We start from the raw sequence: 138932 nt of genomic DNA on the forward strand, positions 1-138932 counted from the left end.
GCAGCCCCCCAGTGAAGCCGTCATCTCGTGTCCCGTTATTCCGCTCCAGATTTCTTCTCACTTTCACAAAAAAACACGAGAAAGGCGACGGCCGATAGCAACAACGCCGCGTGCCCGAGAGGCGAGGCGGAGAAAGACGAGAGACGTGCCCTGGGGGGCTCACCCACGCCAGTCAAAAGAGGCGACCTGTGTGAAATATCAGGGGCCCCACGATGGCACACAAGACTCGTGCTGCCCAGATATGCCAGGGCACTTTGTTATAAACGGCACCGACATTTGGCACCATGCTCCTTTGTAGTTCAAGGGCCCTGGCATCAGCTCATCTAGGTGTGAATCCTGCCTGGCATTCAATGCTGCTGGCGTCACAGGAGTTGAATTGGGATCAGCGCTGGGCTCCTGCCAGGTGATGAGACGTCACGTTCTTCTGTCCAGGCGGTCCCGACGACCACAGACACTCGGACACTTCTTGTGTCCGCCCGGGCCACCAGTGCAGGTGACCTCCGCTCTGTCACTCACACGTCCCCTCCCCCAATTCTACTGGTGGTCCTCTGCACGCCTCATCAGACTGAAGGCAGGTGGTATGCCAGTCATACTCTGGGCCAACATCACCCCCTTCTGCACTGGGCAGGTGCCCGACCAGGACGTCACCAAGCCAGGGAGGATGGGCACCACACTGGGCAGCCTGCCTGAGGATAGCCCAAGTGGGTGGGCACACTTCTGACAGTCAGCCTGTTTGGGTGTCAAAGCCATTATGAGCTCACTTGGTTTATATAGCGCCTCACACGAGAGGGTTCAAAGTGTGCCCTCCATATAGCGCCTTTCCTAGTGAGGCAGGTGGGACAGAGAAGGCCTGACGTCTCACAGGTTTTTTTAGCTGGATTCTTCACTCAGGGGGGCATTGGCACCATGGGCTGTCCCAAAAGAGGGGCACAGTGAAGGGCAGTCAGCTTCTGGAAGGCTCCCTGCCAGTCAATCAGCCACTCGTCAGCACAGACTGGGTGCCCAGTTGCGACAGCCTCCTTAGACACGTGACCCTCACACCTGTGACACATTACAACCCACTCCAGAGCTGGCACACGTTTGGATGAAGCAGAAATCTCAAGAGCTGTGACAAGAATTGTGCACAGGTGGCAGAGCGATGCCCAGGTGGGCACAGGTGGCCATTCTCTTTTGAATCTTCTCTGAATCCACTGAGTGGTTGTTGGTTGCCTCGGTGTGCCAACTCCAGAGACGTGTGAAGGGCCTGGCGCATGTAATGGAGGGCAGCACTGGTGAGGTAAACCGCCTGGGGTTCTTAGGCTTGGGGCAGAAGAAGGAATCAGCGGATTAAAAACCAAAAAAAGGGGGTGGCAGTGCCCAAAATAGGGCTGTGGGCGCACCTGTGAGCGATACTCTCCAGTTTCATACGAGGTGGGCCGAATGCCATGGGAGAAATCTGAAGCAGCACTGCCCTCTACAGGCTGCCAGCCAGCATGACAGACAAATGAAGTAGCGGAGCTGACAGGGAGGCCCTCGCCCACCACGGGGGTCCGGGCACAGGCAGGTCCAACATCAGGGGGCGCTTGATCTTCTATATAGTGCCTTACACAATCACATGACGCTCAGAATCGGGCAGTTCAGCTCCTAAGCCACACTTGCACCACTGGAGCGTGTTGGCATAATGGACGGGCAGAGGACAGCAGGGGGTTCACCAGGGCACTGTGGATGAGCTGCCTGCTCAAATGACACTGGAGTGGCACTTGCAGCCTCTGCCCATGTGGCACACACCAAGACGGTAAAAGGTTCAGCATGGCAGCCAGGGTCTCTCTGTGCCCACATGCTGGCACTCCTGCTGAGTGACTGACTGCTGGTGCCCTGTGTGGCCCTCCGCCAGACTTTCATGTGCTGCACTTGACTCGAGTGGCACACTGACAGTACGAGCTGTGAAAGGCGCTATATGAAACAGCCCGAGGTCTCCCTGTTCTTCATCACGCATCACGAATGACAAGGCTGCCCGCTGCCTTCGGCTCGTAGAGACTCGCCCATTTCTCACTTTATCAGATTCATTCCTCGCCCTCCTGCGGGCGGCTGGCTACTCTGCCCACATCACAAGGCGCTCCATGCACTCGAGGCGAGACTGTCTGTGGCAGTGAAAGGCGCTATATGAGAGTATCCACTGCGCTTGTAACTGGGAGATGGAAGGCAAAAAAAAAAAAACGACGGTTGCCATGGAAACAGAGGCTGCCAGTCAAGGAGGTGCCCAGCTGCCTCTCCTCTCCGCCAGCCTTCTCTTATTCGTCTATTTGAGGTTGAAGCAGGCCTGCTGGGGAAACAGGAGGAACAAGCGCTGAGCCCACTCAGCGGGCACTCACACACCTGAGAAGCGGTGCCCACGAGCAAGTGAGCCAGCCGCAAGGAAACACGAGACCACAGGGCAGCACCCGGGTTCTGTGTGCTTCCATCTTCCTCCCCATTGTGGGCACCTCAGTTAGCAATCAAACAACAAAACAAAGAGGGCTGGCTAACTGGCACCCAACTGCAGGTGAGCCATGGTAATCATAGTAGGCATCCACATGGGTGCCCTGTGCCACCGGAGGGTTAGCAGAGAGTCGGTGCATGTACCCAGAAAGGGACGGGCGTGGAGTCCTGAAGACTCCATGATGGGCAGAAAATGGATGGCCGTGCCACGGGAGAGCACCCTGTAGATCAAACATCCAGAAGGGCAGCACAACCATAAAATGGGGCACCTCATGCCAAGGTCAGCCTACACTCCTCCACGGACACTGGTGCTTCACGAAACAAACTCGGCATACAGCAAGTCAACGAGCAACAGCGCCAGGTCAAGAGCAGCACACAGCCCAAAAAGGTGGCATGAAATCCGTCAGCCTTCCTCACGGGGCGAGGGCCATCAAAGGTGACGATTGACGTCGAGTGACCGACGGGCGAGACCTCAACACGTTCACATTCGTCAGTTCAGCACGTGACCCTGCCACCTAGGACGCGATGAAGGAGCCGTCTGCCAGGCTGGCTTAATGCGCCTTGTCCTTTACAGCGCTCCGTAATTACTGCCAAGAGCCTACAGGCTGCACAGCTCTGGCACGATGCCCACGGGAGTCCTTTCAAAGGAGAACCCACCAGAGGGATCAGGCTGCTGCCTTCCCCTCAGCTCTCGAGAGGCCTCGTCAGCCCCATGGGACCCTACAGCTCTGTGACGTCTGCACAGGGTGCCCGATGGGACTGTGCCCTTTACTGGCAGCACATGGGCACATCATGGCACAGACCCAGAAGGAGCGATTTGCCATTCCACTCGAGCATCGCGACTGAACGATAATCGCAGGACATTGCAGTTGGCTGAATTGAGGTGGTCACGTTGGCACAGCGGGTAGACCACTCGTACCTCCAAAAACAAAGTGGACATGTGCATGTGTGCCCAGTGATGGGCTGGCACCCTGTCCAACACCCAATGCTGCCAGAAGAGACTCCGGCCTTCCATGACCTTGAGGTGGATTAAACCGGTCTGAGAATGCAAGGGGGCAACTGTGGCATAAGAGAGAGAGACGGAGTGCCACGGCAGTCAGTGCCAATAGGGTGCAGTGCTGACCGTCCGGTTTGGTTTAAGATCTGACAGAAGTGGCCATGAAATCCGCGCCACACAGCAGACGGGTTCATCTAAAGTCAACATCAGAAATGTAACAATGAGTCCCGCCCACACACGCGAGTGCCAACCCTCCACTTGGGTACCCCACGCTGCCCCACACACGTATGATGGGTCCTAGAAAACAGAAGCAGGTGGGATACGTCTGGCACCCCGCAGTAAACGCATGCCATGGGCGCCAGTGCCATCTGAACCATCACAGCGTCCTAGCGGGTGCTCCCACTGTAAAGGCAGGGTGAATACATGGAGCGAGTCAGAGCTCACTGTGTGAGGATGCCACGCGGCTGCCATCGCACGTCACCAGAGAAGTGGCCTCTGAAGCCAGGAGCGTCGCCCGCCTGCCCGTTTGAGGACTCGGCCTTTCGTGAGATCAGATGGCGGTGGCACAGGCCTTTCATCAGTTTTAAAACGGAGGTCGTGTGCGAGGAGATTAGGCGACGCACCCTGGGGAGGCGGGCAGGCGGCTGTGTGGCCCGCTGCTCCTCCTTCCTAGCGGGTGACAGTCGTGACGTTCGCTCGGCACAATTTCATTTACAAGTCCACTTGATAAGTGCAAACACATTTGCCTGTCATCAGAGCCCCAGATTGCCAAGCTGGCGCTCGGACTATTAAAACAGATAAAAGAGAGCCCGCTAATGGCGCCTTGTATTATTACAGACTGGCATAATAACCATAAAGCAGAATCTTCAGCTCTCTAACTGCCATTTCTTATCTTTTAATGATATTGCTTTAGTGTGATGGATGAGGCGGCGGTGGCGGTGGCGGTGGCAGTGCCTGCGTCTGGTGGGCCGCCACTTAAGCACAGCTGCTCCTTTGATTAAAACACAATATCGATTCGTTGTCAGCTGGTAAAGACCACCTTTGGCTTCTCCGTCGTTAGTTTTATGATTTAAGGAGGGGTTTCGCTTGACCCTTTAGGCAACGTTTAAAGGGCTGCATTGGACGTGGAAGGAAGGTCGGGGGTCAGCGGACTCGCCCACCTGCATACCTGGTGCCATCATTCAAGGAGGGTGCCAACGGAGAAATCCGTCAAAAAGGAAGGCAATAGGAGCAGATTACAATGAACAGGAATGTCTGTGCCCCAGCGTTAAGGAATCCAACCACTGATGCAAGTACAAGTAGAGTGGCACCCTGGGCACAGATGGCATCAGCAAGACAAAAAGCATTGACTGGACAGCCTTTGTGTCACCTACTGTGTCTGTCACCTGCTGCTCAAGGAGATGGCCATGGCCAGGTGAGGTGCAGCTCTCTTCACCATCAAATGTCAAACACTGGCACAGGGTGGCACACTGGCCACCTCTTTCTGGCTCCGCCCTGCAGTCAACAATGGCACAAATGAATTGGGGAGGGACGGGCGACACCCACTGAAAACAAAGTGCAAATCACAGGCCAGCACGACAAATCCAGTAAAGTGAACCACTTGGAAACGGTGCCCGCGTCTGCGCACCCAGGCAGGGCATCTTGATTGGTTTGGTCCGATTGCTGTCGACAAATAAAGGGGACGACGGGACGCCTTAGTGACTCAGCTGGACTGAGTAAAGGAAATGAATTATGAAATCAGCAAGGAGGAAGTACATGGGCAGCCTTACCAGTCCTGGCTGGCACTTTCTGGGGCAACTCAGCCAAAACTCCCCTCTAATCTGTGTGGTCTTCCTCTTGCCACACTAGAGGGATTAGTGCCAGAGGGCCGAGTGACATGACGTCACTCACTGCAGGGTGTCTGTGGTGGGCTGCGGGTCTCAGCCGGACCCCCTTATACCCCCCCCATGAGTGTCTGCTATTCACATATTAAGTCAGAGCAGCGACTTTGGTGTGAATGACGGAGCCTTCAACACAACCTGCCAGTCACATGTGGGCAAAGTGAATGCCATCTTGTGCTCTCTAAGGCTGCGCGGAGACTTTCTCACCGTCAGGAATCCCGAGGCCGACGCCAGGCCACGTGTGCCCACCCCTCCCTAGTAACGTCTCTCCAGTCTTCATGCCGGACCCCTTTATTTATTTGTTTTCGGCCTTCAAAGCTCGCCCTGAAGCCCACCCGTTAAACCCGAGGAGATGACAATTAGGTTTACACGTACATTCAACATTCGGCTGGGCATGGTGCCCACGTTTAAACCACACACGTCATTTCAGACGCCACCAGAATGGTCCTTTGGCAGGTACCACGTGCTTGATGCCCGCTTTTGACGGTTCTTCACGCAGACTTGGCGTCTAACCAGCAGCCTCCAGGGACAGTTCTGGGTCACATGACGTCAGCAGCAAATAAACGCGCTTGGAAAGTTCGGGTCCGATGCGGCGTGAAGTCGCCGTCACTCCTTCTCCTCGCCGGACCTGCACGTCTGCAAGAAGTCTCTGCCTCTCCGCCTCGGAGCTGCACTTCCGGTAGGCCTGGTGAGAAACGGAAAAGGACGTCACCAGTGTGGACGCTTCACCCGGGCGGCGGCGGCAGCGACATGCGGGTTTGCCTGCTCATCGGCACCTCCAGCGGGCATCGGCACCTAGAGGACTGAGTGAGGCCTGCGCTCTGTGGGTGACACGACATTTCAGAGGTGCCAGCGCCTGACGCCTGACGCCTTCCGCAGGTCACTCTCGTCCGTCCGTCTGTCCTTTCCTCCATTTTATTTATTCGACATTTGCTTTTTTAAGCCCCTCACGTTCAGGGAGTTTCCCCCCAGCAGTCCTTTTGTGTCACTTAAAATAAACGAAGAAGAGGAGTAAAGGAGCTGAACAGGATGAAGGGCAAGGAGGGCACGGTGAGCAAATGCCAACTGGTCGTCTCCTTTACTAAACAAAACGCTTAGGCGGCTCACAGTGGAAAGACAATCAGGTGCCACGCGGTCACCATGAACCAGCGGGTGGCTGTCCTACCTTAACGAGTGACTGGGGTGATGGGAAGGCCGCCAAGATGGCACTAGCAATTTCAGGGCTGACGCGATTGAACTGCTGGATCTGCCTCTTCCACACCTGGAGAAGCCCCCTGCCATTCCGGTCCACTTTGCATCCTCCTGCCCACTCGCCATCCAAGTAGAAATTGAAGCTTGCCTGGTCACGTTGGCGCCTGTAAAAAAAGCACAATGTTTGACCCTCCATCGGCCGTGGCAGAGCCGCGCGAACGACTCGGCTTTATTAGGGGCAGACTGCCGTTGGCAAACAAAGTCAAAGTGGCAGAGCAGACTTTGGTGCCCACAGCGGTGAATCATTGGCATAACACACAACCGGCTGGTCATTCAGCGACACGTCGTTATAAAGCACTAATGTGACAAGTCAATGACACGACATGACACGAGACCAACAACCCGCTCGGGTGTCACATTTACCATCTGAAGAGCCGTGCTGTGCCACCCGTGGAGACCACCCATTTGTTAGCAGAAGACTCACATGTGTGACGAGAGTCGCCACTCGCGGTTAAAGGCGCAGAGGACCACCGTCACCGTCACCATCTTACAGCAGCGCCATGCATTGTCACCACTTCATTAGTCCCTAGTTTGTAGGAGACGAGACACCAACGCGCTGCAGTGCCAGGTATGCCATGCCATGCCACGCCGTCTGCCCATACAGAAGGATTTCCAACTTACTTAAAAGGAGTTTCAGCGACGGCCTTGGACACCATCGCCACGTAATCGGAGAAGGCCTTCCAGGACTCGGACAAGTGAACCTGAACATCTGTGAGCAACTGCAGATCCACCAGCGCCTGTGGAGAGCAAACCTCACGTCAGACTGGTGGGCACAGCCAGCTGGCACGTTTCTCAAACAACAATGCATTTTACATTCAAAAAGACAGAAAGAAAAGAACAAACTGCAGACGAGAAACACAAAAGTGACATTCTAGAAAACACCGGCGGGTACGGACAGACAGACGAGGCTCACGGAGGACACGGCCTTACGTAAACCGACCTTAAACGATCGTGAAAACGACATTCATGATTCCAGTGACAGACGCCTGTGCCACCAAATCAAACTCTTTGACATTCCCGTCCTTCCTGCCCCATAAGATGACGGACACACAGACAAGCGGAGGCTCGCGGACGCTGCCGCTTATCCGAGATCACGATTTCTTTAACGTACCTCTTCCACTTCCACCCTGGAGACCTTGGGGAGAACATCTTCACCTGCTTTTCTCTTCCTCCTTTTACTGCCAGCGTCACCGTCACCGAGTACCTCCTCGCGAAACCTCCGCTGGCTCTGACACTTCTGTGACCTGCACATTTAAAAGCAGACCAGAGGCGTTTATTCAGGCGGCGGCGGCGTCAGCACGCGATCGTGTCAACGGCGTCAATACGGCGGGCTCAGGTCACATGGCGTGGCGGACTCTCTGCAGTAAGTCTCACGATGTCCACTGTCACTTCAAGGACTTGGACGTTCACACGAGACGAGAGGGCTCGCTGCTCTTGGGGCGGACGACGGGATGGCACTTGGCGAGCAGCAGCCTCCAGATGTGGACTGGCGGAGAGGCGAATGCAGATTGTGGGGGGAGCGATCTAGGCGCCGGTCTGCGAAGACCACCCTCCATCTGCATTGTGTACCGGAGGTCTGTGACAGAAGGCCAACAACACAACGCCGTTCGTCAACGCCGATCATCGCTTTAGAACAAGCCGGACGAAAAGTCAAACCCTAAAAGGAATCTCGGCACCAACGGCCTCTCTTAGCGGGAGTCTCGACATTCGCCAGTTCACCCGGGTACTCCACTTCATTCACTTTGCGCCTCGTTTCCCAGAAGCCTCTCGTCATTTCATCGCACTGCTGTTTGTGACTGCAATCCAACGAGACGCACCTGAGCGCCAAGCACCGTAGCTCACCTGGGTACCGCGCCCGCCTGCTCGCCCACGTCACCGCTCTCCACCGCTCCTCTGGCACAACGCTGTGTGGACTGAAGCAGATCACCGCTCGGATTTCTATTGAGGGAGATCTGATCACGAATGAGCGCAAGTGTGAAGAGAAGCCAACTAGCCATCGATACCCGTGGTGTTGTCACTCTGTCACTCCGTCCGTCTGTCTGTCTCTCGCTGCATCGCTGGGGGTCGATCGGGTCAGGCGGCCATACTGTACACGGATGGTTCAAATGAAATGTGTGCCAGGAACAAATGGATACGACAACATGAAGGAGGCTCAGAACAGGACCAGTAGGTGGAGAGCAAACGTTAGGCGGTGACTGGTGGGACGGCTCAGCCGCTTTAAGATGGCGAAGCTCTCAGTCATGAAGTCCTAGTGATCACACGATCGGTGTACAAGCAGGCCGTCATGGCCGACCGACCGACCGACAGACAGACAGACAGACAGACACACACACTCCCTCCATATGCCCTCGTGCCCGTGTCACACGCAGACAGAGCGTTCAAACTTGAGTGTATTTTTGTGCGATGAAAGCCGCTGACATTCCCTTCAAACTAAATCCACTTATTGAAGGCAAATATTAAATAAATAAACAAACAAACACCCCTAAAATATGCCCCAACACAAGCAAGGCGCCCCACCGTACCATGCTGTAGCAGCGGCGTGTTTGGATGCCTTACACCCCTGTAACGGTGCTCGAGTGCCAGCCGGGCACGGTGCCCTGCGTCGTATGGATATCAGGTCCGAGCGGCTGCCCAAAGCCTACCTGAAGTACGTCTCCAGGTTCACCACGGCCACCGTCAGGGTCTTCTTTCCAAAGTGCTCTAATATTTTCCGTGCCCAGCTTTTCAAAGATTGCCTGCCGCTGGTAGAGATGCCCTGGCGTTCCTAGAAGTGAGAGAATGCGTGACAACGTGAAGCGCTGCAGTCGCTCGTTTTCATTTTCAAACCCACATATGAATGTCCATTTTTTCCTTCATAAACCTCTCTTGCTATTTTAGTGATGTTCCAGATCCAATCCTAACCCTAACATCAACGTATCCATCAGAAACTCCTCCGTCCATCAGTGGCATCAGTGAACTACTAAAGAGAGCCAACAGCCCGTCTCTGGTGCTTGGCACATAAACACCGCGTGCCCTTTGATCTCTGATGCCCTCCTAAGCAACGTGGCCTCAAATTAGAAGCCTTCATCATCATCATCATCTCAGTGAGCTCGTGTAGGCCAGGAGGAGGAGGAGGAGGAGAAGAAGGCCGCCACGCGTACGGTCGCAGCTCCTCGCAGCCTCACGTGACACCCAGCAGATCAGCAGCTTGTGGAGCTCATCTGTGTATTTGGGATTAGAAGTGAAAACAACAAAAGCACACAAATTACAGGAGAACGAGCTCAGCGGAAATGCCAGGCCTGCTGTAACAGGCGAGAGACCGAGAGGGCAGGAGGAGCCCATCCATGCCACCCAGTCGCTAATTGAGGTGCCGAGATGTCAGGAACGGTCTTAATGAAATGACATCAAACGCCACAGAAACGTACAAACGATGGAAGAAACGGTCAGGAGGTCCACACGACCACAGGCGCCAACTCGGATGTGGACACAGGCTGGGAGTCTCCGCGGCCGTACGACAGTTCAAGTGCCTCACGGCTCGTCACGCGAGCCACCACATAACGCGTATGAACGGCCAACGTCCGAGTCCTGAACGATTTGGTAATCAGGATCGGCGAGGGTCCAAATTCAGTTTCACGCTCACTGATCCTCGTGCGAGGGTTAAGTCAGAGTGTCACGGCCATTTGTAGCCGACGAGTCGAGGTCCCCACGTATCAGGCCTTCTGCGTTCAGCTGTGTGCGGGGCCACGATACACAATCGGCCTCCTTTTTTAAAACTAACAGGCAAAGGGCTACTTGTGCCAGCTGCAGCGCCAGCTTAAAATCTGAGCTCCACTCTTGGCAACTCACCCTACGCAATATTGAAGTCGTCACTTCAGCTGCTGGCCAGCCTGGCATGAACACTGAGCAGGAATCGCATTGTAGTTTGTGTCTTCAATCCAATGTATGTTTTTAGAGGCCGAGCTTTCTGCTTCTGCTCAAACCTGAAAACCAAGAGACGTACGTCACCAATGTGGCACAAAGCACCAAACTCCTCTCTTTCTGAACCAGTTTACTGATCCATTCGAGTCCAGTAAGCTTAGCCAGTTCAGGGTCACGGAGAGCCGAGCCTCACTCAGCCGCGCAGGGTTCGAGGTGGGGACGTCTGTTCACTTTCACCTCAACGCTCGGCCCTGACGGACAGACAGACAGACAGACAGACAGACAGACAGACCTCTGGACCTCCGAATCTTCATCCCCTCAGATGTGAGTAAACGTCCACACACGTCCACACACACACACGCGCACACACACGCGTCCAGAGCCCGTCCCGTCTGATCGAGGTCCCGGTCGCGTCGGGTGCTTTGTATTCGCCGCCATCCTGCTCACATCGTTAAAGTCACAACAGCAGCGCAGAACAACAAACAGAGAGGGGGACACAAATCTCTGTGGGGTCACCTGGTGGTCAACAATAAGCAGGAGCTGCAGACCGAAGTGCTGCCGGCGGGTCCCTGCCACGTGTCCCTCAGACGTCAGCTGCCGACACTCTGAAGTGCTTTGGGTGGTCTTCAGGTCGGAGGTCGTGCAGCGATAAACATTTAGCGGAGGTTTGGGATGAGGAAGGAGGGCACAAAGATCATCGTTAAGAAATGACCAAAATGACTTTGGCGTTTGAGAGACGTAGCTCGAGGGTGCGTCACTTGTAATGAGTTAAATACGAGTCCTCCGTCACAGGACGCCATTTGCAGAATAATCAATGAAGACGCTGCGCGTGTCAGTGAAGTCAGCTCTTCGGTGGCCTTACCAAACACGTTTCATTTTATTCAGAGCCTTTCCACACACAGGGTGCCATCCTAATGCATTGTGGGAGTGCAGACACAGGACAGACAGACAGACAGACAGACAGACCGACCGGTGGTAGAGCACACGGACAGCTTTTGATCCCAAGTCCAATGCTTTAGTCAGCAGGTCACATGACCCAAACATCCGTGTACGACGGCGCCGTTCACGACGTTCCTCAGCGAGATTTCTCACACGTGATCAATGTTTCAATCAAAGGCACTGCGGAGATCACATGTAAAGCAGGCAAGTGACCAAGAGAGCCCGAAGGCACGCAGTGCGTCATCCATGGATCTTCTCGGCGAGGTCCTCAGGGCCGTACGCTGGCCTGACGTTGCTCTTTGGTCTCCTCATCTACAGGAACATATGTGACCAACCCTAGGAGACGCACGACATTGAGATGAGCCAAGGCCGCCGCGCCGCCGCGCGCTCAAAGGGTCACTCTGGTCAACACGTCCGAGGACAGCAGTGACAGAAGACGCCACAGTGAAGCAGCAGGTCTTCACACTTCCATGGTAACAACGGGGACATCAGACCTTCTCGCTTCAAGTGCTGACCTAAATCATGGTTTCCCGTACATCCCGTCTCTCAAAGAAGCCTTACAAGGACGGACGTTCAGAGCACACAATCAAATTCACGTTTTGGTAAAACGACGGACGAGTAAACAACCGCTAATGTTGTTTTATGAAAAGAGGTGCAAAGAACAACACGTCTGTTAGCCGAACTACAAAAGCGACGCGGATTTCTGACACAAGAACCCAAACCTCGTGAAGAGGCCGAGGCAGCCAAGAGGTCTCTTTAGCTGCCCTTCTACCCTCCCAGCAGCCGGCCGGCCGGCCCGGCACTGCCATGTTGAAGTCGAGCGTGTTTTAGGAGTGGAAGAGGCCATCGGAGGGCTCGGCAGATTCACACACACACACACACAATTCAAAAGCGCACGGCAGAGAACCCATCCAGACATGACACGACCTGAAACACACTTGGATCACGCCACACAAACGTCAGCGCTGGGCACAAGCTGCCCTCCGACACGTACTTACAGTGGGCACAGTATGGAGGGCATGTGCGACACTGGCAAGAACAACAGACAAAGTTTATCAAACATGTGACTAGCAACAAGTTCATGGTCTCTTCTGGTTCGGCTTTACCTGCCGCAGGACTGGCACAAGTCTACCCGCTCACGCTTTATGGGCTGGCAGTGCCAAACAACTACGGAGATTATCTGCTGTGCGTACTGCTGAAGAGAACTGGACTGCACTTGACGGGCAGTTTAATGAACTGAACTGGATGATCAGGATCTGGCAAACATTCTGCAAAGCACAAACCAGAACAGCGTTACTGACGGCGTACCTCCGAGGAGCACAGGATCATGGAAATGAAATCCTCCGTCGGCACAAGAACCACCACATTGGCCTCACTGGCATACTGCGTCTCTCCAGCCTGAAGAGGAGATAAAAGACAAGACAACTGTAACACTGCACAGAACACACCATGTTTAACACAAGGACCCAGAACGCGCACGTATCCCTGTCCAGTTATCCAAAAGACGGCGCCTCACAAACATCAGGGCGGCTTTCCCAAATCCCATATCCAGTGGCATGTAACAGAGAGCAGCTCATCACCTTAGCCAGCGCCCGTGTGTCTACGCGTGCCCGTCCAGTTGCCATGTCTGTCTGAGCAGGGCATTTTATTATTACCACAAATGTTTAACATGCGCCATCCGTTAGCGTTTTACTAGCCTGTGCATTCCAACAGATGGTGCACCTCAAACGTTAACCCCGAGGGGGCGCCGATTACATTTCGGGTTTTCTTAGAAGGGCACTGCTGCGATTCTTAGAATTCTCAATATCTAGACTTCCTCTCTCTCTAGCTCAGTGGTCTTCATCAAGAGGGAGATTAAAACAAAATGAATTCACGTAAAAGGTTTGAACAGACATCACATGCTATTCTGACGTGTGGACGCTCCAGAGGGCATCAGATCACCGCCCGGCTGCCCTGTGGCTTAGCTCACGAGTCGCCAGCCCAACATCCTTCCAAGACATCGAGTTCTACCAGTCAGACCCGAGGGGTCCTTAATGACGGCTGGTCACTTTGGTCCTGATGCAGCCAAGCCTCTCAAATGCCAACCTCAACCAGCTTGTCCGCCCTCCCGACAGAGTGCTTGGTTCATCTTCTTTGGTTCATAAAGAGAAGCCATTGCTCACCGCTCCCTCTCTAGATCACAGCATTAACATAATGAAGTTCCGCAGCCCATCTTTGAAGCGCCGCGCGAACGTGTAAAGTTCACGCCAGGATAATGCGGCTGGGGATGTTCTCTCGAGACCCTTTAGGACGTCGTCACAGCAGTTTCACTCAGCTGGGGCTCTCGGTTGCACCGAAGTAACGCTCAGCAGTTGGCGGTCCGCGCCTGCCCCCATCCAGTCCCCCCTCTGGCGCTCTTTTAAAGGCACTAGTGACTCACTTTGCATACAATCGCTTATTGTCTGCACAGAAGGCTTTAGTCTGGGGATGTCCCCAAACACAAATCAAAGTGACATCGGGAATATTCTACAGGCACGAGTGACAGTGACGAAAGACCAAATGACACAAAGAAAAGCAAAGCAGCACATGGACTCGCACCAAGTACACCGCTGGTTGGCAGTGACGACGTGACAGGACGCCTCCCGAGAACTTGGCTCGCCTACTTCTGGGCCCAACTCCTAACCAAAGTATTCAAGCAGACCTTCATTTGGCTTTTTCATCGGCTCGATTACCTCGCATGCTAAGCAAAAGATACCAGCAAGTGTGGTCAGCGTGGGCTCAGCTGGGTGAACCGCCTGCTGCACGTCTCCCGGGGAAGATGCCAAGGCCTCGGTGAAGGAGACGTACGAGCAACTAGTGTGGCAAGATCTCCTGAAGAACTACTCTGTCTGCACATTTGTGCTCTGCTTCTTACTCTTTACTTAATCACCTCGGAAACCAAAGTGTCAGCATTTCCTGCTTCAGCAGGTGTTAGTCGCTTCTGGGAGACGCAGAAAACCGACATTAATCTCTCTGAACGTCAAAAAGATACAAAGACTAACAAAAGACGGCCTAACACTTGCCGTGCTGTTGGGGTCCTGGCGCAGCGAGCCATGAAGCAGCTCATCACTTCAGACGTCTGTCTTTGGTCCGCACGGTCTGCGTCAGGGTGGTACTAGCGATCAATAAATCAGAAACCCTTAGGAGCAGACTGGCAGAAAGAGCACCGATCTACACGTGCGTAATGGGGCAGACATAACCAACCGCCATGTGGGCTTCTTCAGCTTGCACTCAGCTACCCTGTGCCTGCGCTTTACCAAAAAACTGCCATCTATTAGCAGACAGTGCCACCCAGTGGAGATACCAAGGAGCTCATGTGCAGTGATTGAGAGGAGACGTCGACGACGAGACTTTCCACAAAGAAACTTCACAGAAACAGTCGGTAGAAAAGCAGCAGCTGATTACGATATACAGAGTTAAAGTTAAAGTGAGATGCACATCGACATGTCAAGAACTCCGTATTCGAAAGTTCATTTGCAACCCACCAGACTCATTTGTTTAGTGAACCCCCGTGCTGCCCAACGTCTCATCAAGAGGGTATTTAAAAGCCATCGAGTGTCGCTGGCCTAAACTGACGTACCTCGGTCAAGTGCGTTCTCCTCTTCCAAGTGACGCTGCACGGCACAGCCTGGCTCTCCACCACATAGTTGTAATTCAAGGACTGTAACAGAGTAAGCAATTGGCCTCCGCCTTCTACCTGCAGCAAAGCTGAAAATAAAATGGGAGGAAAAAGAACAAGAAATCCTGTCACGTAATGCCAGTTACTTGACTGAATTCTTCAAAACATCGTCCCGTTTACTTCAAGCAGTGTCTGACATCAAGTTATTACTCGACCTACAACAAAAGTAAAAACAGCAGCAGCAGCAGCATCAAGCCGTTTGTCCTTTGAATGAAGCCGTCCATCCCATCAGGTGTCTGGTCCGCAAAGTCAACCTGCAAGTGCATTTGAGAAGGCCAGGACTGGCCCTTACTGTACAGCGTTAGGCTCTGGTGCTCGGTTCAGCAGTTTAGTGACAACATGGCTGAAAGGACAGTCGATGACCGTCATACCAACTGTGTGTCATGATCTGGGTCGCTATTCAGTGATGGAGCCGATTCTAGAGAGTCCTTTACATTCTGTGCTCTTCACAACGCGGGACACCTCACAGACAAGTGCAAGAGCGATTTACAGTGGAGCTTTAAAACGGTCTGTGACAAAAGCTGAATGGCATGAAGACAAGCTGAAGATGTCAACTGCCAAGGCAGCTTAGTTCACGTCTAGAGTGTTCAGGGTCCTTATTCTAGTGGATGGATGTCTGCCACGGAGTCTGAAGGCCAGCTTCAAGCAGACGTCTGCATTTCGCTGTTGCACTTTGGGTCTCCGACAAGTCGATCAAGATTTCCATTTGTGGCTCTCGTTAGGGGAAGCTGATCTACTACAGGGATGGATGACCGGCCAGGTCTTTAAAGCGCTCTGCCCATTGTCTGACACCGTTAGTGCCCAGGCAAGCATCTCCATATGCACCGCAAAGTCCGCCATCTCACCTGAAACAGAAGCAGCATGTCAGGGTCGGACATATGAAAGTGCGACTCGGACCGAGTCGGATATGAGGGGATACGCGGCGCTGCAAGTTACAGTCATGAAGGCTGGGAATGCCAACACCAGATTTCCTTCTAAACAAATCAGCTGGTTATCTTTTTCACTGAACGACTAGTCATCTTAGAAGTCATTTTGCATTACATAACCTCCCTCAAACGGTTACATAAACCCAACAGATTTCACTTTAAAATGCCACCCCCTTTGCAAATCTAGCGGCTATCCGGCCCCCCCCCCACTTGCCGACTGCGACCTGCACACGTGACCTGCACACTTGCCGACTGCGACCTGCACACGTGACCTGCACACTTGCCTGGATCAATCGCGACTAAAAGATCGACTAACAGATTCTTTATACATTCTTCTGGTTTCATTGCCCTGACCGCTTCAGCCAGAGCTTTCTTTTTTGCTCGCTCTCGTTCAATCTCGTGTTTCTTCGTTTCTCTCTCTGCCCGCTGCTTTTCCCGCTCCTTTTTCTTCTGCAGCGTAAGAAGCCTCTTTTCTTCAACCTCTTCTTGGTTACATTTAACGAGACGCTTTTTTACTGGGGACGAGAGACCGGATTTCAGGCCAGTGAATGGAGGCTTGCCAGCTGAAGTGCTACTCGGACCTGGGCCTTCCATTAACCTTAGAGTTCCAGCCTCGTCTTCGGAGTCGGATATATCCCAAACGGACGCCTTGCCAACCATATGCGTTTGCCTCACTGCGCCAGTTACTTGCTCATTATTCTTATTAAGTGACTGCGCAAAATTCTCGGATTGATTTTGTAATTCAGCGTTGTCGCTCTGCAGAGGAGTGTCTAGGGGGCCGCACACGTCAGCATCTTTTGCTCCGAATCTCTCTTTCAGCCTCTCTGAAAGAGGCACATAGACATCCTCGTCATCACTTTCACTGCTGATCATCGTGACGTCTTCTGTAGGCTTCAAGGGGTCCTGAAGTGTTCCAACAGGGAAACAGCAAGAGCTGTCAGAGTCCGAGCTCTCCAGTACAAGCAGTTCTGGAGCAGCATTTTCATGTGCTAGTGCCAGCTGCTTCTGCAGAAAGGTGAAAACGGGCAAGTCCTCGCCATCACCATCTGGACCGGGGGCACTGCATTGTGGCTGATCCTGCTCACTGTTCATGCCAGGGCAGATGATTGGCAAAGCACCTAGAAGGAAGACATTAAAGGAGGGATTACTGCTAAGAACTCACAACACACACACACACAAACACGTCTCGTATTTCATTCTGGATTCGTGAGAAATGTACAGTCGGACGAAACACATTTGCCAGCAGGACCCTGGCATTGGAAATGAACACAATAGCAGCCAAAGCAATGCGAGCGACTAGTGCCTCAGCAATTACAAGATGCAAAAGAAAGATAAATTAGGTTTTGTTATTTGCTAAAGGTGCACATGTCCAAAAAAATCAATCAGACTTTCTTTACACTTACTGCATGTAAAAAATGTTCACGGAATGAAATCCTTTCAGGTTGCACCTACAGGTATATGAAACACAGCAAAAAAAGACGACAAAAGTAGACATTCTTGGGAGACCACCAAGGGTCACAAGGCATCAGAGCAGTAAACGATATTCAGAAAACGTGGCTAAAGTCCCAGCTAAAGTGCCCGCACTGCACATCTGACACAGCACAATTGACCAACGCGGTGTGACCAAGGCCACTAAACGAGGTAACCTCAGACCTACCAAGAGCGGGTGTCTCTCTCTCTCTATAAAGGTGGCTTTGCACACCTGATGATGCCAGGGCAGGCAGGCAGGCAGGACCAGCCACCTACAACTCAATGGTAAAGTGGACAGATGGGTAGTGCCAGGTTTCACAGCTCTGGGGTCCCAAGTTAGGAATTTGCATGTTCGCCCCGACTCCGTGTGCTTCTGCTCACATCACTGACACAATTTTCTTTGTCTGGTGCCTCCGTATTGGCCTGGTGTGCCCGAGTGTAGGAATAAACACAGACAAACATATTCAGACCTAATTTTGCCACCCAACAATTTTCAATTCCGGAATTGGAAACGGCAAGGACTCGGCAGGAGCCAACACTGGAAGGGAGGCCAACCTCGGCAAGGTAGTCACATATACACAGACACTTAAACTGGGACAGTCTGGAGGCGCACACAATAATAATAGAATACGCATCACATCCAAATGCAGAAGTGCGACGTCTTCACCATACAATAGGAAACTAAAAAAAAAAACTCCACGGTGGATTAAAAAAGATTTAAAAAAGGAAAAAACTGCTGAATAAGGCATATAAGACTAATGACTGCAAAGAGAACCGTAGCGCGTATGAGAACATGAGGACAACCATCAAGAAGGACATCAGGGAGGCTAAAGGACAGTTGGAGAGGAACAGCAGATAAGGAGAGAGACGACCACAAGAGATTCTTAATAGTAAGAGAAGAGTCAAGGAGGAGGTGAAGGGCATCAGGAAGAGTAAAGGGGGATTAAAAGATACGGACAGTGAGATAGCGGACCCCCTAAAGTCACATTTTAATGAGGTCTTCACAAGTGGATAACCTCAGAGCAGTAACAGGGACTACTAAGGAGGGACTGAGGGATTTGGAAATTAGAGGGAGACGTGCTGCTCAGATTAAATACAATGAAATGAGACAAATCACCAGGACCAGATCATATTGACCACAGAGCTCTTAAGGAGGCCAGCGAGTTCAGATAGAAACCCTTCACACATATTTCTAGGAAGTCACTGAGCACTCGAGAGATTCTGACGGACTGGAAAATGACAAATATCATCCCATAATATAAAAAGGGAGCATGGCAGATCAAAGCAACTGCAGGCCAGGAAGCTCAAAGTGAAACATCACAGGAAAATTCATGGAAGGAATTATTAAGGATAAGATTGAGCAACACCTGGAAGGACAGGAGATATTAGGAACAGTCAGCATGGGGTCAGAAGAGGGAGGTCGTGTTTTACTAACGGGCTGGAATTCCATGAGGAGCAACAAAAGGAGACGACCAGAGTGGAGCAGATGAGATGATTGAGGTGGACTTTCAGAAAGCATTTGATGAGGTGCCACATGAGAAGGTGGGCATCAAGTTAAAAGAAGTGGCAGTTCAGGGTGATGTGTTTAGATGGGTGCAGAATTGGCTCAGACTCAGGAAGCAGAGGGTGAAGGTGCGAGGAACTTCATCAGAACTGGCCGATGTTAAGAGTGGTGACCAGCAGGGGGCAGTGAGGGGGCCGCTGCTATTTTTAAATATCTATAAATGATTTAGATAGGAATATAAGGAACAAGCTGGTGAAGTTGGCAGATGATACCAAGATAGGTGGATTGGCAGATAATCTGGAATCCGTTAAATCATCACAGAAGGACTTGGACAGCAGACAGGCTTCAGCAGATTTGTGGACGATGAAATTTAATGTCAGTAAATGTAAAGAATGACACACAGGAAGTCAAAATGCGAGGTTTGAACACATGACAGGTGGTCAGAAAATCGAGAGTCCACCTTATGAGACGGATTTAGGAGTCATAGTGGACTTCCAGTCAGTGTTCAGAGGCCATTAAGAAGGCTAACAGAGTGTCAGGTTATATAGCGCCTTGACGTGTGGAGTACAAGTCACAGAAGGTTCTGCTCAGGCTTTATAACAAACTGGTGAGGCCTCATCTGGAGTCCTGGGTGCAGTTTGGGTCTCCATAAAGACATAGCAGCACAAGAGGTGGTCCAGAGAAGAGCGACCAGGCTGATTCAGGGCTACAGAGGATGAGTTATGAAGGAAAGATGAAAAGAGCTGAGCCTTTACAGTTTAAACAAAAGAAGGTGAAGAGGAGACCTGACTGGAGTGTTTAAAATAATGAAGGGAATGAGTGCAGTGGATCGAGACGGTGACTTTAAAATGAGGTCATCAAGAACACGGGGACACAGCCTGAAACGTGTGAAGGGTGAATTTCTCACAAACATCAGGAGGTTTCTCTTTACACAAAGAACGACAGACACTTGGAATAAGCGAGCAGGTAGGGTGGTGGACAGGAGGACGTTAGGGACGTTCAGAACTCGACTTGATGTTAATAAGAGGACAGGCCTGGCGAGCTTTGGTGGGTTCTAATAAAGTCGACATTATTTTTGCGAAGTGATTGAAATACGTTTGAATAAAGTTTTCTTAGTAGATGTAATACCTTTTCCAAATAATAAAATGCAGCATTTTAGAGTTTTAACAGACATTAATATTTCACGTGCCCTTAAACCATACGGTCCACGAATAACGCCACTTGTAAGCGGACTTCGAATATCAACCGAAAACGAGATAAATAAAACAAAAGGAGTTCTATCTTGAAAGCCAAAGAACAAAACAAGCAAATAAATAAATACATAAACCCAAGACGGGCGCCAAGTGAATTTATTTTCCAAGAAACTTCAGTTCGTGTTTCCGATAGCCGCTCACAGCCACTGGACTTGGGGCCCAAACACCGCTGGTCAGCCCGACGGTAGGGAGCCTGTAAACGGAGCGCCCGGCTCAGCCTAGTCAGGCGCGGAACGAAAGGGCAACTAAAACAAAAAAAAGTGCTTCACCACCAAGGAAGCCCGACTGTGACCGGAACAACAACTCGTAACGCCGTAAGACCCCCAGGCACTCACCTTTTATCAGCCGCCTCCACTTTAAAAGTCGCGGGCAGCCCGGCGAATTAAAAAAAACAAAAATAGCGGAAGTTGAGCGCTCTGCGTGCACGCGGCAAAGGGTGAAAGGTCGAGGGGCGGTGCGGAGGTGTGACGTCAAAATGGCCGCTCTGTTGTCCTTGCTGTTTCGTGCTCGAGGAGGTGAGTCTTTGATTTGCGGGCGCCAGTTAAAGGCTTTTACAAATGCTGTGGTTTAAATCTGTCCGGGTTTGTTAAATACATCCTTTTTCAACCGTACAGTGGGTTTTTATATTAAGTGTTCTGGATGGAGACCAAGCTAAGGTAAGGTAAGGCTTGTCGTGAATGGTTCTGCTTAGAATAATGAACTGAGGCGGTGTGCGATGTTGCTAATTCTGTGACTTTTCTTTCTTTCTTCTCGATATTTAATATTGCATCGTAACATACATGCCGGGTTAATGTACTCCTTTCATTCTCAGACCGAGTGTGAGCGTCCACGGCAGTTTGACATCCCGGGTTCATCCTTCGTTTAGTTTGCAGTTCTCCGTGTGTGTGTGTGTGTGTGTGTGTGTGTGTGTGTGTGTGTGTGTGTGTGTGTGTGTGTGTGTGTGTGGTCGGTCATCATCATCATCATCATCATCATCATCATCATCATCATCAGCAGCAGCAGCAGCCGCCTTAAAATGGGCGCCGTGCACAGGGCCGTCTGAACTCCTGGATGGGCACGCTGGCCAGTTGCCCCATGCTAATCTCTGTATGTTGTGACTTGCTGAGTGGTGGGCTGGGCTGGGTGGGTGGGCTAGGGGGGTCCCAGGGCACTGCTTTGCCCATAATGCTGTTAAGACGGCCCTGTCCGCTTGGTCTGCTTCTTCCCCGCAGTCCTAAGCGAGCGGAGTGGGCAGCACAGCTCGCCTTTGGACTGCTGTGACTCCAGCTGGCAGGAGTACTGGCATGTGCTACCAGGCCACTGCAGAAGACCCAAATGCGGCCACACGTCACTCGTCCTCCGTTCAGATCACTGCAGCAGCAGCAGCACACGTTTCGTTCAAATCCTTGAGGATTGTGAGGTCCACTGCTCCTTCCCGACCATTCGGGGTGCTGATGAATGGCATCTGATGGCACCACCTCTACATGGCATCCAATCTCAATCCAGACACCCAAGTCCTGTCATTGTGTAAGACGTGCCAGAGGACTGTTTTGTGAATTTCTGTCGACTTGTCGGTGGTTTTGATGCCCTGAGCTCTTCACTTGTGATGATCAGTTCCATAGCCTTGGCCTGTAACGCTTCTTTTCAAACAGTCCTCCCAAACTGCCGTTGATTTGATTGTGTTGTTTTGTAAGTCACTTTGGATGGAGGCATCTGTTAAAGCAGATCTACTCTAAGAGTTGTGTGTAACGGGTCATTTTATTAAATGTGGCTTGTTTGTAACAATTAAAAAAGAAGGCAGTGCCCCCTAAATCTGGTGTACTGTTGGCAGAGGTGTAACGAGCCGTTTTGAAGAGGGCAGCCCTGTAATGAGAACCTCGATCGGCGGGAATTTGCAGCCGTCCTCCTTTCGAAAGAGAACTACGTGCTTTACTTGGCCACAATGGCGAGGGCGATTCCCCTTGAAGACGGGGGTGCCTCCATGCCACACAAATTCTTCACCCACTCCATTTTTGCAACTGATTGTACCTGAAACTATCCCTGCAGTCACATGATTTACAGTTGCAAAAATGATCTAAAGACACGGCTCTCTGGATCAGCGTGAGACGTTCCAACCTACCGACGGCCAGAGTGTCTTCTCGCTTACTAAGTCGGTATCCCTGCCTGATGGACTTACCACAGCGTTTCATTCTGACCGGGGTGCCCAAACGTATGGCACATGGAGTGTAGACTTGGGATTTGAGCTGGTGGCGAGCACCTGGCTGACCTTGGGACAACTGCAGAGGATTGGGGGCAGCCAGTTTAGTTGGGGCAGCCAGTTTAGTTGGGGCAGCCAGTTTAGTTGGGGCAGCCAGTTTAGTTGGGCAGCCTGTTTAGTTGGGCCCCGGGTGGCTGCAGGGTTCCGTGTTCTCCTTTTGTTGGTTTGCTACTTGGTCTTCTCTCTCAGTTCGCCTTTCATTTATGTTCGTAATTAAAGGCCTCGTTGTTGTTCATAAGCAGTGGGAGTCGTCGGTCTTTAAAGGGTGTCTGCCTGGGTCTTTGTTTGTTTTAATGGTAAATGTTAAGTTGGTCCCATATGAGTCGCCACTCTGAAGAGCTGGTGGCACATGCCAGGATGTGTGCCCTGACCCTAAACTGGACAAGCGAGTTTAGAACAATTTCAAGGTAGTCGTGTGCAGTGGAACGACAATCTGTAAAGATGATTCTGTGATGTCTGTCTGTCTGTCTGTCTGTCTTATAACCTTGCCATCCTTTGTGTGTTTGCAGGCCTGTTGACGTCACTTCAGCCTCTTGCCATCCCAGCAAGGTGTGCATCAAAAAAGTCTGGTGGCAGCTCTAAGAACCATGGGGGGAAAAGTCCTGGCAAACGATATGGATTCAAAAAATGTGACGGTATAAGAAGTCTCCATTGTTTTTGTTCGTTGATGCGTCTCCGTGTTGAGAGTCCTTGACGTACAGCTGGTTCAGGTGCTGTGGCAGTAAATATTTGTGACTAGCATAGCTGAAATACCCAGCGCTGCCCGGGAAGGAAAATAAATCGTATAAGAAAAAAATAATAAAAAACACCAAACCATGAAGACTCGCTAATGTGCCTGTCTTGTGGTCCTGCATGTATGCCATCGCCCAGTTGGCGCTCTTCAATTTCCAAAGCAGCACTCAAACATAAAAGAATGCTGGCAGTCACCTCCGGTTCGCCCTCTGGTGGTCGTTCTGAGTGTCAGCCGGATGATGCCAACATGCATACAGGAGAAGGGGGTGGGTTAGGGTTGGTGCCACCCTACAGCCAATGAGAAACACGTGTACCAAGTGTCCTGAAAATCGCTGCTGGAATACACGCACGCCTCGGCTTTTCTAGATCGAAACGACTAGTTGTTGAAATGCTGTGCAAGTGACGCATCTCGGGGGGGCACTTAATGTCCGGTGAAAACGTCGGCGGGCTGCCTTACTACTGCAGCTCCAGGGGTCCTGTTCAGATTGGCAGGCCTCCGGGTCCTCGACTATGGCTAGGTGGCAGATCTAAGTGACTGGCCTTGCCAATGCCCGATAAACTGTTGAGGGTTCATTCGTGCTTTGTGCCCGGGCCTTTCCTCTTTGTGGTGTTCCGTTTGGATCCGAGGATTTTTAAAACTGTAAAAATCTACACAGTGGGACCTCGGTGTGCGTCCTTAGTCCATTCCAGACCCTTTGATTTATACCAGATGAATTTTTCCCATAAGAAATAAAAGGAAAATGATGACTCCATTCCCATGAAAAACAAATCCTATTGTTCTTGGCATATTCTACATTGACGGCGTTGTATAAAATAATGTCCACCTGCTTGATACAGAAATACAGAAATACAAAAGCAGTTGGATGAAATAATAATTTTAATAAGGTCTTTGTTTTTCACAGTCGTAGATCCCGTCGTTCTCGGCATACGGTGGGCAGCTGCCAAGTCCCGGATACGCACGCCACCGTCATACTTTGACAGTCAACTCAAATTTACGTGAAACTTCACAGAGAGTTCTAGCGCGGGTTGTTCGCTGAACGCTAGCGAGTGGCGTACTGACGCTCGTGGGCAGTCGTGGCTCGAGAGAGGGTGGCACGCGAGTCGTATTCCAAAGCGGTCGTTATTTGAAATGTGACGCGCGCTACGGTCAGTAAAAGCCATCGTCCTGCCAGCTGTTGCGTCATTGTTTTGTGTGTTGCTAGGTTTCACGACACATTTCTGATTTTACCGTATCGAAGGCCGCATCACGATATCGGGAAGTAAGATGCTCTGTAAGCGAGTGTCGTGTGCCATGTTCGCCTACGAGGATGAAGTCTCGTTCGTTCGTCCACTCACTACAGGTTAGCTTAAGAAAATGAAAGGCTGTGCCGCGTGTTGTCCTAGAGAGGTGAACCTGACGCCGTCCGTGGCTTTTCCCTGACGTGTAATCGTTGTCTTCTCTGAATTGCAGGTAACTTTGTTCACGCTGGCAACATCTTAGCGACACAGCGTCTGCTGCGCTGGCACCCAGGAGCTAACGTAAGTTCATTTCCTTATGACCTATAAATCAGTAAGCCGTGCCCATACTGTATGGTGTGCGCCAGACGCTTTGGGAAGCCAACGTGACGGATGTGCTGTGACCCAGCGGGCACCACTGAGCGCTGCTGACCGGTCCGCCTTTCGTACGTTTGGGTGCTTGCCTGGTCAGGGTCATTCTTTTGAATTCCCGACTGGGTGAGAGCTCATCTCCGAGGATCCCTCGTATTCCGTGAAGCTTCCTGTCCTGCAGAGGCCCATGTCGGGTGTCGGAGAGTTCGGTCGCAGCACTACGAGCTCCCATACCCGTCGCCCGCCTGCCCGCCGTGTTTTCTGCCCATTGCGGTGTGTGTGACGTCGACAGGAGGGGTTGTAGGCCTCGTCCCTGGTCTGTCGTAAGTGTGTGTATCCTGATCACTCCCAACTCCCAAGTACTTCCCGAGTCGCCATGCGTGACCTGGACAGGAAGGAGCTTTGCCTAAGATGGCGGCGAGCCGGCTGGGTGTAAAATAAATGTACAGCTTGATTGATTACGTCTGATACAAAGTGGGCTTTCTTGGCAGTGCTGCGCTCTCTCTTTGGTTACTTGAATCGAACCGTCGACCGAGATATTCAGCTGTCTGTCTGTCTGTCTGTCTGCTTTAGGTTGGAATGGGCCGGAACAACACTTTGTATGCCTTGGAAGATGGAATCGTTCGATACACCAAAGAAGTCTACGTCCCCCCGCCTCGCAGCTCGGAGGTCTTCAAGGTGATTTGCAGGTTACCCCGAGGGGCTTTGCTCTACAAGACGTTCGTCAGTGTCGTCCCAAACCCCCAACATGGCCGCTTCACACTGGTGGAGATGCAGTAGGAATGGGCTCGGCGGCTGAAGAACCTGCACAGACCACTTTCCGCGTGGATTGGGAGCAGCGCGCGGACTTTTTGACGGCGGAGGTAACCGTGTATTTGGGCGTGCCTGGAGAACGGCGACTTCTCTGTCAATGCTGGCAGCGCCACGTGCACCCCGTATGTTTGAATCCCTACGTGAACCGAGTCGATCAATAAAAGCCGTGACGTCCCAAAGAGCAGAGCAGAGCTGCACTGCCGCCGCCGCCGCCGCCGCCTGCTTTGTTATTTTGTGCCCTGCTGTGGGTGGTCTGTGCCTTCGTGCCCCTGAACTGCCGGCCGTGGCGCTCTAAACGGGGAGTCTGCGTGCTTCACCCCACATTCCTACAACTCCTTTTCAAAACGACCTTCAAACGCCTTAAACTGACTTGGGGTTCACTTTGTGGTTGCCATGGCGATCCATTGACATTATTAAAAAACGCAAAGTTTAGGGTCAGCTTCAGTGATGCGAAGGAGGCTCGGAGTTTAAGAAAGCAACTTGACCCCCCGGTGAGCCACTGGGCATCTCCACGTACAGACGGGCACCGTGAGTCTAGCGAAATCCCGCCTGCTGGGCATGCCTAGGGCACCTGGCACACCAGAGCTCCACTACCAGCTGCGTTGTCTTGATGTTCGGCCCCATAACAAATGTTTGGTTTTTCCCTTTATCTATTAACATTTTTAAAAGGGTCCGAGAGCCCACTTTAAGGGTCCAGATGGTTTGCTGTGAGTGTTAATGTCTGTCTGTCGTCACTCGCCCGGGGTCTGCTCGCCACTTGATGTGTCATTTTGTAGTTTGCTGATAGTTCTTCTGTATTTGAGTTCGGCTTTGCGTGTCCGTAATGCCCGTCGACTCAACTGCCATTACATCCATGAGCACATGGCAGGCACGGAGCAGTGCCAGGCTTCATGTGGACGGATGAGGTGTGCCAGCGAGTTACAAACCCCCCAGTCCGGCGGTGGGAGATGTCTTGCAGCTGAACACGCTCCACGTCGGACCCCGTTGGTGAAACGTGGCAGGAGGGCCGTGTGCGAGCAGTGCCAGGGTTCAATGTCACAGAGCCTGGCAGATTAAACCAGACGGGTGTTGCCTTGAGTGGCATTCCCTTCCAGCGTTTGTGTGTCATGTGAACGGGAGAAGCCTGCCAAGCTAATATTCTGTCTACCATATAATAAAACGCTAGGGTCAGTGTGCCCAGGCCCCCCGAGCCGTGCGGGAGTGATGGGCGAGTGGTACACGGGGTGGCACACACTTGTTCATTAATCTGTTGGCTACTGCAGCCACTTGACAAACTGAACATCTCAATTATTTGATACAAAAGTCAACATTTTATTGAGTTTGGACATGAAAGTCAAACGGAATCCCATTTGGGTGGCGCGACGGCTCAGACTGCAGTCTAAAATGGGATGAGAGCCCACGTCGAGGAGTCCTGTGCTGGAGGAGCTGATGGGGCCGCTTGCTGCTGGTGGCACATCTGAGCGGCGCCGTGACCCCCAACCCCGACGGACCACTCTGTGCCGTTGGAGTCTCACGGTGCTCGTCCCTGACGTCCCCTTCGGATGGAGCAGAGCTGTGCTGACGGGACTCCAGCGCCGCACTCAGAAGTTGAGTCTCGTGTCCCTCACCGCGGCCTTCGAGTGTGGGAGAGACCGACGTGCCAGCCTTCAAGACATTCAGCGGGGCTAATCGCTCGCGTCTCGTCTCGGGTGGCTATGGCGAGAGAGGTGCCCCGTCTCTGCCACTGTGGTAACGCATCAGGCCCGCTCCTTTTCTGTTGTGCCATGTTTGCTGCACATTTTCTAGCTCCTGACCTTGGATTCATTCTGCACTCCACTGGTTGTCAGCTGGGCAGTGCCAGGCCAAGCCTGTAGCCAGTACAAGGCAGGTGACTATTTGCCGCCATAACGCTGCTTGGCAGCTGTGCCCACCTCCTAACCCAGGACACAGCAGCCGGGCATGGAGCGTGGCGTTCATTGGTGTGCCAGTTCCGGCATGTTCCGCATTCTCGTCAGCTGTTGACCCGTCGGTCAGTCGGGCTCAGCCTCGGCCAATCGCAGCTGGACTCGAGCGCATCGTGTGTAGCGGGCAGAGACATCGTGATGCGCTTGGCGTTGGCGCGCCACTCCTCCGCTCCGTACCAAAGGATCACCACTGCAGTTTACAGTCCGCAGGGTCCGGCTGTCCAGTTCTGGGCTCCTTCCACCTTGGACGTGTCCCGATCAGTGCCTGGCGCGATCAGTTAGGGTGGCAAAGTCTTCATTTTGATTATAAAAAGTAAAAAAAAAAGTGTCTGGTAGAAGGCTTGGCCTCCCTGGCACACGAGTGGCTTCAGCGTCACCAGGCCCAGGGCACGTCTCATCTCGCCGGCTCAGAAGCAGAGGGACTCCCGGAGGTGCCATGTGTGGTGTCACCGGCGGGGTGCTCGTCCTCGGCTGTGACCGAACTCCAGATTGACTCTTCGTAGGAGGGCGGCTGCTGAAAGACACAAATGTTAATAGGGTCCTTGTTGCCACGTAGGCCGAGGGCAGTGAACTTCTTACTGGCACGGGCAGATCAACCTGCTTGTGGAAACGACAGGTGCCCGTCCACTCAACGAGTGATCCGTGGGCACTTCCAGGCCACAGACCAACCTCGGAGGGCAGGCCAGCAGGTCATTGAAGATGGCGTTCCAGACAGATCTTCACTTCCATAAGACACAGACCACCTCATAAAGTCCACCGAATGGGACAAAGGGAAGAATGAGGGCATTGGCCAGCCAAGGGCCCGTGGCACCCTCGGGGTCGTCACTCTGCCTGAGTGGCAGTCATCCGTCTGGGGGCACACTGGCTGATGCCAGTACGGTCACCGCTGGGGACATGGGGGCAATCGGGAATAGCGGGCTGCCACCACAGACCTGTGAGCTTTAAGGCGGGCGCAGCACTCGCCTCTGGGTCACCGTGCTCTCTAAAGAGCCATCGGCAGGCCCTGTGCCAGCGGGCAGACCTGAGTGTGCCCTAGTGCACCAACGTCCAGCAACCCTCTTTGAAAGACACGGCCATCAGGTGAAGGCAGGCGTGGCACACACCTCTGGCACTGCACAAGAGTGGCACCAGCCGTCCAAATAAACAGACCCGACTTGGGTCATAATTGCCGTGTTTCTTTCTTTTTGGTGCCATACGTAGACGTCGTGGCCCTGCAGTTTTCTGAATCGACGCTCCAGCCCACCGGGCGACCCCACGTCAGGGACCCCACCCAAACACTCCTGAGCCCAACGTAAGGCATGGACGAATGAGAGGGGCAGTCGCCATGAGGGTGGCAGGGCCGGGTGACAGACACTCTAAATAAGAAGATCGTGGACAGCATGAAAGTCGGGGGAGAAGGGAAAAGCCCTCCCACACACGTGCCCACCATCGAGGGCACAGCCACTGCTGCAATCTCAACTTCAGAAAAAGGGGCACTCACATCAGCTGAGGAGGGGGGCACAAGGCCAAAGCGGTCCGCGATCATCTTGTGAATGTGCCGCTGACGGTCCTTCTTGCGAACGCTCTCGTAGGATGGCAGGCGTGGCAGAGGGGGCTCCAGCGGGGGCAGGTGGTAGCTTTCAGGGGGTCCGATTAAGAAGAGCTGGCCTCCCTGTGAGAGACGAGAGGGAGCAGAGACAGGCGGTTAGCAGCTGAACACACTTGAGGATTTGTGAAAGGCGCTATATAGTAGGGAGAGTGGCGGTGTTGGTAAAGGATTTGAAAGGCGCTATATGACAAGTGGGGGTCCTCACATTCCTGAAACCCAGACGGGGCAGGTGCTGCCTAATAATAATAATGGGTGTGTAAGCGCTATATACTGTAGTAGACTGGTGCTGCCTAATAATAATAATGGGTGTGAAAGGCTATATAGTAGGGAGAGGCGGTGTTAGTAAAGGATTTGAAAGGCGCTATATGACAAGTGGGGGTCCTCACATTCCTGAAACCCAGACGGGGCAGGTGCTGCCTAATAAGAAGTAAGGTGAGTAAGGCGCTATATACTGTAGTAGACTGGTGCTGCCTAATAATAATAATGGGTGTGAAAGGCGCTATATCGCCAGTCCAGGCTCGGTCATATTAATGAACACTAGGCGGGGCAGACCCCCTCTAAAGACCCCCTACGACGGCCTGCCTTCTCACCTGCACCTCAGGGTTGTCAAACGCCATCGGGGGGCTCTGGAGGTCCACACGTGAGCTCATCAGGTTCTGGCTGCTGCTGAAGTAACTTGGTGGAGCCTCCTGAGAAGAGAAGACGAGAAAGAGAAGACATTATGGGATGGCGTTCTGACGTCTGCCCAAGTGTGGCCTCCTTGTCTTTATAGTGCCTTTCGATCTCGGGGACGGCGTCTTGGATGCAAAGAAGATGAAAATCAAACGGCCTGCCCACCATAACCACAAAGTGGCCTGCTGGGAGCGGGCAGAGGGGTAAGTCGCCAGTGGTCGGGTGCCTTGGTGTCACCTTTGTCTCGAGTCCCCATACTCCTGCACTCTTAATTCCCCCTCGGCCCCCCGACTGCTTTTATGAAGCTAACACTACAGTGTGTGAATCTCCACCCGTCTCATGTGCCCCCTGTTGCCCACTGTCTGGTACTGGTGCCCCTCCTGCACCACTCACTGCCTTCTTTGCTGTAGACGAGCTTTAACAGCAGACCCTCGCAGCGGGCCAGCGTACGAGTCAGTTGGGGGGGGGGTGCTGGTTTACAAGAATTGCTTTGCCCACTGAACCGCAGAATCTGGTTACCCGGGAAACACAAAACAGTGTGAATCATTAAACAGTGCCAGGCCACAGTCTTGTGCCACACAGAGGGTATGGCGCGTCCCGATGGCCACATTTGACCGTGTGATCAAGATGACCGCTGACGCCATCTCGTTGTACTGAGCCAGGGCACTCTTGGCACGGCCATGGCACTCACCTCAGGGTCTAGCCCGCCAGGCCCACCCCTCTATGCCTGCTGCTGTTACTCATTGGACTGATTCTGTAGGGGGTGCCATTCAAACAACAAAACAAATCGGTTATGGATAGCAGCGGCTGGCCCAGATGAGATGGTACTGCCCTCTGCACAGACGAGTGTTCTGGGAGGGCCACCCATCGTAAATTGCATTTGCCAAGAACCCGGGAATGCCAAGGGTGAACCACGAGGCAGGATGGCCATAGTGACGGGTTGATGTTGGCACTCTCACTGTGCACCGTACCAGGGCACAAGCATACTGTGGCGGCACACTTTGGAAGACAAATAAAAGAGAGGTGGGCAGCAGAGCACATAGGTGTGTTTACAGCACATACTGTGGCTAAAGTGCCACAGGTACAATACAGTGTGCCAACCATATGGGCAAACAAAAATATTTATGCAAGAAAGTCCAAAGATGCGGTGCTGCTCCATTGACGGGCCAGGGTGGCAATGTTACAGCAAGTGGGGGGTTCCAACATCCTCCCTGCACGTCCTGACAGATTTGTGCCTGTTGGGTGGTGCGATGCCCTGGCACCGTGTCCCGGGTGTTTCCTGCCATGGCACCACAGGCTGGGCTCTAACTCACCAACGTGTAGCGTCGGACCCTCCCGACGGCGTGTCTCTTTAAAGCAGGCACCTGTCCCTAGCCGGTGGGGCGGGTATCAAAAGGAAGAGGCCACACAGGCTGGGCACCTACCGGGTACTGCTGGCTGGCCATCCTGCCCCCAGTATGTCTGGCTTTACAGCAGAGCGGGTCCTTCTGGTACATGATGATGAGCAGCACCATGATGATGATGAAGAAGATCATACAGGAGCCTGGAAGGACAAAACAAGGAGCGTCAGGTGGGGTTCCTGTATTTTGGGGTCTCCTCCTTCTGACCCCCCTCCCCATTTTCTGTTACAAACAGCAGCACACATGGCAGGACCCCAAAATGGTGGCATAACGTCTCCCCTCGAGCCCCCATTGATTTCACCACACATGTTCTGCCCAGCACTGAATGCCCTTCGACCCACCTTTGTGACACATGGTGCCAGCCATGGTGTCATACACAAGCCAGAGTGACTTGGGCTCATTCTGTTTGTATGCTTAAGCAGGCTGCCAACTGTCCACAGGTTCCCTGGCGTGTGCCCAGGTGTCCACTGGCACAGTCTGATCCGGCTTCCATGGTGCACGGTGTGACAAACAGCAGCCGTCATCCTCCATTTCAGGGTGACAGTGTGAGCCAAGCCTGGATGGGATGACTGCTGGGTATGGAGCCAGTGTGCCAGGCTCAAGGTGAGTGGCGTGGCTGTGTGGGTGGAGCTTCAATGATCTCCTGCTGCCTTTTCCAGATCAAGTCCACGTCCCGTGTTACGCCAGTTAGTGTCTCTTAGACCAAACGGGGTGGTCTGTCTTGTGATTAATGGCATCCCAGCCTATGCCCAGCGCTGCCCACAACGCTCAAGTAGGAGATGTGGCTTTGGGAGGAAGTGAAATGCACACCATTCTGGACATGAATGAGGGAATGGACAACTTGAGTGCCATTCAGAAACCTGTGCCAGCACTTGTCACTCGTGATGCCAATTTAAAACAAAGACCAACAGATGGGCCTTGCCACCAGCCACTTGTGATCAGGCCGCTGTACCCTGTGCCACGTCCTGTTTAACACAGACATCTGTGCCCGTTGGGCATGTGTGCATCTTTAACTGAATTTGGGTTTTATGAGGAGATTTGACACCGAAGCAAAACAGAAAAGCCAGAAATTAACCTGTGTGGCACATCTTGGTGTGCCCATCCGTTCAGTGCCACTGGCTTTCTGTTGTGGGACACAGCTATGCTGAGAATGCAGAACAGACCGAGTGGACGGCCAAACCAGGTGGCACTCGACTGGCACTCTTAGAACTGAGTAAGTCCATTAACCAGAACAGTCGATCTCAAAGTGCCAACCAAGGAAAAGGGTGGGCCCCAGTGCTAGGCGAGCTCCCACTGCCAGTATCACCCCTCCACATTCCACAGGCTGATAGGAAATGCCAGGCCTGCTGCTGCTGCTGCTGCCGCCTCGGAGTTTTCTTTTTTGTTTCCACACATTTAAAGAATGCAAAACCTTTACCCACACAGGGCGGGCACAGTCAGTGCCATCAGGTGCGTTCTCGGGCCTGATTTTAGATCACCCCCCGGGGGGTTGTTTTACTAAGACCCAGACAGGACTGGCTCAGTACCAACAGACAAACACGACCACCGAGGAGGTGGGTGAGCGGCGCCAGTCAATAAAAAGAGACATAAAAACGAAGGGGGTCAGTCCCGAAATCCAATCCGCCGGCTACGCCCAGTAACCCTCTGCTACACGGTGAGTGTGCCCGGTCTGGACTGGCACCTGTGCCCCCGCCCTCTACTTACTTGTCGCTATCACCACCGTGAGCTCGTTGACCCCCAGAGCGGACATGACGGCCACTGTCGGTGTCACGGAGGTGGCTGGCGGAGCGGCGGACATGAGCAGGTCAGTGACGCAGCAGCCACAAGGTGATCTTCAGCCCGCGTGTCCTCATCCGCGCCGCTAGGCTCATTAACTGCTTAGTCCGGGCGACAAAGGAGGGCTTCGCTGTCGCGGGGGTCCCCAGCTGAAGGGCTCCTTAATGGCCGCCTCCCCTGTTTCTTGTCCAGGTGTTTTCACGGGCGGCACTCTTTGCACTTTTTATCGCGTGGCCCCGCCGGAGAGCAGGACATTCCAGGTGACTTGACGATCGCCGCTCCGCCGGTCAAAGTTCTCCCCAGCCGTGCGCGTCAAGAAGAAGAAGAAGAAGAAGAAAAAAAAGCGAGAGATGGAGCGATGGAGCGATCCTCGGGGTCAGCTACTTGGGCGCTTGAATGTCGCCGAGCCCACCTGCCCTCCCCGCCCCCCACAGTCACCTGGCGCGGACCACAGCACACAAGGCGGACGAGGCACTTGGTGTGAGTCGTTCACTGCGCGCCCGCCCTAAATAAGTTCACCTGCCAGCCAGGCGGTGGGTGGGGGCACAAACAAGGAGAGCCGAGCGCGCCGACTGCCCCGTCCGAAGAGTCCTGCGTCTCCATGGCGACCCGCGAACGCGGAAGTGAGGTCGTGACTCTCCGAAGAATGAGCGGCCGCGATCACGTGCCGGCTGAAGGCGCGGAACACGTGTGTGTCGTGACCGGCGGCATCCCGTCTGGGGTTCTCGCCTGCCCCCTCGACCCGCAGAACAACTCCGGCACTTCCCGTCCGGAAGTCGAGCTCGGATTGAGCAGATTGCGGAGCGCACACACACACGCGCACACACACATGGAACCCCCGAGGAGGCGGACTCACGCGACTGGACCTGCCCACCATGGCCAGGTGTGCCCCCTCGTGTTGGCATCGCTGAATTCTGAGCCTTTGGCCGCTCGAGACGCCACGACATTCTCCTGCTCTCTTCTAGTAAAATCATTTTGAAGAGAGGAGGCATTTGGTGGCCCCCTTCTCCGTCCAAGGACCAGGACCACCCTGCCTGACCCATCGATTTCCTAAGCCCACCTTTGCTGTTAATGGCCCTGAGCCTACCTGACCCGTCCACCTGCTGGAAACATCGCCAACATTGACACTGAGAAAACTGGCAGAGTCCACGCAGAAAAGGAGTGCACTGTTGTAGACAGAGTATGGCATCTTTAGAAAGGGGCACCATGGTGGCAGTGCCTATAAGAAAATCAGCCGACATATTTAGAAGGCTGGGGGTGAAGAGGGCAGCACGTATGGCACCCCTCCATGTGACGATGTGCACACCCTGGCATGGACTGCTGCCTCGTGCCCAGTGTGGATTAAGTGGGTTTGTTCGGTGATATTGTGGTCTCGGGGGACTCGCCGGATCTTCAGTCGGGGTCTGCCATGCGTTATGGCACTGGTGCAGTAAGAGAAAGGCGCTATAAAAAGTGAGCATCACTGGCCAGCGGATTGGTCTTGTGTTCCGCCTCCAGCCCCATTCCAGTCCCGTTTTCCAAAACAGAAAGCACCTGCACAGCACACACCTGCATGGCACCTGTGTTGGTCTGCACTGGCAGCTGGCATGCCCGTCTGCCAGTGGGTTGGCCTCTTGATTGGCTAATGTTTGAGTGCCATTTCAAAGCCTGTCCAGCCATGTGCAGTTGGCAGGCTCTCCTAACAGTTCAGGTGTCATGCTGGGCTGGTTGGCACCTTTGCCATGTTCTATGATGCTGTTCATGTATTTCCATTTCCAGGGTGGGCATATCCCACCCAAGGTTGGTCCTGGTGTGCCACCCATTGCCATGTAACATGAGACAAAGCCTCTTTATTTTAAATAGTGCCATTCCATCATCCTGAGACACATTACAGCTTGGGCGAGGTTGGCATCCACAATCCCAGAGAGTTAAGGTAACATTGGGGCTTACAGCGCAGGACTGTGGCCACCCGGGGGCGACACGGGCAGACATTGGAATATGAAACTTAATAGAGGAATAACATGTGGGTATGGCGGGCGAGGAGGCGAATTGTTCTTGCCAGGCTGTGCCACAAGGCTAGCGTGTCTGGATGGACTGACGATCAACGGTGCTGCCCCCTACTGTGCACCCATGCTGCATTACCGGCCGCTGCTGTTTTGCAATATCAAGGGCATGGCGGGCGTGTTTGAGGCGATGTCCGATGGCAGCCCAGAGAGATCTGAACCCTTGTCCTTGCTGTGCCCGGGTGAGGCCATTTGTACCACAAGTGCCCGCTTGATGGTTTGCTGCCTCTAATGACATTTTCTTGCTCCAGCGAGGTTATGCCACTCTCTCATTTCTGCTTTTTTATAGGGCCTCTCGCAGTTGGTGCCATCACCTTACTGAATGTCCTCACTGGGCCTGCCCTGACCTCTAATGTGCCAAGGTAGGTGGTGGCACAGTCATTAGCTGGCAAGTGGGTCCTCTGACATGCTGGAGTGCGGTCAGGGTTTGTTTCACCCAAGGATGGACGGTGGCTGGCCGGACAGCCACATGAGACCCCCTTGGGCGGCCCCTGGCAGGAGGGCAGTAACGGTGCTCAGCTTTACAAATCCTCACTAAGATGGCATTAGCAGGCGACGCTAAATTTAAAGGCAGCCGCACCTGCACGCCGAGCGGCCAGCTAAGTGGATCGGATTATGGGATGCGCAGGATGAGGAGGAGTGATGGGCACTTTCCTTTAGAGGTCATCCCAAAGCCCCCAGAGCCAAGCCGAGAGGGCGTCTTAGCAATGGTGCCCGCAGGCGAGTGGCGCCCAGTGACTGACCCTCCTCAGAGTAATCACATGCCTTTTGCTTGTGCCTCCTTCCTGCCAGTGCAGACCCTCAGACCCCCCTAACCCTATGCTGGAGGGAGCAGGCCAGGAAAAGGCTGGAGACGCAGGGCCATCGTGTCACACCCCGTCTCTTCCAGCTCCCTCAGCTGGCGTGTCCTTATGGGAGTGGCAGTCCACAGCCAAATGCCGAGGGTAATGCCCATGGCCTGCCACCGACTGTGGGCACCTTTCAGATGGATTATCGTCCTGCTGTCACCTCTTACTTTGTTTTCTTGGACTTTCTCTCATCCTGGCACAGCAAATGACGCTCGGCTCTGAGCTAAATGCCCACCTCAGTCCAGGGCAGCGGATCAAACGGCCTGGTGACCTCCCTTTTGGGCAGCACACCCACTCACCTCCTAAAGGCCAAAGCCAGCAGATGTGAGTGTGAGACACGATGATGACTTGTGGCAGAGCTCACTGGGGTGACACCGGACCGGACGTGGAGTCCACTGCTCACCCTGGCAGCAGGACTTCAAATGGTAGCTGAAAAACAGAAACCCACATGGGCACAGGGAGGGCATTGAAAGTCTTCAGAGGAATCTCTATTGTGGCATGGCGAGGTGTCAGGATGGCAAGGCTACTTAAGTATAATGTCAAAGATTTGTGCCAAGTGAGAAGTTGGCGATGCCAGCTGTTAGTATTCCTTCAATCTGTCCGTCTACATGGCAGATCCGTCCACAAGGTGGCATCACTGGGGGTCGCAGCCTATCCCCCCAACAGTGTAACTTTCTAGTGAAACCACCACTTTAAAAGCAACAGCATAACAAAATGGATGAATTGTCAGCTCAGCCTGAGGGGCTTCGTGTCGGGCCGGCGAGACCCCGCGACCCCGCTCGACAAAGGCAGGCCTCAATCTGGTCACGATGGCTTTAGGCCACGCCCACCGAGACCAGGCCTCGATCCACGCCCTCGTACACCATAAAGGGGAGGGGCGGTCGGAGTGGTGACGCCCAGTTCCCCGCCCTTTACCGTAATTATCATAATGTCACGCCGCTGCCTTACGTCCCGCATCGAATTTAGGTAATTTCTTACAGGCACCTTGCCGCTTAATTCGTTCGCGAAGGTTGCCGTCGTTGTGATTTTCGTCGTCATTTCCAACAGAACTCCCAACCTTTCGCTCCCACCCTCCCCCTTTATGTTTTTTAGGCAGCGCGTAGAAAGTATTTGAAGTAGAAGGAGCCTTGTGCGCATGCTCAGTGTCTCCTTACTTTTGTAAACGACTCTCGCGGCTGGGAATATCTGGGCGCGGGCACGACGGCGTGCGCGTTCATACCACACGAGGACGAGCCTCGCAGCGACGGCGCGCCTCCAGACTGGGAACTGAAAATGGTGGCGAGTGTCAGGGTACAGAAACTGGTCCGCCGCTACAAACTGGCCATCGCCGCCGCGTTAGCCATCCTCCTCATCCAAGGCTTGGTGGTATGGAGTCTCCGGAGTCTGGAAGAAGGGGAGCAGGGCGAGGTGAGTGCCCGCCGTAAGACGCGACGCCGGTGCTGAGGTGTCGCTGGCCGCTTGCTTCTTCTCCAGAATGTCATTATGGTTTGTTTTTGTTCTTGTTTTGGGGGGTCTCGAGCTTCTAAGGGGGTCCTCGGCCGTGCATCGTGCGCTGTCCTGTTTCTGCTGCTTTAATTGCATTTGGTTTGTGTTGAGGTGGCGGCGGAGGAGGAGGAGGCCTTTGCGGGGTGAAGTTTGCGAGTGAGCCGCACCGACGTGTCTTGAGCTCGGCACGCGCGACGTCGACGGAGTTTGCCGCTTGTCAAGTTACGGGGGCGGGGGCTGCGGGGTCTGGTCTGGGCGGGCGGGCTGCGCGTCTCCACCACCCGCCTCGGCGCCTTTTCTCGCTCGCTGGCTGGCTGGGCTGGGGCCGGCCGGCGTGTTTTCCTGGTGCTTCTCATCCATCAGTCGTGGAAGTTACGCGCTTCGGAGCCTCCCTGGCGCGCCCACAAACACCGACGGGGTTCGTCTTTGAGGGAAGTTCGTGCGAAGAGAACCGAAGTCAAAGCCCCCCGACCCCCAGGGGTGCCGCCTCGAGCGCAATGCTTCCGTATAGCGCCTTTCTGGAGCGGCTGCCACTCCGGTGAGAGACGTGGCTCGGTGTAGGGGGGGTCCTGCTCGGCCTGCTTTGTTAACCCGCTGCGAGACGCTGGCTTCTTGTCCCCAAGAGTGTCACTGCGGTCACACATACAGGTGAGAAGGGGCTCTCCCCACAGGTGGCTTTGTGACAGACGAGCCCTGGCAGCGCCTTGCTGGGGTGTCTTCGAGTCCTGACTCCGGAGGGTTTGGCTGACGGTCATCCTGCTGCAAGGTGTGTTTCTTCACCTTGGCAGTGCCAGGCTTGCTTGCCCGTCTCCTTTCATTAGATTTGTGCCAGCTCTCTTCTCTTCTCGGCCGTTGGCGTTGCCAGCACTCGCCGCACGTTGAGCCTCAAATGACGAGGACAGCCAGGCAGCGAAAGCCCCTGTTGAATCTCGGGGGGCTCTAAAGGGGGTTTAGTGTTTCTGAGCCGTCTGATTTCCAGGGCTTTTTATGTGGGTACACACGGGCACAGCCTAAAGCTGCTCTGCTTACTGCCCGGTGCTCTGGGGTCACCCCTGGGTTTTGGTGTAAGAGGTGACGGCATGGAGGGGGTCCGTGTTTTAACTGACGTGGGCCGCACTGCCACTTCAGGACGGACCGACCAGGCATGGCACTCTTGAGGGCCCTTTTTGTTTTTCAGCAGCTGTTGTTGGTTAATGAGGTGCCCGTACTTAAGGTGGCACGGGCCCCCCCCCGGATATCCCTCCTTGTCACTTTGTGAACTGGTGACCAGTCGAGTGAGTTGAGCGTTTCTGCTGGTCCGGCCCACTCCTTAGCTGGCATGCGGTGGTCTTGAGTGCCCACCCTGTTGTCTTGTCTCTTAACTCTCTGTAGTGACGCTCGTCGCACTTTGATGTTTAAATGGGACATGTGGGCCAGCTGAAGCCGTTTGGGGTCCTCGTCGGGGCAGTCTGAGGTGGCACAGCATCTGGCAGACCTTCTAGGACCCCAGAGGTGCAGAGCTGAGGTCCAGCAAAGGCTCTCTGTGTCCTGGCAGAATGAAAGCCCCCCGTGCTAAAGGTGAGGACCGTTGTCCGCCTACGAGGGCAGCAGGGTGGGCTTGTCTTCCACTGCCATACCACCCCATCAGATTGGTGGTCGGCCACACGTCGAGACCCTGGATGCTCCGTGACGATCAAACTCTTGAGGGGTTGGGGGTCTTCCATCTAAGAGCAGGGAGACGGTTAGCAGCTACGGTGCCCTGACGTGAGACGCTGGCACCTCAGCAGAGCGAGGACTGAAAGGTCTGGGCATGGCAGGACAAAACCAAGACGTGCTGATTCTGTGCCCCCCTTTACTGCAGCTGATTTACGGTCATCTTGGCAGTGGAGGGGTCCCTCGGGCTCTGCCCTACTCCTTGCTTTCACCACCCTGAGACTGGCAAAGTCCGACTGATTCCTGACCCGTTTTCTGTGCCAGCTTGCTGAACGTCCAGTGTTCTGTGGCTGCCACCTGTGCCCAGCGAGTGGCTCAGTGACTGACCGGTGCCCACGTGTCCTCTAACTCCTGTGTGTCTGGGACTGCCTGGAGGTGACGGGCACGGTGGGGGGCACTCTGCATGGGCCAATCGCACAACATGCTGCTGTGTTTTTTGCTTTTGTCACTTTGATTTCAATCCTTCTGCCGAATTCGTAGAGGTGACGTGTCCCCAAATGTGACTGGGTGTTTGAATTGCTTGTCATTCTGTCCCTGGCACTCGCTCACACTTGGGCTCGGTGTCACCTGCACTGCCACATTCCTCCATTGGGTGTAATGGCCGCCGTTCCCTTCTCGATTGTCTCCTCACAGAAGTGGCCGATGACAGGCGTTGGCCTCGCTGTGCCAAGCTGTTTGAAGGAACAAACAAATATGGGCGTTTGTGCTGAGCTGGCGAGCAGAAGATTGGGGGGCAAACCCGGTAATTGGGGGCTCACCTCCTAGTTGGATGTCTTTGGTGAAGTCAGAGTCAGATGTGTGGGCTGAAGGCCCAACATGATGCCACTCTGTGGGGTGGGTCGGGACCCTCGTAGCCTCCACGTTTCTGCTTTCAGATGAAGAAATGACAGAGGTGCCCGTGGCTTCACCAAAGGGGGCACTCGTGGCATGTGATGTGCACCCTGGCTGGCAGTTTGATCTCGGGCGCTGCCCGCTCTTTGGACCCTTCCTGTCGGGTACCCGAGACTCCTCGTCCGCCTGGCAGACTGATTTTTTTTTTTTGTTTTCCATTGGGACGTGGAGGTGTTGATGCCCCCTTTGAGTGTGCCAGAGTGGTTGGCGCCTTCTGGTGGCCAGTTTTCTTTGACCCGCCTCACCCACGAGTGTGAAGGACGATGGCAGAGGAAGATGCCAGAGACTCGTGAAGCGGAGTTGCTTGTGTTTGAAACCTGCAGATTTTTAGACAACGCAAACCCGCGGAGTCCTGCCAGCCTTACCAGCCAACCGGCAGGCTGCCCTTCTCCAGGGTCCTCTTCTGGTGGGCTCTGCCCCCCTTCATTCTGTCTGCCGTCGGTGGTCTTTGTTTAGTCCCCATTACACCTGTGTGCTGAGTGTCTCGTTTTCGTTTGGTGGCACCGCTGTCACCTACTGGCTTCCTGTCCCGCCCCAATTTCCATTTTCCACATTGCATTCTGGGAGAGGCTCTGGCTGCGTGCTGTCCAGGAGGGTCCGGTGTGCAGCATGGACTGGAGGTCCCCGGAGTCCATTTCTTGAGTGTTTAGCGGGCCACTGAAGTGAAGATGACATGCGTCTGCCCGTATGCCCGCCCATCTGTGCCCAGGATGGCCACAAGTGTCTCTCTCTCTCTCGGTCTGTCTGTCTCTGCGTCTCCGATCCATAGTGCCACTCCTGACGAGGGACAGAGCTGCCAGTCGAGAAAAGTGATGCCGCCTCGCGTCGCTTGCTGCGTTATGCTGACAGAATTGAGAGAAAATTGGCACCTTTTATTCTCCTGGCTGTGGCAAATGAATGTGCCAGCCGTGTTGGCAGCGGCGTCTCGGTGGTTCTGTGCTCGTCTCTCGACCTGTCAGCTGTCACTTGAGTATTGGCGCTCTGTCCCTGATGTGCTCTCACCTGCAGGCTCATAACATTCCCATAAATGCCCACCTTAAAAGTGACGGAGGGGACAATCAACACAGTGGCCACCAAGAAAGGCATGCGGGTCTTTAAAGGGGTCCGAGCCTAAAGTACTGCAAGGTTGACCCTCGGGCCAGCCTGCCCATTAATGAATGGCCCCTAATCTGGAGTCGTCAGCAGATACTCTAAGGGGCGCCACCCTCCCAGAACGGGGCAGTGTGCTGTGCCCGGGAGGCTGGTTGGGTGCCACCTGCTGGCCCTGTCCCGTCCTGCTGGTGCCCTTGCTCAGGGGTCTCCATGACCCTCGTATAAAACCATTCAGGGTGGAGTATTGGCATTTACAGAGGTCCAGTGTGAGGCCTCAAAAGTGGGCACAGTACGAGGTGGCCACTTGTGATGTGCTGCCACAGATGGGGGCACTGCCAGCCTGGTCTACGCTTCATGCCAGCTGCAGTGGGTCCTGATTGAGCCTTTTGTTTGTGTCGTCTGTGCCACCGAATCGAGCGGTCGGCCCTGCAGCTGCCTACTCGATGCTCAAAAGGGCGAGGGGCAGACGCTGAAGGTGGGCAGCGGTCCATGGGTTAGAGGTGCCATTAACAACATGGAGGTGACCCAAGTGCCCTCCTGTGTGTTTTTACACGTGCTTATGCCAGTGCCCCCCCGGGAGGGGTCGGTCTTTGACGGCTAATGCCCCCAGCTGTAGGTCACGTGCTGGGCTCGTGTTGGTCTCGGATTGTTCGGCCACGTCGGGTCCGCTCGTCACATGGCATGACCCGTGTCTCGGCCTGGCGCTGCTTTTCACTTCATCTAATTCTCTGTTTTCTGTCCCCAGGGTAAACCGGGGCGGTCAAAGCTGCCCGGTCACAATAAAGACATGAAGGACATCGTCAGCTGGGAAAGGAAGAGCGGGCTCTCCATCCGCAAGCGCAGTCGCTGGAAACCCGGGGTCCAGCAGCCGGGGGGCACCCGCGCCAGCTCCTTGGACGTGGAGCGCCTGCAGAAACGGCCCACAAACCGCTACCGAGCCATGCAGGGGCACGGCGGGACCGCCGAGGGCATGCCTTACGACCCCTCCAGCAGCCGCAATTTTACCGACCTGAGGGGGGAGAGCCGCTTCCTGGGGTCTCAGCACGGCGAGACGGGGAGCGTCGAGGGGGCCCCTCAGTCCTCCAGTGACTTTGTGCCCAAGTGTAAGATCACGGGCAAGGATGCCCTGTCTGCCTTAAACCGGGCCAGCTCCAGGCAGTGCCGCCAGGAGATCGCCAACATTGTCTGCCTTCACCAAGCCGACCAGCTGATGCCCAAGTCGGTGCCCCAGTTCTGCCAGCAGCTGGGTAAGTAAACCGTCACTTGTGTGTAAAAGAACACCTGGGAGCCCCCTCTGTGCCCTCCATGTTACGTCTGAACCCCAGCAGGGACGGGCACCTCACAGATGCCGTTTTGTGTTGTTGGGGCCCAGGGTGCAAATGGGGGTCCCGGTCCGGGTACCTTTTGGGTGGCCTTTCTAAAGTCGTCCCTATGTGGGACACCAAATTCTAGACGGTGTCGCTAGCTGTGCTGGCACTGTGGCCTGGTGGGTGACGAGCCATAAGGTTTTGGGGGGCTTGGGGGTTTCCACTCCTACCCTGTCTGTACCCCAATGGCAAAGAAACACCAGGAAATGATTGGATTGCAGCCTGATGATGTCACAGAATCAAAGAAAAAAAATCAAAATTGGATGACCTTCAAAGTCCCCGTCCTCGGTGGGTGTCTGGGCACCCCTGGCCTGGCTCCGGGGGTCTTACACAGGTGACCCTGGCGAGCCCTCTGCACATCTACAGTAGCATCAGTCACAGACCCCAAGTGTCACTCATGAGGTCACATGCCAGCCCCACCGCCTGGGACTGGAGGAGTGGGTGTGCGGGCGAAGCCAGAGCATCGTCTTTGGGTCCCCCGTAGCTCACGACCCTGTCCCGTGGGGTCACTTTCTCTTCTTGTCTGCAGGTCTTTCTAGCCCGGTCATCCAGTGGGACGATGTTGACCTGGACGTCAGCTCGGTGGACAATCCCGTGAGGGTGGCCTTTATGTTGGTGGTCCACGGCCGCGCCATCCGGCAGCTGAAAAGGCTCCTGAAAGCCATCTATCACAGAGACCACTATTACTACATCCACGTCGATAAGGTAAGCACGACCCGCGGTGGGCTACGGGGGCGGAGACTTCTGTGCCTCTAGGGGGCCACGTGCACGTCGAGGTTTCTGGGGTCCTGATTGACATGCCACCCTCAATGCCATTCTAGTGACATCTGGAGGGAGAGGCGCTGTGATGTGGGCTTCCGGGGTCTCCGTGTCGTGTGTGGACCTGCTTGTCACATGTGACCAGAGTGCCACGAGAGGCCTTCACCCGTGCTGCTGTCGATCATCGGAGACGTCACCTCGGTGTCCCTGGTCCTCTTCACACCGTCGTCCTGGTGGCCGTGGCAGAATCGGTGCCTCCACGTTTGTTTGAGAAGTTGCACTCTGAACGTGGACTCGAGTGCCTGTGGGTATTCATCCCACCACTGCTCTTTAGCGGGGGTCCTCCGGTTGGCAGTCCGGGGCACACTCTTGGGCTGATGATTTCATCTTGTGAGCAGCAGCGATGGTTCTGTCCAGGCCTGACGGTGGGTCAGGAGGGGCCAAGGGTGACTTGCCAACCTGCACTGCCCGTCTTCTGCTGCCGATGATGGCGTTTGCTCCAAACTACAAAGCTTGTTATTGGCAGTTGGTAATGGGCTTGACTCCTGACTTGCCCGCCGCTTATCCAGAAAATGGAAAGTCACTTTCTTGTTAACCCCCCCATACCCCAGTACCCACCCACCGGTGATGAGTGCTGTGAACCGAGATGGACACCCCAGCCTGCCAGCTCACCGACTCCACCTCAATTTACAATTTCATTGCAGGCATTGCTCTTGGCCCATCAAATGTGCCACTTTCACCAAGTCTGTGCCCACTCGTCCAGTCCTATCCTGGCCTAACCAAATGGGCAGCGGGGTTGGAGACTCCAGAGAGAGGGTGGTAGTTTGGCCATCTTAAGACTTGATGTAGTTTGTCATGCCACTGCAAGTGACGCACACGTGCCAAACGTGTGACTGAAGCAGCGTTCCCCTCTGTCACATGTTGGTGTCACGCCTTTCAGATTGGCACCTGCTCACCAGAAGGATCTCCTTATGTTTATTTAGAAAGAAATAAAATGAAGAGGGCGCCATGTGGACATCCCACAACAGACCCTCTGGGACAGGGAGACGGGCGTGCGGACCACAGGAGAGGTTTGGATGTGCCCTGTGGGTGTCCTGCTGGGGCACAACACGTGAGAGATGTGAGCCCGGTAGCCACTAGAGGGCGGGTGACTGGGTAGACTCGCTCTTGGGGAGGAAGTGGTCTGACGTCGTGGCCACGAGATGCCTTGTGGGGCTGTGTCCTCCATTTTAAAGTGTGGGCGGCATCTTCAGTGTCACTTGAAGACACGGGGACACCTTGGCTGACTGGGCAGGGCTGTGGCCTGGTGTCCCTGTAACGGAAGTGTAGCAGTGTCACAGCAGCCTGGGGTTTAGAGCCCGCTGCCACCCCAGAGAGCATGGCACTCCGATAGGTAGGAGAGTTGGAGTGAAGGTCCTTGAAGAGGCAGGAGCTGAAGTCGGGTCACTTTACATTTGGACACAGAAGAGCAGTCGTCACTTGGTCCTCTGACCATGCAGTACAGGGTGGCATGCCATGGCACATAAGTAGAGAGAGAGCAATCACAAATGACTATCGCAATGCCTACATCCCATAGCTACTCCAGGTTTGCTTCTGCGGGCCCGGTGTGGGTGTGAGAGGGTCCTACCATAGCTGGGTGACATGTCCAGCGCCAGTGCTGCCAGGTTAGACTCTGGCCCCTGGGAATGTTAAATGTGGGGCTGTTTTTAACTGTCCTCCCCAGGGCTGCCACGTTATATTTGCTGTGCCCGGTGGTGATGCCACTTTTCAGCATGCCTGCTGCTGTGCATCTGTACAAGTAAGATGGGACCTGGGTGGGCAGATCAACAGGAAGGGCTTTGATGACATTTCTGAAGAGGGCAATTTGAGGGGTCTGGCTAAGAAAGTGTCTGCCAGGCTGGCACTAGAAGCTCTGTCATGGCGAGTTTTATGTTGTGTGGTTTTTGTCCTTTGTGGTGAAATCATTTTAACTGCCAACCCGCCTTCATTCTGCAGCGCTCCAATTACTTACACAGAGAAGTCCTGCAGATTGCCAAGCAGTACCCCAATATTAAAGTGACCCCCTGGCGCATGGTGACCATCTGGGGTGGAGCGAGTCTGCTGAAGACTTACCTGCAGAGTATGAAGGACCTGCTGGACATGAAGGAGTGGAAGTGGGATTACTTCATCAACCTCAGCGCCACCGACTTCCCTACCAGGTACGATGCCAGGCATCCCAATACTGTGCCCTGAAAAGTGCAAGGGGGTTTGAGGGTCTCGGGTCACGAGAGAGAAACTGAGGGGACACTGCAGAGCCACTTGTAGACCTCCATTTCATTCAAGGACTGACTTATCAGCCAAAGCAGACCGAGAAGGGCAAAGGCTGGGCTTGGCAAGACATGTGGGCAGCTTGGGCATTCGACAAAAGTGCATGGCAGCAAGACGCTGATTCATGCCAGTCACAAATGTTGTGTTGAGATCGCAGGGCAGTGGGAGAACTGAAGAGACTGGAGTGTGTGTGTGTGTGTGTGTGTGTGTGTGTGTGTGTGGCGCAGATCAGCAGTCATGGCTGTGACACTGAGAGCGACTCGTGGGTTTTGCCCTGCGACATTTTTAGTATTGAGGTGAGTGCCAAGTTGGCTGTCCCCTCAGCAAAAGCTTTTCACTCTGTGCCAGTGTGCCAACATCGGAGTCGTGCCACACGTCATTCGTGTGTTGGTGACGTGATTTCATCTCAAAAGTCCCAGGTGTCCTCGGACCTTGCCAGTCAGACGAGGCTGGCAGGCGCTCTGGTGGTCTCTGCTCTCCTCATTCCAGCTCTCCTTTTCATTTTTAATCTTTTTCTTTTCTTTTCTTTTCTTCTTTTGGGTAAAAACAGAACAAATGAAGAGCTTGTGGCATTTCTGTCAAAGTACCGAGACAAGAACTACCTGAAGTCTCATGGACGAGAAAATGCGAGGTAACGCCCGGTGGTCTTCTCGATGTTTCTTAGTTCCTAGTAAGGGCTAGCGGAGGGTGGCACACTGGGCTGGTGCACCCGGTCAGCTCTGGTCTCTCCGTGTCAAGTCTGCATGCCAATCCTGTCCCTTTGATCCTCATCCGTCCAGTTTGTGCCCGGCAGCGGGCGGGCAGGCAGGCTCCCTGTTGAAGGCCCCGCTGCGGGTGACGTGTCTGTCCGCAGATCTCACATTCGTGAAATGTGGTGACCCCCGAAGCCCGCTGGGCCTACTGAAGGCTTGATCTCCTTGGCGGTTTGATGTCATCTCGACCCACGGGGCTGGCGCTACCATCGGTGGCGCCAACTCAAGAGTCACTTGTGGCATTTAGAGGTGGTCCTTTTAAAGAGCAAAAGGATGAGTGTACCCCCAAGCATTTCTTTTCTGGTGGTCTACTCTGTCGGGCATGTTGGTGAGTGAAGGTGGACGATGGAGATTTTGGTGGTCCTAAGATGTTTTCAACGAGTCCCAGTGATGGTCTCTGGTTGCTCCGCAGGTTCATTAAAAAGCAGGGCCTCGACCGCCTCTTCCACGAGTGCGACTCCCACATGTGGAGACTGGGAGAGCGGCGCATCCCCCTGGGCCTGGACATGTCGGGGGGCTCCGACTGGTTTGCTCTCACCAGGCTGTTTGTGGAGTATGTGGTGGAGTCGCAGGACGAGCTGGTGAGCAGCCTGAAGCAGTTCTACACGTACGCGCTGCTGCCCGCCGAGGTGAGAAGGTCTGCCCGGGTGTCGCCCGCCTGCCCGCCCGCCATGTGTGTGTGTGTGTGTGTGTGTGTCTCGTATCGCATGTCCTGCCTGCAGACGACCAAGAGTTTGACGTTGAGTGTGGGCACTCGGCTCGAGTCCTCCCTTGTCGCGACGTTCCAGAGGTGCCCACCTCCTGGCAGACGCTGTGATACTTCAGGACGCTAGATGGCATCTGGAGTGTCTAGCAGCGGGGGCGGGGGACGCGGGTGCCACCTCAGCTTTGAACGCCTTTGTCCGTTTTTCTAACGCAGTCCTTCTTCCACACCGTGCTGGGCAACAGTCACATGTGTGAGACGCTGGTGGACAACAACCTGCGGGTGACCAACTGGAATCGCAAGCTGGGCTGCAAGTGCCAGTACAAGCACATCGTGGACTGGTGCGGCTGCTCGCCCAACGACTTTAAGCCGGCTGATCTCGTCCGCATTCAGGTGAGTGCAGCCTTCTGCTCGTCCTCCGCAGGGTGGGCTGCTCTTCGTCTTGGGGGCACAGGTGACAATTATGGAATGGACTCTGTTAACATTCAAAACTGTGCTGGGAGATGGAAATGTCCGCATGCCATACACCAAACAAACTGCCCAATGTATGCTGCCAGCCGGTATATCAATACCACTGCACCGCCACTGGCATCGTCGTCATCTTCTCAGTCTTATTTATTCTGCGGCCTTCTTCAAAGTGACGAAGAGGATGGGGTGGGGGGGCTTTTGTGTCAACGGGTGCTCATAACGGGCAGCACTCGGCATTATTTGATGTGCAGGTGTCTCTTTGTGTGTCACGATGAGGACAGTGCCCTGGGGGGGCACCTGGCCATGGCAGTGCCCAGAGGGAAGTGTGGTCCTGCCCAGAAGAACTTTCAGGAGTTGGCGTCGGCAGTAGAAGTGTCTGAAAGAGTGGGCTGTGGGCGATTGAGGTGGGCAGTAGATGGCCCGGGGGGTCCGGAGGGTCTTTTGGCCTGTAGAGCCCCACAAGTTTTATTTTATTGGGCCAGCTGGAGTTTTTGTTTTCCTGGCCACCTGACCCCACGTTGTCATTGAAGGTCACTGAGGGGCACTTTGAGGTACCTTCATGTATGACGATGATGGGCATTAAGTGTGAGGCGAGGTGGCAGACCGGGGATGAGGCCTGAGTAGATGTCTGGTGGCCCGGGGAGGACCAGAGAGAGTGGAGGTTAACCTTGCGGTGACGGTGACATCTGTCTAGCCTCTGCCCTGCACTGTGACAGGGTTCCATTGCGAGTTTCTGTGACACGAGCGTCGGGTCGTGGGGTCATTTCTGCTTGTACTTCTCTGTGCCCCTCGAGCCCCCGTAGTGTTGGCCCTCTGGTCATGTACTGTGTCACCGATTTGCCGTTCCTGCCTGGTCCTCGTCACGCTTGCCACCTAAGAGCACCTCGGCCTTTGTAGGGCAGTGTGGGTTACCGCGGCCCCCTCGGCCCCTTTGGAGTTACTCTGTGTAGCCCCCTCCGTCACCCTTCAGTTTATTTGGGGAGTGCAGAGTGGGCAGTTGGTTAATGTGACGCGGCTCGAGTCCTCGCGGTGCTCTGCTGGCCGTTTGTTCCTGCCTGCGCGGGTGACGATGACGATGGTGGGCTCGCTCGCTCCCTTTTAGCTGTTCTTCTTCTTCCTTTTCTGACCACAGCAGTTGACCAGACCCACGTTTTTCGCACGGAAGTTTGAATCGACGGTGAACCAGGAAGCGATTGACATCCTCGATTCCCACCTGTATGGAAACTTCCCTCCCAGCACTCCGGCACTGAAGGCCTACTGGGAGAACGTCTTTGAGAAGGAGGACGGCGTGAACGCCCTGAAGGACGCGACGCTGACGGCTTACTGCTCCTTCTTCAGGCTCGGGGTACACAAAGCGCAGTCGAGACGGGACCTCCAAGACGTGTGCAGGTACGCCCGCCGCTCTCGGGCACTCTAGGCCTTTATTGGCAGCACAGCAACCTGGGCTCAAATCCCGGCCCGGTTCTGCCATGTGGAGTTGGCACATCGCCCAGCCCCCAAATGTCTCAAAGCCATGCAGCTCGGCTTGATAGACAAGTTTACAGTTGACCTGCTGGGGACGGGGGGGGGGTTTGGGGTGCCATGTGATGGAGTGGGGGGTCCCCCTCATGGCCAGAATGATCCTGAATGGATGACAGGGTTTACTGCGCTCATCTTTATCTAGGACCACCCCTCGTTCATGAGGTTAGGGTCTGCTGCGTCAGCCAGCACCAGGAGAGTGTGGCTACAAGGGGGCGGGGGTCCCAGGCAGCAGCCCACCCCTGAGTGGATGTCTTCTCAAAGGCTCTTTGGCCAGGGCGTGTGTGTGGGTGGGTGTGTTGGCTGAGCCCCTCCTTTGTGGCAGAATGTTGTGTTCAGAGCAAGACCCGCTGGCAGTGATGGGTTGGGCATGAGGCACGAAAGGCTGGGTTAGTGGGTGGCATCAGATGATGAGATGATGGTGGTCTCGTCCCAGAGACAAAGCCAGCTAATCTGGGCAAACCTTGAAAATAGGAAGGGGGGGGTCTTTGCTCCAGGGAAGACCCCATTAGCCCTGGTGGTCTCCACAGGGTGTGTTCTGCCGCTGGGCACCGGACTCATCGGACTGAATGTTCACTGCCATTAGTGGGTGTCTCCTGCTGCATTGTGGGGGTGTGTGGCGCCCGTACTTTGTTTGACGGGGGTCCGCGAGTCTGGTGACCGTCTGTCTGTCTGCTGCAGGTTTGAGCCCATTGGCTACCCCACTGCTGTCCACCTGTACTTCTTCAGCGATCGTTTCCAGGGTTACCTCGTTATGCAGGAAGTTCAGAACGTGAGAACCAATCGGCGGGAGACCTTGGAAGTCTGGGCCATGCCAGATGCCAACCTGAAGTTGGAGAGCAGCTTGAGGGAGTTTGAGCGACTCAGGAACTTGGAGGTAAGACCCCTGGACGCCCCGAGCACTGCGGTGTCACGCCGTTGCCATTAAGGACCAGAGGGTGGCGTCTCCTGGACGTGTTTGCCATCTGCTCGTTGAGCCTGGTGTCAGGCTGGCGCACTTTGTGTCCTTTCAGTTCACTGAAGTGTTGGAAGCCAGCAGCTCCGTGACACGTTCTGTTAACCCCTTTTGTTCGTCCCTAAGGGGGGTGTGCGTCGGGCTCATTGGCCTGGGTGGGCTTGTGGGCTTGACGGTGGTCTGGCATCTCGTCCAGGGCTCCGTGCTGCTGGGTTACACCAGAAGGGCTTTCAGAAGGTGTCCTTGTCTTGAGGTGCTGGTGCTTCTGGCCAGTGGTGTCCCCTCTACCCTTGGCAGCATATGACTGGTGACATCTGCCATGTGTGTGACAATTAAAGGAAGAGCATCTTGAAACAAGTCTGCAAAAAGCCCTCGGAGGTCCAAATGAAGCTGTCACCTGGCCTGGAGTGTCACTTAGCACTCGGCCTGTGTGACTCTTGTGTTATGGCACATGACCCCATTAAGCTGTTGGCTTTTGTCACCGAGGACATTTCCACAGCCCATGGATGTGCCTCTGAGGCTAGTGTGCCCTTTGAACTTGGTGTGATATGGGCACCTATGGTTCTGTGTGCCCCACGTTCAGCTGCCATCCTGGTCCACCTCCCTCCTTTCAAGCCACTTTATTAATGTTTATGGCACTTTTCTTTATTATTTCCTTCTCCCACTCTTGCCACCTTCTTCATTGGCATAGCACAACCCACAGAGGAAGGTGCCAGGCTGGGTGTGGCCCAGTACTGTGCCATCACATGGGTCTTGTCAAGTGTGGCATCTTGCTGCCACTAGCTTAGACTTTGGAGTTTGCTGCTGTTGGCATAGCCCCGTGCTTTCATATTTTCGAAGTCCTAGTGCTGCTACGCCACAGTTCAGGAGGTGCCCGCCGTGCCCAGGCCTTGGTAACGTTCTGGGTTCCTGTTGCTTTAGGTGCAGGTGGTCACGCCGGCTGTTTGTTTCTTGCTTGACGGGTGGCACTTTTTTTTTTGTAGGTTGGGACAGAATGGGACCCCAAAGAGAGGATTTTCCGGAACTTTGGCAGTGTCCTGGGCCCCCTGGACGAGCCAGTCGCGATCCAGAAGTGGGCGCGGGGCCCCAATCTGACGGCCACCATCGTGTGGATTGACCCCATCCAAGTGGTGGCCACCTCGTATGACATCAATGTGGATTCCGAAGCGGAGTTCACGCAGTACAAGCCCCCGCTGCAGCGCCCCCTACGGCCTGGCACTTGGACCGTCCGCATGCTGCGCTTTTGGGAGCCCATCGCCGAGACGCGCTTCCTGGTGATGCCGCTTGCATTCAGGGGACGTCAGCCTCTGCGCAAGGGTGAGTGACACTTTTTAAAGCCATGCCTGCTCCGGCGGGGTCCGGTAGACGCGATGAGACCCCAGACTCGCGCTCAGGATCGGAGGTAGAGAGGACACGGACGGGTGCAGGGGGTCTCTTGTGGTGGGTGACCTTCGAGAGAAGGATGGGTGTTGGCGCCACCCGCCTGGTCGTTTCAGAGGACTCGGGGAGCTCCAGTTTAACGGTGGGAGTCACGATGACGTGTCCCCAACTCGCCGAGAGGTCCCACCGGGAGACCAGACCCCGTGACATTTATACGTCGTGTGTTTGAGTCTGCCCACGTCTTGCTGCCCACTCGCGCAGCTCCTGGTTTTGTGTCGGGGGTCCCAGAGGCCATTCTGCCGTCTTCTGGTTGATCCCCCTTTGCTCTGCTGCCGCTCAGTCCCTCTGCTGGGACGCGGAGTCATTTGTCATTTTAACAAGGTGCAGTTGGCACCACAGGCTGACGTGGAGTGCCAGCTTTGAGGTGGTCCTCCCGTGCCAGCTAACGTCTGTGCACATCACAGGCCCCCTGTCAGTGCACCGAGTTCATAAAGTCCCATTGATGGCATTGTGCCAGCTGGGTGTGTTTGGCGAGTATTGTGAGGACCACCGGAAGGGTCACTAATTGCCAGCAGAATGCGTGGTGACCCCTCTGGCTGCCTACCTGCAGCTTCAGCGGAGCTCTGCTAGGCTGGCACACTTCAGAACTACCCATGCAGCGCTGCCCTTCACGGAGCACATGTGACTGCTGCCATTGAGGTCCCCCAGGTCCTGAGTGTGCCCGTGTAATGCCATCGCGACGGACACTCCTGGATTTCATGTCCTTCAGGGTCCCCGATGTCACACCTGTGTGATTCGGTCCTCGGTTTGACCCTCGTCACCTGAGCCGTCAGCGTTTCTGCCTTGTAGGTTTGTTTGTCTGACTTTGACTGCCTGCTTGTGTGATGCCATGGGGCATGAGGGGCATGAGGCCTGTGCAGCACGAGTTTCACTGCCCACAGCTTTTAGCCACAAACCTTGCAGGCGCCCTTCAGAGTAAAGGATGTCGTCACTTAACTTTCTGCTCCAAGCGAGTTGCCAGCCTTGTGGCGCTTGGCCCTGTTTTTCCATTGCTGAGGATCTCCTGTGCCCGACTTGTCTATGCCAAGATGCTTCTAAAATACCTGGAGGTGAAAGGAAGCAGGATGCCAACCAACCATTTGGTTATTGTGCTGCGCGTATGTGGAATTCCTGTGTGCAGGTGACAAAGTGAGTGGGCATAGAGACGTGCTAGGAGTGTGGTGCCCGCAGACAGGGTTCCTTTTGATACACGTGCCACCCCGGGGTGTACCCGTAATCCTCCTGTTGAGGACGTGGCGTAAGGCAGCAGACAGTTCAGAAGTCACTGCAGCCTTAACTGAGCTGCCTCAGGATGCCAACCAGCCAATTCGTCTTGGCGCTGGAGAGTCGCTCAGACCTGCGCAGAACGATTCCGATGGCACAACTACGGTTGGAGCTTGACAGAGTCTGCTTCCCGGGTCAGTGCCAACTGTAATACCAGATGACACCTCGGGACGCTGCTGGGCCACACACGTGACACCTCTTGGCTGCCACATGTCTCGTTCCTGATGAGGTCCCTGAAATGAGGGTGATGCCAGCTCTGTGTCTCCTTCATTGGCTAAGGTGCCACTGCCCTCTGGCCAGTGGAGGCAGGAATTTCCCTTCCTCGGTGGGTGGTCTCGCAGTCGTGCGCCACTCCCCTTGGTATGGTGGGCTTGGAGGGTGTCTTTGAAGTGCTGTCTCAGGAAGTCGGGAATTTTGAAGCGGTGAGCCATCTGGAAGACCCTGGTGGTCTTTAGTGCCACTCTTCTCTCCCTCTGTTTGTTGGTGGGGTTGGCACAGTAGAGAGAATTGTCCTGAGGTACTGCTGCTGTTGGTCCATTGTGAAGGTAAGTGATGGCACCAACAGCCGTGTAGGTCCTGGGCCATATGGAGGTGATGGCATTTGGAGATTTTAGCACCCAACCATGTGGGCACACTTATAACAAGCTGGTAAACCAAATGAGGATAAGGAATGGGCACTATGTCAGACCTGACCCAGATAGATGTGGGCAGCGCCTACTCACTGCAGTAGGTGCCTGGCAGCTTTATGGATTGAAGAAGTGGTGAAGAAGCAGTAACAAAGTGACTGGTAAATATCAGCCTGGCGCACCTTTCAGCGTTGAGCGGGCACACTTTCTGTCTCTTAAGCTTTTCTGCGATGGGCATTTGGATCTGAAAGTATCGACAAGAGTAGAATGGAAATGCCCACGTTGGCAGCTGGCATCCAGTCCATGGCTTTATGAAGACCACCGTGATGCTATTCGAGTCCAACTCGAGTGCTGGCATCAAATGATGAGGGTCTGTGCCAGTCGCACACGGGGCTTGCCCAGGGAGCCACGACACTTGAGAGGCCAACAGTGCCTCCTCTCCAGAGTCGAGGCCATCATGAAGGTGACTTCTGAAGACGCTACTGTCACTTTCACGGTGCCTTTAATGAGACCAGTGGACGCTGCCATGGCATCTTAAAGTTGTCTGTTGGTGCCCTCTAGTGGCCATTAAAATAGGAGCTGGCAGGGCAAGTCTGAGTGACGGATGACATCAGCCAGGTGACTTTCATAGGGCTGGTGACAGTTGTGACATTTTAACGTTCCTTCCTGCCCAGCATCCATCATTTAGTAAGTGACGGGTTCAGAGAACCAACAGATGAGCCCGTTTACAGCACCATGTTGGCATCTGCCTGAAGTGCCCGAGTACGGGGGGCTGGCACTGAAGCTGCAGAGCGTTTTTATGGCGAGCGTCATGCCAGAGGTTGGCAGGCACTGGAGCACAGGCTGGCTAATCGACATACCGAGCATCGTGCAGGTGGGCAGTGGGGGTCTCCAGGGGAAGGGGCATTCTGGCCAGTGCTCACTGGCTTGGTGGGTGGCATGAAGGCCCTGGACTGCCCTGTCCACCTCTCTCTAGACCACCTTAGTGGTTGGTGTGTTGCTTTTAACCCGGGCCCTTAGCAGCGGGTGAGAAGAGATGGTTAGCGGGTACTCATTTTTTGGGTGGCACTCGACGGTCGCGCCCCAGGGGTCTTCATCGTGCTCTGAGGGTCTCTAACGTGTGCCGCCTTTCTTGTTTGTTTCAGATGAGGACAGCTGGGTGCACGCCGGCCCCCCTGGGAATGTGTACATGGAGCAGACCTTCGAGCAGCTGAGGGGCGTTTTAAAATTGCCCCCCAACGATGCCCCTTGGCAGCAGGCGCAGCGCAACGCACAGCTGGTGGGAAAGCAGCTGCAGGACTGGGTGGACAGAAGCGTGGGGGCCTTCTGGTTGACTAATGACATGTGTGCCACCACCCCGACGTCCTGCCCCTCGCTAAGACTGTGTGCCCAGACAGAGTGGAGCTCCTTGTCGCCCGATCCCAAATCGGAACTGGGGGCCGTTAAGCCCAACGGCAGGATCAGGTAGCCCGGCTCGGACCACCGCATTTGTGACAATGACGGGCGGTCACTTGCTGAGCCCCGCCCCCAGCAGGGGACAGCCAAGGACAGCGGGTGCGTCCCCCCCGAGGATGGCTGGTCTCGTCGTCGTAGGGGAGGACGGAAGGCTTGGGACCCCCAGACCCCCTCAGGGATCGACGCGTTGATTTGTGACTGACTTTCAATTTGCACCGAGTGGGCGCTCCTGAAGTACGAAGGGGGTCGCGGTTAGTGGGTGGGTGGGTTTGTTTGTTTTTATTTATTGTTTTTGATCAAAACTGGCAAAGTGCACTTTAAGAAGACACTACAGTTTGCCTCATTCAGAAGAGCAGAGACTGGGCACTGTGGGGCACCTGTGCCACCTGGCTGGGTGGGCATCCTCAATGAAATGCTGCTAAAACTCGGTGCCCTTCTTGACGTTCTCCTCCTCCTCTTCCTCCTGGTGTTGACGCAAGGACGATGCCAAACGGGACCCCTTGTGGTATTCATGCTGTTCAGGACCACCACTTTAAACCCCCTTTCTAAGAAATAAAGACTTATTGTGCGGCGACAGCTGGAGCCCGTGGTCTCTGGGGGTGTGTGTGAAATGAGGGTCACCCACCCACTTGTACAGGGGCAGGTGGCACATCTCATTATTGAGCTGCTGTGCCCCTGATCAAGGGGGCCTCAAGCTCGGACCCTGGAATCTTGAACTGTAGCCCCCCTACTTCATTGGAGGGCGACTGCTGCGGCTGATCAAAGATGGCTGGTAGCCACACGGTGGGATTCAGAGTGGGCCAACTTCGGGGTTTCGTGCCGTTAGTGCCACCCGAGGGCTCATCTCACTGGCATCTCCAAAGCTGCTGCTTTCCTTTACCTCTGAGACCTCCATTCAGATCCTTTGGGGGTCCGAGACCACCACTCTTATCAAATATTTCATTCAAACTGGTAAAGGTGTGGTGGGCCATCGAGTTCAGTGGCCGTCTGCTGCTGGTAAAGGGGCCACGAAAAAAATCTTCACAATCGAGTCTGCCAATGTTTGGACAAAGGGGGGCGTGTAGACCCTGGCTCGATGTGGTGGTCTGGCTCTCTTGGTATGTTCCTACAAAAGGTGGTCCCTGTTTGGCCGTGAAGGGGCTGCAGCTCACTGCTCTTCTGTCTTTCTGATGGCTGCCAGGGCTTGTCAAATAAATGCTGTGACTGGCCTGGCATGCTTTGTGCCCCCGATGCCCGGTCCTTTATTTACAGCTGCGGTCATCAGAGGGCCACGACGAACAAGCTGTCTGAGGCCTGTGGCGCCTGTCATCTCCATGTGAGCTCCTCCATGCCAGTCTTTGAAGCCCCTTGGCGAGTTGGGTTTATTGTGGTGCCCGTCACGGCGTGCAGCCCACCGCTGCCATGGTACATGAGCCTGGGCTGAGGTGACAGACTCTTTACATCTTTTGATTCCAAAGCTGCCAGTGTCCCTTGGGCAGCAGAGCAGTGGCATTGCTGGGTGCCAAGAGGTCAGTGACGGTCCTTGTGTTTTTGGCGAGGTGACCACCACACGCAATTCCTGTCCTCGGGTTGTGAGACCCCCAGGTCTGTGTAATGGTAGAAGTTCTCCAGCAGGTGCCCATAATTTCTGCCGATGTCCACTGGGTGGGCACCACACCCCTGCCCCGATTCTACTTTAGTACTCCTTTGGCTGCAGACAGTGTTGTGCCCGTGTCCAGCTTGGCCCACACTGGCATTCCCATTAAAGCCTTTGCTGTTGTGCGACAATCCCAGCAGATCATACACAGCAAGCGCTGGTGACCCAAAGTGATTAAAGACCCCCAGAGTGCAGATCTTCTCTTTCTAGAAAGCCATCCTCTCCCGTCTTCTGCCTTGTCTTGTATTGGGCACTCGCACCATGGGGCCCGGGCACAACTTCACGCCCACCTAAGCTGGCATGGAGTGGCTTCATGCTCTGTAAGGAGTGCTGGCCGTGGAGGCGGGAAGCTGCTGCCACGTTGCTTTGGACAGCCATCGCTGGTTCCTGCCTTGTGCCCCCTGCACCCACGGGCACATCATTGAACTTGGTGACTAAAGATGGCTGTGTTTAGCCCAGCTGCTGTCGGCCTGCGTTCTTCCACAGTGAAGTACGAATATGCAGCTCTAGCTGTGCTGCCCGTCGAAAGCAGTAATCCACATCCACCGTGGCATTACCCCTGGCACCATGTTTTGTAATACATGTTGTCAAAAACGTCATTGCATTTTCCATTCCAACAGACGGCGCATCTGAAACACTAACACTGCTTTTACGAATCCCATACCAAGTGGCATGTGACAGAGATGTGGGCATTGAGGTTGTCATTCCAACAGCATCACAAATGTTTGTAATAAAATCAATTACTGCCAATGTGCCATCCGTTGAAATGGCAAACACAATGCACACGTCTCTGTCACATGCCACTTGGTATGGGATTCGTAAAAGCAGTGTTAGTGTTTCAGGTGCGCCATCTCTTGGAACGACACACAGAACATGCAGACGGGCACCTGGCCTTTTGTTAATGGCGATGGCAGAATAAGCTGGTCTGGCTTAATATTCGAGATGCCAGTAGACTCGTGTCAACAGGAACTGAAACCTTCGTCTGCTTGTCACAAAGTGCCTGGTCCTGGTGCCACCCGGCGGCGCAGCACATCAGATCGGCTGCCCTAAGCAGGATTTGTTTTTCTTTTACTTTTGCTTAATGGTTTAAAGACCCCCATCCTCCCCCTTTGCCGCCCACGCTCGTCATGCTGACTGAGGATTTCTAGTTGCGTCGGGTCACGTGACGAGCGCCTCATGGCTACTTGAATATCAATGGAGGGAGGCTGCTCTCGGGTACCCTCTGCCGGCCGAAAAGGGCATCTCCGGTCCTGCGCTTGCGGAGGCCCCCGGCGGTTCATCCACGTTGTTCATTGTCTCCGTCCGCAGACGGCAGCAGGGCACTGAGACCACCTCGATTAGATTACGGCACGGGGGGCAAGCCTTTCATCTTCTCTCCAAGGATTCTTAAAGCGACGTGGAATAATAAAAAAGCACAAAGAAAGACATGAAAGAAAACGCCTAGGCGGCGCCAGCTCGATGCCACCTCGACGCTTAAGTAAAAATTCACAGATTCACGGAGCTCGCCAGTCGGCCGCTTTCGTAATCTCCTTTGCCGTAGCCCCTGCGCGCGCGCCCGCCCGCCCCCGCCTCTGCTGCGGAGCTGCGTCAGGATCTGTCCGCGGTGCTGAAGTCTCCGAGCCGCCGTCCGATGAAGCGGGGGCATCGCGCAGGGCGGCACGACGAGTAACTCCGCTCCTCCGTCTGCGCTGGGGAGGGTGGGGGCAGACAGACAGAGAGACCACCGGCTTTGAGCCGCACCCTGGTAACGCTACAAGTGATGGAGCAGCAGCCATCCGTCCAGAGCGGCGCCAGTGGACCTTCGGCTATGGACCCGGCCACAGAGTGCGGGCACAGCCCTGGCACCGTCGCCGCACCCGCCTACGACGAGGACCTGCTGCATAAGGTTTGTGTCACGGGCGGCCTGCCGCGGCTTCGGATTGTGGAAGGCGTCGCAGTCCCGGCCCGAGTTGTTGGGGGGGGGGTTGGTTTCGTTGTTGTCGCCGTCGTCTGCTGCCAGCGCCTCCTCGGAGCGGCGCGTTCGTGTGCTGTCGCCGGCGGCCCTGAATGGCGGTCCCTGTCGTTGGTTACGTTGGCTTGCGTTTTGCCCGGTCGTTGCCGTTCAGGATGTCATCCTAAAGTTCTGCCAACAACTTCTGCCCGGGACGACGCGCCCCGCAGTGGTGGTCCCAGGGCGTCGCTGCTCAGCTTCGGTGGGATCGACCACTTGCTGGGACTTTCTGGAACTGTTGTGTGACACCACGGATGGCCCCCACGTGCTGCAGTCTCTCCTGAGGGTGGTCCGGCATGGTGCTGGGTGCCAGATCCCAGGAGGCCTGTGGTGTTGTGACTGTGCCAGGCCTGCCACGACCTTGTATCAAGCCCTGCTTTTCATTTCCAGAGAGCTTTGCCAGGTTCTGCTAAGGGGTCTCTGGACCCCCAGACCACCTAGGAAGCTGGCTGCTATCTTTAGGGTGTGAGTGACTCCTGCAGATGAGGCGCATTGCTGTGCTTATTCCACTTGATGAGGTAACAGCAGTGCCAGTCCTCTGGGCCAGCTTGGCACAATGGCCTCCCTCATGTGGACACGCAGCCTCCGCCATTAACGAGCAATCCTCAGACTGGCCCAGTGGGGGCTCCCTGGCTGGGGTCCTGGTTCAAGGCCTCGTGCAGGCTCCCCAGTTTACTCCCCCATTCCAGAGTCGGCTCCACCGTGAGCGTCGTGTTGCGCCAGGGTCCGTGCCAGGGGGCCCTGCAATCGATGATCCTCAGTTGTAGACTGGCGAGGGGGCCTGCCTTGTAATGTCTGCTGCCCACCTTTGCTTTTAGTTACGGTGATCTGGCGGAGCTGCCCGGGGAGGTCGGTGAGCGTGTTTGGGGTGAGTGTGCCCTCTCTGGACTGGCACGGTGGTCAGGGCCACCCTCCTTGTGAATCTGTAATGGAAGGGGTAAAGACAGGATGAGAGGACAGCACAAGCTCACTGCGGGAGAGAGACAGGAGGGTGACCCGCTTGGACCTGGCACCTGCTCTGGGGTTGGCACTTGCCCTGCCCGCGGGCTTCTTTTCCTTTTCAGGTTGGGTTGTCGAGCTGTTGGGGTTAAATTCGGTCAGCTTCCCCCCACCAGTGACAGCTTGCTGGTTCCATCTAATTAAGTTTGTACCAGTGCAGGCCGCGGTCCGGTTACCATGACAACCGCATCCACAAACATGGCTCTGTCAGCATGGCAAATCCCAGGCTTCCCTCCTTAAAGACGTAGCCCAGCGGGAAGGGGAGGGATGCCATCCTCGCCCCCAATAGATTGGCTGTGCCCGATACCCTAGGTGGACGGCCCCAAGGTCTTTGTCCAGAAAAATTAAGCAATGAGTGACATGTGAGCCACCTAATGGCGTCAAATGGAGGACGAGGCATCGGGGGCTTCGACGGAGTCTCGTTAATTAACTGCGCTTGATGAACATTTTGGTTTGGACGTTTGCTGTCCGTCTGACGAGACTTTGTGGCCATCTCTGCTCACGGGCACGGCCTTGGACCTCCTGGCACATTTAAGATTCAGCTCCTCATGTCTGAGAGGGTTTGTGCCCACTCGCCCGCATGCTTGTCATCTGTTGTCCTTTTTGTCACTGAGCGCCTTTTCTCTATTTAAAGATGCTGGTGTAAATGGGCGTGGCAAAGCCCTGCTCAGGCCCCGCCCAGTTCCCCCCTCCCACTTGTCTCAGGCCACGCCCACAGTCTTTCTTCATGCCACTAAGCCCGTCATCCCATCTGAGGGTCCGTCTTCGTGAAGTCGTTTGGTGGTCCACTGCTGGTGTTTGATCGTGGTGGGCCTTTGGCATCCTAATGATGTTTTAGATAAATCACCCCAAGGGTACACAGGCTGAGCTAGTTGGTGGGCATAAATGGGCCCTGTTATGGACTGGCATGTTGGCTACCAGCCTCCTATGCCCCTACCCTGTGTTAGCAGGTCAGATAGATGAGTACAGTGTGCCACCACCCCCTGGGCAACATTGACACTGGCTTGGCACCAGAGCTCTGAAGGCTGTACCTGTCCAAGTGCCACCTGTCCAGCTGCTGCCCCCCACTACTAAGGTAAGTAATTTGACACGAGGGGCAGAGATGTGACCAAGTGGCCACCCTGTCCTCATTGCCCTGATCATGGTGGCCTGTGGCCCAGTGTCACCAGTACTCAGTTAATGCACGTTGAAGAATCGGAGACAAACAAACATTGGCGGTCTCGCAGGCGCTTCCACCATCCCTCATGTTATGTGGCTCCTTCCATGTGAGTGTGTGGGCATACAGACTGGCACCACCTTCAGCTTTCACTCCCGCCTTGCACCTGTCGTGTTTGACTGACTATTCAGTGATGGATGTTGAGAGAGGTGGGCTGCGAGTGCGGGCACAAGTCAGGTGCCAGCAAGGACCTGTGAGCCGCAGGATTCCGGGAGTCAGGATTCCGGGAGTTCGACATGGTGCTGCTGTGACACTTGAGGCCACTAGATGGCAGGCTCGCTCATTTGTCCCAGCAAGTCCAATGGCAGTACCCATGGGCATGTTAAAGGTGTGCCCGCAGAGGGCTGACGAGGCCTCGGTGCCCATGCTAGCCGAACATGCCCAAGTGCTGAGGTCTTCACACTTGTAGCCCCTTGCCAGTCGATGCCACCTTGGAGTCTCACTAGCAAAGCGTCACTTTTGATGAGCAGCCAAAGCAGCTCATCTGCGTTTTATTTGAGAAAGAAACTGAAAATATGATGTGGCATTGCCCACCCTGCCCACGCAGCACTGGCTCGCTGCTGGCCGGCCAACTTGTTATCAAGCCTGGAGGGGTAGGCGGGCAGGCAGGAGGCCACCCACCCAGCATCGGCATAGCTGTGGTTCTATTGCCTCATCGTCCAGAAGGAGCCCGGGTGCCCATAGTCATTTAGTCATTTGTCACGTGGCAGGGCCCTGCTGAGCCAGCGGCCAGCACTGGCATCTTCAGAGACCCTGGAGGCACATGAAAATAATTTGACCACCAAAGAAATGAAAAGAGCAGTGCCAGTCACTGCCCCAGGTGCTTGGCATCATGTCATAAGGGGCCAGAGGGTGCAGACCCTCCGGGAGCCACACTGGCAGCGCCTACTCTTGTCGGCTCTGATGGACTGGAGGTGGGAAGTGGTGCCCATTTATTTAGCGGGGCTGTGATTATAAAAAGCAAAGTGCAAATTGTGAGATTGGGTGTGGCTGCCTCCTCACGGTGGGCATTTCTAGGGCTCCTTTCTGGTGGGCTTCGATTAAACACAGCAGACCACTCGATTTGTAGGAGAATCGGCCGACACAGACTGGCGTCCATTGCTGGGGTCTTACCCCACATGCTTGCATCATCAGTTGGCAGAAGCCAAGGTGGCTTTTCCTTCTTGGTCCCCCGGTGCCCACTGCTGTTAATTCCAGTTTAGACTCGCTGGTTTTAAGGGGCACAAACTGGTGGCTTTTCTGTAGCAGTACAATGACAGCCACGGACCCCCAGGTTGACTCTGTGACCTCACTGTAGGCCTCTCCTGTATTTGGGGGTCACGCAAGTGTCATCGTCATTGTCACCTTCCTTATGGCTACAAGGCACAAAGCCACTTGTAGTGGCCGGGTGGAGATCGTGCTTGCCAACAGTGCCCCTCACAGGGCTGCCAGCGTTATGCCAATCAAATGACAAAATACCTGAACTATGTACTGACAGCGGGCAGGTGGGCATGCCAAGACCACTGTGTCCTCGGGTTCTGAGTTTATAGCGACTTGAGGACGTCTCTTCAGCCCCCCTGACCTTAGGTGGACTCGGACCACAAGATGGTGGGGGCCTAAACATTCGCGCCAGGGAGTCCACGGGTCTGGAGGGCACAGGACGTGAGGACCACACCGTGCAGGCCCCTTGGCACTGACTGTGGGTGGGTGAGTGGTGCCCATGGTGGACCAAGAGGAATGCAGGTGTGTTGGTGCGGACCCTTGGGGGATTTTCACCAGGCCTGCAGCCCACGGACCCCTCCGTTTTGACAGCGGCCCCTGTGCTCAACTCTTGGGTCATTTCTTGGGCTTTGGCCAATCGCCATCCATCCAGGGGGTCAAACAGCTAACCTGCTGCCACCTGTGGCACTTGCCCATTTAGCTGCTGTGCTTTTCCTGGAACTCTGCAGGTGCCACTCGGTGCCAGTTTACCCGGAGCCCTAGTGACATGCAGCATTTGTCCCTTGGCTTTTAAATTCTCAGCTGGCTTGCGTCAGTGTGATCTGCCCCATGTCCTTGTGTTGATTGGTGACTAGGTGGGCATTGGTGTGCCCAGCTGTGGACAGAAAGCCCATCGCCTCTGCTTTAAGTGCCCACCTGACAAAGCACATTTACAAAACAATCAAAATAACAAAGCGACGAGGGGCTCAGTAGCCGGCAGCTGCTCTGGCAGGACTTCAGTGAAGGTGCCCCCTCAGTTCCACAAGCACTTCCTGGCATGGCGCCAGTCTGATGGTAACACGGCGGGCGACTTGGACGCCTCCACAGAACGGCTCGAGCCACAGCCTGGCAGACGTGGGCGGCCAATTGCTGCAGTCTTCAGCTCACAGCCCATCTGTACTGGCAATGCCAGGCTGACCAGTCGCTACTGGCAGCCCCCTTGTGTGAACTCCCATGCCTGAATGGCAGTCTTCTCCTGGCTCTCCTCCTTAGGGGGCTCTTGCCAGGCGTCACCAGGCCACCTCACAGGCTCAGCTTTGAAGTCTTCATCCCGACAGGAAATTAAAACCCAAAATTAAACAGAAGGGGACAGCAGAAAAGAGCGCGGGCATCAGGGTGAAGGAAGGGATGCCAGTGGAGGGTCCACCTCTCATCATGACGACTTGGGCCCACTGGACCGATAGCAGGGAGAACTGGGCACAGAGCCCGGTTCAGGCAGAAGTGGAGGCGGACACGTGCCGTGCATGGCATTGCAGATGGCAGTGGTCACTTGTACTCGCCATCACCTGGTCATAGGGGGCTCAGGGGATGTGAGCCCACCTGCCAACCCTGGACTGTCTCGTTTGATTTTGGTGACGGTTACAGGTTCAAAGGGTGTGGGTCATTCTTCCTGTTGAATGCCAACACTGGTGGGCAAAATGACAGTGACCAGGCTTGCAGGTCGGTGGAGGTGCACGAGATCCATTTGTGCTTTTGGAGGGTGAAGGTGGTTGAGCCTGGGTTCAAATCCCACCCTGGTCACTGTCTGATTGGATTTTGTGCAGCTCTGCACCCAGGAAGGCCCGGTGCCCATGGCAGGGTGGCACCTGCCTTAAGTGTGGTGCCCCTCAATTGCCTTAACAGACTGCCTTAAAAGTGAAAGAAGGTCTCTGATTAAGACCACCTGCCGTCCCTCACCCTCAGGTCCAGCTGTCATGGACCTTTCACTTGGGCCCCGAGATGGACTGGCACCTGCGCCAACTGAGGCTCCTGCCCCCTGTGACCCTCAACTGCACTCACCCTGGGGAGCGGATAAAAGCCAAAAGGACGGCTCAGAAAAAGCAACAGACATGAAGTACAATGAAACTGGGGGGCCGCCGGGGGGCAAGGGGGCCACCAGGGGGCAAGTCGCAGCTCAGCTGGTCATCCTTGTCTGTCCTTCCCTCTGCAGACCATCCTAGTGGGAGACAGCGGAGTCGGGAAGACATCCCTGCTGGTGCAGTTTGACCAGGGCAAGTTCATCCCAGGATCCTTCTCGGCCACCGTCGGCATCGGCTTTACGGTAAGAGGCGGGATGTGATTGGGCCGGGGGGCTGCCATGTAGCGCCTTTCACATTTATAAAGTGCCCTTCTCTCTCTCTTCACTCTGTTGGGGTCCCCGGTGTACTGCCTGAGCCCCCGCTTGCCACAGATGATCTTTACCTTAGCACCCTGTTTGTTGGTGGGGTCACCTGGACTTGGGGTCTTGGCGCCTTACTACAGATGTCTCTCTGAACTGACTGTTTAAACGGCTGCCAGTGTGCCCGCCTGGGGATGGTGGCTTTTCCAATCCCACTCCCTCTGGGCCACGGCTGAGTTTGAGCATGAGGGGGTCCCTTTTCATCCCAATCCTGTTGATGAAGCCTGTCTGGGGGTCTCGCTACTGGTTGCTTTTCGTGAAGGCCTCTGGTGTGCCAGTCTGGATTGGAGAGCAGCTGGCTGACGGGGTTGGCACCAGTGTAGCGCAGCTTGGTGGCACTTTACACAGACATGATTATGCAGTGATGAACCGTGAAAGGCGCTATATCATAAAAGACTCAGACCAGCAAAACTGAGGGGAAGAAAAAGAGAAATGAGAGGCAGAGTCCATCTGGGCATCACTGGCACCATGTGGCACGCATGTCAGCTCCGTGACAACTGGCAAGGGCCGCCTGTGTTCTGAGTGGTGGTGGCATTCAAAGACTGGGCACACATGGAGGGCTGCTGCCTAACGATTGACTGATTGGCAGGTGCTGATTTCCACAGTGCCCAGCAGGACACCCACCACATGCCCTGGCATGAGCTCCTTGGCTTCTTGTTCTTCTGGCTGAGCAGCTTGTCCACCTCAGAGGTCAGCTAGGGTGGCCTAGCGGGTCATTTCTGCTCTTCATGTGATTCTCCCAAAAGCAACGGGGCAGACATGCAGTATGCCCTCTGCTAGACTGGCACTCCTTCCTGGTCTGGCTCCTGGCTTGTGCCCATTGGTGCCAAGAGTGGCTCTGTCCCTGTAAAAGTGGGCAGCTAGAGATGGAGTTCTGCCCTAGGAGCGGCTGGGGTGGCACCATACCCATACACCTAACATGGTGAGTCTGTGCCAGCATGGCTACTGCCCTGAACATACAGTTGCCAGTGGTGGGAACGCCTGACACCATCACTAAATCTAGAAGGGCATGACAGGGACATGGCACTGCACTGGCAAGGGTTCAACAGATGCCAGTCAGATGGTGGGCCCAGCTGCTGCTTTACTTCCTTGCTACAGATGTCACATAGCGATGGCTGCACACCCAGTGCCCACTCTGATGCCAATCTCAGAGCACTGGCATGCCACATGAGCCCCAAGCCATCATTGGCCAATAAATCTGATAGTCTTGGAGATCAGCGGTCACACTACAACCCCCCACTCTGGTTGGCACTCAGTAGCTTGAATGGAAGAAACGGGTCTGGTGACAATGGCACAACTGGGTTTCTACTTAGAAATGCTGAGGGCACCACACCCAAGGACAAGGAGGAATGGGCAAAATGATTTACTGTATCTATTGATAAACTGGTGGCAGCACTGAGGGTCCAACTTCTGCCCAGCATAATGGTATAAGGTGGCCCGGGGGGGTCATCTTGCCCGATGTTGCAGAGAACATGGATGGTAAGATTTCCACATTGGCACCCCTGTCAATGCTTATTAAAGGTGCCCACTTCTGTACACATTTGCACCTGAGAAACACTAAGCCTTGTACCCCTGAGCCCCTCTTAATGCAAAGATTACAAAGATTATGGTCCACCCTCATGCCCACTTGATCCAAGTCAAGGTTGTGGGCAGCTGGAGCCCATCCCAGCAGCAGGGTGCCAGTCCACCACCCCAAAGGTGAGCCGTCAGGCTGAAACCCCCATCAGAAGGAATCGGATGTCAAAGACAGGAGGCCACTGCCAGGCACTATACAGCGTGTTCACACGCCAGACCCGGGGGGCAGATGTAGAGGAGAGCTTGGCGTGATGCCTCACGGGATCAAAAGGTGATGCCACGGTGGGGGAGTTAATGCCCACCCACGTCCACGGCCAGCAGTCCCACTACCAGAGCTTATCAGCCTCCGCTCTTCAGACACGCCTGTGGTGTGCCAGGTTGGCCACTGTTTGCAGAGCGGGCGTGGACCCAGCTGGGTACACAGGCCTCATCCTGGTCTGCCTGGTGGCTTTGTGTGCAGATGTAATCAAGTAAAAGCACAAATGACTGTGTGAACAGGGTAGACACGGGCACCTTGTCATCATGCCAGGGCTCGCTGTATGGCACTGCGGCACTCGCACAAACTTGCCAGCCCTGTTTGCCCGCTGCTTTCAGTTTACTCTGGCCTTCCTTACACATGCAGCGGGACGCCTGTAGAAAGCCAGGCAAGGCAGGGCATTGGGCACAGGGCAGGCACCAATGCAGGCTGGCACGAGCAGAGCCATGGTCAGTTATACTGACTGGCACTTGAGAGGAGGGCCACTGGGACACCAGGGGGCTGGGATGGACTTTACTGAAGTGATGGGCACCTGCAGATTAGCACCAGGCTGGCACGCTCGGTCCTCGCCACCATCACCTCAATGGCCCATAAAGCGCCTTGCAATAGTGGGTGACATTAAATAAAGACGGACTGACCAATCGGCTGCTCAGGTCTTCTCAGTGCTATCATCCTCAGCCATTGGCTCACTCTGACGGGCACACCATTTGGGGCCACCTTTAGTGCCATATGGTGGGCCTTCCACATGCCCATGATGAGCCTGTAAAATGGGCAGAAGTGGGCATGTGTGCCAATATGCTGCACTCCGCGACATGCCTCTCTCAGCCCTGGGCAATGTGAAGGGTTAACTGACTGGCAAGAGGATTGCCAGGGTCAGAAGTGCCACCTGGGTGTCAAGGGGAAGGGCCAGAGCTTTGAGCCAACTGACTATGATAGTGAGAGCAGACCACCTGTGCCATCCTGAGGGAACCCCTAATCCTACCCCCAGTAGCTCTGAGCTCCATCACGATATGCCCGCTGCATGCCCAGTTAAGATTAAGGGTGTGTGAGGGGTCACTGATGTTGCGGGCATTACGTGGCCTGCGTCATAGGTACCATGGGCTGCAGTAAGACCCCGTCTCTTAAAGGTAGCCTGTGTGCCAGTGTTGACCACCAGGGGACTGCAAGTCCTGCCAGTGTGGCAGCTTCTCCCAAAGGGAATTCTCAGAAGGCAGCATGGGCCTGAGATTGGCACCTGAAGACTGCAGCAGGCTGCCACCAGACTGTCCATTAAAGAGTGTGTAGTAGCAGTGGTGGGCACTGCCCTCCAGTGCTGCCCATTGCTGCTGCAGGTTTTCATTCCAGCCCGGCTGACTGTCCCTTTCGTTGTTGGAGAGCTTTGGTGTCGCTCAAAGTGACAAGGGGACAAGTGAAGCCTGAGCCACTGCTGCCACCACCACAGGCAACTCTAGAAGGCAGCACACAGCATTGGTGTGCCAGGGCTTGGCAAACACTTGGACTGTTAAGGGGTGACCTGGACAGGGCACCGCCGGGCCAGTCTGGAGTTGCCAGCTAACCTCACATCTTTGGTGATGTGGGTTCCACACGGACTTGCGTACAGGATGCCCAACTGGCGGGGCGGAAGCGGTGCCACCCGTCCGACATGAAGTCGCCGTGCCCACCTCGGTGTATTTTATACGATCGCAGCCATGGAGAGTGGGGCGCGTTCGGCACGTTTCACTTCGTGCACGCGCACGCGCGCCGTCTGACGACCCCGGTGCTTTCCGGTTGTCCCGTACCTGCCGAACGCCCCCACACCCCCTGCTGCCTGCGCGCCCCCGCCCCGATCCGCGCCCCCGCCTTTCTCCGCTCGCTCGCTCGCCCGCCCGCCCGCCGCACTTCAGACAAAGCAGCGGATCGGCGCCAGTCGCTCGAACGGAGGATGCGCGCCGCGCTCTCAGGGACGCTCGCTGGCCACCGCGCTGGACTTCCGCCTCTGCGAGCTGTCGGCGCTTCGGCTTTCTGAGGCTGCGCCGCCTTCTTCTTCTTCTTCTTCTTCTTCTTCTTCTTCTTCTTCGTCTTGTTCGGCTGCTGCTGCTGCTGCTGCTGCTATTACCGCTCCTGCCCGGCGGCTTCCTCCTGCAACGTGTTGCTTGCTTCGTCTCCTCGCCTGGCGCCGGACATCTGACGGGGGCTCCTTTACCTTCATCGCAAAGTGTGCCCAGGACCGGGAGGTGGAAGATCAGCGCGACGGGAGGATGTCCGGGCGGAGTTCGCCGTGAAGAAGACCTCGCCTCTCGGTTGACGCCTTCCCTTCGCTCTGCGCCCACTCCTCGACCCCGAAACTTTCTTTTTTATTTTCCGCCCTCTCACCGAGGTGGACGGTATGTCTGCCAAGAAGCGGCAGCAGTCGGTGAAGGAGAGCCAGGACTCGAGCTCGCCGGGAGACTCGCTCAGCAGGTCGGGCTCCACCAACGACTTCTACGACCTGACGTTTAAGGTGCGTGCCGATCTCACATGACCGACCGTCGGAGGTGCGCGCGACAAACAGATCCAGCCTGCAGAGTGCCATCCATTAGGAGCGGGCGCTATAAGAGCGGGGTGCAGGGGGTGGGCGAAGTGGCAGGTGCGACTGGCTCAGGTGTGTGCGTGTGACGAGTCTGTGGCCCGCGTGGAAGAGCAAAACAACGAGAAAGATTAGCCACTTCAACCCTCGAAAATAACCAGGGAGGGCACAACGTCACACTTCGTGCCACTCGTGTACCGTGTGTGCTGTGTGTGTGCTGCGTGCGTGTGCTGCGTGCGTGCGTGGAAAAAGGTGCACTTCCCGCCCGGAAGGCGAGCCTGTCACTTTAGCGCCTCGGAACAAGACATGCGCGTCACTCGGCGCTGCTGTGGTAAGCCGAGCCTGGCGGACGACAAACAATGGGCGGCCACGCGACAGCGACAAGCCCTGACTTTGTGTGACTTCAGGAACGAATCGGATTGTGTTGAGCAGCGCCTGATAAGCGGGGCGAACGCGAAGTGCCCACTCTCGGATGGCCTGCTGCTATATAGCGCCTTTTGATATCTGTGTCATATGGCGACTTGCCCAAGTATGAATGTGTGTCCATTTGTTTTCTAGCGCCTTTCCTCTGGCTATTTATCGATTTCTTTTACACCTGCCTACTGTATAGCACTGTATATCCATTATATAGCGCCTTTCCTGTGTCTGCGCTCTATCTCGCAGCCTTGCTAGCCGAAGTGCGGAAGATCGCCGCCTTCCTCCATTCCAGTGTAACTGCAGGTCTCCGTTGTCACTTCCTGCCCACACGGTGCCATTCGTGCGTGTCAGGAGTTCGTGCCAGTCGCCTCTCGTGTCTTTTGCCCCACCACACGCTGCTTTCATGCGGTCCGTTACCGTTACCGGTGCCGGTGTTTTATTTTCCTGGACCGACAGCAGCGCGCGCAGGTTTGGCTGAAGGGGCGTGGCCAAGGCGAGCAGGACACGCCCGTTTCAGTTTCGTTTAGCCTGGCAGTGAGCCACGCCCACTAGGTGTGGCGCTGACGCGGGGGTCCGCCACTGCTGGTTTGGTTGGCTTTAGCAGATTGCCAAGGGGAGGGACCCCCGAGCAGGTCTGACTGCATACCAACCCTTAAGGGGTCTTATAATTACCGCACGTTTCTGTTTTATTGTTTGGACCATTTTTGCCAAGGAGGAGGAGCTCCCAGCCTGCCATGGAAGTCTCAAGTGAGCTCCTGTGCCCCGACAGCCCTTCATGTAGTATCTGTGTGAGCTCGTGCCCGCTGCACAGTTCAGCCCATCTGGTGCCCTTCAGTTTTGAATTGGCTGGCTGGCTCAACACGAGGCTCTGTTTCCACCATTTTGGAGAAGCTTCAGCTTTTTTACACGTCCTGCATATCAAAGATGAGCGTTTTTGGGTGCCTTGGCATGAACTGGCCTCCTGTCCGTGCCACCCAGGGGTGCTGCCATGGAAACTGTGTGCTCGGTTTATTCACTGACTCATTCAGTTCCAGAACGTAGCGGGCACGTCGGGCACTTACATGTTTGTCTGCTTTGGCACTGTCTTTCCTGCTTTTTGTCACCAGGTTGGCCTTGACGTGCCATGACATTGGTGGTGATGGTTGTGGTTGCCCGCTGGCCCACCTTCCTGCCGCTCTTTAACCCAAGCATCTTGACTTTTCCATCTTTTTTTTTTTCCTGTTCTGACACATGGCTTGGCACTCAAGTGCCAGTTCTGTTCATAGCAGGTTTTGCAGCATACACCCCCAGCTCTCAGTCTGTCACAGTGTCACAGCAGATGGTGCCAAGGTTCATCTCACAGGGCCAAGAACCTCCCTGAGAGTGGGGCATGCTGTGACCCATGGGTCAGCAGGGCGCTCTATGAGGCAGTGGGCAGTGTAGGTGTAGTTTACACGTGGCACACTGAGGGAGGGCACCATATAGGGAGGAGCTTTGGACTGAGGCCCAGAGATGGTCACATTTGAATGTCACTTTGGATTTGTACCCTGTCACGTGTCCTTTTCTAGTGCAGTGGGTCCAGTGGGATGACGCTGAGAGAAGTGACTGGCATCACGGCGTCATCCTCTGCCAGCACACACAAGCGGCACCTGGAAGGCTTCACGTCATTCTGTTCAGGTGTTAAATGCCCTGTAGGTGGGGCTACCTGGAAGTGACTGAGGTGACAACATGCAGCCCGCCATCTTTCTTTCATGTCATTGTTGTATTATATAGCGCCTTTCCTCCTCCCTCTCATCGACCGCCCACTCTCACCACCCAAAGCGCGGCTTGTTGAAGTGCTGGCCATCTCCATGCCAACTGCAAATGCTGGGCATTAATTCATGTAGAAGGGCACCTCTGGGGCTGGCAGGGGGTCATGGGGGTCTTGTGATTATGTATGCACCTCTAGGGGCAGGTTTTATATTCTAACAGGTGAGGTGACTGAACGATGGCAGTGAGTAACGTGGCATACACACAATACACAAAGTTAGATGCCTTCTTTTTAAGAGTTGCAAGTCCTCCGAGAGCAGAGGCGTTATATAGCGCCTTTCATGACAGTCATGGCTTACAGTCCCACATGTGTACATTTATTAAGGTGAGGGGTCCCCAGTCCCTTGAAAGTTAAACCTGGGCTCTGTGGCGGTGCCCATTTGAACGTGACTCATGTCGTCGAGTTGGCACGTTTGCCCTGTGTTTGCTGGGTTTCCCTCCTGGGTCCTCAGTGTTGATCCTAACCTGACCTGAAGGATTGGCATCCTGATCCCCTCCTTGTGCCCTGTGCTTTACTCCCCAGTGGTGTGGCGTCAGTCCTTAACGTCACAGGGAGATGACCAGCGAATGTCCACTGGTGTACCCGTTGACATACACGGGCATCTTGACTCTTGTCCCAGTGTCATGGGATCAAGCAACCAGCTTTTTGTTTCTATAGTGCCTGTCACCCTATCAAGTCATGTGACCCGTGGGCACTTCGTGCAAGCTCTTGGTCAGGGTCATACCATGTGACCTTTGGTGGCAGTTGTCTTCTTTGGCTTTGAGAGACGAGACATTGGCATGTAGCACCTCAGTTTATCATGAGGGTCTGCTGAGTGGGCATTTTAACTGAAGGACCCTCAAAAACAACCAAAGCATGGGGCGGACCCAGGCTGAGCCCCAGTGACTTTGACCTTGACACAATGATGATGGGCACCCCGCCTGAATGCCCAGATTTGACAACACAGCCCTCGGTGGGCTTTCCTGTGACAGTGCAGCGGACTCACGTCAGCCATTCAGTTTATGTCCTTGAGGCCGGTCACCATGGAGACGAGCCACGCTTTGTACCCACCTTTCTATTGAGTCACTTGTGCCCACCAATCCTTTTCCATGGCTCATTTTCTTTTGCTCACTGAGCTGTTGGAGTGCCATCTCATAATGACAGTTTTGAGGGATCGGTGCCAGGTAATGGGAGAAGGCACTGGTGGGTCAAACTCCTGGCGTCCCCACTGCTTTAATTATTAGGGCACGGATATTTGCCCAGTCTGTCCCCTCTCGCCCCATTATATGGACCCCTCAACTGTATGAGCACATGATTTCAGCTCACTTATCCAAAACAGGGTTTCAGGAGGACCTTGTCCTATCCTGGCATCATTGGGCACACAGCAGGCACAGGCCTGGCACACCCTTTCATACATTGAATGAGCACAAGAGGCTTCAAAGCAGGCCTTGGAGTTCACGAAGGAACTAACTGAAATATGCAGGGTGGCAGAGGCTGGTGCCTATGGCATCAGAGGGAGGTTGACTGGTCAGAAATGAAGTACTGTATGTAGCTGGCCTGTGCCCTGGGCACATAAGAGTCAGATGTGCCATCTGCAGGCTCTCCAGTATGTTCTGTATGTGATGCCCACCAGGGCCTACTGACCTTCACAGGATTACAGGGGGTGACCAGCATATTGTGCGTCTCTGAAGGTGCCCGTCGTTTTGTGAATTGTTCTTAACAGATGGCACTCTGATAGGCAGCCATGCCCTGGATCTCTTTGTCAAATGTCACTTTGCCTGCCTTGCCTGTCACTCAGCTCCTCATCTTAGAGGTGTGTTTGCCAGTCTATTCCAACCGAATGCTCACAGTCTTGCCACTCTCTGTTGACCCATTGATGAAGCAAAGCGAGACTAAATGTTAGGAGAGCCATGTGGGGCACCAACGTGGAGTACTGGGGCCGGGCTTCAGGACAGTGGGCACCTCCAGTGGCTCCTGTCCATCTTTTTCATATTGTGCCCAGTTGGCTGCATGTTAGCCACACTTGTGATGCGGGTGGTGGCCACAGATCTGTCAGGAATGGGTAGCTTCATCCTACAACATCATTTATGCCTGTGCCTGGGCACTGGTTATAATTTCATCCCAGAGCTCCATAAATGTCATCTTGGTACTGTGCCCCTTAGTGGTGGCAATGCCAGTTCCAGTTCCTGTATCTCTGTACATGTTCTTTTTATTGTTTGAGGCAGTCGCCCCCTAGTGGTGGTACTGTCACTACCCTGTCATTGTGCAGCAGCCTGGCCTCTGACAGAGGACATGTACAATTAGAGCCAAGCTGGTAATGACTGGCACCTGAAGCGAGGTGTTAAATGGCATTGTTGGTACTGCACTGGTGCACTTTGCCCTGGCACTGATTCTGTATTTTTGATTCCGTTCTTTGCACAGGTAGAGGGAAGGTTTGGGTCAACAGGGGGTGCCGCTGCAGACTGGTATGGGTATATCATGCCAATTTCCCGTGAAGAGGCTGGCTGGTTGGCAGGCAGGTAGTGTGGCACGCATCTCAGGTGGTCCTGTGTGCCCTGATTAACAGCCTCTTGCCCCCCGTGCCAACACAGGTGATGCTGCTGGGAGACTCGGGTGTCGGGAAGACCTGCTTCCTGGTCCAGTTTAAGGATGGCGCCTTTCTGGCTGGCAGCTTCATTGCCACCGTTGGAATTGACTTTCGGGTGAGCGCATCCTCTTTGTTTGCTTTGCTTTTTTCCTTGGGTCAGCGGTGGTCCCCCGGGGGTCTTCTCTTTTTTAAAATTTTGCTCAGAATGAAGACGCCCCTTCCTCTTAGAGTGAAGCTCTCAGGATCAGGTGGGTATGGCTGTGGAGACACACCGTATATAGCGCCTTTCAGGTTAGCACAGGTGTACAGTAGAGCCCACAATAACGTGATGGGTGGTCAAGGTGGACACAAAGATACCCTGGCAGCCGCCCGCGTTTGTCGAGCAGCGTGGCTGTCACCTCCACAATGTCTGGCCCACTTTTCACAGGTTCTTCCTGTACTTGTGAAAATCCACATTTTTATACATCTCTGCCACATCCTGGTTGGCATCTGTTACTCTGGGCATGAGGGCTGCCAGAGAGCCAGCAGGCATCCTCAGGTCCGTCCTTGGGTACCCATTCTTATCAAGTCAGAGAGAATCCGCCAGAGGTCCTAAAAGAACCTGAATAGAAAAGTGGCGGTGGAGGCGGGCAAGCCCAGGGCGGCCTGGCTGCCACTGATGACACATCACCCCGACTATCTGATCTTGTGGCTGCTGATTCAGTGGTCTGATGCTTCAGGCTGGGGTTGCCATGGTGATGCGAGTCACATGCTGCCTGCAGTGCAAGCCGAGAGCGACGGCCACCGTGAATGCGGGTTCAAAGCCTGCATGCAGCAGCGGACTGGCATAGGCCCAAGAGGAGGAGGGCACTGAGGGGTCAGCATCTAGAAGTAGAGGGAGATGTGCCCGATGCGATGCCAGGCATCTGTGCGACACACAACCATGAAGATAATCCAACACATCGCTGAGACGTTACCTACCCCTATGTTAAGTGGCTCTCACGTGTGACACCAATGACTTCTTCTCCTGGCTCCTCGCTGCCATCTCCCACTTTGCCCCCCAATTTCTTCATTCTCGGGTCCTTTTTGTGTTTTTCACTTTCAGCGCACTTTCTGGAGGGCAGAGTGTTCAGCGTCTGTCCCCATCTCTTCTTGTCCCAGTACTTGTCACACTCATTGCTCTCTCACTTTTCCTAAATGCCAGTCTTGTTTTTAATCTCAAGTTCCACTGGCGCCGTGTCCTCCTCGAGGTCCTCCAGCCTGAGCTTGTCTGATCGCCATAGTAACTGCTGTCCTTTGTCTCCTGACCGTCATCCACGCAGCCTTGGCACAAGAGCTTCTGTAACAAAGTGCGATCACATCAACTGTGAATGCCAGGGATGTGGGTTCAAATCTCGGCCAAGTCTGCCCTCCAGTCACTGAACACAACACGCTGGACATGACGGACCAGATGCCCCAATTACCAGTAGCAGCTTCCTGCCCCGGAAGTCTAGGCATTCATGTGCCAGTGCCTCCCAGGACTGCCCTTAGCCATCCTCCAGTGGGCCATGCCAGGTGATGGAGCCCACAGTGTGTCCTCACCAGTAGCACAAACCAACCCTGGTGGCTGCACATGGGTGGCAATACTGGTCTTCACTGCAGCCCAGTGAAGGACCCATGTTTGATGTTGGCCAGTGGCACGTGGCATCACATCAGTCCAGGAGGTGAGACGTGCTCTCTGCCCACCACCTGTCCGGACCTAATGCTCACTGCCCAGATGTCGCCACGGGGGGGCGCTGCTCAACTCTTAACTGAGCAGACAACTTGATCTGCATGAGGGGACCTGAGGTGACACCTGGAGACTTCTGTCCCTCTCGGCCTTCTCCTCTCCGGTGCACATTGGAGGTCAGCCTGATGTGGCCAAGTGGGCGACGTCACCTGCAGGCCGGGGAGGTGACGCCCCTGAGGATCCCAAACTGGATGGCATCCGTGAAAGTCACAAGGAGGAGAGGTGGTGCCCACTTGGCAGGGTCCAGTGTCCAGCATTTTAAAGACCACAGTAGTGAAGCAGAGCCCATCCATGTACCGGTCAGTCCAGGCTCCCTATGGTGACAGTCACTGCATGGTGACCAAAACAAGGACATGGTGGGTAGAAGAGGCCCAAATGAGTGCCATGTCAAGTGCACAATGAAGAGCTCAATGGCACAGGTGGACTTCAGAGTAGAATGGGCACTAGATCTGTGAGCACCGTTGTGCCAGCCAGCAGTGTGTGGACTCATCTTAACGTCAAGAATGTTAGGGCACCTGACCCACAAGATGCCCACCAAAACCACTGAGGCTAGACTGGCAAAGTCCCAGGAATCCTCCTTATAGGATGCTACTGAATAGGTGGGTGCTGGGGGTGTGAGGCAGCAGTGCCACTCAGTTTGCCACTCACTGAGTCAAATGCAGGATCTCTTGATCTACAGCTTTGTGCCACCCATAAGTTTAGGAGCACAAGGTCCCCTGGGTGACACGTGGCACCTCAGCATCATGGGTCTGTGCTCAGGTGGCAGATGTCACCAGAACACTGTAAGTGGCAGAGCCGCACGAAGAGGACACATGGCACCTGTGCTCAGTCGCTGTCGCCGCCCCTCTTCCACTTGACGAACAGCAATGCCATTTTTCCTGTTGGTCGAGGAAGTTCAAAGCTTGTGGTGTTGGCAGACTCTTCAGTCCTTGAAAGGTTTCAAACTGCCTGGCAGCAGTGCCATAGCAACATCCGCAAGCCTTTCACGAGTCACACCTTGGAATGTGCCGATGGCAAAAGAAATCCTGGCTCTTGGACACGCCTCCTGCCCCACCCCTCTTCTCCTGCTCTTCCGCGTCATCACTCTTCCTGCTCCGCCCCTTTTCCTCCTGTTATTTCTCTTTCGTCTTCTCATGCCACGCCCCTTTTTCCACCTGCTGCTCCTCTATTGGCTCTTCCCTGCTCCTTCTGGATTGGTCATTCGTGTCCCATTATGGGGTCACTGAGGGTGACTGACTTTCGGACTGCGTGTCATGAAGTTCACACTCATGTGACGTTAATAATTCATGAAGAGGTCCATAAGGAGCAAAGGTGACAGCGAGTGCAGCGGGCACATGACTGGTGTTTGGACCCTGGTCAACTTTGGGCTGGCGAGCCTGGCTGGTTGGCAGAGGGATACGAGTCCTGTGACAAACTGCTTGAACCCGTGTCCTCTGTCTTCCTTCCCTCCCATTGACACTGTGCCCATTGACTTTGGATGACGGTCATCATCAGTTGGCACCCCTTGTAGCACTGTGCCATCAGTTTGTATGTAAACAGCAGAGTATTTGTGCCGAGTGGCCCGAGGCTGGCATCAGATTCATACTGGTTGGTGTCTTTTCACTGGACCCTCTTAGTGGTTGTGAACTGAAATTCATCAACAGCAGACCATCGGTGGCAGGAGCAGAAAAATGAAGGGCAGACCAAAGGATGCTGGAGTGACACGGCTCCAGATGCCAGTTTTCATTCTCTTGAGTTTATAAAAGTGGAGGGGGTGCCACACTGCCAGTCTCTTTCACTGTCACCACCTTTGGGTGTCAGAAGGGCACTGCCACCTGAAGTCTGTAAAGATGAACTGTGCCAGTCGTCAGCCGGTGGTGGGGCTAGCGGTGTATTAAGAACATCATCAGGTCATCTGACACACTTGTGGCACAGTTGTCATAGCAACAGAGTTAGGGCACCTCTGGGTCTCTCGGTTTGTGTTTTTGCCTCTTTAGGTCTTTGTCATCATCGTCTCTCGTATTTTAAAGTGTTGCTGGATAAGCACCCTCACATTCTAGGCTGGCATAAGCCAGGGGTACCTTTCATGCCAGTGCTCCCCCTATAGCAAAATCAAAGTGAAAGGCGCTCTACAAAGCTGGTGTTTATGCCCTGCTAGTGGGCTGGTGGTTGGTTGCCTCTTTGGCCATTTCAGTTCATTAATCTGGGGCCACTGCACACTCCTTAAACCAGGAAATACACCAGTGATGAAAGTAGGTGACAGTGGTGACACTGGTGACAAGGAAGACAAAGCCACCAGCACCACATGAAGTTATAAGTGTGCCATGGAAGGTGCCATGATAGTGATCGGGGCTCATTCTGAGTCTCCCGATTCCACTGCTCCCCTGGGCACTGACTGTTTTGTAAAGGGACATGTGGCATATCCAGGTGCCTGCTGGTGGTCCCTACCAGGGCTGCCCTCAGGCAGTCTACCTTGTAATCACTTTGTGGAATGCACTGCCCCCTGGTGGCCGTTGTCTTTCCTTGATAGGCCTTTCCTGGTTGTGAACTCAAGGACTTTGTGCCACACCCTGCCAGCCTTGCTGGGCATCCTTTCATAACACAAATGTGCCAAGACCAAGGTGCCCATACTGGGCTTTCATGAAAAAGCAGGAACTGAAGAGGCCGCTAGAGTGTGCCCACCTGGTCATAATATTTGGGAGTGGTTGTAGGTTTGATGCCAAGAGTGAGCTGCTGAACCCGGGCACACTCTCTCTCTCTCACTCTCTCTCTCGCTCTTTCACATGCCTGAGGTGTGAGATGCCAGCCTAACGGTTTAACATTGGCATGACGCTGCAGTTCCTTGCACTGCACAGTTTATCCTGCCCTGCTATTTCAGCTCAGCAGCTGGCACACCCTGGCACCTACACTGCTCTGAGCAGGGAGCCGAGCTTTAGGCTATTACATATAGCGCCTTTCCCAGTGAACACCACTCAGTGTTATTCCACAGGTGCATCTCAGTCATTTCCAGATGCTGGTAACTGGCATCAGAAGGGCATGCTCAGGGTCACAAAGGAAAACCAAGGTGGGATTTGAAGCAGATGGCCTTATATAGTGCCTTTAACAGAAGACCCTGCTTCAAGTCATTGCATACATGGCTGAGTAACAGGTCACACTTCAGAAATGGCCGTGCGCCTCACCATATATGACACCCCAGGCCTCGGCCCCCCAAGGCGTCTCTCTTTGAATTAATGAAATGTCTTCTGCTTCTCCAGGTACCTAAACCTTTAATTACACTTCACTGGGCTCACGTGTGTGCCACCCGCACTATGGCAACAAGGGGGTCCAGTGGGCAACGCACTCACGCTGTCTTTACTTGTGTTTCAGAATAAAGTTGTGACTGTGGACTCCGTGAAAGTGAAGTTACAGGTGAGGACGTCCCGCCCAGGCTGTGGTGTATAGCGCCTTTCACCGCTCTGTGTCCCTTCACCTGTCCTTTCATCTGTCATATAGTGCCTTTCACCGCTCTGTGTCCCTTTATCTGTCATATAGCACCTTTTACCGCTCTGTGTCCCTTTATCTGTCATATAGTGCCTTTCACCGCTCTGTGTCCCTTCACCTGTCATATAGTGCCTTTCACCGCTCTGTGTCCCTTCACCTGTCATATAGTGCCGTTCACCGCTCTGTGTCCCTTCACCTGTCATATAGCACCTTTTACCGCTCTGTGTCCCTTCACCTGTCATATAGCGCCTTACACCGCTCTGTGTCTCTTCACCTGTCATATAGTGCTTTTCACAGCTCTGTGTCCCTTCACCTGTCATATAGTGCCTTTCACCGCTCTGTGTCCCTTCACCTGTCATATAGTGCCTTTCACCGCTCTGTGTCCCTTCACCTGTCATACAGGGCCTTTCACCCTCTGTGTCCCTTCACCTGTCATATAGCGCCTTTCACCGCTCTGTGTCCCTCTATTTGTCATATAGCGCCTTTCACCTCACTGTGTCCCTTCACCTGTCCCTTCACCTGTCATATAGCACCTTTCACCACTCTGTGTCCCTCTATTTGTCATATAGCGCCTTTCACCTCACTGTGTCCCTTCACCTGTCCCTTCACCTGTCATATAGCACCTTTCACCACTCTGTGTCCCTTCACCTGTCATATAGTGCCTTTCACCGCTCTGTGTCCCTTCACCTGTCATATAGTGCCTTTCACCACTCTGTGTCCCTTCACCTGTCATATAGCGCCTTTCACCGCTCTGTGTCCCTTCACCTGTCATATAGCGCCTTTCACCGCTCTGTGTCCCTTCACCTGTCATATAGTGCCTTTCACCACTCTGTGTCCCTTCACCTGTCATATAGCGCCTTTCACTGCTCTGTGTCCCTTCACCTGTCATATAGCACCTTTCACCGCTCTGTGTCCCTTCACCTGTCATATAGCGCCTTTCACCGCTCTGTGTCCCTTCACCTGTCCCTTCACCTGTCATATAGTGCCTTTCACCACTCTGTGTCCCTTCACCTGTCATACAGGGCCTTTCACCGCTCTGTGTCCCTTCACCTGTCATATAGTGCCTTTCACCTCACTGTGTCCCTTCACCTGTCATATAGTGCCTTTCACCGCTCTGTGTCCCTTCACCTGTCATATAGCACCTTTTACTGCTCTGTGTCCCTTTATCTGTCATATAGCGCCTTTCACTGCTCTGTGTCCCTTCACCTGTCCCTTCACCTGTCATATAGTGCCTTGAATCTGTCTGTGGGCGTCTGGCTTTTATATAGTGCCTTACATTATCTGCCCATCTTTCATTTGTGCCTTCTGCCTGTCCTATCGGGTTATCACTGTGGCTCTCCTTCCAGGCCATCTTTATTTTTATAGCTCCTGTCCCACAGCTCCCCCTTGTGAAGATGTCACCCTTGTCACCACCTCAGACGTCTGCTCCTCTGCAGATTTAGGGTTGTTTCCTCCCATGAAAACTCGCTGGTGCATTTTGCCAAGAGCTCAGATGGTGAGCAGGAACCCCATTCTCATATAGCGCCTTTCACAGTCTGCACGGCTATCACAAAGCAGACAATGACAGGTCTGGTGGGAGGCTGATTCTCCTCAGGGACAGCTGAAGGTGTCTCGGCCTTTGCCACACAAAATGGTGGGTTGGCGGTGACCTATAGTGCCTTGCTGCTGTCCACCCTTGGCACTCTTTTTGCCCTGATGCCACCTCACCTTCTGATTCTTCGACAGTTCATAGTCTCACCCCATCAGCTTGTCTTGGTGTTTTATAGCGCCTTTCCACACGTTACGTGACTTGATGTCTCCTCTCTCGACAGATCTGGGATACCGCTGGGCAGGAAAGATTTCGCAGCGTGACGCACGCCTACTACAGGGATGCACAAGGTAGGGACAGACAGACAGATGGGCACAAGAGCCGGGGGTCCAAGGTGTCACCGATCCTGCCCGATGTTGAGGGGCTTGTTGGGTATTAATTGGCTAAACGGGTGGCTGGTTTTGAGAGGGTGAGTGAACGACTCCCTGCTCATGCCACCTTCTTTCTCTTCTTCTTCTTCACAGCTCTGCTTCTCCTGTATGACATCACCAGCAAGACGTCCTTCGACAACATCAGGGTAAGAGCTGCCCAGACGTCTGTCTGTAACACCCCAAGGCCATGACAGGTGGGCACCAGGACTCAAGTGAAAGGCGGTGGTCCTGAAGGATATATAAGCCTTTCAAAAGCCCACGCTGCCCAGGGCAAAGATGGGGTGCCATCCATCTCCTGGCTATGCACTGTTCTTGGGCACTTCCTTGGCTGACTTTGTCCTCTTTGAGCCTCCTGGTCTGCACACCTGTCACTTGTCCCCTTTTCTCACATTGGTGGCCTTTTAGCTTCATATTTAGGTATTTCCTTACCTCTGTGGCCCCGCCCATTCGATGGCCAATCCCTAAGCTCCACCCCGCCTTCCTGTCAAGCAGTCCCCGCCCTCTGAGATTCGACTGTCATGGGTTCCAGGTGACCTGGTGGCACACATGGTGGCACACGTGTACCAGCACACTCACCTGTCAGCCTGGGCTCAAATGGGAGGACACCAAAAGTGTCAAGCTTAGTGGCACATGCCAGTCGGCTGGAGTGTGAGATGAGGTGCCCGCTGCCTGTGACGTCACGGGGCGGTGTCATCAAGGAACCTGCAGATGATGACCTCCATGTCTTTGTTCTTTCTCTTTCTGTCTTTTGGTTGCTAAGGCCTGGCTCACCGAGATCCACGAGTACGCGCAGCAGGACGTGGTCATCATGTTGCTAGGAAACAAGGTTAGTAGACCACCATGAAGCTCATATAGGCTGGGGGGGCCACTCCAGTCACGTCTACAGCTTGTTCTCTGCTGCTGGCCTCACCCTGTACTCCTCCATTTTCTGCGGAGACCCCCAGAATGAACTGCAGAAGCTCCCTCTGCTGGTCTCGCTGTGCCTTTGCAGCGCTTCAGATGGTCAGTGGAGGTATGATGGACCACTCTGCTGGCTTTGGGTCTCCTTGTGACATCTCCAGAGGCTCTGAGGACCACCCTTTACTGTGCCCATGCCATGCAGGCTTTGTGTCCTTGGTGAGTCTGCCAGACACAGTGGCCACCTGGATGGCATAGTGGTGCTCGTGCTGTCCAGTGTCTCCTGCTCTTGGTCCAGTGGTGGCATTGACACTGAGCCCATTGTGTTAGTACGCCCTCTGCTGGTGTTCTTCATTCTTTATATAATCTCTTGTTAGTTTCCAAATACCCCTTGGGGTCCGAGCGCAGGGTCCGCCACTGTACAGCGCAATGGGCCCCTGGAGCAATCGTGAAAGAGTGTGGGTGACTGGCACCCCGTCCCTTGTCCCTGTGTGTCTGTGTGGGAAAACCTGGAATGGACGAAGATGCAACAAAAAAATGGACGGACAAGACCAGAGTGGGCTGGACAGGCCCTGAAGGTCCATCAGAGGTGCGTCCTGCTCCGGGACCTGCTGACCGTCTGATGCCATTTGAGCACTTGGGCAGTGGCCTTGTGGCACCTTGGCAACCCCCTTGAGTGTAGGGTGTCCTGCTGTGTCACCTGGTGACGTGCCTCTAAGTTTTTGATGACACTGTGTGTGTGTGAGTACCCAGCCGGGTTAATGTTTAATCCCACCCTGGCTGTGTAGCCCCTTTCCTCAGCCGCTCTGTTTCAAGGTCCAGTGACTCGCAGCGCAGCGTCATCCAAGGCCAGCCAAGCGTGTGCCACTGTGCCAGAGTGGCCTGACTTGTTGGGTTTAACTGTTTGCTAAGCCACAGGCTGGCATTGAACAGGAATATTTGGGGTTGGCATCACAAATGTTTGGTCATTAGTCAGTCAAGGCTGTGCAATTCCAGAGTGACCCCTCCTGATGGTAGTGCCATGTCATCAGCACTAAGGAAATGGCCTGGACCTCTGAGCTCTGTGGCACATGCCAGTCTCCTATCAGGGTGGCACAGCTGAGCTTGGCCAAGTCTGGCATGAAAAGAGCCTGTGAGCTGGCTGAGGCCACTACCCATGTTTGGCCAGCGGGTGGCAGCAGCGTACTGACCCTTTCCTGTCTCTGCTCTCCCCCACAGTCCGACATGTGCAGCGAGAGGGTCATCAAGCAGGAAGAAGGAGAGCGGCTGGCAAAGGTAAGCAGTGCGGCCCGCTTGCTGATGCCCTGGGCTGCTCCAGTCCAAACCAACAGCTGGCAGACTAACAGGACAGCATGCACTGCATGAAAGGCGCTATATATCACGTCCCAAAGCTTTAACTCCTGTCCCCGATGTCACAGAATACAAATCCTGGCCGCCATCTGACTCACCTGGCGGTCCTGTGGTCCTGAAGAGCCCTGTGATGGGGTACAACAGCGTCTGTGGGTGAGGGGGGCATTGGGATAGACGACTGGCAGCCCATACGGCTCAAGACACGGGTCACACCAGATGGCTGGTAGCCACTCCTGGAAATGCCAGGATGCTGTGCTCTCTGAGTCAGGTGACCAGCACTGGGTGACAGCTCAGCATGTCGTCACCAGAGTGTTCACTATAGGGTGGCGGCCCCTGACCCACTTTGGAGTTGCTAGGTGTCTTGGCGAGAACGGACATGGAATAGTCCCCTGACTGGGCACCTCTGTCCCCATGTGACTGTAAAAGTGACTGACCCATCCAACCAGTTGCCCCAGTCTGCCGTTGCAAAGGCGCTATATAATATGCAGTTGGCCTTCTTGGGTAGTGCCATGGGGAGGGAGGTCCCGCCCCAGAGTAAACAGACCAGTGGTACCCGTTACAACACTGGGCATGCCTTTGTCACTCCAGGGTTAGGCCCCTCCGAGCAGAGCGCTCAATGACGGTGACCTGAGCGGAGGCCATTAAAGTGACAGTGAAGGCACGGAGCTTGTGTTGGTGCCATGGCTGACATTTGCAGAGAGCTTTAAGGACGGTGGGTGACACATTCTTACCACGCCAGAGAGCTTCCTGTGACATTTAGTGACAGTGCCGTCTACAGCCGGACTTGCGCTCAGAAGACTTTTATTAGCGTAGATAAGGGCTTGTGACGAGGAGCGACTGGCACACGGTGGGCTCTGGTTCTGCTTCTGCCCACAGACGCTGTCATTTCAAGGACTGTATATAGCGCCTTTCCTAACAGATGGCTTCAGTGGCTCTGTCCCTAATGTCCTGCTGTTGATGCTTTACCCTTCAGGAATACGGTGTCCCCTTCATGGAGACGAGTGCCAAGACGGGCGTGAATGTTGAGCTGGCCTTCCTCGCCATCGCCAAGTAAGTGTGAGGGCGGCCAGCCTGGCATGTGATACCAGTTTCCTTTTGATCTTCTCTTCTGGATTCACCCAGCTTGTGTCCCTTTTGTGTTTATTTGTCTGATTACCAAAGTGGTGGGCACACACGGGGGTCTCTTTCCATCCCTTTTATTCCCTTTGGCCCTTTAGCATCCTGGGAGTCTTTTTGGGCTTCTCAGTCCGTGCCCCCTAAGTGGCCCCTCTGCCCAGGTGCTGTTTCACTGCCAACTTCATTTTTGTATGTTGGATGGAAGCCCCCTTTGGTGGTAGTGTGATGCCTGGCACTTGTTTGCCCCCAAGTTAATGGTTCAAAGTGTTCTACATGTGACTCTGTCTGGTCAGCTAAGGCTTCAGAATTGGGACCACTGAGGGGCACCTGATGGTCCGAGCTTAGCTGAGGCTGCGTTACTAAGACCAGTGACCAGGGCATAGGTGGGCAGCCATCCACCCAGTCAGGTCCTAACAAAAGCTTTGTGTCTTATGGAGCAGTCAGTGACCCCTTAAGACCCTCTGTCACTGTTAAAGGAGGAGTCAGGTGCCATCTTACCAGACACTGGGCATTGGCCACTTGCCATCTTTTCAGCTGAGCCCCCAGAAGTGGATGTCATAGGTTGGCCCATTTCGAAGACCCCAATTCATGGCTTCATGCCCAACTAGGCTCCTCTTCTCTTTAAATGGGGAGTTTATTTGGGTGCCACCAGGATGTCTCGGCAGTGGCACAACTGCAGCTTTTAGTCATGGCATTGCCCAGTTTTACAGTTTTCTGCAGCCTTATCTTGATTTGCGGATGGCACGAGCAGACACCTCCCACTAAACATCCTCTGATCTCTGATGCCAGGCTTTCCTTGCCACCCTCTAGGGGTACAGACTGTAATTTCAGTTTGCTTGATGTGCAGGTGCCCGGGCACTGGCACTGTTGGGAGGCGTTTCATTCTCTTGTCACATCCCAATCACCTGACTGTGCAATGCTCACCATTTGAAGACTTGGGGAGGGTTTGGGGATGGCTGTGGCACAGCGGGCACTGCTGACCCTTTGTCTGCTTCTTGTCTTTTTTTCTCCTGCCAGGGAGCTGAAGCAGCGGGCCGTCCAGCAGCCCAACGAGCCCAAATTCCAAATCCATGACTTCATCGAGTCACAGAAAAAGAAGAGCAGCTGCTGCGGCTTCATGTAGCGGTGCCAGGGCAGTGGCGGCAGCGAAAGACTGCGGGTGTGGGGTGTGGACGGGGCACAGGTACTGGGGAGCAGAGTGGCATGCGAGCCACCCACACAGACACGGGGTCATTAAACTGCTTGGCATGTGCACCTGAACACACTGAGTGACCTCATTTCAAGGGTCAAGCACATCGGTCAGTCGGCCATTACCAACGTCTGCCCAACCAGGAGGATTTGGCACTTCACGTGTTGTAGATGTGTGCCCCGCGAGACCCACAGTCAGAAGTCCTTCCAGTCTTCGATACACGGCGAGAAGGTGATATTGGTGCCCACTGCCCCACTCTTCTGATTGTGGCATGAAGCACAGTGCCAACATGGCTGCCTCCTAGTCCCTAATACTATTAGTGGGGGCACCAGTGGCATCTCCCCCTTGCCATCTAGAGGGCCCATTCGTTGAACTGAATCTGAAGCACCAACACCCCACTTAACTGGCACCTTAAAAAGATATTGAGACCAAGCGGAGTACCCCCTGACCAAATTGTGCCTGCTGCTGTCTCGCCATTCTCTACAGTCACCCAGTGCCAGTCAGGAAGTGGTCCTGGATGGGCCAGGGCACTCACGTGTGTCCATGACCGACCAGTTTAGGACATCAGGAGTGTGACTCCACATCTCTGGTGCCAGGAGGACAATCTGCCAACAGGGATGCAGGAGCACTGCCCACCACACTGCCATGCTGTCCTTGGCATGGCCAACTAGAAGAGTCTTTAATGGGTTATTGGTGGGCTTCCCACCCTGTTCAGGGAGCTTTCCAAGTGGCACATCTGGGCATTCACTTTATTGCTCATTCGCCTATCATGGGCACTCGTTCAGTGTGGGGGTTCTGCCCTCAATGACTTTGGTTACAAACTGCACCGATAAATGAGGGATGACATTGGCACAATTACACATTTGCCACCTTTGGTGAATGTTCCTCTTTGGGGACCACAGACTGGCCATATTGGAGGGTTGTGCCCGCTTGGGAGTCCTCTTGGGTTTCTCAATGTGCCCACTTAGGCTCATCACTTTTGGGCACTTCCCATTAGGCCTTCCCAACTACCCTCTGGATGTTCACCAGTCAGTGCCATCACCCCTTGATAATCATATGGGCACACCTTCACAAAGAGCATCATGGGAGCTTGAAGACTGCCACCTGCTGGCCAGACTCTGTGCCCACATTACGAGACCATGATAAACTGGAGAGAGTTGGGGGTACCACCTGGATGATCTGCTCTTGTGCCCTGGCCATACGGTGGCATCAGATTGTTTCTGCAGGGCTGGATGTTGTGTGCCACTCTGGGGAATGGCCTCTTATTTCTGTGCCCCATTCAGCTCTTGTTGCTTGTCCCCCATCTGAGGTGACCGGTGGCTCCTCAGTCACATGCCAAGCTACGTTAGATCAAGTTCTGGATGGCCCTTGAATATGCTTAAGATGAAAGGCACTATATAACAAGTGACTATTATGGTGTGCCACTATAGATGATGGACGTCCTGCACTTGGCTCATCCAGGGTCACGACTGGCACGGTGCCCCCCCTATGATTCTGACATGCCTTGGCTGGGTAGGATTGCCATTCTAAACACATTTAAAGTTGGGGGCCCGCCAGGAACATGCATGCCAGGTAGTCAAAGAAGTTCTGCTGCCAGGGTTGTGCCCCTTGTCAGCTCCTTGCACAGAACCCATGCCCCCCAAGTCTGAAGTGACTGCTTGTTGGCTCCTCCCACGGATGCCCCCAGTTCAAGTCCCACTGCTGCCAGAGATAAAGGGAGAGCCTGGCACTGCGTAGCAAGACCTTCCAGATTAAAACGTGATTGCCCACTGAGGCTCTACTGGGTGACTTGGTGGCACCGGGTTCAAGGTCAGCTGCTGTGTGTGAGGGGCAGCAAGCTGGCCACCTTGAAGCAAAGTCAGTGGGCTATGAGCAGCAAGATTAAGTGTCTTGTGATGGTGCTGGCCCTGAAAGGCGCTATATAAAGGGGGACGTGGTCACCTTTGCTGACCTGTCCTCTTGATCACCTTCATTACATCACTTGGCATGTGTGGGTTTTGTGCCCTCCTAGCACAGTTGCCATGGATTTCACAGATTTGGGAACCGCCATTGTTGCAAAGAGACTGGCAGGAGCATAAGCGGCGATGAAGGGAATGCCAACGGAGTTAACCGTCCTGCACGTTTGATAGGTTTGTGTAGGTCATGTGACTTAGCACACGGAATCGTTACATTTAAAGTGCCCAGAATACCACGCCAACTGAGTCCGCCCTTTTCTCTCAGATGGCTAATTACCGGACTTGTCCATCTAATGTGCCCGACTACGACGCTGATACCATTCAACTCCATGACATGCCCCTTCACGTGGTCCAGTAAACTAACCGAAGTGCCAAACGTAATCCACAAGTAAACAGGACAGCCATCCGAGCCGAGTGGGCACAAACGCTGTCAGACTTACTTCTTGTAACCAGTTGATGACATTTGGAAAATGCCACTGCTGTGACACTGGCATTGCCAACCCAATATCTTTTTCTTAGTACAATAATAAAGAGCCATGTCAATCACGTCTGTCTGCCAGTTAATGCAGGGCTGGAGTCTAGGGATCAAATGCCACGCCAAAGGGCAGTGCCCAGTCCAGGCAGAGGTCCTTTTTCAGAGCAATGCTGCCAGCCGTTGAAAAGTTCAGGTGCCAGAGTCATTTTATTCTTTGCTTTGTTTTGGGTCACAGGAGTGCCAGTCATGCTTCTTTCATGCTACCAGCCATCTTAAAGTGGCAAGGGACATCAGCACAGCCAAGAACTACAGCTGGCACAACAATCCCACTCACTAGGCACAGCATCCCAGGTTATTGAATCAGCATGGTCAGCCTGACCCGTTGGGAGAGGACAAGGGGGCTCTACGACTGGACCTACGGCTTACAGACCCCTCAGAGGGCATACTACTGACTGCCCTCTGGCCAGAAGAGGGGGGGGGTTGGCATTGGGGCATCTTCAGCAAAGAGCAGCAGGACACGGTGGGTGTCAGTGTGCAGGTACCATCTTGCCTAATCACCAGGAGCTTCTACTGCTTCCTAGTCACCATCTGGAAACCCCAAATTGGGCACACTGCTCAGGCCTGGCTGGGCACTGCCCACTCACACATGGTTACACCTTCTCAAGGATGTCTGGGACGCCATCAGCATGGATTTATTGATTTCACTGACTGCCCACTCCTTGGCCCCTCATTTAGGTTACTGCCCACAGTCCTACTCCTCTGTGCCCGCTCATCTCAACCCTTCCTCACCCTGTGCCACCTGCTTCTTCATGGTGGAAGGGCAGAAGTACATTTTGTGTCACATCAGCCACAGGTGTTGTTTGGGCTGCTCTGTCATGGTGCCAGTTAAGAGGCTGCAGCCCTCTTGGAGTCGGACAGTGAAAGGCACCGAGGAGGACATGGGGGGCTCATGAGTGGCAGTAATGGTGGCAGCGAGGCGTCCCGACCCCAGTCAGCCTTCCTGTCCTCCTGCCATTTCTTTGGCCTCTTCCTTTCCACAGAGTGTCCCTGATGGTCACTAGTGTCCCCTTAAAAGGCTCAGGGGGATCTCCTGATCTGCAGACAGGGTCCCCAGGCTACCACTGAGTGGTCTCTTAAATGCCCTTTCCTTGAAGGGGTCCACGCGCTTGCCAACCCTCTGTCTGTTTAGATGCTGCAGCACAGGGTCCTTCTGTCACCAAGGGCAGTCCTGCTATGGTGGCATGGGGGTCTTGGCGCACCACATCTGCAGGACTCTGCCAGGACACCAGCAGGCACACATCTCTGGTGCTCTGTGCCCCTCTACCCAAAGTTCAAGGTCTGACTTGGAGTTTGATGCCACAGATGGCCACCATAATCTACAAGACCATTGGGGACGGCAGCCTGGAGATGCGAAGTCAGCAGCCCACCTCTATCTTACTGAGAGCCAGCGAAGAGGTGCCCACCCTGATCCTGCTGGACCTTAAGCCTGGAGGCGGCCCACCTCACATTTGAACTTGTTTGGTGACCTCATGAAGATGGTGGCATGCTAACCCACAAAACCCCCCCCAATGATCAGGGTGCCAGGGCAGGCTGGTCCTCGTGCTTCTGACTTGCCGCCATGTGTGGATTCTCTTCAAGGATCTTCATTTCCTGCTCGTTGTGTTTCTAACCTGCGAAGCCTTCAGGCTCTTCACCCTGGCATAGCACAGTGATTCCTGGAATGTGGCGACTGGCATGGGCGGAGCTGGTAGGCACATAGAACATCTGGATGAGCGGGTCCTTGGAGGAACTTAACATAATGGCATAACAGAGGGTGCACAGCACAAAGAGGAGGACGCCAGTGGGGGCAATCACTCACTCAATCAATCAGTGGCATTGGTTCAGAGCAAGGTGGCACTGCGATGGGCACACAGTTCTTGCCCAGATGCCACCTCATGGATTTCTCTCCCGCACCTTTACCATTAGAGTTAGGTGGGCCCAATCTAAGGCTCACGTGAAGACCCGCGCCATGTTAATGAGGCACTGGCACATCATGGAGTGGCATTGAACACTACAATCCAAGGGTGTGCCACACATGGAGCGAGACACTGGGCAGGCGGTGCCCGTCCCTGCTGGTCTGCTTTTCTCGTCCGTTATCATGTTGATCACAACAAACGGCACTAAATCAGCAACGACTGGCCTGCTGACGACTGACCGGACCCTTCAGGTGGCACCACCCGCGTACTTGTCGTGCCCCCCGGGCGATCGACTGGCCGATTGCCTCCTTGCGCCCAGTGCCGCGTGGACAGGCCCCGGAGCCTCGTGCGGGACAAAGTGGTCAGGAAGCGGTTGAACGGCCACACGTCGCCTCGGCCCGACTTCCACTGGACTGTCGCGCCTCGTCCCCCTTTTGCGGTCGCCAAGCAACTGCTTACAAAGCCGGAATGCTGAACGTCCCCTTCACTTCCTCCATCGTTCGCTCTTAATCTGGCGCCGATTAAACTTTAAACTCCTCAAACAAACAGAAAAGAAAAAAAAGAAAGAAAGAAAGAAAAAAAAAACAACAAGCAAAAGTAAACCTCGGCGCCCCTCCGGAGGACATCAAACGAAAGCGCCGCGACCCCCTCGGACTCGCAATCCGCCACAGGGCAGAGGAAATTACCATAGCCCCGCCCCTCCGCTTCCGCCCATTGGCTCTGCGCATCTTAATAGCCGCACCAGGATGCCCCGCCAGTCCCCCATAGGCCAGCGGACGCGCCAATCATTAAACGTCAGCCAGCTTTATAAACAACTGCCAAGCGGTTTGGAAAGCACAGCGAAACGCGAACAACTTAGGAAGTCCGAAGATTGCTAATCGGGCGGCACTTTCACCCACTTCGGCCGGCCTGAGCGCGAAGGCGGCGGGCGCCGAGCAGCAGCAGCTTCGTCGACGGAAGTCAACAGGAAAAGGAAAAAAAAAAAAACAACAACACAACTCGGAGAAGTTCGTCGAGCCGCCTTGAAATCTCGGCGAACGCAAAGAGCCGCCTGACGCCCCGCGGCTTCGCTTCACTTTCCCCAAGTTGAACGGGCGGGGGTGTGCGGAATGGCGAACAGCGCCGACCCGACGAGGCCCCGCGTGTGCTGCCTGCAGAAAGGCGCCGACGGCTACGGCTTTCACCTGCACGGGGAGAAGAACAAGACGGGCCAATTCATCCGGCTGGTGGAGCCCGACTCCCCCGCCGAGCTGGCCGGGCTGCGCGCCGGAGACCGTCTGGTGTCGGTGAACGGGGAGAACGTGGAGAGCGATAGCCACCAACAGGTGGTGGCCCGGATCCGCGCCCAGGCAGTCGAGCTGCAGCTGCTCGTGGTGGACCGCGACACGGACGAGTTGCTCAAGAAGCGCGGCCTCAAGTGCCTGGAGGAGTACGCGGTGTCCGGCATCCCCGAACCGGACCGGCTGGCCGACGACGACGACCAGGCAGAGGAGGACGAGGGGGACCCGGCTGTCGTCCGGAAGAACGGGGAAGAGGCGCCCGAGGCGGAGAGCCCAACCAGCAGCGGCACGGACAAGGTGGGCGGGCGAGCGAGCGAGCTGTTTGTGTGTCTGTGGGGGGCTCACCTGCCCGCGGCTTCATTTGCATACGGCCACGTGGGCATCGCGCGCTCGGCCACACCGAACACCTGTGGTTACCGATGCACACCTGCCGAGGAGTGGGAGGGGCATACAAGACCCCCTTTATTTAGGAACGGGGGTCCATAGTAAGGTGGGATGAATGTTCACTAGTGCCAGTGGGGCGCCGAGAATTGGGGTCTGCCACTGAGGTGACCGTCAGGAGCTGTAGGGGTGTCACGTGGACCCCTCATTAGTAGCTGGGCACAGGACAGTAGGGCCTTGGTATGTGTGTATGACAAGTCAAGGGGGTCCACGGTGGGCAGTTTGGGTGGCACAAAAAGACAAAGCAGCACCAGAGGGAGGTGACCAGGCTGATTAGCACTTGGGTGCTCCTATGGGTCAGACTTGGCCTTGATCGGGGGGTCCGTCTGCTTTATTGGCCCCCATTTCAGTTCGGCGCTCACTTTCAGGTTGTCGTCAGTCGGTGGTCCGCTTTGGCGGGCACTGCTGATGCTCATTGGCCCGTCTTCGGGGGTCTCGTCTCCACAGCAGCAGACCGTGCCCTTTGCTCGTGTCACTTCATGCACCACCCTTGTGTCACCTTGTAAGCCGTCCCCTTAAATCCTTAAAGCGACTTAAACGGCTCAAGTGGGGCAGCTGCTCAAGACAAAAGTGAAAGGCGGGTGAGCCTTAGTGGCATTCAGTGGGCAGTGCACGCTCGTTCTCTGGGCTCCCCCCCCGTGCCAGTGATCCGGTGGGTCAGCTGAGAGTGGCCTTGTGAGTGACGAAGTGACACATTTGACGATGCCACCTGCATCTCTTTAGGTTTTGGTTTTGTCCAAAAGTGCAACGCTTCACGCCACTCTGAGCAAGAGCGGGCACATTGTTACTGACTTTTTAATTCTTCATCCAAATCACCCTCTGCCATTAAAGTTTAACTCGTGCCATCTGCCTTTGGTCCAAAGGTCACCTGCCTGGCGCTGCACCGACTCAGCACTTTGGCTCTTCTGGTTTACTGCCTGACCTCTCCTGTGCACTGCGGCCTTGCCCGCTCTGCCCGCATGAGTGGTTTAATCTTCACTGCCGCCTCGGCCCCTCGTCTCCAGGACACTCCCATGGTCTGCTATCTCAAGCGCTTGGCCTGTGCCCCCAGCTGGCACCTCCCATGACTGTCTTGGCCTTTGCCCCCAGCTGGCACCTCCCATGACTGTCTTGGCCTTTGCCCCCAGCTGGCACCTCCCATGACTGTCTTGGCCTTTGCCCCCAGCCTCTTCGGGGCCCAGCATGCCAGACATTCTGATTCTGATAAGGACTGAGAGCCGATGAGCGGGCACTTTGATGAAGGGGGTACTCCCCATCAAGGGAATGCACTTTTGGCACCTCTCCTGCCCAGCCAGGTACCCTCGCTTCCTCCTTCTCTTCAGAAGTATGCCAGCCTCCTTGGTTAAACAACATGCTGGCGTCATCTTTCTGCCCTGCAGAGTGCCGGCCTACTCCGATAAGCAGGTGGTGGGCACGACTTGAAGCCTTTTGATGCCCCGTCCAGTCGTGAAGACCACTCATAGCAGCCCGACTCTGGCATCAGCCCACCAGCTGCCAGTGTCTGCAGGGTACGCTGGCTTAGGCCCCTTGTCCTTGAGGTTTTTGTGCCCACGTTGGTGGTGAATGCTGGTTGTGAGCTGGTGCCCACATGGGCCTGACGTATTTCAAAATGGTGTTTTGTCACTTCAGGGGAGCCGCTGGGCCTCTGTGGGCACCAGGCATGAGCTTATTTGATGCCTGTGGGTACCCTCTTTTTCTTTCTGCGTCTGGCTGATTGGCATTGGGTAAAATCATAGGTAATAGGGGCACACTAAGGTGGCTTTACTACCCAGGGTGGCACAGCTCAGTGTCTGAAATCTTGCAGACAGGGCCACCTTTTATAAGCTCCCTTGAGAATTCCTATGCCACCCTGATACCCTTAAGATGGGGCCTCCATGATTAGGAAATTGGGCAGGGGACTGGCACATCTTGGAAAAGGAGCCCAGGGAGGACAGAAGGGGCCTGGAGCTGACGTGATCACTGCTGCCCGCCTATGTGCTGTTGGGCAGGTGGTGCCATACTGTATGAGGCCTGTGCCACTATGCAGGTGGGTGATGGCCAACATCCTGGTCCTGCTGCCAGACTGACCAGGCTTTGTGACTCGGCTGGAAAATGGCGGCCATCGGTCGGTGCTCACAGAGGACGGTGACAAAGGTGACATTGACGCTTACCTCTGTGGCGTATCTTCATACAGGAAGTCAACTGCATTTAAACAATAACAGATGGGCACCCACCTGGGGCTGCCCTCACTCATTGGCTCACTTTTAATCTGAGCTGGCACCAGAGGGATGTACAGATCACACTCAGAAGGCATTGCTCGCCAGTCTGGTGGCACAGCTTCCGGGAGACATCGGACGCGGGCACCTTTGGTGTCCACCCCGTGACGGCTGGGTGCCGTGATGCCAGCAGACCAGTGGGTTGGGTGGAGGCGGGCGCACCTGAGGGCCGACTCGTTGTTTTCTTGCTCGTGTAAGCGGGCCTCGCTTTGTACCCGTCGCTGCCTCGCTGCGGTTTCCGGCCCGCGGTTTTGCTCGCTGCACGTAGACCAGGAGCTGAGCGCCACGTGGCGCTGCAGGAGCTCGGCGTGGGCAGGAAGTGGTTGACACGCCGAGGTGAGCCGTGCATGTCATGCTGCAGCGGGGGTCTCGGTGCAATTCGCTTTGGGGTTCAGCGGGGTGATGGCATTTGTGGGGCATCTTGTGATGTTGCTTTCAGTGCCACTTTAGCGGCAGTGGTAATGCCCAAGATGAACGGTCAGCATGGTTAAGAGGCTTGTGGGCAAAGGACAGGGAGGCCATCTGTTTAATTTAGCATCACGGAAGTTGATTCAGAGGGAGGAGACGGGCACAGAGGCGTGGCATGAGAGACCACTGGAGTGTTGGGCTAGTCTGGCCAAGGCGGAGGACTACGGGCATCAAAGAGGCTCATGACATGGGAAACATGAGGTGTGTGGCAGGGGCTTCTAAGCCAGCATGGCCCACAAAGTGACGGTGCCCAGGATGAGCTGGGGCAGTGGTCTTCGGAGTGGCGGGCATACCTCACAGTTCTGTTAGTCCTGTTCTCCAGGCTCTGTGCCCACGATGGCCGTTTCTGCAGTGCTGTTGACTTCTTGAAGGAGGTGGAGGAGAGCAACAGATGTGGAAGGAAATGGGCAAGGGCAACATCCGGGCACTAGCAGCAGCGTCTGTGAGAGAGTCTGTGGCGGTAGACCAGCAGAGCCCCTTGGAGTCTGTGCCACGCTCCCACACAACTCGATCAGCTCACATTGTGCTTGCTGCCCTGATTGCCGTGCCCTCTTTCCCAGCCCCCATCCCCACTGGCCTTTGTTCTGAAGTTGGCACCAGTGGTTTCTGCCCTCGTGCTCCCGGATTTTCACTTGAAGAGGTTGGCAGATTTGGAGGAATTAGCAGGTGAAAGGCACGGAGCGCCAAGCGGCCCATCCTGGGCGTATCCTTGAGGGTGCAGTGTGTAAAGAAACTCCAGGCGGGCACCCTGGTAGTGGAACAGCGTTCAGGGGGCACTTCAGACTGCACCAGTTACGGCTCTCAGTCAAACTGTGGGGATGCCGGATGTTGTGCCAGTCCCTGACCATTGTTGAGCATATGTGGCCTCCGCAGTCCCTTCGGGTCACCTCCTCTGGCTTAATGTCCACTCTGGCAGGACCTCGGACCACTTCAGTGCCACTTTGGAGAGGCTGTGCCAGGGCTCGGCTGCTGGTCCTGCCCTTTCCATTTGTTCACACATAGTCAGCCGCCTTAACTCTATATAGCGCCTTTCTGTAGCGTGTGCCACCCTAAGGCAGATTAGATTACAGGGACTGTGTGGCTCTTAGGTGGGCAGCGAACCCACCCTCTGCCAGCTCTTTGTGGCAGCGATAGGCGCTAATCCTTGCTGGGGCCCCCTACACTTGCAGCTAGCGAGCCGGCTGCCCCCGCCGCTGACCCACTTTTCATAATCGCCATGCCGCCTTCTCGTTAGGTGGGCGCCTTGTCCTACTTCTGGACGTTTCCCGCAGGCGAGCAGCCACCAGGCAGATGCAGGCTGTTTGCCCGTTGCTGTTCACAGCTTGACCAGAGAAAGTGCCAGTGTGCCCACATGGAAGAATACACAGAGGACGGCGGCAGGTGGTCAGTCGGGGCTTGTGCCCTGTGATAGACTGGCACCCTGTCCCACCAGATTGTGTGTGGAGCCCACCTTGTGTTCTGGCCACACTCCAGGGGGCCTCGCCGGTCATGTGATTGACCCGTTCAAGCAGCAGGGCAGGGCGGGTGAGGTGCCACCATTTCTGGTCCATCACACCTTTGCGCTCGGCGACCACTCGGTATGTGGCAGGAAGGCTCTGATAGTATGGAGGGCCGCGAGACCCTCGTCCATACCGCTCCCATTTTACCAGCGGTAGTGACGGCGCGGTCACCGCCTCTGTCACACGATTTTAGAAGTGACGCAGGGGTGCTGGATGTCCATTGTCTCGTGCCACTGAGCTGGCCCACCCGACATACCCGGTCTGGCTTGGTTTGCCTCTTTGACCCGCTCTGTACTGTAAATGTGCCCTCCTGCGTAATGCGCCCCCGTGAAGTCACAGGTGACAAAGGCGCCTAGAAGTAGAGGTGTGACATCAGAGGTGTGACATCAGAGGTGCGACGTCAGGCGGCCCAGAAATTCAAGTGGCAGACTGGAGATGTCGGTGACATTTTGGAGATATGGACATGGCACTCTAGGGAGTGACATTGGCACGGTGGCACTATTAAAGAGGGGTGGCAGGTGAGGGTTTGGTGAGTATGGAGCGCCTTGAGGTTTGTTTACTTCCCTTTCCTGTGACCCGCCAGTAGGATGAGCTGGCAGGATTTTGTTTGGCTTTAGGCGGGCACTGATGCTGGCACACTGCTCTTCTGTCTTATTCTCTTTCTGTGGGCTGCCATCAGATGTGAAGTCCTGTGCTTGGCTCCCGTGCCCACCCCGCATCGCCCTGTGCCAGCTGGCTTCATTTCCATATTCCTCTCGGGCCTGGCACCCGTCGAGCATTTGGACTGAGATGGCATACAAATGTTTAAGATGAGCTGAAAGTGAGCGTGCCATCCTCCACGCAGGAGTTGTGACCACGTCGAGCAGCGGGCAGCTCGCCTCTTAGTCTTTGGCACGTGAGGGTCTCCTGCAGCACCGGCCCCCCATGCACTTGCAGACCACTCGGTCTTCCTTTCCGCACGGCGTGGTCACCTTCCTCCAGCAGGAAGCGGTCCGGCCCTGCAGCTTCCCTCGAGTCGGACAGCGAGACGTGAACAACAATGGAGTTCGCGCCATCCCTGCCCGCCCTGCTGCCATTTTTAGAAGCTGCTGTCAAAGGCCAAGACAGTGATAGAGGGTTGCTTGGCGGGCAGCTGTGCCAGTCGGACACCTCCGTTTGTGTTCTCCGTGTTGGTGCCCCTCCACGTTGCTTTCCTTCCTGCTGCTCAAGTGTTTCTTTAGCCTTTGTGGTGCTCCTTGGTGCCAGGCATGCTGCGCCCACTGGGTTTGGGTGTTGTGTGGGTAAGTTGGGGTGCCCACGCTGCTCTGAGGCAGTTTTACACCTTCTCTGCCAAGTATGCCTACGTGAGAGTGCCATCTTAGCTGTGGGTCTGGTTGTGTATGGCGGGAAAGGCCGTGTGCCCTCCCTGCTGTGCCCATTGATGCCCATGATCCCACTCTCTCTCTCTCTCTCTCTCTCTCTCTCTGTTGGTCATCCTGTCGGTGGTGTCCTTGAACCCCGGCCCTGCTTTCGTGTGCCCGCTGCCCGCTCAGCACATTCCTGTCGTGCCTCCTCACACAGCGGGCCTCTTGTTGTCGCCGCTCTGTGCCCGTCGGATTAGCCGACTTTTATCCTCCATCTGCTTCCTGTAGGATTTGCAGCTGAGCGCCGGTGCTCTTCGGAGGAAAGGGGCAGGGGGTCCGCAGAGCAGGTGGGCACCCAGTGATCCGCTCCAGGAGTCCTTGAATGGCTGTGCGTGCGGGTGGGTGGCCGGTGGTGAAGGCGCTACGCGGGGCCCCCAGAGTGCTTGTCAGGAGGGCTTCGGGTCAGCGGGCGTGAGGGGGTGATGGGTGGACTCGGTGGGCGCTCTCCTCTTGACACCTTACCCCCGTACCAGGGTGGTGTTTGAGGGGTCACCCTCGTGTGTCCAGCCCACTCGCCACTCCACCGGGGAGATTTCTATACCCCACCCCCACCCTGGGGGGACACCTACTTTGGCCCATCGACTCGCCGACACATTGTGCCCGCCCCGTTGTCTCGACGATGCCCTAAGCTCAGATGGCCGATGGCAGGCCGGTCAGGTGACCTGCTCAGACTCCCCAGACTGGACGATTGTCCCCCAGTGGCCAAGGGTGCTTGCGGAATCCCCACTGTGGACTCCCGGCGTCCCCTCACCTGAGCCACATTGCCCCCCAGTATGAAGGCGATGGCAATGGCATGCTGCACTTGCGATTGGCTTTGCCCCATGACCCTTAACTGGATGGAGCGGGCTTGAGACGAGTGGTCCGCATTGACTTGTGACTGGCATACTGTTGTCCTCCACTGTGCGCTGAGGCCCGCTGTCACAAAGGACATCCCAATCTGTAGTAAGTGACTGAAGGTGCCACCACATGTACAGCTGGCATCCAGCGTTTGGAAGTGAAAACTGCTGGGCACACAGTCGGCACAAAGAAAGCTGTCACTGTCAAACTGGTGCACTGGCAGGGGAGGCTGTTACTCCTTGACTTCTTTTGTGCCAGGCCACGCTGCCCACTGGTGCCTGGCAAAGTGAGCCGAACCTTGCTTGGTCAGGTGCTGCCCGGCCCCACGTTATTCATATCGTATAGTGCCTTTCATACCGTCACAAAGACCCACTTGATACAGGCGGGTGAAGGTGTGCCCATGCCTCCCTCTGACTGAGCAGCTTTCCCAGAGTGCCCCCGGCGTTCCTTTACTTTCTCACGCTCGGGCACATGCACTGAATTATAACGAGGCTCAGCCCTTTTCTTTTCCAGTTTCCTTATCCGTTTGGGTGGTAAGGCCTCCTTGGCACAGTGGTGTGCCCCCTGCCGTTCACCTCGCGTCCTCCTTTCTTTTTTTTTTTAATTCTCCTTTTTCCTAAATGTGTCTCCGGGCATGGCTGTGCCAGGCAGCCTAAAAGGCCCAGAGTGGTGGTCCTGGGCATCATCATTCGAGTCCGTGTGCTTCCTGCCGCTTGATGACTAAGAAGTGAAACTCCATCGAGATTGTGGCATTTATTGGGCTGCCAAAGGTCGCCATTGTGTTCTGCTTCTCCCATGGCAGGTGCCCATAAAGAAATTATGGCATGGGAGGGTGTGCCAAGACAGTGATGGAGAGAGGGGCATGGCTTAGGCCAGGGGGTGCTCCACTCACACTGGGTACCGAGGGGGTTGGCTGACTCGCTGGCACATCCCATAATGAGATGGGCCGGGGGACGCCCCAACTTCACATGTGCTGATCAGGGGTGGGATGCCCCCATCCCCCGAACCAAGAAAGGTCTGCCCCCTCCCCCCTCGGGCACACTGGGTGGCCCTGAGGTTTGGGCCATGTGACACAGATTGTGTCACCTTGTCAGTGGCACGTCGGGTCAGAGTCCACATGAGTAGATGAAACGGAGGGGCGGTGCAGACATACGGGCACACACACGTACACGCAGGCACACACTCACGGGCAAAGGTGGCAGTCGGGCCAACTCCAACTGACAGGAAGTGCACAGGAGCCCCCCGGTCAGCAGTCCCCGCTCGGGCTTAATGCTGTGACCCCTGTGTGACAATGTGGGGGGCCAGCAGGTGGCAGCCCTTCACTCCCAGCTTGCGTCAGACCACCAGGTGGCACATGCAGGGTTCGGGCTAAGGTTAGTGACGAGGACGTGGCCAGGTGGCACTGTGGAGAGGGTCAGCTCAGCCCGTGTGGGGCGTCCCAGCAGGACGAGGGTCTGCCTGTTGAGCTGCCTTTGTGACAGACGAGTCCACTGTGTCCCCGGCAAGTGGTGGCTCGTGCCCTGGGGGTCAGTGTGGCAGACTGGCGCCTCTCCCTGTCCCCACTTGTGTTCCTCATCCGCAGGGCGCTTTGCCGACTGCTCGTCCGTGCGGAGGGGGATGGGCCGGTCACTTCCTGCCGGGGGCTTCACTTGGGACATCCACGTCTTCGTTTCCTGGCCCCTGCCGACCCGCCACATGTGTGTGTTGTCATCCGGCAACAAAGACCCCGAGGAGCTGCTCTGACGGTGGGCTCTGGCGATGAGAACTTCGTGTGTTGGAGCTTTAAAGGCCGCGAGGTGGGCACAGTGCCGGGTTCAGAGTCTGTGTGTTCTCCCCGTGTTCCCTGCTGGCTCTCCTGCCACCTCCCGTGTGTGTGTGTGTGTGTGTGCGCGCTCACCCAAGGCCCCACAATGCACCCAGTGCTGAGGAGACTTCACTGTGTGCCACACACACCACCATCGCCTCTGATGGCATCCTGCTGTCCATTTTTATGTCGGCCTGGCACTTGGCTTGGGACACTGGGGGTGAACATAAGTCCTCACAAGCCATTGTGCCAATGCCTGACCCCATTTGTGTTGTTCACCCCTAACACTTTAACGCATCGGCCCATTGTGCCCACATGCAGCATCTTTGGTGGGTCACCCTCTGTTTGGGTATCACCTTTAAAGACTATGGGCACAAGAAGCCAACAGCAGCGGATGAAGTCAGTGGCACACACCTGCCATACAGTCAACCATCTTGGCCATCCACTTGGCACCAGGGCGCTGAACAAAATGGTAGCCAGTCCCGTGGTCCGTGAGTGTGGGCAAGAGAAGGCTGGCATATCTGAGCCAAATGCCAGTCCCAGATATGCAACAGGCAGTTAAACACCGGCTCCTCCTTCCAGCCCAGATGGCACACAAGGTGCCCCTTTAGCTACACCCATCGCTGTTCATTCAAGTTGGTCAATAAGGAGACTCCGCAAAGTTTTTACATGACCAGGTACCCACACTGATGCCCTCTTCCAAAATGGCAGCTATTGGTTACCTGAAGTGCAGAGGTTGCCAGTCCAGTGGTGCCCAGTCCTTGCTCTCTAGTGATTTTCTTGGTCTTTCCACTCTGAATGCCAGGCTGCCATGGCATGCATTTGAGCTCTTGACTGATGTACGGCCCCTCTGTGGTGGGAGTTTCAGGGTCCTCGTTGTACCAACAGCAGGAGGGCAGCGTGGCAAAACTTGCCACTGATGCCGCCCTTACTTGAATTGACGGTGCTGTCAGGCAACACTGGTAGTGACTGAAGTACCCTGGTGGCAGCGACACCCTAAATGTCACAGGAGGTCCCCGACTCTGTTTGGCCCACCTTGCCAGTTTCCCCTCCTTACACTGTTCCTTCTGTTGCTTTACAGGATTCCACCGAGGAGCGTCGCCCGCGCCTGTGCCACATCAGGAAAGGCTCGACTGGCTACGGGTTCAACCTGCACAGTGAGAAGTCGAAGCCCGGGCAGTTCATCCGAGCCGTGGACGCGGACTCCCCTGCCGAGAAGTCGGGCCTGCGCCCACAGGACAGAATCATTGCGGTATGTGCCACCGGTAGCTCACTTTCACAATATATTTGTGCCCACCTTGGCTTTTCCTTTCCATATTTGGCATCAGTTCTGCCAATTTTTCTGCGTCTGGAGACGGGTATGTTGGTCAGGTGCAGTTCCCATGCCCTCCTGTAAGGGGCACCCTCTTTATTTCACCCCTTTGCCCTTTACCAGCAGATGTCAATGACTGTGTTGTCACAGAGATGATAAAACTAGGTATCCCTTGTGCCCGATGCCTATTCGCATGTTTTGGGCCAGTGCCCAGTCTTGCTTCACCCACTCAGTGCCAGCTTACAGTGGGACAGCACTGCTGGGGTTGGCACTGACTTGCAGGTCTTTATATTTCACACATTGAAATGAAATGCCAGACAGGCATCCACTTTGAGGAGGATCTTGGTCAGGGCTGCCCATATGGAATGGCACAGTTTGGGCTTGTGTGCAGTTTGGTGCCCACTGTTGGCGGTGCTTGCGTTTCGACTGTGGTAAGTGGCAGCGTTAACAGAAAGGTAAGTCGGGGTCTCTACGGCTAACGGCTTGGCAAAGTGGCATACCCAAGTCATGGGGACCTTCCTGAACTTGGATGCCCTACTGGCACTTTGACGGGCAGGTGAGTGGCTGTTTGTCAGGCCAAGCTCATCTTCAGAGTGCTAGGGTGCCACCTCATGATACTGAGCTGATCTTCAAGTCAAGCCAAGTCTATGTGACTGTAGCTCCACTCCTGTCACTTTGGATGGCATCTAGGAAGCACAGTGCCCATATGGCAGCGCTGTCCAGCTTGGTCTGTCATTTTAGCATCTTAAGTGGGCCCACTAATGACTGGTACCACGGGCAGGTCTGGTTGCTGCCCTCGATCTGACCAAATCAAGAACACCTTGAACCCAAGGCCATGCCACTTTGGCCAATGTGATACATTCCCGTCAAACTCTTGTACAGCTGGCACGTTAAGCAATTGTCACACGTTGGCATTGCACCTGTAAGTCCAGTGCCACTGTCCCACCTTGGCTCACTCACCTGTCTGAGGAGACTTTGCCAGTTTTGTCTTCATTGAAGACCCTTTTGAACTCCCTAAGGTGCCCAGGCTTGATGTTGTGGAATCCACAGAACTCTATGCAGGGCACAGGGTGGCATCCAACTTGAGTTTGCCTCAGATGGGTTGACACTGCAGGCTGTGGTGTCACCTTGTGGGTTCTTCTGATTTTCTTGCACCTAATTCCCGCTGATGCCCATTCCTCTGCCCTCCTGTATTTGGCCTTTTTCAGACACCCCCAATTCAACAGGCTACCCACCTGTGCCTTCTGCTGGTCTGGCATTCGTTCCAAGGTTAGGTCCTGCTTGATGCTGCCAGGGCAATCAAAGGACCATCAGGTTAAAACTTTTAAAAAGTGCCCACTTCCCACAGATGCCAGTGGGCTGCTAACCCAGTGGCAACTTAAGCTGGCCTTGTGCCACCTCCGTCTTGAGCTGATGGCATATCAGAGGACCGTCAACACGTCCCAATGGCGTCTCATGGTGCACAAAGCACTTGATGATCTTTACCCTTGGTGAATGCCCGTCTGTTCTCCTTGGCCCCAGTGTACCACCTGATGGCCGCTGACCCGTAGGGACAGACTGACCTTTACAAAGGAGGCCACACGCTGTCCCCTCGGCCGCTGGCCTGTGAACGCCTCTTGCCGCAGTTTCCCAGGGTGAAGCGAGCTGCGCGGCCAGCACAGGAAGTTCAGAGGGCACTGAGAGGTGACGTCCGCCCACTGGGCAGGAGCCAAAGACAGAGCGGCAGTTGGCGGTCTCGTGTGGGAGGCGAGCTTGCCGGATGGAGAGGAGGGGCACTGTAACCTCTAGGGGGTGCTCTGACCACCGAGATGAAGCTTTAAATGCACAATGTTGAGTTTGGTGCCATACGGGCGCTCGTGGCTCCTCCTCCTCCTGTTAAGGGGCTGTCTTGGGACACGTGCCCACAAGGACTGGTCCTCGGCCAGTCTGCTGCTGACCTCATGGGGCATGACTTGCTGCCATCTGGTCCCTACTAGACGTGGCCTGATTTGGTACTCCTTATTCCTGTGCCCTCTCTGTGCCCCTATGCCAGATGCTGTCATAAGGCTGTCTGTTGGTTTTATGCCCCCTGAGCCAGCATGATGGCATATGGGGTGTTGCTGGTACTGATTCATCTTGATGGGCCCCCGTCTGTGCCCTTGTCGTCTTAATGCACTGGTAAAGCCCATGGCGGCACTTCTCGTGGGATTTTGGGCTACACAACAATAAATTGTATTGCATATACCAGGGGTTGGTGCAGACTTGGGCTCTGTGACCTCAGCCTCGCCTCTCGCCCGTTTCCCAGGTGGTGATGCCAGCCACCTGGTGCCACAAGCTCCATGCCCACCACTTGCGCACAGCAGAGCCCGAGCTCCTAGAAGCCGGTCATTGTGCACCTCAAGATGCCAGCCTCTGTGTTTAAAATTTGACCCTGTGAACCCCCAGGCTGGCATGAGCCGTGGGAGAGGTGATGGCACGTCAAGAGGGGGTCTCGCGTCCATCATTGTGTTAAAATGTGGCGGCGGGAGTTGAGTGGCACTGGGTCGGGGGGGCTGGCCGGTGACTTATTGGTTTTCATGGCACGTCTCTTGTGGTCCCCGCCCTACAGGTGAATGGCATGTCGGTAGAAGGGAAGCAGCACTCGGACGTGGTGACCGCCATCAAGGCCAGTGGCAGTGAGACCAGGCTGCTTGTCGTGGACCCCGACACTGACGCCTTCTTCAAGAGGTGTAAAGTGACCCCCACGGAGGCCCACCTGACAGGTAAGTAGGCTTTGGGGTCTGGCAGGCCGTGGTGTACCGGGCCTTTTTATAAAGCGCCTTGCACAGGAAGTTCTTAGCTTTAAAAAAAAAAAAAAAAAAAAGGATTCCAAGAAGAGGAGAGGGGCAGTGCCCGGGCATCACTGCCTCCTGGTACCACAATTCTCAGTCTGCCTTTAGTAGTCAAGCTGCCACCTCAGTCTGGGCTATGGCATTGCGGGATCCCCATGAATGGCACATCCAGACGGGGCGTGAAAACTGACGTCGGACCACAGCCCACCTGACTGGGGGCCTCCGCCTGATGGACCCTTGGCATCTAAACATTAAAAAACCTTCTTGTGGACACCTCCCGGAACTGCCCTGCACTCTGAGAGGGGTCCTGGCATCTAGTCATGCGCCTGAGCACCCACGTCGGGTACTGGCACGTGTCGCCTGCTACTCCAGGTCTGTCTGGCTACATGAAGCCCGACATGACATCTGCCAGTCACTGCCAAAGGTGACAACATGAGGTGACCTTCAACCGCCCAAGCTCCTGTCACACACGGCGGAGTCATTCTGCCTTTTCACTGGCTGGTTGGCATGTGCTTCTTTCCTATTGGATGCCACTAAGTCGAGTTTGGACCCGATTGGCAGGATGTAACGGGTAGAAGGAAAGGCAGTCGGCACTGGGGGGCTCTGTGGCAGAAGTGACCACCGTAGTCCACGATGTGCACGTCATACAGTCCACACTCTGACCCTCTTGTGCCATCGTGGAGGTCCAGCTGCGGACACTTGAGGGTGGTGGGCTCTCCTTTGCCATCTATTCAGAGCTCCGCTGGGATCATTCAAATGTGCGGAGGAATCGCTTGAAGCTGTGCCAGGCGCTGTGTGAAAGGCCCCACTGTTAGACTGAGATGTGTGAGAAACTTCACTTGGCAGTCAGTTGGGCACAATGTGGGCACAGCCGTGGGTGCATGAGGTGGCGGGCACATCAGTTAACGGCCTTGTGGCCCGGTCAAACTCCCGGGTGATCTGGCCGATGACGCCCTTTCGTTCACGGGGGCCTCGCCATCTTGGCACAGCAGTGAATTCCATTCTCGACACGTCAGCCGGCCTCGAGACGGATGAGCCACCGTGACGCACCGCTGCCCTGCAAACAGACCCGAGAGCTTTCACTGTTTACTCGGCCCAATAAAACATTCGGCTGCCAGCTGTGAAGGGGACAAACAATGGGGAGGCGGGCACCTGTGCGCTCAGCCTGCACGGGCGCTCCCTCTTCATCAACAGTGCTATTAAGGCCCATGTTTCTGGGCAAACACAGAGGACTGATAGGAGGGAATTCCTGCTCCGTGGTCTCCAGGTAACCGTGCCAATCAGAGCTCACGGGCCCCACCTGCCAGCTGAGATTCCACTCGACTCGGCTGCTGCCGCCACACAACCCAAGGGCACAGCAATGGAAGGTAAAGCAGAGAAGAGCGGCTTTGTGCGGCTGCTGCCATTGGCATGTCTCAAGTGAGCCACAGTGGGGCCACCTGGAGAGGGGCAAAATGAGAGAGAGTGGCACCACTGGGTGCCCCCAAGCTTGCCATGGCATTTCAGGGGTCTGTGAAAGTCGAGCCTAACACTGGATTGCTTTATTTGCAGGTCCCTTACCAGAGCCGGCTGTCAATGGAGAAGCGGAAGAGAAGGTGAGCGGCTTCTGTCTGTCTGTCTGTCCATGTGCCCCCAGGGTCCGATCTGAGGGTCCCGCCTTTCTTTGTCTGAGCCCACTGTGTCCGTCTCTTCCTTTGCTGCCATTTTCTCCTCGATGTCACTGACCGTTAGTGCCACAGCAGTCTTGTAGACCTGACTGATGAGGCCACTAGGCGGTCACCGGCGGTGGGTTTGCACTCAAGCCAGTCCGTCAGCCAGGTAAAGGAGGTGCCCTCTTAAGAGCAGACGTGCAGCCCCTCCAAGCTTGCCACGTCGTCTCGGGGCCCCTTGAGCTCTGATGGCCCCCCACAGCAAGTCACATGTGCGGACTCCATGCAGTTTGTGAGCAGGTGTGTGATTTGAACCCGAGGGTCTGGATCTGCGGTGCTGACCAGCGAGATACCGGGCACGTGCCAACCCTGGACTTGTTGATGCTGGGATGTGGGCACAGGGAGGACGTGCGCAGACCGCCCGAGAATGTTCCGCTGGTTTAGCTGTGAGCACCTCTGCCTGTTTTGTACATTTTAAACTGGCACCATTTTGAGTTGGACCACCGCTTTTCAGGCTCGCCCATCACGCTGTCCACCCATCCAGAGCGTTTGCTTTCGTGCCCCTGCCAAGTTCACTATCGACAGGTCACATCAGCTCATAGCCAGTGCCCTGGTATCAGTGGACATGGGAGTGACGAATCAGGAGTCGGGCAGAACGAGTCCACTGTGTTGGGAGGTCCACTAGGCGGCGGCTGCTGCTGCTCGGCATCTTGGGAGTTTTCTGTTTGTTTAGCTGAGCAAACACACCGTGCCATCTTGGGGGGCCCGCAGGAACACCGTGCCCTCCGCTACTGACGTGGCACACGGGGGTGTGGGTGGTGAGTTTGCTTTGCTTTTACTTCACATTTAGTCTACTGAGGTAAGGTGGCTTATTTCAGACTGGCACTTGGTGGCATGACTCTACTTGCCTTGGCCTTGTGTGCTGTTTGTAAGACCCTCGGTGGTCCGGCATATCAAAAATGGCCTGACCCCCTCATGCCCAGCGCTGCCCCACGTCAATAAGGCTGTGTCTGGTGAATGGCAGCATTGAAACATGCAGGGCACAATGGCAGGACCCCAAACTTGGGGGTCCGAAGTCTCAGAAATGCACCCTGACTGGCAGTGGCATAACTGGCATGTCCCCCATTTGCAAAATGCAATGGAACGTTTAAAAATGTGGCCACGCCCATCGGCACCCTCCTCCCGCTCTTAGCCCCACCCCTGCCCATAAGACCAGAAGAAAGACAGAGCAGGTGCCTTCAACTTGGCATGGCAGGAAGTGCCCAGCGGAGGTGGGCAGAAAGAGTCTGCTTATGAGTGCCTCTTCTTCCTTGTAAGAGTTTGTCCTGGCGCAGATGGCGCTACTCCTATGGTAGTGTGTGGAGATTGTGGAGCACTAGTAGCTGGCACAGCCTAGGCAGTTCACCATCATGTCACCCTTGGGCTGGGTCATGTGCTGTTGGCATCAGTTGAGTTCCATGGGTTTGAATACTGTAGTGTCGAATGCCCGTTGAACTGGCAAAATCGAGTTCTCACTGGGTCGTGGCAGGGCACTATGCAGCAGTAGGCACCTTGGTGGGTCCACATGTACCTCCTTCCTGCTGGTGCCTGCTCAGTGGGCACATGCCAGCCTTCTTCAGGTCGGCCCCTTTCTTGTTCTTATTGGTGGAAGTCATTCGGTGGGGTGGTGAATGGTCAGGGAGGTCACCAGGGGCATCGGCCTTTCCAAGGGCATCAGTTGATGGCACCTAGGGAGTTGGCACCAACACTACACGGTCCATCCTCTGCTTGTTAATGTGTTTGCACCACAGAGCATCTTGAAGTCCTTGCACCGTGAACAGTGGGCTTGCTGCCCACACTCGGAGTGGTGCCCGCTGTGATTAACAGCCTCATTATCCAGGAGCAGCTTTAAGCAGTGCAGTGCCCAGAGGGTGGCTTGCCCTCCCTAATCTGCTGCATTCATCTGTCACTGGCTGCGGGGGATTGAGTGGAGCTCAAGCAGCTTAGAGGGCAGGGTGGCATCACTAGTAAGAAGTGCCAGCTTTATGAGTAACTTCATCCATTCTGCGAGTCCCACTTGTCCAGGGCAGCAGCATCGGGCACATGCCAGTTTAGACTCGCGCAGAAGAGGAGCCCACACTGGCAGCAGTGTAGGCTGAGATTTGGATCCAGGACTGTGCCACCACATGGTTTGGTGTAGTGTGATTCCAGGAACGTCGGGCACAGAGGCCTCTCGAGCTCTTTGGCCAGATGCCAGGCTGCCCAGCCCGAAGCCTCCACTGCTTTGGCTTTCCCATCCCCTTAATGTTTGAGGGGGATGGCGTGTGGCATCGGTTGGGGTCAAAGGAGGCTACGGTGTGCCCATCACTTTAAGGTGCTGAGGCCTCTGGAGGGGTCACACCATTACTTTTGAGTCTTCCTGCCATTTCACACTAGGTGGACAGGTTGGCATTATTCGGGTTCAATCCGATTACACTTTTCATTCTGCCCACCCTTGTCAGGTGAAGGGATGGCCGTCTGGTTATTTGGTATTTGTAGACAAAGCTGTAAGCTGGCATTCGTCTGGTTTACCCAGTTAAGTGGGGTGGGGCAGCGGTGCCATCTGTCTAAGGCCATCCCTTACGATGGCTCAGACATCTGCCCACCTACAAATTCAGAGGTTCACTTGTAAATGCAGCTGGCATTGGTGACGGGGCACAGCCTACTCAGTTTGATTCTGGGCATCAGGACTCGAGGTTGGCGAGGAACACACACCCTAGGACCTTGGCATCACAATACCACAGCAAGTAAAAGAGTATGTCTTGGTCTTTGCCCGAACAAGGCCACAGCACAGTGACGCCACCACTTGGCAGTGCCCACTCTGTGTGACTAAGAGCCATGTGTTTAGGTGGTCAGTGGCACACTACTTGGACACATGGAGGCAGATTTCTTGCTTGTCACGATTCTGCAATCTTGTACCCTGGAGACGGTGCCCAAACAGCCAGCCAGGAACTGCTGGAGACTGGGCCTGTGGGTTGGCACGTCCGAGTGGGGGCCTCCAGTCCTCTGCTCACCTGGACACATGCAGCGCCCAGCTGGTGTGCCAGCCTCTGTGCCCAACTTTGATGTCTCGCTTTGCCATTTTGCAGGTAAATGGAAAGGAGGCCAAGGAGGACGAGTCCAAGAAGTCCGTGAGTCCGACGCCGTCCAACGCCTCGTCCAACACCTCGCTGACCACCGAGACGCCACCTAACGAGGTAAGCGGTCGTTCCCAGAGTGCCCGGCTTGGTGCCCCCGCAAGGCCTCCTGACATCCTCTCTCTTTCTCTCTCCTTCCTCCCTTCCAGAAGCCCACCGAGTCGGCGCCCATCGATGAGTCGTTACTGACGCTCAACATCTCGCTGCAGCAGGCCAAGGAGCGCGCCCACCAGAAGAGGTCCAGCAAGAGGGCGCCCCCTATGGACTGGAGCAAGAAAAACGAACTGTTCAGCAACCTGTGAGCCCCGCGGCTCCCTCCGCCTCCTCCTTTTCTCTCTCCTTTTGATTTTACTTTCCAATTGCATTCCACGTTGAGATTTGACTTTTGTAAAGGCGACATTTTTACATAATGAAGGTGGGAGGACCAGCGTGACGGCGCGTGCGCGTGTGAGTGTGCGTGAGTGTGCGTGCGTGCGGGTGAGCGCGTGTCTGTGAGTGAGTGAGTGAGTGCGCGCGCTTGTGTGCGATCACACGGCTCGGCTTGAACCCGGGGACGTCTCTCTGGCCCGATGACCACTTTCAGGCTCTCATTGTCTTGTCACCTCGCTCCGCCCGGTCACCCGCTGGCACAGTTGGCACCCTACCCAATAAACGTGGCCGTAATGCTTTGATGTGGGAAGCGCACGGTCCTCGGGTTCAAGTCAAGTGTGTGTGTGTGTGTGTGTGTGTGTGTGTGTGTGTGTGTGCCAGCCATCAGTCATCACGACTCGCTCTACAGTCCCCACCAGGATTTTGGAACTGGATGTGAGTGCCACCTGGTGTACAGGGAGTGCCAGGGCCAAACCTCTTACTGCCCATGGGAGTGGGCAGAGAGTGCCAGCCTGGCATCGCTGCTGTGACACTGTCCCACCTCGTGGCTGCTCAAGGCTCATAATGGACAAAGTGCACTGCTTAGCTGGCCACAAGCCCTGCCCATGTAGACTGGCACCGGGTGGTTATTTAGTTGGTGTCTGTTTAGGGTTTGCTGATGCTGAATTGTGACCAATGAAAATCAGATGATCTAACAATGAAAGAAATCAATAAATGAGTATCAACCTGCAGGTGGCACCGTGTGCCCGTGTGTGCCGACTGAGGTGGGAGCATCCAGACTAGGAAAAGAAATGGGGCTGGGGAGGCTGGCATTAGGTGGGCATCGCCCTTTGTGTAGGAGTGCCACCTCTGTTAAGGCACAGGACATCGGCTTATCGTTTTGCCATTTGCTGGACTCCCTGCTCTGGCAGCACACTGTGGTCCCTCTGGGCACATATGCCCGTTATGGATACCAGGACAGGGTGGGGCACTACGACAGCTACCCGAGTCCAGTCCATGGAGACGTGCTAACCACTGAGGTGGCACATGCCTTGCCTCTTTCAGCTTGTCGTCTTCATACCCAGCCACATCCCATGAAGGACACAGAGGACAACACACAGTGGTTTCAGCTGGTGTGGGCATCTCCCAAGTCTACCTTTGCCAAAGAAGACGGGTGCCATGCTGCTAATGAGTTCAAGACAGTGTCACTTGAGTGACTGTGATATAACAGAGCACCTCTGTACCCATGCCAAAGTGCCTGTTCCTACCAGAAATCACACAAGTGGTGACACTTGCCTGGTGGAGTGGCACAAGCCTCCTGGTTGGCACCCCGGCCAGAGTGCTGTTAATGTGTCAAATGCGTCTTTGAGATTCATGCGAACGCCCAGAAGAGATGTGCCACTCTGCCACCTGTTCCTCCAGAATAACAGAAATGTGACATCAGGGAGGACCGAGCACGGGGTCACCGCTGGGGATACCCACCTCCTCCAGGTTTAGGGCCACACTGGATGGGATTCCAGGCCATGGTAGGCCACACCTAGCCCATTAATGCCAGGCTCATAAGCCTAGAGGTGACTTCTCAATTTAAGTGGCATCCTCAGGCTCCACGATCATGTTACTCCTCCTGCCATCCAACTGTCCTGTTGTTTAGAAGTTACGTTGATGTGTGTCACCCTGGGTTGGCATCACCTGGTAGTCGGGTAGCCAGAAAGAAAGTATCACAGTGGCGCCCTCTGCTGCACAAACCTGTGTATTGCCTGAAGCCTGGCACAAGGCCTATGTGACGCTGAGGTCTGGCTGGCAAAGGGGGAGATAAACAGCAGAGCCCCAGCGAACTGCCCAGCAGCAGATGGCCGTCTTGTCCTCTTCCATGGTGACCCGCGGCCTGCCCTCTTGTCACGATGCACCCGCTGGTGCTTGCTTGTTGCCCTCTAATGTAATGAAGAATAATGCAGGGCACACTGGCACATGCCAGGCTTGGTCACCGTCCTGGGAAATACGGCCAATGCCAGAGCCCTAGAATTGTGAGATAGCAGTGCTAACCACTGTGCCACCACACTGCCCCACAATGCACCGAGCTCAATGATGTAGCGGGCATCAAGGTCTACCCGGTCTGCCACCCAGCGGACGTTCCCTGTAAAGGTAAGTGGCTCTACCGCCCCCTGGTGGCTGCCTAATTAAGGCCGTGACATTGCTGTGTCCTGCTAAGAGCACGTGCTGTGTTGCCCCCTGGTGGCTGCCTAGGTAATGTGGTGCCCTGTCTCTGCCCAGTCCCTCAGTCCTGTGGCAGCATGTGGAGAGGCTCTCTTTCTTGGCACCACTGGCACAATTCTGGAGGACTCTGTGGCATATTAAAGCCTATATGATCTCCCAGTACTGGACAAATGTCACCCACTTTAGCGCACCCTCCTAGTTCCGAGCACTGCTCCTCTTCTGGGTGTGCCAATGCACTTATTAGCCAGACACAGACGGGCACTTTTGGCTGCAGAATTTGAGGGCACTGTGAACAGACAACATTCAACTCGAACCTGAAATGCCCACCAAGAAGTAATCTGACTATTGAATGGCTGAGACCAAAGGTGCCCTGTGGGCACTGGGGACAATCAGATGAGTGACCTTTTGGGGGTCACCAGACACGTCGTGGATACTCTCTTTATTTGGCCCAGCCAGCTCTGGGGGGCTGTAAAGTCTTCATGGCTGGGCAGTGCCAGGTGACCATGTCATGACTTAACAGGGAAGATAAGAATTCCATAGTGGTCACCTGAATACTGACCGTATTCTCACTAGGATGTGCCCATCTGTACCAACTGGCATTCTGCTTTTGCTGGCCTCAGTGTCTCAAGTAGCAGCCCCTAGCAGTAGCTTGGCTGATCGGATGCCCGCCTATTTGTGCCCCTTATTGCTGTTGCTTTTCCTTGGGATTCCACAGTTCCTCATTGTCAGCCAGCTTTTGCTTACACTACTAGCCTGGCACCAATAAGTGAGCGGAGCCAACCTTCACAGGCTTAAAACAGCTTTGGCATCACCACATGCCAGGTGACACACGGGCAGAGTCTCAGGTAAACAAGGGCTATGCCATAGGGCACCTTTCTCCAGTTCACAGCTTCACTGCCTTTTTTACATGTGGCACTTGGCATCTCTGGCCTAACATTTACATCATCAGCCAACTTGTCAGGCAGTGTTGCTTCTGTCCAGCAGAGGGCACTGGTGCGTTACAATTGGGCTGATGACAGCGCGAGGAGGCCTGCCAGCGTGGTGGGCACATTACAGACCTGGGGCTCTGCCTACTGCCGTGTCCACAGACTGCACAAAAGAATAGGTGGCATTGGCATGAAGTGCCCTGGCATGTCAGTGCCCGCTTCACCTGCTCAGGTTCTTCAAATCTGTGAACAGACCCCTTACATTACAGCAAGAACCCTGAAGGGGGTGGTGCCCTCTGCTGGCTTACCATGCCACAACCCAGACACCCAGTGGGCAATTCTGTCGAAAGACACTGACCAGCACAGAGTGCGATGTCTGCAATTCTGGCACCCAAGAAGGGACAGGCCACTCACCCAGGTCAGGACTGGGAAACCATGGATTTAATAAGGTGCCCAACGAAGCCAATCTACCGACAGGTAAACACAAAAGCATTCACTTGGGATCCACCATTAGGGGGCACATGGCCTGAACTGACAGCCACAAGAACACTGGTTTGGGTCCTGACACTCGGCTCACCATCCGTCATGCATATAGCGCCTTTCACCTATATGTATGTATTATAAAGCGCCTTTCACCCATATGTTTGTATTATATAGCGCCTTTCATCCATATGTATGTATTATATAGCGCCTTTCACCCATATGTATGTATTATATAGCAACGTTCACCTATATGTTTGTATTATATAGCGCCTTTCACCCATATGTATTATATAACGTCTTTCACCCACATGTTTGTATTATATAGCGCCTTTCACCTATATGTATTATATAGCGCCTTTCACCCATATGTATGTATTATATAGCGCCTTTCACCTATATGTATGTATTATATAGCGCCTTTCACCTATATGTATTATATAGCCTTTCACCCATATGTATGTATTATATAGCGCCTTTCACCTATGTGTATTATATAGCGCCTTTCACCCATATGTATGTATTATATAACGCCTTTCACCCATATGTATGTATTATATAGCGCCTTTCACCTATATGTATTATATAGCGCCTTTCACCCATATGTATGTATTATATAGCGCATTTCACCTATATGTATTATATAGCGCCTTTCACCCACATGTTTGTATTATAAAGCGCCTTTCACCTATATGTGTGTATTATAAAGCGCCTTTCACCTATATGTATTATATAGTGCCCTTCACCCATATGTATGTATTATATAGCGCCTTTCACCTATATGTATTATATAGCGCCTTTCACCCATATGTATGTATTATATAGCGCCTTTCACCTATATGTATTATATAGCACCTTTCACCCATATGTATGTATTATATAGCGCCTTTCACCCATACTTATTATATAGCGCCTTTCACCCATATGTTTATATTATATAAGGCCTTTCACCCATGTGTTTGTATTATATAGCGCCTTTCACCCATATGTGTCATATAGCGCCTTTCACCCATATGTATGTATTATATAGCTCCTTTCACCTATATGTTTGTATTATAAAGCACCTTTCACCTATATGTATTATATAGTGCCTTTCACCCATATGTATGTATTATAAAGCACCTTTCACCTATATGTATTATATAGCGCCTTTCACCCATATGTATGTATTATATAGCGCCTTTCACCTATACTTATTATATAGCGCCTTTCACCCATATGTTTATATTATATAAGGCCTTTCACCCATGTGTTTGTATTATATAGCGCCTTTCACCCATATGTATTATATAACGCCTTTCACCCATATGTATGTATTATATAGCGCCTTTCATCTATATGCATTATAAAGCACTTTTTACCCATATGTATGTATTATATAGCGCCTTTCATCTATATGCATTATAAAGCACTTTTTACTCATGTATGTATTATATAGCGCCTTTCACCCATATGTATGTATTATAAAGTGCCTTAGAAAGCTACCCGTCTCCTTGGTCACTCCAGTCCCACGCTGTTCACTTTCAAGTCTTCATACTTAATTATTTATTTTTCTTTTGCTGAACAAACATGTTCATCGATGATAAGGCCATGAAGCCCCAATAAGGCACTACATTCAAATGAACTCAAAGGTGTGCGCCCTCCTGCCTCATAGCCCCCCATGCCAGCCCGGATCCCCCGTGTCAGCTCTTGCCAGTGTACAGACGGCCCCACAGATGAACAGCTGGCTCTACAGTTTGCTTGGTGACCCAAAACAATGGCATCGCATGTCATGAAGTGCCACGTGGCGCGTGCAATCAGCAGATTAGTTGAAAATGAAGAGTGCGGCGAGTGCTTATTAAATGAGAGCTCGTCAATCCTATTAGCGACTCAGCGCTGGCACCACTGCCAGGACAGCTCAGGCAGCAGACCCGAGGCGGATTTGCCGCTGATCTCATTTTGCCCGCCGTGCAATTTTGTGTGCCATGCCTCAGGTGTGCAGTTGCATCCATGGCCACAAGGTGGCGCCCTTCTCAGCTCCTGTGCTTTCACATTTTAAGTCAATGTCTTAGCATGGCACAGGGCTGGGTGCTACCCCCACTGGTCCGTCTGCGTGCCTTTGCCATGTTCTCCCCATGTAGGACTTGTTCCATGCTAAGGTGTGATGATGCTATGGTGGGACCACCTAATGGGCAAATGGGTGGACTTATCCAGTAGTGTTGAACCGGTGGCCTTGTGGTTTTCTATAGCACCTGTCATCACGCAGATGAGCTGTTGCGACACAAACACAGTGGTAAGACAGTGGGCTGAAGTCACATGATGATGGCACCTCTCTCTTCGGGGAATCGACCTATGATCTCATCCTAAGGTGGTTGCTGATGCAAACCAAGCTGGCCGCAAATGTTGACTGGATTTCTTGTGTGGTCACTTGAGGCCACTTGGTGTCACAATCCACAGGTGGGCTTCGCTGCCCCAGACTCCCAGGATGTGGAGATGTGGAGCTGGTGGCAGAGAGGGTCCACCATGAGCTCTTGCCCATAAGAACTAATGAAAACAGCAGATGATGTCACACGGCACCTCATCCCATGGAATGTGGGCTCACTAAAAAAACCTGGTGCCAGTCCCACACAGGGCTCATCCACTCATGCCAGGCAATCTGCAAGTGGACAGTCAGGGTGACCCATGGACCACATGGAAGTCAGTGAGATCAGGCTCCATCTGCTGTCACTAGTCGTCACTCGATGGCACCATGTCCAGCTTCAGCTGCCAATGCCCTTCTGTCCCTAAGTCCAGGCACCCACACCTGCCCACTGCCCGTCCGTTGATGACCTGACTCCTGCCATTCTGTGCTCCCTCAAATGGCTGGCAGTGTCCATAGAGGGCTACAGCTTACTTTGTGCTGCCACCTGGTGGCCTTTCAGTGCCACTGAGACCGCCATTTCTTCAGCTGGTCCAAATGGCCATCGACATGAAGAGGATTGGTGTCACAGTGGGCATCGAGTTATTAGAGCGTGTACCACCATAGTGTCACCTGACTGAGGACTTTGTCAGCATGTAGCATCGAAGGCACCTCAGATGACGGGCGCTTTAAAGGAGGTGAAGCCAGATATGGCCGCGTTCCCAGAAGCCTTTTCAATAAGGGCTGGATACGTGAAGACACTGACATCAACTATGGAGGGGAGGATAATAAGACGGCGGGCAGCCACGTCCTCAAGGGGTCATTTGTTATTACAGAGCACGCACCACCATGACAGGGTGAGCGGCAGACCCCCACGTTTAATGGATGGACATGCAGGGGCTCTGTTGCCCCCCTCTTGTGACAATAAAGCACAGAGACATCGCCCCCTAGTGGCACCGGCGCACAGATTTGGATGCTTTGATTGGCTTGCGCCCCTTCTACCCATGTAAAAGGTTCAGGTGCCAGGCTGGTGCCTGTCGCTGCCACAATAGGCTGACTCGAACTGAAATAAGTGGGTCACAAAACACATCAGAAACAAGTCACCTACCCACCCACTATGTTCCCAAATCGATGTCACCTCTCAGCCCAAAGCCTCTGGCTGGCCTCAGCACTAAAAAGCCACACAGCGAGGGGCTTGTCACTGCCCTGAGGGTCCCACACTGCTCCTTCTGTCATGGGCATCCATCCACTCCTGGCACCCCCTTATGTCAGGCCTCAGTTCTGTGGGCAGGAGACCCCAAATGCCTGTCCACCCCTGTGCCATTCTTAATTGGCCCACTTCATCTTAATGGGACAGCCCCCAACTGGGTGGACTGGGCGGACCGGGCAGGCCTGTGAAGAAGCATCACATGTGACACTGCCATGCAAGGCGCTATATGAAAAAGGAAAAAGAACTCGAGGCTGGCTGAACCCTCGCCAGTAACACCACGCTTTGAGTGCCCATCTGTCTGTCCCTTGTCTAGCCCACCTTTCAGTGCCCACCAGGTTGCCACCAGCCCTGGACATGCCCACACACAATGCCACACGCTCTGCCACGGCCAGCCACCTAATGAGCAGTTTACCCAGACTGCCCACTCGGACACAGGAAGAGCTGGCAGCGTTGAGACAGACGGCCGGGCCATGCCGCGCCAAGGAGCCCGCAAGGCAGAGCCACCGAGCGGACAGCCAGACCGGAGTGCCCATCAATTATTCAGGTTTTCATAAGCCGCTTTGCTCCTGGGCAGCGCTGCCCACAACTTTATGAAAATCGCAGTAAATAAACAAACAGACCTGGCAAACAAATAAGAGCCCTGCAGGAAGCCCCGAGTAGTCATATGGCGCCCGACTGTGCCCCGGTCTGATGTGACAGGAATAGTGTGACCAATGGGTGGCTCTGCAGCCCACCCAGTAAATGAAGAGCACAGATTTGACCAAAGCTCTGCCCATCTGCCATCGTCGGCCTGGCATTCCCATTCAGTCTTCAGCCCTGGTGAACCTGATGGCCACTTGTGCCCAAATGTTGTCTTCGCTGGTGCCACCTGCCACTTGGTCACAGCGTTGCACTAATGTCAATTGTGCTGCTCTTATATAGCGCCCTGCACACTCACGTTTGTCCAAACATTACAGTGTGTTACTGAACTCCGGGTGCTTCGGTGCCCTCACCACTGAGCCCGCCTTTGCCCTTCCTTATCTCCCTACCAGGCCTGTGGGCTTCGCTCCTCCTGGTGTTGTGTCATCCTCCACACAAGCATTTGGAGTGACAGCCGGGGGTCCGCACGCCGTCCTCGTTGAGGTCACACAGTGAAGAATGAAAGAAAAAGCTGCTGACGTGGGCAATATGGTACAGTGGCCACTGGCACACTTTGTGAATGTGCCCCAAATGACTCGATGGGCCTGCACCTCATCAGTGGCCACGCTGTCCACTAATTCTCTCCCCAAGCGTCGGTGTCAGCACTCGGGGGTCCCGCTCGGACCGCCGTGCAGTCATGGTGTCCTCGCCTCATTATCATTTGGTAAGTCACCAGCGATAGCCCAAGTGTGCCACCTTTATCTGGATGAGGCAGATGGAGGAAGTCGGGCAGATTGTGTTTCTGCAGATCAATGGGGGCTTCACTTGAGGGGCTGCTAGCTGAACGTGGTGCCCATCTGCCCAACAGTCAAAACCTGCTATTGCCCCCAGACTCAAGTCTTCCCTCTAGTGGCACCCAAAGTCACCCTCACGTTGTGTGTTTCTTCACCCGGTGGGCACAGTGCCACTTGTCTTTGCAGCCTTCACCTGCTGCTGCCCTCTTGTGACCCCCTCCTGCTACAGCACCCTACAGAGTGGCACTCTCAGCCTCTAGGGGATGTGGAGTGATCCCCGTTACCTAGCAACACGCGGCCCAGCCCATGCAAAGGGGCATGGCCAAGGATGCCCAAACCTTCCGGTGCCATCTTCATCACGGCTGTCTGATGAACTTCAACTGCTCGGTGCCATGGCCAGGGCAGCTGTACCCACAATCCTCCCTCATCCTGCTGGCACAATGGACCTTTGATGTTATATAGCGCCTTGGCTGCCAACCCAGATGACCTCATGGTGCATGCCCAGAGGCTGAGCCTTTAAATTGTACCTTAAAACCCCCCTGGGGGTGCCACCCAGTAGCTGCTTCAGCGTGGTGACCGCCTTGTCGCCCACAAAAAGCCCCGTCCCCGCCAGCCTAATGTGATTTTGAATTAATAGCCATTATAACAGCAGCAGCGGGCAGTGGGCAGCGGGCGGCTTAAGCAGCACTTAATTCGGAGGGGAGGCTGCAGCGGCACAAAGGCGGTCAGTCGGCCTTACGCAACAACAATTTGGTTGATGAAAAACTCAACGTCCGTGAGCAAAGCTGATTAATGCAGACCCCCAAGTGGGCACATCCAGGAGATAATTAGGGGAACAGTGGCCCCAGGGGTCACCGCTTGGCGCTGGGTCAGTCCCCCCGGATTAAAGCAAAGACGCAGCGAGACCCGAGCATCTTTGATGTCCTCCGATTGAAGTTGGCCTGCCGCCCCCCGGATTAGGGTCCCCAGACGGCGCCGCCTAAATATTCAGAACGACTTGGCTGGCATCCACTCGGTGGAGGAGGGGCGCTGCTGCTGCACACTGGGGGTTAGTCCAAAGCCACTGACCGGACCCGGACCACCACCACCCTGGCCCTGGGCTGCTGGGAGTCTGCCACCCTAAGCCTCTGCCCTCTGGTGGCTGCTTATGGCATTGCTGCCCCTTGTTTGGCTCCTGCATTGTGCACAGGCCCCGTCACAACGGCCCTAACCCTAACCCTGGCTTACAAGGCATGGCGACATTTAATTACACTTTTAGTGAGAGTCGCTTTTGGCAGGGGTCCCGCCCCAAGGAACTGCTCTAAATGGGACCCCCGTAATCCGGCTCAAGCATCTAATACAATAATTATGACGGAAAGTAATCCTCAAAATTCCAATTGGGAAATGGAACGTGTTACACGCAGCAGATGCCTCCATCAGGAGCCGAAAAAGTGACCTTTGGGCATATAGCGCCTTTCACACGGAGTGGCAAAAGCCCGGCAGATGACATTGTACTGGAATGGCTCACCGGATAAGCCCCCCACATCTACCTCTCACACGAGAAACAAAAATGAAATTGTGCTGCGGCGGCCCGCTGGCAGGCAATCCCCTCTCCCACTTGACATTCCCGCGGCCGGCCGCACTCTAATCTCGTGGAGTGATTTGCTGAAATCCCCGCTCCGCCACATGGCTCGGGCAGAGCTGCCATTTCTCATCTGCGCACTCCGCTTGGATCCAAGGACAGCTGGAGCTGCAGAGAATTATCGGAAAAATCTGCGGATTTAGCGTCTCACATGTCAACATCGGCAGCACACACGCCAGTGGGGTGACTGGCGCGAGGGACCTCCAAATGGGACATGGTCACAAAGCAAAGGCACTATACGCACACAGGGGCACTTTAAGGGGCAGAAAGAGCTGCAGGGAGCGATCTGAAAGGTGCCATATGGGAGAGAGAGAGAGACAGAGCAGCGAAAGGCACTATATAATGATAATGATAGATACATGCACAGGCCTGAAAGGTGCCAGTATAGAATTCTGATAGGTGGTATGGGCAACAGATAAAGCGACCAGGCAACCAACAGAACAGAAAGCACTGCAGAAGCTCAGGAGTGGAACAGAGGTGCCCAGTGCCAGGGCAATGCCACTTTATCTAAGCTCCATCTTCCTCTTTCTCAGCCTCTTTGTAGCACGTGACTACCGTGTCATTAGTTTGGCACAGCGAAAGACACAAATAGGAGGGGCCAAACGGAAGACGCAGGGGGCGGGGCATCATAAACAGATACGAGGGCCAGTTGGGGGCAGAGTCGGAGGTAAAAAGCCAGCAAAAGGACAGATTGGAGGTGGAGCCAACGCCAGCTCTTGATGGTCATTGGTGCCTTTGGTCACACAGGGCCTGCCATACCACGTGGGAGTCCCAGTGGATGATAGGGGGCGCTCTTGACCCATCTCCAGTCCCAGAACACCACCACAAAGTGGCATCATTAGCAAATAATAAAGGGAGAGGGTAGACAAGGGTGGCAATCAAAGACCCGGAATAACAAAGGGTGTGCTCCTCTGCCCACTTGCCCACATCACAATGCTCTTTTCCTACCTGCACCTCACAGTCCAAGTGCTCTAGCTGGGCATTCCTGAAACTGAGCAGAGTGGGTGACATGCGCCCCCCACTGGCCTCTTCCATTTCTGCAGGCCATTTCATTCGCCTGCTTTTCCCAGTAAATCCAGTTCGTCACAAGGCCCCTTCGCTCATCCAGTATGCCCACCTAACATATGTAGAAGACCCCAGCCGGGCTCAGAGGGCACACACTGGCAACGCCTTGAACCCAGGTCTCTGTGGACATGAGGCGGTGGCACTGCCCGCTGAGCCACTCTCCGGGCAGCTCTTTAATAATGAATGATGAGCACGTCGTACCTGGCGCTCCACAGACGGGTGAGAACTCTCCAGTGGCCTGGAATGGAAATGAGCGCGGGCACTGAGTAATTTATAAGGTAATGATGGCGTGCGGCACTCGAGAGCGACTTCAGCCAGCGGCCGCGCCATCGCAGCTGCGACCCAACCTAATTGCAGCTTACGTTTGCCGGCTCTCTGTGAGATTAGCAGGAAAAATACAAGAAGCCGACTGCGACTCACAGCTGGACATCACGGCGATGCAAAGGCAGAGCCAGGACAGGAGCTGGCACTAGACGGGGCGCCAGTCCACCTCGTGGCACAGCACTCTGACCCTGGGAGAGCATGCAGACCCACAAGGCCATTCTGAACCCACTCACTGCTATGCCATCCCTGTCCGAGAAGGGGCGGGCAGCTTTATTCAGTTCAGGATGGCACAGCAGCATAGCCGCTACCTCTCCTGTCACAAAACTCTCGTGCCCGAGGCCTTTCCATGCACCCTGCTGGTTCCCAGTACCCTCCCATCACCCAGTGCAGCATACAGTGTGGGCGAGGGGCACAAAGTGGCATCCTGTCCAGGTTTGGCTCTTGTCTTGTGTCCCAATGGGACACTGTTGTCTTTACCATGGGCAGTGCATGAAACTGTGACAGGTAAGCATGGCAGTGCCACCTGCTGCTCCAGCAGACTGCCCTCACAGAGGTCTGGAGGCTCCCGTGAGGTGGATGGCTGGTCAGATGTGGAGACTGAAGACAAAGTCAACAGCGGATAAATGGACAGGCTCAGCGTGGCCATCCTTCTACCCGCCTCCAGCCTGCCATCTGTACCTGCTGGGCACAGGAACCAGACCAGGACAGGATGGCAGTCGGCCTCACGCCGGCCATTCTCAGGTCTGTCTAATCCAATTCAGGGTCACGGGGGCAGGCACCAACCCTGGACAGGGTGGAACCCACTCATGAATGGAGTGCCAATTTGTGACCAGTCAACCCAACCTGCACATGAAGGGCACGCAAATTCCACAAAGATCCAGGATCTGGGACAGTGCCACCTCGGGAGAGATTATAAACTGGTGCCACTGTCTCAATGCCCACTGCAACCCTGGACTGAACTTAAAGGGTTCAAAAGTGTAACACATTCAGTGCAGTGCCCACTTAGACTGGCAGGAGCGTAAACCACAACTGCTGAGGTGGGACGCAGACACTCAAGACGACGATCAGCTGTGAGTGTTGAGACTCTGGGGGGCTCCAAGGCCACCCACTATGGTAACATAAGGACAATGAAAAAGTGTGCAAGTCAAGGACAAAGGAACGAGCCGACAGGCATCGTCCACCCTGGGCATGCGACTAACAGAGCTCGGCGTCTCATCATCGTCTTCCTCCTCCGGCCCTCAGTGTTACCGAGTGAGCAGCAGGGGGTGCAGGTCACCGCCGCTCATCCCCCTTAGTGTGACGTTACAGCGCCTCCTGTGGGGTGGGCTCCGCACGGTCAGTTCAGTCCACCTCCGGCAGCTGCTGCCAGCTCCGCTCTTCCCTCCTCCTCCTCCTCCTCGTCTCCAGTGACCTGCGGCTCACATTTTGCCGCACGTCAGCTTTTATTCAGTAATTGACTCTTTGCTAATTTGTTTGACTTTGACGCCGTCTCATTTAATGTTGTTTATGACGGTGTAATCCTGTTAAGCCACTTAACTTCGGGCGTGCGAGTGGCGCTACCTTTCACGGGCACGTGGACAAGGGGGGCCAAAGTGAGCCAATCAAGTCAAGTCAAGTGAGCCACATCACGACGTCTCCTTCCTTCGGAGACCCCAGGCCTTCCGGCCCTGGTCATTGTTTGGTCCGAGCCCCGCCCGTGGCCACACCTTTATGCTGTGATGTGGCTCAGGCTCCGCCCATGCCTTTATGTGTGTCTGCTATCAGGGCCCCACCCATTCAGCTCAGCTTCGGCTGAAGCCCCGCCCATGGTCACACCTTTATGCTGTGATGTGGCCAGTGAGGTTGGGCGCCATTGTGGCCTTGTAGAAGTCACTGAGGGCAGATGTGACCCGTACTCAGACGTCCCGCTGAGAGGTGCTGTGTCCCCCTGAGGTCTTCAGCGGTGGTCACTCACCCTCCCCTCCCCTCAGCACTCCCTCCTCCCCCGTCTCTCTGAGCAGTAAATGTGGGCCGGCCCATCGTTACTCCTTCATGTTCAAATTTGGCTTGGACTCCGCCCACCATCACACATGACAGCAGACACATGTCTGACTTCACCTGTCACCACACCCCCTGGTTAAAGTGATGCCAAGGACAGGATGAAATGAGCTCCCCTGCAGACCCCCTGGGGGGTCTCTGCTGGCCTTCGCCACTTGCCTGAGCACTCCTTGTCCACTCATGCTGTTCAGGCTTTACCAAGCGCCCCCTAGTGTCTGCGTGGACTGCTGTGGCTCTGGCCCGATCAATAAAACTGAGAATTAAAGAAACAACAACAACGTGTGCCCATAAAATCAAAATGTGTGCATCAACGTGTATTGTGATAAAACCTCCAAAGGGGGGCGCTCTTGTCTCCACACGTCAGGGGCGATGCCATGGTCTCAGATTAACAGAAGCAGAAAGAACATGGCCAGCCCAGAGGACCACTGAGCTTCGGTGGGGGCTGAAGAAATCAATCAATCAGCTGGGTGGAGCTCAAGCCCACCGGCTGGCACACATGGCAATGCAGAGCAGCCAGCGAGCTGATGCGGGCTGTAGGGGGCACACTTGAGCTGTCATATAGCGCCTTGTACGCCTAGCTACTGTATGTTCTCTAGAGCGCCTTTCACATCAAGACTTGCACCAAGCGTACACAACCGGTGCCATTCTGTTCTGTCTAATCTCACACTGTGCCATCCTCGCCTGTCCCCTCATATCGTGTCGTTGCGGTGTGGTGTCTTTGCCATCTGTCCATCTTTCCAAGCCTTCCGTCGTGCCGTTCACGTGCTCACTCACCTGTGTCCTAGACAGCCTCTTTATAGCGCCTGTCTCACCTGTTAATGTTTCGTATGGAACTGCCGCTGCTGCCGCTGCTGCCGCTGCTGCTGCCGCTGCCATCCATCCTTCATGTCTTTTATGCCAACTACTCCTCTGTTATGAATTACCTTTAGACACGCTGACCCTGTGGACATGTCCTCCACTCCCCCCTCGCCCACTGGACTCATCGGTTCTCCTGCGCCCGTCTTACTTGAGGGGCACTTCGGATAGCAGGTCGTTCCGTCTTTGTATTTCCTCAAGACCCTCGAGCCTCTCCGTCGTGAGTGCGTGTTGTGTGGCGCTATATAAAATAAAGACCGCGCCCTCGAGAGTGCTAGAAAACACACTAGAGGGGGGCGGTGGGCGAACGAAGAGGCCACGAGAGAAGCCCACCCGTGTGCGTGAGGCTCAGCTGAGGGCTTCATTCGTAAACCCGACGGCGGCGAGCCCGAGATAGACAGCGAGAGGGGAGAGGAGGAGACGGGACGGGATTAGACGAGCGCGCACACGCGCGCGCCTGACTGACTGACTGAGTGTGTGAGTGAGTGAGTGAGTGAGTGAGTGAGGCTGACTGATAAAGAAGATACGGGGGGGTTGGGGGCTCCAGCTGGATCACTCCAGCCATGACATGAAGCGCACAAAGTGGGAATACAAGTCAGGAGCAAGGAGCTGGCGGGCCACGGCGAAGAGCGCTGCCGATCCCGCCTGCCACCCACCGCCTCGGCGTGCGATTCTCAGACCTGCGGCGGGACCGAAAGGCGCAAATACGCAGGGCGCGGAAAGGGTCACAAAAGGGACTGAGCGGCTCTGGAGGGGACACTGGAGTAGCGAATAGACAGACACGTTTTGATCCAAAGAAACAAATCCTCAACCGTCCAATTGTGCAGCCGGTTTTGTTTGGCATCGGAATATCGAGATGTCTTCCTAAAAACCCAAATTACCGCGAAGAGCCCCGACGCGTCAAGCTTGGTGACTTTTATTTACCGACGGGATTTTCCTCGTCGCCTCTTTAAATGTGGCACGAGCAAGTCCAGAATAGCAGCGGTTACGGCTCCGACCCCCAAGTGAAGGTGACAGGCTCGTCACCTGCCGGGAGCGTACGCCGTTAGAAGGGCGCAAATCCAAGAGGAGGAGGAGGAAGAAGAAGAAGAAGAAGAAGAAGAAGAAGAAGAAGAACGGGCGTCCCGAGTAACTCCCGAGAAGCCGACACGTGCGGGGCTCCGGTTAACTGGGATTCTTTGAAATGAGGCTACGGACTTGGAGGTCCAGGGACACCAGAGGAATATAATGACCTTCTGCCGAGGAGCCGGAGAACGCGTCAGCAGCGCTGCCATTCCTGTCGCCAAAAGAAGAACAACAACCTGAGGCAGGTACGCCGCGTCGGAGGAGGAGGATGAGGACCTGGGAATTGAGCAGGCACATGGAGAACTAGTGCAGGTACGGAGAGGGCGCGTGAAAAAGAGCGAAAGGACGAGGAGAGCGGACGGGCAGGTGGGCGGCGGTGGGCAAAGTCCGAAAGAAAGAAAGAAAGAAAGAAAGAAAAGAAAGAAAGAAAAAGTTTGTATTGCAGCAGGAAGCATGCACGGAGCCCGACGCCGTCTGCTCTAAAGGCGCACGCAGGGCTTTTACGTCAACGGCGAGCAGCCGTCATGTTTTCATTTGCTTTTCTTGTCGTTTCCCACCATAACGGCATTTCATACTTGATGTAAAAGGGGATTTGTCAGATTAAAATCCTCCCGCTAGAAACAATTTGCATTCCTTGTTACTCGGCGAGAGGCTTTATTTGTCAACTGTTGCTTAGTGTGAAAAATGAGCGGGGCTTTGAGTGGGCTGCTGTTGACTTTGAGACCCCCCCCCCCTGTTAATGTCATTATGGTGATGATCACCATCTGCATTACTAAGAAGAATTAGAAGTAAAGTTCAACCGACCTGAGCGGCGCACGAGCTGTCGCGTCCCTAAAGCTGTTGGAAGACCCAACGCCTCGTCCTGCTGCCCGGCGAGTTAGTGACAGCAGTGCCGGCTTTGTCGCCCGTTGTTGGAAGCTGGCAGGATTTACGGACTGAGGAGCGCCGCTCCGTTATCTGCCCGTCCTGCCAGCTGTGCTCTCGTTTGCCCGCTCCGTTCACGGTCGTCTCGTATCGCCGGGGGTTTCTTATCCCAGGATTTACTGCGCTCACCTTGACGAAAAACGACATGAACGGCGACGCGTTGATTTGTTACCGGATTGAAGATGATGTTAAAAAAAAAAAATTGAACGAAAGTACAGAAGAAAGAACGAAAATGTCATAAACGATAAAGACATGTCGGGTGCACCGTAACATAAAGATAAAGATATGAAATGCACGACATCATGATGGGTAACTGCGAACGGCTCTCTATGACATACAGATGTGAAAGGCGCTATATAAAGACAGACACGTGTAAAATAAGAAGGAGAACATACAGTGAGAAATATGAGAGGAACTACATAATCGATATGGATAGATGAACGGCACTATATAAAGACAGATAACGGTGAGGGGCTTTATATAATAAAGAGACAGGGCACCATACAATGATAGGCGCTATATAATCAATAGACAAGGATAAATAGATCAAAAGCAACTATATGAGACAGGCACTCTGTGATGACTGTGAAAGGCGCTATATAATTCAAATCTTCAAAGCCTGCTACTGACACGGTGTGACCCTGACCAAGACACTCCAACTGGGAAAAGGCGCCAGCTGAGCCTTAAGTAATAATCGTTGTGAAAGGCACTATATAACAGAGCGACTGACAGACGCACGCGCCCTGCAATGGAAGCGCACCTGTAGAGGGTTAGATGACGTCATCCAGTGTCCCCGAGAGCCCCTCAGCCCGATGGCCGCTCTTGCAGGTGTCACACGGTTGGCTGAAAGGCGCTAGAAGTGATCTGATCGATTTGACTAAAGTCCCCTTCCTTTTCCGGCTCAATTTATTTTATACATTTTACTCACAATGAGGAGTGACCAGTCAGCCTCAAGTGGTCGTTTCTGGGGTCACCTCTGATTTTCTTTTTGATGTCGTGAGGGAGTCCTATAGCGCCTTGCATCTTATCACAAAGCCCACCCGAGAGCTCGAGGCCATGACACCCCCCAGTGAGGTGGGCCGACTTGCTGTCCGGGTCTCGGGCACCTTGATGGGCCGCCAGCTGTTGGCATGCCTAATTGATCCTTTCTCTGGTGCGCCCCCCCCCCCATCCTGACTGGCACTTGTCACCATCTCGGGCAGCAGCTGCTAACGTTTGGAGTTAATTAACGCCCTGCAAACACGTCCTTTTATTAGAATCCTTGCAGAAGCAGCTTGCGCTCTAATTATGGTAACTCAGTGGCACTCTGTGGGGTGGCACCGGACTCGCTGCCCATGCCGGTGGCTGATTCTTTGTGCCATTGTGCCCAAGATGCAGGCTGTTGCAGGAGGGAGAATGTCAGCCCACCAAATGATGTTGGCCCTCTGAGTGTAATGGAGGCATGGTGCCAGTCCAGCTGGCCTCGCCCAGTTTCCCAGGTCAGCCTCATCCTCTCTGCCTGCCCGTGTGTCACCTTTCCTAAGTCACCACCAGGTGTCCTCGGCTTCTCGTTTTGTTCTTGCTGAGGTCGTCGTGCTGCCATCACACCTGTCCCTCCGTCACTCTGTCTTCAGTGTTACCAAGCAGATGCAGCGATGTCCAAGAACGGGTCCAAGGCTCCTGGCAGTCATTACACAGCATGGCACTGGAGGAGCAGCTGCATGTGCCCTCTTAGTCATCCCCGAACACCGCAGCCCGGGTGCCTTTCAGAACCATTGAGAGGTCGGGTGTCGGATCCCTAGCAACGGCAGAGCCCTGACCAATCATTTCTCCACCCTGGCACTGCCATTTGTGAGAGCAAAGAGACCTGGTCAGTTGGTATCAGCACAGGTGCCACCTCGCAGTCCTAGGGTCCCTGGTGTGAGTTATCCTCTGCCCATTTAAGATGGCAGCTTCTTTCAAAAGCCCTTCAAGGCCTGCTGTCCCACCGAGCACCTTTATCTGGCACATTTTAAAGAGCACGTTGTGCCAGGGCAGGGGCCTTGAACCCATGCACCCTTGTGTCTGTGGCATCACTTCAGGTTGCGGAGTGGTGGTCTGTGCCAGCCTTTTCGAATATGTTGCAGCTTGGCTGACTTGCCTTGCTGTGTCCATGGCGGTTCAAACACATCTGTGGGTGGCACACGTTGAGGCCCTGATGCCACAGGGTGTATAGGAACCTTCAAACAAGATACGGCTCCACGGTAACAGCAGGGGCATTCCTGAACCCGGGACCACGATCTGTGTGTGCCAGAGAACCCCCTGCCCCTTGCAGCCCGCGAGTGCTTCAAGGAAAGCCACCAAGAAGTCACCGAGGAGCCTGGCACACCACCTGATCAGGAAGCGGCTGACCCCACTTCACCTCCGACTGGCAGCACAGAAAGCGATGCCCGAAGATTAGAGAATGCGAGTGATTACGTGAAATCGCAGCTGTTTATGTAACTCGGCCACCTAGCGGGACCACTGCTGAAAAGGGGCAAAGAGCAAAGAAGACATCCCATGACCTGGCATCCTCCTGCCATCAGGCGCCTCGTGAGGAGGATCAGGAGGCTCCAGGCGGGGGTTCAAAGCTGACAGAGGGTCCGAGGGGGGCGCTGGTGGTCACCTGCAGAAATGCACCGTGGAGGTTTGGGATCTCGTGTGAAATTGCAAGGGGCACATCAAGGTGGCACTTGGGGCCATGACAGGTCACTGACCTTACATGAGGAGGCAGGAGGTCACCAAGTGTGTCACCAGTCAGGGGCTTTCACCACAGGCTCATTACAAGATCTTTATTAAAAGAGTATGTGTTGTGACCTGGCACTTGTACCCGCCCATGGGCATCCTGCCCTGATGGCAGTTCTACCGCCCTCCATGCTGTAAAGGCTTCTTTGAGCTTTTGTGACCTGAAGGGGCTGAGCAGCCAGTCTGTGTGGCAGTGCCACAGGGTGCACTCCCAGGTAGGCACAGTCTGCTTAGCTCAGTGCCCTCTGTTATGCTTCTCATTACTCATGAGAGGGGCATCAGCTATCTGAGGGTGGACCATGGTGCAGGGTGGGGGGCTTTGCCAGTCTGGATGCTTCAGTGACAGGGACACAGGCAGCGACCATTTGGGCATCCGTCTGAGCCAACTGGTGGCTTGGCATATGAGGCCATGTGGCCGGTGACCCAATAAGCAAAGGACATGATGGGGTCTTTGTTACCTGAGCGAGCTGCAAGGTGCTGGGGTCCTGGCCAGAAGACCACCCAAAAAAATCCCACCACTGAAACCTGCCGTGGTGGAAGAGTGACAGGGTCTCGTCTGCCGTGGCCTAGCGGGGGGGGTCCATCAGTTAAAGGGATGGGGTAGCAGCAGGTGTCTCCGGGTCCCTGCCAGTCTGCCGCACATGTCTTTGCAGTGATTTGACGAATGCCACCCCATCCTGATGCCTTGGTGGTGGGCATGTGCCCTTTACTCCAACTCACACTCGGCTTGATAAAAACAACACGACCGAGTGACAAAGTGGGACTGGGGGTCAAATCCAGGAGCACAAATGAACCTGACTGTGCACATCTGAACAGGGCACCGAGACTGGCATTGGGCACAGTGACTACAACGTGGCACACCCACTATCCAAATTGTAGATTGACACAAAACCATTCAAGTGACTCAGCAGGTTGGCAAGAGCCCACCGGTGGCCACACACCCCACTTCTCCCATGTTTCATGCTCATGCCCACTATGCCCTTTGGCTTTTGTCTGCTGTCCCCCCAGGCCCTTCTTTCTCCTCCCTTGTCTGTCTCCTCCGAATCTGCTCAACAGCAGTTACCACCAGCGGGTACAGACCACAGCAATAAGGGCCACCATCGGGCACACCCCCCATCCACGGCTAAATGGTAACCACATGACTCAGACACAGAAAGCCCCGCCCCAAGGTTTCTGATTGGGCGGCCACCATTTCAGTTTGTGGCTGAGTGGCAGTGCCCGATTCTCAGAGGAAGTTGAGCAGACTGTGGCCTGGTGCCACCTGGCCGACGATGGTCACGTCACCACACGCCATTCATTAAGCCCCATCATGTGGCACTCGTCTGGACACTGTAACAAAGCCAGGAGGGTATTTGGTGCCCCACGCCTCCCACCAAGGCACAGGGTGCCAGTGTCCCCTGGTTTTGACAGCAGGACAGCCCATTCATGCTGACTGAATGGAGAGCCACCCACAAGCTGCTCCGGACTACCGGGACTCTAGGTGATGTTGGCAGTGCCAGGCAGCTCATAATTGCCCTCATGATGTACGGCTTATTTGTGCAGCTGTCGGACGTCGCCCGTGATCGATGTTTTATTTAACGGAGGCCTCTTTATGCCGTAAATCACCGGGGCTTTTCATTAGGCGCTGACCCCCGTGACCTTCACCAATCACCACACCGCCTGGCGTGATTTATTGGAGAACACGGGGGCGCGTAAAGCGAGGCCTTAATAAGCAGATTAGCGTGACATTTACAATCGGCTCCCTGCCAGCCTCACCAGCCTGGTCATCACCGCTGGGGTCCTAGGCTTGTGCTGGCAGGGTGACAGGCTCTACCCCCAGAACTGTGGCACCACTGTTGGCAGGGGCTGCCCGATTATACCCAATGTGCTCACCCACCTCCCATGGCATTACAGCTAGAGGTCCTGCCCATGCCACGCTGTGCCAAACCTACATGTCAGGTTCAAAAAGGGTGACGCAGGGCACTAAACTTCCACTTTGTCGAGTCGGGAGGTCCAAAGGGGGTGATGGGATTGGCGGTGGGGGGTTGGATGGGACGGTCACAAGCGGGCACTGCACTCTGACCACAAAGCAGTGCCGCTGCACTCCTATTTCAGACCCCTCAGGACGCTGGGCACAGCCGGGACGCACAGCAGTGTTGGTTTTCACGCACCCCCGGACCCTCACCTAGCCTCCCCCAAAAAGCCACAGCATGCCTCTAGCTGGGTGCACCAAGGGCGTCCACCAATGTCCACAGTTGGCACTGGACCAATGCCCGCCACCTCCCCATTGCTCGAGGTGAAGGGCACTTGAGCGGAGTCTGCTCGATATGGACACTGGCAGAGGTAAACGGGTGCCTGCTGCCAGACCTCATTCAGCTCCAGGTGTCACCGCGCTTAACAAAGTGTTAATTAACCGCCGTCTCCTTTCCAATTTTCAATGCTGGATCGATGCCAGCCCTTCGGCTCACCTTCTTCAAACCGGCAGAAAAAAAATCAATAAGGACACGTGGCATGGTGCCGTGTCGCCCGCCTTGGTTCTCTTGATCTGTCTCCTTTATCCTAGTGGGTCGTCAGGTCCACAGAGCCGGGCGTCGTCTAATTTTAAAAGATGAGGTGCCAGGCATTCCTTGTCTTTAACTGTGGCCGTGCAGCACGGGGCTTGGCACCTCATGGCTCCACCCTCCCCTTCTGCTCAGCCCCTTTGTGTCTTCTCCCTGTGGTGTCCGGGTCAAGGAGACTGTGCCCACCAGTGTGCCCCTCAAGTGCCCAAGCACACTGGACTAAAAACTAAGGACATGCGCATTCCTTCTGCTTCATCACTTCACAGACATACCCGTCTCCCCAGGTGGGCTCCACACAAGACTTCTGACCCATGGAAGACCTCTTGTACTCCTTGCCTCCCCCACACGTTAACGACACAGGAGAGACCCCCGGGGTCTCAGGTTTCAAAAATGAATGATCAAAGGGACAAGTCAAATTCACAAAGAAACCGCAAAACCGGACCCCCCAATGCTGGGCTCCTCCTGTAGCTGCACCCTTCAGTCATGAACAGGCTTTAAAGGGGCTTTTAGAGTCCCACGCCCACCAGTGTGAGCAGTCGCTGCCAAGAAGAGTGGCAGTGGGTCCACACTGGCATTTGAACCCAGCGGTGTTTCACTTGTGGAGGCTGACCACCCGGCTGGGGTCCTGCACCTTAAAGCCCACTGGCGTTGGTCATCGTCCTGCTCTTTCAGCTCTCAGTTGGTCACACACAATGTCACTCAAGACCCCTTTCAGGCTGAGCTCAGACACTAACCGCCACGTGTACCCATTTCCAGTCCACTTGGTGGGCTCAGGACCCACTCAATCATTCATGCTTGTGTTTCCAGTTTAAAATCCCCTCAAAGCAGACTATAGCGCCTTTCAATTCTGTAGAGGTCTCTGGTGTGTCCGATAACGAGAAAGACAAAGAAAACGCCAGCCTCGTGCGTCTCCTGGCTGTTCATATCCCTCTGTAGTGCCCCAAGGGCAGCTCGTCACCTCAACTGGGACATCATCTCGACCACCAGTTTGTCAAGGCATTCAGTCCCACCTTGACCAGTGGGGGCTCTCTGGTCTTACCCTTTACGTGAATCGCCCTAATTTCGGCCCGTCCATTGGCACTCCTGACCAGGGTTAAGCTCCTCCACGGTTTCCTTCTCGTTCTCCTCCCGGATGGTGGCTCGGCACGCACCCCGACTTTCCAGCATGCCGCCATGGAGTCGTCCGCTCCGTTTTGACTTCCTGGGGATTCCTGGATGAGACTGTCAAAGAAGGGTGGCAGTGTGTCCATAATAATGAGCAGTTCATTATGGAGTGTGACCTTTGAGCCAATTCTCACCCAGCATCTTCTGGTCACTTTGTGACGTCACACACACACACACACCTTGAAACACCCAGTGGAGAAGATGAAGTCTCCAGACAGTGGTGCCACCATGCAGGTCAAATCATAACGCACACACATGGCACACACATGGCACACACGGTGATCACGTGAATACGAGTGACTTACAAGCCCCACACCCTCAGTTCAGATCACACGTCCACTTGTTCATGTTCTGCCTGCGTCCGTGAGGTTACTCAGCAGCTCGCCCATCCTGTCCCCGGTGGGTTTCTGTGACCCACCTGTAAACAGCCGTGAGACCATCAGGAGAGATGGAAAGATTAGCACACAGAATGCGCCCCCAGCATGTTTTAAGGACATAAATAGTGGGCACAGCCCTCTGATACATCAAAGATAGCACCAAAAGAATTACGACGCAATCAGGAATCAGCCGAGTGGCCAAGCCAAGAGTTGAACATTCAGCCTGGCATTGCCAACAGTGGGGCAAAGAAACGACGGCCTTACCCTCAGTCACTCTGAGGTGATCGAGGACTGGAAGAACGACTTACATTAGCCCCTTGCCTTGTGCCCAGTGATGCCAGCACCCACCAGACACTGTGACTGCCGCTCCTGTACCGTTGTCCTCAGGACTTTCACTGTAGCAGGGTTGGTGGCTTGGCTGAAGTTTTAAAATTTCATCCGTGTGGCCCAGTGGCCAGTATGGTCCTCCTTGTCCCGGGTCAGCCTTGTCTGTTGTACCCGCCTCCTCTCTTTGGCACTTCCTGAGAATTCCCCTTTTCAATCACCCCTCAAGCAGCAGTGCCCACTAGTGCCAGTTTTACAAGACAGGGCACAGAGGTGTGCGCTAACAGTCACAGCAGATGTAATAATGATGTAGTTTATTATACAATATAGTGCCTTTCCCAGCCCCATGTTCTTTTCAAACATTTCAAAAGATATAACAGCAACAGAAGAAGCACAATAAATAACACCCGATGGAAACTGGCATCAATGCGGTATCCATCACCTTGGCAGTGCCCCCTGCCCCCATAGGCGGCCGTGCCTCGTCTTTGGTGACGACTGACTCCTGATTTCTGTTCTCCCTAGGAACTCACTGGCCAGGATGGGCTTTCCTTTGGGCTGGCTGAGAGCCTCCCTGTGGCTGCTGCTCTGGGGTGTCCGTGGCAGCCTGGCCCGAGCATTTGGAGTGCCAGCAGTCAATGTGGCAGTGGTATTTGGAGGTCCTTCTTACCAGATGGAGATTAAGGGAAGGCTGAGCCGTGAAAACTTCTTGGATTTGCCACTAGAGGTGAACCCGGTCACTGTCATCATCAATGACACCAACCCGCGGGCCTTGCTGACACGGATATGTGACACTCTGGCTGCCACGCACATCCACGGCATGGTGTTTGAGGATAATATTGGAACGGAAGCCGTCGCCCAGATTTTGGACTTCATCTCTTCACAGACGTCTGTCCCAATCGTGGGCATCAGCGGAGGGTCTGCCGTGGTGCTGACACCCAAGGTAAGGCGAACAATGAAGTTGCCCTCCTGAGGGTGGGGGGTATTCTGTTTCGGGGAATGGGTCGTGGCGGGTGAGCTGCTCGGACAGGCCTGAACTCTAAGAAATGGACGTGGCCCAAACTGACGGTCCCTTGGGGGTTTTGTGTCCACACCCAGAGTGTCTGTTTGTGTGTTCAAAGGTCAGGCTGCCAGGGCACAAAAGAGCCGAACACAAGGACGATCACAGAGATGGGCCGATGCACCAGCACTACCCCTGCTGCGCTTTTCAGGCCGCTCGCCTCCGTCACCCTGTGCCGGTCCTCTTGCCATTTTGATTGACATAGATGACAGCATACCCTTTTACTGTCATGGGCTATTGCTGACCATCGTGTGGGCATGACTTATGAGGCCACTTGAGATGCATCCAGATCTTTATAGAACATTGTAGCTGGCACAGCTGAGATATAAAAATACTACATGAACTCTTTAAAAGAGATCCTCCATAATTGAACTGATAAATGGGCTTGAGACAGAAGCCTGGATACTCTTGCCATGTCACGGGTGACCTCTCGGACCAACGGTGACACCAGAGCTGTCCTTTCACTTACAATAATTGACATTACAGAAGAGAATGCCTATTATTGTCATGTACAACAAAATGTTGGTGTGTCCCCTGAATGAATTGTTCACTCCTGCTCCCTACTTGGAATCTTTTTATTTTTAGACTTGTGTTCTGTTCTGTGTATTGTGTTGCATTGTCCCCCCTTCTTTTTGACACCCACCCTACCTGGAAAGGGGTCTCTCTCTGAACTGCCTTTTCCCAAGGTGTCTCCTCAGAGAGTCGAGGCTGGGGGGCTGTCAAGAGGTGGGGCGGCACTCCTTGTGTGATCCTGGGCGATACAGAAATAACTTGTATTGTATAATTGTGCATACAATATAATAATAATCTACAACATTTGCTTTGCACTTTGAGCTACACACGTGCATTAACACAAACCAATAAAACACTGAAGGTGGAAACGTATGAATAGGAAACAGTGGAGTAGATCCACTTTACAGGGATTGCGATGAGATCCTGCACTTTTGTCCCATTGATGCCATTGGTGACAGTGACAGTGACAGATGCAGTACACGGTTATTTAAGAAAATGTACTTCTCTAGTGGCACTCGGGTAGGTGCTTGTCAGTAGTCTGGGAGTGTGCGTCCTGACAGAACTACAGTATAACGCCTTCCAGGAGAGTAGCAGGGTGGTGGCCTGGGCAAGATGGGTCCCTAAAGATTCTTCACAAACGCCGTGTTCGGTGCACGTCCTCTAGCGAAGGTAACAGGGTGTCGGTCATTCTTGTGCTGATCTGATGACTCTCTGAGGAGCAGCCAGCACGCTATGCCAGGGTGGCACAGGTGCGCGAGTACCCTTTCCACTGAGCAGCGATGGCAGGCCAGCCTTCCTCAGAAGTGGAGTCTTCTCCACCAGAGAAGACCATGGAGGTCCTAAGAGAGGTGTGTGCCCAGGAATTGAAGGCTGATGTACAGAAGAGCAGGTTCCTCTTCCTGCCACTTGCAGCTGATAATCTGCTGCTTTGTTTCAGAGGTGCCAAGTTGTTAATGATGCACCATTCAGACAGTTTGCTGACCTCATCCCTTATGTTATAAAAGGAATCAAAACTGGACAAAGGCGAAATGTGGAGTTCATTCGTAATTGCCAGGGCCATTCTAGGAACTTTCTTCTGTCAGTATAATAATAATAGTTTCAGCGGCACGTACAGTATGTAACATTAGCTAGCTGCAGTATGCGGTGATACACAATAACCAAATCTGAACGTTTTATCTTAGTATTGTGCTAAAAGTTTGACTTCCTAAGGTCCTGCCAAGACTCCATGTCAGTTTACATTTACGGTTCATGTCATTCATTAGTCGGGAACATTAAAAGAAGAATGTAACCACAATACAGCGGTGCGGACACTAACCTGGCGCTGGGCACTCAGGTTCCCTTCACGGGGGGGTTAGCGCTGTACCGCTTTCCATCCGCGAAGACCCTCACACCTCAACTCCGAGTCCAGCGTTTGCTCTTTCAAAAGCCGATTGGACGCCAACGTTGTTGCATCTAAAAAGGCTCGATAAGGCGCCAGCCATAAAGCGGCGTATAAACTTTAGGAAGTGTCGGACACAGACGTCAAGCTGACACCATTTGTCCTTCGTGTCTTTTGGATCGGTTTTCTTCATGGTAGACAGACAGTGGCGGGTCACGCACGGCTGTGCTCGGTGAACACCGAAGGGCGCCCCACGAAGGACGCCCCATCCTGCCAATGATTTAGATAACCACGCCTCCCGGAAGAAAAGCTGCCGCCCATCGCGCAGTGCTAAGGGAGGGGCTTAGAAGAGGACCGACTTCCTGCCGGGAAAGTGGAACGCGCGAGGAAAGCGGAAGTTCGGAAACAGGCGCGGAGTTTGGAAAGATAAAGTCGGAATAAATAAACACAAAATAAAACGCAACACAAGCACTGCAGAGTGAAGTTACAGCCCAGACTGGTAACGTTTCGGTGGTTTGTGCTGCGCACACGTACCACTGAATCAGCGCTTCGTTAATGTGTAGCAGACTGCCGGACAGAAAAGGTGGAGAATGCGAGAGAGCGCAAGGGCTGGACGCCCTAAACGGTGTGCGAACAGACGGAAAAACCGGGAAAAAGAGATGGAGAAAATGGAACAAAGAACCGAGGGGTTGTGACAGGAGGCGAAGAGGAGCCCATCTGTCCTGGCGGCTTTTTCGAGGTATCATTTACAGCTTGTTTCTTTGGCTCGTTTTTCACGGCCACAGCACGTGTTAGATTCGAGGGGATCGCTTAGTGGCGTGCGTCTACTCTTTTGACCGCCGCCTTTTCTTTAAAGTTTTCTTTTTCCCTAAAACAGAAGTTTTATTTTACGTTGTCGTTTTGAAAACCTTACTTGTCACTGAAGAGTGAAGTGGATGTTGGCCTGAATGGCCTGTTCTTGTCTACAGTGTGCTAACGGCGGCCATACATGACGATTCAGTTAATGCCGAGCAGAGATTTGCTCTTTTAATCGTGTCTTTATCTTTAATACTTTAGTTTTAAATTGATGGTATTTGAGCTCTCATAAACCAGAGAATGCAATGATTTGGGTATTTTTTCAGTTAAGTAAAGAAGAAGTTGTGTGAGTTCTGATAATTGAGATATACTAGAAAGACAAAACTGTTTTGGTGTGACATTTATTTATAGTTTTAGGCACAGCCTAGCGGTGCACGATTACGACAAAATGAATCCTTTAGGGTTCTTGTCACTGATAATGTGAATTTGATTATTCAATTAGTAACACTACTGGGTTCCACCAACTGCGTGTGCTGTGCTCTGCTCAGTTCCAGTACACTTGAGCCTCCTTTGAGCAGGGAGCCCCTTAAAATTGTTAGATTAGCAGAGAAATTAGAAACAAAATGAGATGAAGTGTGCTTGTTAAAGTATTTGGCACTGTTTTTGTAACTATGTAAAATGAGAGTAATTATGAAGTGAAAGTTAAGTAGAACATCAGTAAGCCTTTCTTATTCCAAACAATTATTACGTGTGAGGGACCAACGCCATCCTACCCCTTTCAGAAATCAGCAGGGAGAAGTCCACCCAGGACTTCCATGTGAATTTCACTTTGCTGGTACCACAGACGGCGAGTCGGTCAGTGGAAGGCTTTACAGTGCAATAATATAGAATCAAGCACATTATTTATTTTATTATGAATTTTATTACAATCCATACAAAGCAATCAAGTTTTTACAAAAAGAAGAATTAAGAACAGATCAGAGAGAGAGAGAGCAAGCCAAACGGCGTAAAATTTAAGGCTTGTAAACGTACCTAAATTAATAAATTCTCTGTGCTTTATAAACTTATTTTAAAATATTACTGATACTAATCAATCAGAATCAAGCACATTAACTTTTATGGTCTTTATTATGTACGTACTTATGTAACATCTAGCCATTATTGTACCCACTATATCCTAGCTACAGGGTCACAGGGATCAGCTGGAGCCAACACAGGGCGCGAGGCAGGAAACAAACCCCGGGCAGGGCGCCAGCCCACCGCAGATAAAGTGAACAACTTGAGTTAAATTTAATTTGAATCAAAGCAGGTGAAGCCACACAGATGATAGATGAGTTGGCATGGAGCAGGCAGAGGTGGCTCAGCAGCCCGTCGACCAGCACCAGTCTAGAGGTGTGTGTGTGTGTGTTCATCATTCAGTATGTGCTCTGGTACGGCTAACAAGCAACTTCTTTGTGTGTGTGTGTGTATTCGTGTGCCTCCATGTGCGTTTACATGAATATTTATGTCAGTTATTCATCTCAAAAAATACTCCGACAAAAATGTCGCCATTTAATAGCTCTGGTCCTGTGAGTAAATGAAGTTGACTGCAAACATCTCGGTTGAATGAAACAATTCTTCTGGCAGGAAGTGTTGGACAAGCCGTTCTTGAGGGATACAGAAGTAAGTGGTGGACCAAAAACAGCAGGCCTGGAGCCTCCAGACAGACAGACAGACAAACGCCACGTGCCGGGTTTGAGGAACATCAGAGGTCAACTTTGTCGGAAGCTGTCTGTGGAACTGTTTTTACAGCAGAAAATCCTGATCAGATTAAAAAGAATTTCAACATTTTGAAAATCATACAAACAGAATGTGAACTTAACACAAGAGCAAATTTTTGATCCCACCTCCAAATTTCAATTTCCATGGAAGTACAATATGGGAAAAAGTTCAATTGTGTGTCTGCTGTATTAAGAGAACAAGCTGTGTGTGTGTGTATATACAGTATATCTAATATATAGTGTGTGTGAATGTAAATGAAAGCGGACAATACCAGATATATTTAAGATGAAGAATGTAAACCGAGTATTTATTAGAGTACAGCAAGCCCATAAAGCCTTTAGGCCCCCGTTTTCTTGCTCTTTCCGTCATCTCATTAATGCAATGTGCTCGAAGACCCTCGCGGCACCATGCAATGACCAATGAGCCCGGCTGTCTAAATGCTTTCCAGGTTCACTGTATGCTTGCCCCTTTTCTTGTGTGCAGCCACCGTGGGACTCTCGGTCCCCGAGTCGTCCTGACTCTACTCTTGCCTTGTCGGCATAACAAACCGTTATGTTCAGGTGTGTTTCCAGGTCCACTACTTGTTTCAGATCCATTTCAAGAACTCAAATATGTCTGTCCAGCATTTAGAATACAGAGAAGGCAATGCCGTTTTGGAAACGTTTGAGGAGGTGATGGTGCGCGTCGTGTCCTGGGCGTTGGGAGCCTTTTTGATTCCTCGTTGCAGACGTGCATTGTAGTGTAAGCAGACGTGGACTTGGTGCTGCTTGCTCAGCTTTCTTGGTGGCACTCGGACCGTGTGGCTGGCTGTTAGGTGGCTGTGTGACTGTTTGAGTTCAGTGCTACGACCGTTTGCACCTTCTTCATTTCTGATCCGTCTCCTCACTACTGAACCAGAGAGTAATGCCAAGTTATGGCTTTTGGTGCTCGGACACGTGTAAAGTGCTTTAGGTTTTGTTTTACTTGTCATTTTTCTGTTGAGGCAGCTGCAAGCACAGGAGATTAGAAACCTAAGAAGGGGTTAAGGTTACGTCGAATTAGTCAAGTGATGTGAGCGCCTCTCGTGTGCGCTTAGGAGATGTGATGATTGTGAGTGGTTACAGCGCTCATTTGCACTTGGAA

At 54.3% G+C, this 138932-nt stretch overlaps 7 protein-coding genes across 11 annotated transcripts in view; 5 read left to right on the top strand and 2 right to left on the bottom strand.

Annotated features, from left to right (window-relative positions):
- Nucleotides 1-5609: 5609 nt before the first annotated feature.
- eme1 (essential meiotic structure-specific endonuclease 1) lies at nt 5610-20745 on the bottom strand. The gene is made up of 9 exons (XM_039740105.1): nt 20607-20745; nt 16329-17162; nt 15020-15147; nt 12730-12819; nt 9228-9349; nt 7697-7829; nt 7207-7322; nt 6500-6689; nt 5610-6019 (listed from the first exon to the last, which is right to left on the bottom strand). Exons 2-9 carry the CDS (start codon nt 17134-17136, stop codon nt 5843-5845), a joined length of 1764 nt encoding a protein of 587 aa, XP_039596039.1. The 5' UTR covers nt 17137-17162; nt 20607-20745; the 3' UTR covers nt 5610-5842.
- mrpl27 (mitochondrial ribosomal protein L27) lies at nt 20684-25820 on the top strand. Its single transcript, XM_039740109.1, has 4 exons — nt 20684-20786; nt 23017-23142; nt 24690-24757; nt 25400-25820. Exons 1-4 carry the CDS (start codon nt 20747-20749, stop codon nt 25604-25606), a joined length of 441 nt encoding a protein of 146 aa, XP_039596043.1. The 5' UTR covers nt 20684-20746; the 3' UTR covers nt 25607-25820.
- A 1109-nt stretch (nt 25821-26929) lies between these two features.
- On the bottom strand, nt 26930-35804 carry si:ch73-364h19.1. Of its 3 annotated transcripts, none has more exons than XM_039740106.1 (5): nt 32947-34128; nt 31267-31385; nt 29761-29859; nt 29063-29233; nt 26930-28096 (listed from the first exon to the last, which is right to left on the bottom strand). In XM_039740106.1, the coding sequence occupies exons 1-5, from the start codon at nt 33038-33040 to the stop codon at nt 27977-27979; spliced, it is 603 nt and encodes a 200-aa protein (XP_039596040.1). In that variant the 5' UTR covers nt 33041-34128; the 3' UTR covers nt 26930-27976. The 3 variants fall into 3 exon arrangements, 2 of the variants coding, with proteins under 2 accessions (XP_039596040.1, XP_039596041.1); XM_039740107.1 differs by having other exon boundaries at nt 26930-28093; nt 32947-34127; XR_005631082.1 differs by lacking the exons at nt 26930-28096; nt 29063-29233; nt 29761-29859 and having other exon boundaries at nt 31272-31385; nt 32947-35804.
- A 1281-nt stretch (nt 35805-37085) lies between these two features.
- Nucleotides 37086-54853, top strand: xylt2 (xylosyltransferase II). The gene is made up of 11 exons (XM_039740110.1): nt 37086-37315; nt 41814-42315; nt 42965-43140; nt 45190-45392; nt 46052-46132; nt 46666-46882; nt 47173-47349; nt 48557-48813; nt 49624-49819; nt 50881-51214; nt 54372-54853. Exons 1-11 carry the CDS (start codon nt 37181-37183, stop codon nt 54692-54694), a joined length of 2601 nt encoding a protein of 866 aa, XP_039596044.1. The 5' UTR covers nt 37086-37180; the 3' UTR covers nt 54695-54853.
- Nucleotides 54854-57587: 2734 nt separating this feature from the next.
- On the top strand, nt 57588-87504 carry LOC120517316 (ras-related protein Rab-37-like). Of its 3 annotated transcripts, none has more exons than XM_039739532.1 (9): nt 57588-58202; nt 63911-64021; nt 78379-78420; nt 80304-80370; nt 80545-80597; nt 81212-81277; nt 82567-82623; nt 83672-83748; nt 84832-87504. In XM_039739532.1, the coding sequence occupies exons 1-9, from the start codon at nt 58077-58079 to the stop codon at nt 84935-84937; spliced, it is 705 nt and encodes a 234-aa protein (XP_039595466.1). In that variant the 5' UTR covers nt 57588-58076; the 3' UTR covers nt 84938-87504. The 3 variants fall into 3 exon arrangements, with proteins under 3 accessions (XP_039595466.1, XP_039595468.1, XP_039595467.1); XM_039739533.1 differs by lacking the exons at nt 57588-58202; nt 63911-64021 and adding exons at nt 67833-68448; nt 73291-73401; XM_039739534.1 differs by lacking the exons at nt 57588-58202; nt 63911-64021 and adding an exon at nt 67832-68448.
- A 2689-nt stretch (nt 87505-90193) lies between these two features.
- slc9a3r1b (SLC9A3 regulator 1b) lies at nt 90194-109402 on the top strand. Its single transcript, XM_039739531.1, has 6 exons — nt 90194-90965; nt 100457-100627; nt 103275-103428; nt 105049-105092; nt 108254-108361; nt 108451-109402. The coding sequence occupies exons 1-6, from the start codon at nt 90498-90500 to the stop codon at nt 108601-108603; spliced, it is 1098 nt and encodes a 365-aa protein (XP_039595465.1). The 5' UTR covers nt 90194-90497; the 3' UTR covers nt 108604-109402.
- A 14330-nt stretch (nt 109403-123732) lies between these two features.
- grin2cb (glutamate receptor, ionotropic, N-methyl D-aspartate 2Cb) overlaps nt 123733-138932 on the top strand; it is a 51282-nt gene continuing 36082 nt past the window's right edge. The window contains exons 1-2 of the mRNA XM_039739996.1: nt 123733-124547; nt 132829-133246. Coding sequence (XP_039595930.1) covers nt 132845-133246 — 402 coding nt within the window. The 5' untranslated portion in view covers nt 123733-124547; nt 132829-132844. The remainder of the gene's footprint in view (nt 124548-132828; nt 133247-138932) is intronic.

Source organism: Polypterus senegalus, chromosome 17 (assembly GCF_016835505.1).
Source record: "Polypterus senegalus isolate Bchr_013 chromosome 17, ASM1683550v1, whole genome shotgun sequence".
Classification (NCBI taxonomy): Eukaryota; Metazoa; Chordata; class Cladistia; order Polypteriformes; family Polypteridae; genus Polypterus; species Polypterus senegalus.

What these genes read in the sequence shown, in the direction of transcription:
- LOC120517316 (XM_039739532.1), top strand. Translation starts at nt 58,077, where the DNA reads ATGGAGCAGCAGCCATCCGTCCAGAGCGGCGCCAGTGGACCTTCGGCT. An exon ending in CCGTGAAAGTGAAGTTACAG is followed by an intron (nt 78,421 to 80,303) that starts GTGAGGACGTCC and finishes CTCTCTCGACAG; the next exon opens with ATCTGGGATACCGCTGGGCA. An exon ending in CTACTACAGGGATGCACAAG is followed by an intron (nt 80,371 to 80,544) that starts GTAGGGACAGAC and finishes TCTTCTTCACAG; the next exon opens with CTCTGCTTCTCCTGTATGAC.
- eme1 (XM_039740105.1), bottom strand. Translation starts at nt 17,136, where the DNA reads ATGAACAGTGAGCAGGATCAGCCACAATGCAGTGCCCCCGGTCCAGAT. An exon ending in TTTAGTCGCGATTGATCCAG is followed by an intron (nt 15,148 to 16,328) that starts GCAAGTGTGCAG and finishes TTTTATTTTCAG; the next exon opens with CTTTGCTGCAGGTAGAAGGC. An exon ending in GTCGCTGAAACTCCTTTTAA is followed by an intron (nt 6,690 to 7,206) that starts GTAAGTTGGAAA and finishes CTTTTTTTACAG; the next exon opens with GCGCCAACGTGACCAGGCAA.
- slc9a3r1b (XM_039739531.1), top strand. Translation starts at nt 90,498, where the DNA reads ATGGCGAACAGCGCCGACCCGACGAGGCCCCGCGTGTGCTGCCTGCAG. An exon ending in CCAGCAGCGGCACGGACAAG is followed by an intron (nt 90,966 to 100,456) that starts GTGGGCGGGCGA and finishes GTTGCTTTACAG; the next exon opens with GATTCCACCGAGGAGCGTCG. An exon ending in ATGGAGAAGCGGAAGAGAAG is followed by an intron (nt 105,093 to 108,253) that starts GTGAGCGGCTTC and finishes GCCATTTTGCAG; the next exon opens with GTAAATGGAAAGGAGGCCAA.
- si:ch73-364h19.1 (XM_039740106.1), bottom strand. Translation starts at nt 33,040, where the DNA reads ATGTCCGCCGCTCCGCCAGCCACCTCCGTGACACCGACAGTGGCCGTC. An exon ending in TTGACAACCCTGAGGTGCAG is followed by an intron (nt 29,234 to 29,760) that starts GTGAGAAGGCAG and finishes CGTCTCTCACAG; the next exon opens with GGAGGCCAGCTCTTCTTAAT. An exon ending in TGCCCCCCTCCTCAGCTGAT is followed by an intron (nt 28,097 to 29,062) that starts GTGAGTGCCCCT and finishes TGTGTCTTTCAG; the next exon opens with CAGCCGCCCTCCTACGAAGA.
- mrpl27 (XM_039740109.1), top strand. Translation starts at nt 20,747, where the DNA reads ATGGCCGCTCTGTTGTCCTTGCTGTTTCGTGCTCGAGGAG. An exon ending in GCTGTTTCGTGCTCGAGGAG is followed by an intron (nt 20,787 to 23,016) that starts GTGAGTCTTTGA and finishes GTGTGTTTGCAG; the next exon opens with GCCTGTTGACGTCACTTCAG. An exon ending in GCTGGCACCCAGGAGCTAAC is followed by an intron (nt 24,758 to 25,399) that starts GTAAGTTCATTT and finishes TGTCTGCTTTAG; the next exon opens with GTTGGAATGGGCCGGAACAA.
- xylt2 (XM_039740110.1), top strand. Translation starts at nt 37,181, where the DNA reads ATGGTGGCGAGTGTCAGGGTACAGAAACTGGTCCGCCGCTACAAACTG. An exon ending in GCCACCGACTTCCCTACCAG is followed by an intron (nt 45,393 to 46,051) that starts GTACGATGCCAG and finishes GGGTAAAAACAG; the next exon opens with AACAAATGAAGAGCTTGTGG. An exon ending in ACGTCAGCCTCTGCGCAAGG is followed by an intron (nt 51,215 to 54,371) that starts GTGAGTGACACT and finishes TGTTTGTTTCAG; the next exon opens with ATGAGGACAGCTGGGTGCAC.